We start from the raw sequence: 144,179 nt of genomic DNA on the forward strand, positions 1-144,179 counted from the left end.
CCGCGCGCGGGCCCTCAGAACCAATCAGCTTGTTCCCCCTTCCCGCCTCTCTCTTCCCGCGCATGGGTCCTTAGAGCCAATCAGCAAACTCCACGTATGCCTTTTTCAAAAGTTCTAACTGTCAACCAATCAGTTGCGCCCCACCCAAAACTTGTTTGTACCTGTTTATAAAAACCCGGCGCCACCACAGCCGGGTGTGCTCAGCTAGCAGGAGCTGCTGACCACCCGCAGGCGCCTGCGTAACAATAAAGAACCTCTTGCTGATTGCATCCAGTGGCAGTGTTGGATTCTTGGGTAAGGGGATCCGCGGGTCTTTCATTTGGATTTAAATTAATTGATTCATACATCAAGCACTTATTTAATACCCACTGTATACTGTGTCCCATGCAGGTGTCAGTAAAATACGCTGAGTATAGTGGGCACAATAAACCAAGGACACAAATAACTATAACAGGGCGCCTGGGTGGCTCAGTGGGTTAAGCCGCTGCCTTCGGCTCAGGTCATGATCTCAGGGTCCTGGGATCGAGTCCCGCATCGGGCTCTCTGCTCGGCAGGGAGCCTGCTTCCTTCTCTCTCTCTCTCTGCCTGCCTCTCAGTGTACTTGTAATTTCTCTCTGTCAAATAAATAAATAAAATCTTTAAAATAAAAAAATAAAAAAAAAAAACAAATAACTATAACATAAACCAAAGGGATCTTGGGAATCTTGATAGAGGAACAAAATGTGCTGAAATTTTGGGGAAGTGAGACAACTCTGACTTTGGATTTCCTGTGGATGGGAGATAGGCTCCATTTGGCTGCACAGTTACTGTTGGGGCACATGTGACATAAACATATAAGAATAAAAGGAAAAGGAAGGAAAGGAATAGACATCCATGAGGCAGGGAGTGTGTTCCTGACTGGTTCTCAGCAACTAGAATGTGGCTAATGAGCATCCTTGTGTTTGAGAGGCACTGTGCTGGGCATCTTTGATATGTGGGTAGAGTGTTTATTGCCATTTTTCAGAAGACGACTGGGTCCCAGAAAGAAGAAGTAATGTCCATGACCTCACAGCCTGTGAGTGCTACATCAGAGTATGAACCCAATATGAACCCAGGTATACGTGAATCCAAATCCAACACTACCACTACAGACTCCTTCCACTGGTCAGGACCCCTTCAGAAAATCCAGCTGAAACTGTCCTAATTGGAATTTGCAGGATCACATACCCAAAGAGTCCAATGGTAGGTTCAGGCAAGGTTGATGCAGCAGCTCAAATTGTGTCACCAGAGGGATAATTTCTTTTTATCTGACAGTACTGTGCTGTTTAGGTTTTTCCCTCTGGCTCCATATTTGTCCCATCATAAAATAGTACCAGCTTCTCTTGTGTACACAATGGTCCCATTGTTCTAGATTTCATATCTTCTACACTACTAAGGGGAGAGAGAAGGTATGCCTTGATAGCTCTTGTAGGAAGGAGAAGAAATCAGCTTCAACTTTCCAGAAATCCTGGAAAACGTGCTCTCATTGACTGGTGGGTCACGTACCCAACCCTGAAATGTCAGTGTATATCTCCTAAGGGTGACTTTTATACACACAAAAAAGGCCATTTTTATTTACTTTAGGTTTTTTTTAAAATTTTTTAAATTTATTTGTCAGAGAGAGAGAGAAAGAGCACAAGGAGCCCACTGTGGGACTTGATCCTGGGACCCTGGAATGATGACCTGAGCTGAAGGCAGAGGCTTAACCCACTGAGCCACCCAGGCATTCCCTATTTATGTTATGCTTTAAATTTCACATGAAATATATTAAAATTAGAAATTAAAAATTTTGTTCATTAAACTTTTAAATCCAACCTGTAAATCTTTATTCTATCTCTAGATCTAGCAAACTTTAATAACCAGTTTTCACAGGACCTTTGCAATTAACATTTTCAACTGCATCATTAAATTTAGTACAATTGATTTTTTTTAGGTATTTTATCTGCTTACTAAATAGTTGTTACATGTGCATCATAGAAGGACTATTTTGTCATATAACTGTCCTCTTTCTCTAATAACAATTTTTATCTATAGTCTATCTGTCTCTTATTTTTTATAACCACTCCAATTCTCTTTTGGTTGCTGTTTGCGTGGTAGATCTGGTCCCATCCTTCCACTTTAAACTGTTTGTGTTTTTTTTTTTTTAATTTATTTTTATTTATTTGTCAGAGAGAGAGAGAGAGCACAGACAGAGTGGCAGGCAGAGGCAGAGGGAGAAGCAGGCTCCCCGCTGAGCATGGAGCTTGACGCGGGACTCAATTCCCGGACACCGGGATCATGACCTGAGCTGAAGGCAGCCGCGCAACCAACTGAGCCACCCAGGCGTCCCCTGTTTGTGGTTTTGAATCCAAAATGTGTCTCTTAGAGTCAACATAGAGTTGTTGCATGGAGTCGGCATTGTATTTCTTTATCCATTCTTCCAATCTCTGCCTCTTATTTGGTGTGTTGAGTCCATACATATTTAATGCAATTGCTGATAAAGTAGGCTTTACCTCTGCCATTTCTTTATTTTCTGTACTTCTTATGTCTTTTTGTTACTCTATTCTTCCATCCTGCCTTCTTTTGCTAGAACTGTTTTGTAACGTACCATTTTAATTCCTTTGTCTTTTGCTATATTTTTGAGTTATTTTCTGAGATATTTTCCTGGGTGGGTCTGTCTGTTAAGTGTCTGCCTTTGGCTCAGGTCATGACCCCAGTGTTCTGGGATCAAGTCCCACATGGGGCTTCTTGCTCAATGAGGAGCCTGTTTCTCTCTCTGCCTTCTGCTCCCCAATGGTGCTCGCTCTCTCTCTCTGACAAATAAATAAATAAAATCTTAAAAAGAGAGAGAGAGATTTTCCTGGGGATTCCAATTAGCATCTTAAATTATAAAAATCTACTTCAGATTAATGCCAACTTAATTTCAATAGCATATAATGTGCTCCTTTATAGCTTTATTTTCTCCTTCTTTTGAGCTGTCATTGTCATACAAATCACATCTTTATACATTGGAAGTCCATCAAAAGAGTTTTATAATTAGTGCTTTATACAATTGTCTTTTTAAATCATATAGGAGAAAAAAGTTACAAAGAAAATATCCACTTATCCTGTCTTTTATATTTACCTAGGTATTGGTAATTTGTTTTCTTTGTGTAGGTTTGAGTTTCTTTTTGGTGTCATTTCACTGTAGCCTGGATAACTGCTTTTAATATTTCTCCTAAGAAAATTCTGCTAGCAACAATTCTTTCAGTTTTTATATGGGAATGTTTTAATTTCTTTTTTTAAAAATTTCTTCACTGAAGCATAGTTTTACTTGACATAGAATTTTTTAAAATTGTGAATATATGATCCCACTGCTCTTAGTTTCTGATGAGAAATCAGCAGTTGATAGTATTGAGGATTCCATCTATATGATTGCTTTCCCATTTCTGCTTTTAAGACTTTGTCTTCATCCTTCAACCATTTTATTTCGATGTGTATAGATAGAGGTCTCTGAATTTATTTTACTAGGAATTCACTGAGTTTCTTGTATATTTAGATTCATGGTTTCCAACAAATTTAGAAAGTTTTTGGCCACCATTTCTTCAAGTATTCTTTTTTGCCTTTTTTGTCCCTTTCTCTCTTTCTCTCCTCCCAGTCTTAGTCTCCCATTATGTGTACATTGGTAAGATCAGTCTCTGAGGATCTGGTCATTTTTCTTCTTTTTTCTGTTTGTTCTTCATTGCATAATCTCTGTTAATCTATTTTCAAATTCACTAATTCTTTTTTGTGTCATCACAAATCTGCAATTGAATCCTGCTAGTGAATTTTTTCATTTCAGTTATTGTACTTTTCAACTCCATCTCAATTTCCGTTGATTCTTTTTTATAATTTCTATCTCTCTATTGATAGGCTCTCTTGGATGAAACATTGTCATTAAACATTCCTTTATTTATTTTTTAATGAAACCAAACATATTTACTTAGAACTCTCCTTAAGTTACCCTTTAAAAAACCAAGCTTTTAATTTTTTATCTCTAATGTGAAATATGACACTGACCTTGTTTCATTGATTATAAGAAGACCTTGCTCCTACATGTTTGTTGCATACAAAGAAAGGTGGGCAACAGAAAGAAAGCTGTCTTGTTTTCAAACAGGACTTGCTTTTCTTGGATGATTTTGCTTACAATCCAACAGCCAAATGAAGAAACTCCCAGGAAGCATGATCATCAAAATATTTAGCCACATGAGATACTTTCCACATTTTGAGATAGGGGAGCAAAAGCTTAGCTTGAGCAGCAAAATGCTCTCAATGGATTTATTGATGTATTTTTAATGATGATTGCGTCCCATACTAAATAGTAAGATTAACGAGAATAGGCATTTGTTTAATGAAATTCATATTTTCCTTTTGTCATACAAGCCTTTCTTTGATATTGGCATAGACAGCACAGCCAGCACACCTAATTTAGCTGAAATCTCTCAGAAGTCATCTCTGTTGCCTCTAAAACTTTCCAGATAGCTAAGGCTTACTCATCACTGATGAAAAATCCATCTAAAATGTGTTTTCCTGTCTTATGAGACAACACTGAGCATATTTAGACTTTTTCTTTTTAAAAAATGAGAACTGTTGAAATGTGCTCTATGACATGGAGAAGGTATGGAGCAACTGAAGACTGTTAGCCTCTTCTCTCAAAAGCCCAACCTCTTCATGCTCTTGGGTCTCATTTTAAGTATTTCTTTTCCTCTGTTAGACTCTCTGCTTTTACCTCTCACTTCTATCATGGTGCCTTAGCCCTATTTCTTTATTTCTTCTTTTTGTAACTTTAATATTATTATTATTTTTTTTACTGTGTAAAGTAAAAGACTATACTGTGTATAGTCCCCATACAGTACATCATTAGTTTTTGATGTAGTGTTTCACGATTCGTTGTTTGTGTATAACACCCAGTGCTCCATGCAATCCATGCCGAAGGCTTCCCTTAGGTCTTCGAATACGTTCCACACCTTCATGGATGTCTTTGATCCGGCATCTGGGCTTTCTCAAAGGCTGTTTCTGTTGCCTGCTTCTGTTCCTGACTGACCATACTTTTCATTTCTTTGTGTGCATCATGATGTTTTTGGAAAATTGGACGTTTTAGATAATACATTACAGCAACTCTAGATAGAGTTTCCACCCCCTCCCCCAACACCCCACCCAGACTTCTTGTTATTTGCCTATTTATTTGGCTAGTGAGTTTGCAGGAATATTTTGGTAAAACCCATTTCCCCTCTGGGGTGTAGCCTCTTCTTAGAAAGCACAGCCTTGGGCATGAACACAGTCACCCATCCATGACAATGAATTTAGCAGGACTCTTTGACAGTCTTTTTTCTTATCTCTGTGCGACTATCTGCCTCTCTCAGTATCACACCTGACTGTTAGCTTCCATGAATTGATGACTGATTGTTCTAGTGTTTTTGACAATGCCCTGGGGCATAAACTGCTACTTAGTCTGCTCCAGTGACATTTGGGCTTCTTTGCAGGCACAGTCTTTAAGGCTTGTTCTGATCTCAGAAGGGCTATTCTAGCTGTCTCTTTCCATGACTTTCTCTATTAACCTACTAGATTGTCTAGGGCTCAGCTTGTTACGTTCAAGGAGGTACCAATCTCCCGGTAAGTGCTTACACCAAAGCCTGATTTTGAGAGCACCCTTAGGCCTGAACTTTGCCTCCTTCTGTTCCCAATAAAGTCCGTTCTTTTGAGGAGAGCATCAGAATATTCTGTTCTTCAAGCCTCCTCTCTTCCCCTAAATAAACCTCTGTACCACTCCTCCGGCAACCTATTTCTCTTGCTATAATATCCCTGCTGGGCAAGTGGGGTGCGGGGTGGGGTCATAGACCCAGATCTTCTTGACTTGCCTCTCCTGGTATAGAACCTCTGCCCTGTGATCGAGCTGGAGGAAGGGCAATCAGGGTTCCAGTATACTCAATCTGTCCTTCCTGGGGTAGAGCTTCTGTCCTCTGAGTGGGGGCTGGGTAGAGGAAAGTAATCCCAGATGTCTTAGCCACTCTCACCTGGAATTAGCCTCTGCCTCGTGGAGGTAGGTAGATGAGAATTCCAGGTGGCTTACCATATTCTAGCCCTCAGCAGGGATCTGGGGGAAGAGGGAGTCTTGTGTTCTTATCTGCACCCATGTGGGGCAGAGCTTCATCATGCTGAGCTAGGAGAGAGGGGAGGGGGCAAGCCATGGCTCAAACGGCATAGACTTATGCTGTTCTTACTTACCATGAAATGTTTCTTCATTTCCCTGCCCTCCCCGACCGCCCGCAGGCTTTTGTGCCATGAGGACCCATCTTGGCACTGTACTGAACACTGATGTGAATTAAAGAGCACAAAACAGCTTCTTTGTTCCCTAGAATTTGCGAGAAAGAGACATCTGAAGTTCTCAGTTGCAGTCTCCCTGGCATATCCTGACGGGTTGCCTGAAGAATGAATGACAAAGCTGATTGCTACTTCACAGAGAAGAGGCAGAAAAGGAAAATAGGACACACGTTTTGTGAAGGCTTTTCAAAATGTCAGTGACTTCGCATCAGGGAGCCGCCAGCCAGGGGGCCTTTTGGGATTCTGCTTCTGGGAGCTTCTGGGCCTTCATTTTGCTTGTTTAGATTCTGCATTTCAGCCCACTCTGCCTCTGTTGATCTGCCTCAGTGCGACATCCCTAATCTGAACCGCTCGGATCGACTCGGAAGCATCGCCGCAAGGAAGATGCTCTTCAGGGAGGGCACACACTGGGAGTTGTTATTGTGACACCGGTCTTTGTCCAAGGACAGCACCGAAAGAGGTAGACGGGCAGATGGGCATGACTGTGAGCAATCCTGGGCCACAATGAACCTCAGTTTCCCTGCCTATAAGATGCAGAGAATGTTCGTGACCTCCCAAAGTCACTGCAGTGCTAAACAAGGTCAGATCTGGGAGGCGGCCATTTTTTACAATAAGCGTGTGCACTCTCGCAAATAATGTTATTACAGCCAAGAAAATGGACGAGCCCCAACAGGCAAAGTAGCATCGTGGGTCCTGTGAGCGACACGAGGCTGGTGACATCTGTTGTCAAATTTCAGAGATTCACTCTTTCCTCCAGGTCATTACAAACCCAGCCCTTGTTCCTGCGCTCTGCGGTCTAAATTGAGAAAATAAAATGCGAACACAGTGTCCGGAAAATGACTTTGTATTTCGGCACTGAGATTCTAAGGCAGGTTCACTCTGGCTCTCAGTGTTGGTGTTTCTCTCTGTTATAACAAATAAACATGCAGAGGCAAAACTGATCAACCATTTCATTGCTTTTAAGAAACGATGAGATGAACGGCTTCTCTAAGTCAGTGCGTCACTGCATTTCATTTGATGGTGTTGTTTAGAAACTCTATGTACTGTTTTCCCGGCCAAAACATATCAAGCCTTTATGAGAAGAAAACCAAAAGACGAACGACCAGTTCCCTCTAAGGAGGGAAATTACTGTGGCGGTTGATTGTAAGTGTGGACTCCATTCCCAGGGGAGGAGGGCAGAAGCTCTTGCAGGATTCAAAAGCAGTAAGGAGAAAAATCGTGTTGTGTTCAGGTGCTGAGCACGAACTCAGAAGCCCTAGGTGTGGAGACTGCCTCCGCCGCCCATGTTACATGACCTTGAGCAGGTCCCCGCCCTTGACTGCGTGCATCTCCTCACTGTCAAATGGACCGCAGCCGTTCCCGCTCAGCCAGCCTCCTGGGTTGCCGCGAGCATCCACTGAGAGAGCCCTGCCAGAGCTGCACTTTATACCTGGGATTGCATTTAATCTTCACAAAGCCCCGTGACATTTGTGACTTGCCCAAGGTCATGGAGCTAAGGAAAAGAGAAGCCAGCATTGGAACTCTAGTCTGTACGCTGCTACCAGGAACTATAAAGAAACAAAACAGGAGTGAAGACAAATAGCCACCTCATGGTGGCTACCAGAGCCACCATGAGGCTGCAGCAAAAATAGAGTGATGTTCGTATAATTAACAATTATTTATTATAGAGGATGAGCCTGGTACTGTTCTGGGCATCGAGATTATGGTGGCATATGAGCCTGGTGGGGGACACATACAGTAGACAAGTAAATAACATAGTTTTAGATCACAGTAATTGTTATGAGAGAAGGAGAACACGGATTTTCCAGCAGAACATGGGAGCCGAGGGGTAGCACATTTCATGGAGGTCAGGGAAGACATCTCTGAGGAGGTGACTTCAGAGCAGAGACTTTGAGGAGTGAGCCATGGAGAGCCATCAAGGAGGTACAGGGATCAACCGGAGCAAAAGCCCCAAGAAGGGATTATGCTTGGTCTGTTGAGTTTCAAGAGGAGGTCAGAGTGGCTGGACCTTGGTGAGAAAGTGCTAGAAGGCTAGGGCAGAGATGGGGCAAGGTCCTGCTGCAAGGCTTTGTGCAGAAGGGTGAGGAGACTAGATTTTCTGTTAAGTGACATGGGAGGTGGTATCAGAGGGGCTACTACTTAATTTGTATAAACATTTTATAATTTAATTGATTTATTGTTGAACAGGTAATTTGGTCATGTGATTCAAAATTTAGAAGTACGGGGACGCCTGGGTGGCTCCTTCAATTAAGAGTCTGCCTTAGGGGGCGCCTGGGTGGCTCAGTGGGTTAAGCCGCTGCCTTCGGCTCGGGTCATGATCCCAGGGTCCTGGGATCGAGTCCCGCATTGGGCTCTCTGCTCAGCGGGGAGCCTGCTTTCTCCTCTCTCTCTCTGCCTGCCTCTCTGCCTACTTGTAATCTCTCTCTGTCAAATAAATAAATAAAATCTTTAAAAAAAAAAAAAAAAAAAAAAAGAGTCTGCCTTAGGCTCCGGTCATGATTCCAGGGGCCACATCGGGCTCCTCGATTGGCAGGGAGCCTGCTTCTCCCTCTGCCTGCCTGTCCTGCTGCTTGTCTCTCTCTGACAAATAAATAAATAAAATCTTAAAAAAAATAAATTTGCAAACTTCAGAAGTACCAAAGGTAAACTATCTCCCTCCTCACCGTCCCCAACCTGCCTGCTTTTCTCCCTGGACACCACTTGGGTAAAAGTGTCTTGTGCTTGTTTACAGAGAGATCACGCAGGTATGCAATCACAGGCTCACACACTCCCCCTGCCCCCCCTTTGAATTGACAAAAGGTGGCATATTGGCCACACGTGGCTTTTCCATTTCCTGTCTTGGAGCTCATTTGTTTCAGTTCTGGCAGAATCTTCTCAAGACCACTGTTTGGGCGTGCACAGTCTTCCATTACGTGGGTGGAATTAATGATAAGTCGGTGTTAATTATTAATTAATTTAAAAGAATTATTTATTCAAGCAGTTCCCTATTGATAATCATTTAGGTTATTTCACGTGAGGGTTTCGAGGGGAAGTACCGTTCTGATTTGTATTTTAGGAAGAACCCGTGGGCTGCTGTGTGGAGGGTGACCTGTCAGAGAACACCGTGCAAGCAGCAGGGCAGTCTTGCCCAGTTAGGAAGGGCTGCGGTTGTCTGGGAAGGAGAAGATAATGGTTTGGCCCAGGGTGGCGGCAGTGAGAACAGGACATGAGAAATGGGTGGGCATAGGATGCTTAGAAGACAGAACCAACAGTATTAGTTGATGGCTTAAATGTGGTGGGGGAGACAAATCAAATGGGATCAAGAATGACTTTTGAGCTTTAGCAACTGGGGGGACAATGAGACTCCCTTATTCCCCGAACAGCATGTCATGTCTCACTTCTGCGAGCAGGTGGTAAATGCTGGAGAACTGGCAGTCAGAGATGCATCTTCTGCACGGGACTCTTCCTTACGGGGCAAAACCAAAGGACAACAAATATGTCGTATGTACTAAACGTACTATGACACTTGTTGGGCATTTTCCGCTCTCTGGGTCTGAATGGACTTGGTCCCAAAGAATCTCCCCGAATCTCCCCACCAGTCCCTCTTTCTCAGTCTTATAGGGCTTCCTCTACTTGATGTCTGAACAATGACCTTCCTCAGGGATCAGCCCTGAGCCCTTCTTCCTCTCTGCCTGCACCATCCATCCTTTCCCGGCAGGATCTCATTCTGCCCTGCGGTTTTAATGCACCTGTCTTCTGAGCCATAGATTCCTGTCTTCAGCTCCAGCCTATTCCCAGAGATCTCCACTGGGAACTTGGATACTCAGCTGCTTGTTTGATGTTGTCACCTGGATGTCTAACGTCTCACACTTATGTTCCAAACAGAGCCCTTGACCCTTTACTTACAACCTTGTGTTCCCAGGCCCACTACATATCAGCGAAAGGTCACCCATCCACCCAGATGCATCAGCTATAACCCCAGGAGTCATAATTCCCTCCCACCTTCTGTCCTGCAAATCCTATTGGTTCTAACTAGAAGTATCCTTCTAGGTCTGTCTATTCCTGTACATCCCCTCCAGCCAGACACATCCCTCCCAGGCTTTGTGCTCCAACCACAGTGGCCTCCCTTCTCTTTCCTGAATACCCAGGACCAGCATTTTTGCACTCACCATCCTTCTGCCTGGAACATTCTCTTGGTTCCCCTCAGGGCTGGCTCCTGCTTCACTTTCAGGTCAGCCTAGCCTAGCCTGGTCCCCTTCTCAGTTTGATCCAAGTCTCCTTTCCCCCCATCCCATGCTGCCTTCATCAGTGGGAACAAGACCACTTAACAGTTTGCCAACCTTGAAAGAACCTTGTGTAAAGCGCTCCAGTAACTGGCCTCTATTTCCCATTGGTCTGGTTGACATTTTAGTGCTACTCTCAGAATAGCGCTGTGGGCAGCTGTGCAGATAACCCAGCCTTTGATCTGGCTCAGCCTGTCACAGAGTACAATAAATGTCATGACAAATGTCATCCAGTCATATTGTATGTCCTTCACCAACCCTAGCACAGAGGGTTTCAGAAAGATTGTTCTACCGATCCATTAACATTCTCTAACTCAATGCCATTTTGATTGTTTGCATACTTCTTGCTTAAAAGTTCTCTGAATTTCATTCTAATAAACAAAAAAATTTCTCAAAAACGTACCCAATTGCTTTGGCAATGTGCCATCTTCATTTCTGCGCTAAGTAACAGTGCTTAGCATTTAGCTTATGCTTCTTTCCAGAACCTCCACCTCCTGCAGCAGTTAAAAGCCTGAAAACCAATATTTTGATGTATTATGAGCAGATGGCTATTAAATTCCTTTTATTAAATTCAAGTTTCAGAAAACAAACCCTCTTCAATGTGGAAAAACCACACAAAATTGCACTAAATGACTTTAAATAACTTTATTCCAAAAATTGCTGCATAGCCCACTATGAAGCAGTCATTCTGGACGCAATTTTCCTTAAGGACACCACTTCAATCCAGCATGGCCACTTCACAAGCTTTAATCAATGACTTGAGAGGTCTGGGACTTGCAGAAAGCCAGTGGGAAAACTTTTTAGATATCATCAAAGTCCATCATCCCCCTTTCTCGAGTGAGAAAACAAATACAGAGGTGTGTGGGTGCCTCCTTTCTCTGAACAGTTGTGGGCTCTCAGACACGGTGCATGTTTTATTTGCAAAATCGTATTCTAATCGCATAAACACTGTTCTAAAGACCCACCACTCACTGCAGAGTGCTCTACCTATAGAGTTAATGGCGGTCTCTCCAGTAGGGTACATGGGGATATCCAAGATGATCGACTGGGGTGGGAGAAGAAAATATTAGGACTTGTATTTATGGCTATGCTTATTTTTTTAAAAGATAGGATGCGTATACACACCCACACACCCACAAAGACAGACGTTAAGCTTTACTAGTATTTATATGTGGTTTGACCCCAAAGGCCACACTCAGTCATGTGTCACCGACAATCATAAGTCTTTTCTTGGCCTCCAGCACATTATCATGTATTACAGTTTCTCTGCAGCAAGAAATCATCACCAGCATTCATGGGACAGAACTTAGATCCTTAAACAGCAGAATTTTTAAGGTATTTTAAAAGTTGGCTGCATAGGCTTCCAGATTTTTTCCCTTCAGACTCTAGTAATAAGTGGTTTTATTAAAAAACAAAAATAGGTTCATAATCTACATGCTTTTTTCCCCCATGTATGATTCGGACATCTTTACAGATCAGGATATAGAGCTCTACCTAATTTTTTCCCCGTCTGCCTTATTCGTTTAAATATTTGCACAGAATAGTTTACCCCCTTATTACAAGGTTACTTCATTCCTTAAAAAATTTATAGGGTGAATTTTCATAAGTGGAAAAGAAAATTACTACGTAAGCTGATGGCACACCATTACTACAAGAGCTCCTAAGTCAAAAAGAGAAACAGAACAAAAGAGACAAAGGAAAGCAAAGGGAACAATGCGAGGGTTGGTTGGGATTGTTGCTGCTATCACGTAGCACATTCACTGATATATTTATTGTAAAATCAAAGTGCTACTTCATTAAATGAGTTCTTTTACACGGTCTGAATCACAGTTGTAAAAAAAAAAAAAAAAAAGATGCTATAACAAGGATGGACTGATTTTCAGATTTCCAAATCAGAGTCAAGTGTCTGTTGCCACGGCATTGTCTTTGCATGAAGCCCAGAAGGGGACCGCACAAGAATGAGCGTTTCTGTAGCCCCTTTATTTCTTCTGACCAACAGTTTGTTTGAAAAGCAGCTGTGGTTGGTTCCCTAAGGTCTGAGACAGTAGAAGAGTCAAAGATGTCACCTGTAAACAGCTCTGTGTCTGAAACATCAGCCAATTCTGGAGGAAGGAAGTGGAGTCTTGAGCATGTTTGCTTTCAGAGTGCTGTGGGAAAGTCTCAGGCTTTGGCATTCGTGTCCTACCCAGCGCAGGTCTCTATGAAGGCAGCCTGGGCAGGAAGCTTTTGGTCTTGTCCTTCTTGCCTCTTTTGTCCAGCTTGCTTTTGGCAATTGTCTGTTGAGAGAGAGGCCTCTGCTATTCAGGAACTCCTCACCCCTGTTGCCAGAGGGTAAGACACTAGCTCCGAGCTCTCCCCTCCTCCCCGGCCCCCGGCAACTCTGCCCAAAGTAGCAAACTTAACTATGACCCGCACTAAAGAGGTCACTGTGACAATGACCCCCAGAAGCTGTTCCTAGAAAGTTCAGTACTGGTCCTCGTAAATGCAATGAAATTCCTCCGGCGCAAGAGAGGACTCCTCATGAAGCTGCAATCTCAAATTAATACAGGCCAATCTCGGGATGAGACTCCTCCATAACACGGATACAGCACGATTTCTTTCCCCACCGGCCATTTTCGGACATCCGGGTTTGTATCAGTCGGCCAAGGAGGCCAGAACAGAACACCCCAGACCAAGTGGCTGAGCCACAGAACTGTGTTTCCTCACAGCTCGGGAGCAGGGCTGTGGGCAGTTCTGATCTCTCCATGGGTCTTTCTCTTGGGCTTGCAGATGGCTGCCTTCTTGGGGTGCCCTCACACATCCTTTTCTCTGTCCATGAGGACATGTTGGATTAACCTTCATCACCTGTCTCCAAATTCAATTGCTTTCTAAGTGCTTGGGGATTAGGACAACCCACGAATTTTTGAGGAGAACCCAATTCAGGTCATGAACAGGGTTGTTTCCATATTTTTCACTAGACATGTCCTCACCTCACACAGTCCTCCATCCATGCCAATCCCATGCCATCCTCAACACTTCCCTTCTCTGAGCACTGCCTGGTCCAATTATGATCATCACTCCCTTGGACAAGCGTGGTAGTCTCCTTCTCATGGGTTTCATGTGTTTCTGATCTAATCAAACCACTCCTCTCCATACTCTTCCTTGGCTGTTGCTTCACAGTTAAAATGCACAAGACCTGGACAAGACCTTGGAGGACCCACACCTTTCTACCAACTTCCTCCCCCAACACCCTGGCCCGTTCATTCCTCGTATTCCAGTGACACTGGCACTTTTCATGCTCTTGCTTTCCAAAGAGTGAAGCGGCTCTCACTGGAGGCCATGGGTTGTTCCCTCTGCCAGGAACGCTCTTCCAAATACTCCTTCCATCTCACATTAGAAAGTCACTATCTCAAAGAAGCCTTCCTTGAACCCCTTTTCCTTGACCTGAATGATAAGGTTGCCATTATCCTGGGTCACAGAGAATCCTGAGGTTCTCTTTGCAACAGTCATCACACATAGTAATCATCGGTGTGATGACTTAACTTGCATCTCTCCCACTAGGACTGAGAACTCTGTGAGGGCAGGGGCCTCGTGGGACTTATTCATCCCTGTATCCCAGTGCCAAGTGCAATTTCCAGCATAGAGTCCCACTCAATGAATATGTCCTTAATGGATAAACACCTTGTATTTGGCTGATCCCTCCATCTGGAGGGACTTTTTCATTCCCATCCAAAGGGCAAATTGAGGCCAGTCAGTTCCTATTTCTGTGCAAGCTGAGACTTAATTTGTAGTGTAAAATTCTCCAGGAGTAGAATTTTTAACCAATCAATCTGGAATTCAATCAATCTGTAATCCACCTAATCAGATCCCCTGGTTCCCCCTAAGGGCCCAGTACCTTGCCTGAAACAATCCTTTCTTTTCTTTTGCTAATAACTTCTTGTCCCACCCTCCTTTCTTATAAAAATCTTCCATTTTGTACAATTCCTCCAGGCTCTTCTCTACTTATTAGCTGGGATGTTCAGGGATTTTTGAGTCACTTAATAGAGGGGTTGGATCTTAAAGTTCACTGGGTAGAGTTTTGTTTTTTAACAGGTTGAAATAATCAAACTGAAATAGATTGCCCGTGTACAATTTGTTCTTTACTAAACATTTATTAAGGACTGCCATTGAGAAATTTTAGACTGGCAAAATTTTACCAAAGAATATTTGAACTTCCTAGCAGCACTGCGACCTAGCCAAAGACACCAGGAACACACCTGTCCTTGAACAAGTTGGAGGAGGGAGGACATACACCCTGGGGTTTGGACCATGGGGTGTCTCAGTTAAGGGTTAGAAAGAAAACACTATTTGAGCTCTGGTTGGTAGATTTGGGGAATGTCTACGAAAGCAGTTTTTGGTCTGGATTGGATGCTTTTGGAAAACAAGGGAAATTCCATGATTGGGTATCTCAGTAAATCTTTTTTTTTTTAAGATTTTATTTATCCATTTATTTGGCAGAGAGAGCACACACACAAGCAGGGTGAGAAGCAGAGGGAAAGGGAGAAGCAGTCTCCCCACTGAGCAGTCAGCCTGATGTGGGGCTCGATCCCAGGACCGTGGGACCATGACCCAAACTGAAGGCCAGATGCTTAACCGACGGAGCCACCTGGCTAACCCCTCACTTAATCTAACTTCTAAAGAAGGCAAACTATATCAAACTAATTGGTAAAGAAGTAGCAGTTACTTATTCTAGCCGAGAGAGGGATGTTTGGTTATTTTGTGTGATAGCGACGTTTTTGTGTGTGCTTAGACAAAGTTATAAAGTAGCCTTATTCTGTCTCATTTTATCATGCTATCAGAGTAACCTTGTTTAAGGTTGAAATTCTGTGATTTGCTAATGCCCAATAGAGAGTAATATGGCCAAGCCAGAGTGTCAGGGCAGCTTCTGAATATCAGAAGTTCTTTTCTTTTTTTCTTTTTCAATAAAATGATGTTGACGTGAAATACTTTGCAATAGTATGAAAGAAAGTAAAATGATACACAAATTATTAAACATGTAAAATATTTATTAAGAACTTTACATGTAAAAGTTGTTCAGAGAAGATAATTTCCATGAAATAAAAATGGGAATGGATACTGTTTTGACTATATTGAAAAAAATTGATTTGAATTAAATTGAAGAATTAAATTGGCGGGACATCTGGCAGGCTCAGCCCTAGAGCAGGCAACTCTTGATCTCAGGGATCTTAGGGATCTTGGAGTCATGAGTTCCAGCCATTGGTTGGGTGTAGAGATTACTTAAAACAAAAACAAACAAACAAACAAAAAACAAAACAAAAAAAAAAAAGAAAAATTTTAAAAAGGATTAAATTGGCTTAATGGCATTGGCTCTGGAAAAATCCTTTCACAACAGTTCATCATAGTTGATATAATTCTAATTAAAATTATTGGATTCCAGTTTTGGTGGGGTTGTAAATTTGCTACTGTCTTTGGAGAGCAATTCGGCCATCTCCACGGAAATTTTAAAATTGCATTTGGCTTTTGACTGCAATTTGACTTTTGGAAATTCTACAGAGGAAACTGCACATTTACACAGAGGTATATATACAAGGATGTTAATATAGCATTGTTTGTAGTCACAAAAGATTGGGAAAAAAAAATTGGTGCACTCCCGTAGGAGAATAGTTAAGTACATTATGGCATATCCTTTGCTAGGAGAATTAGGTGGCGTCGAAAAGGTCGACGGGTCTTGCAGAGACAGGGACCTGCCCACCCTCGTGCGCCTTCGCGCACTGATGGGAAGCCAACACCGTGGAGTCGTCGGGAGCCCCAGGAAGCAGGTCTCAGGCCCGACGGTCCTACGTGTCTAGGTAGGGCTTCGGGTGATTCTCATCGCCGTCTGCTACCCACACCCGGTGGGACGGGGAGGGGAGGGGCTGGGCGGGGTGGGAGCGGGAGGCGGACCTCCGAGCCACGCGCGACCCAGCCGACCCCCGCGGTCCGCATCACCACGGCAACGGAGGCCACTGACGGCGGAAAACGAGGCCCCATCAACCCCGGAATTCAGAGAGCCCGGCGGGTCTCTCCGACCCGGCGGCGGGGCTGCTTGGAGCTTTCCAGACCCCTCCAAGTCCCAGAGTAGTTTGGCTGGGTCGAGGAAGAACGCGCGCGTCGGCGCTTCCCGGGCGCTTCCTGGAGGGGGGAGCGCGCCCTCAGCCCTCCGACCCCACCCCACCCGGCCCTTCTCCAGGCCCGCATCACCATGGCAACCGGCTGCGCCCTGCCGGCGTTCCCGAACAAGGGCGCGCGCCCGCCACCCCGCCCCTTCCGGCGCGTCTCCGGGGTCCCGCATCACCATAGCAACCTGGGGTCGAGGCCGCAGGCACGGCTTTGCGTCGCGCGGGGGATGGGATGGAGAGGAGGTGGGGGGCGGGGGCTACGGGATTGGAAGGAAGGGCGGAGGGAAGAGCGCAGGGAGTGCAGGGCAGTGGACTTGTGTTTTCTCTGGGTGCGAGGTGGTGGGCTTGCGGAAGGGTGCGGGGCCTGCTGCGAGGGGATCTGGGCCGCAGGCAGGGCTCCCTGGAGGGCTGAGGCAGGCGGTGACCTGGACTCCGGGTGTGGGCCGGCAGCAGGCGGCAGCAGCGGCTCGCCGTGCGCGGGGGATTGGGTGAGGGCATCCCGGAGCTGGCCTTCCTCACCCTCCCATCCGACCCTCCGTGCCGCCCCGGCCAGGGATTACGCCCGGGAGCGTACAGGCCTCTGCCCAGTGCCACCCTCGCACCCAGGCTGTAGCAGCTCGCCCTGCGTGTGGCGGCGGAGCTAGTGGCTAAGAGCATGGTTCCTGAGCTCAGCCGGTGGGACACATTACCCTCCGGAACCCCCTGGATTCATTGGGCAGTGGTGGTCATGACGGTATTTATCTTAGGGTTGCTTGAGGTGTTCAAGTTTCTGGGCTCAGGTTCCTGCACATGGCAAGTGCTCAATAAATGTTTATTTCTGTTAGCAATGAATGCTTGCTAACTTGAGCAAATGACGTAACCTTTCTGTACGCAGCCTCACTGGGAAGCGGAGATAGTAATAGCACCCATCTAACATAATTGTAAGGATTATAAGAGTTAATATTTTTAAAACCCCAAGAGTGGTGCCAGGCACATTGGAAATGCCCTATAAATGCTCCCCATTATTACCACGATTATATTTGTTATCACTATTATCTTCGGGTTGCCCATGGTGGCCTAGGAGTTGAGGAAGATCTGATTTTGTACCGCCGCCTCAAAGACCCTCATCCTCCGGCTACATTACGGATATACTTGCCTGCATTTCTCCTTTTTCCTCTCAAAGTTTTTCAGCCTTTGACATGGTTCAAAGAGGCAATATGGTGTCCTGAAAAGACCGCTGGGTGGTGGGTGATTCAGCTGGGTTTCCGTATGCTGCTGGTTTTTTGCGTGACCTTGGGCAGATCATGCACAGTTTCCTCAACTACCCTGAAAGCTCTTTCTGCAAAGGGTGCCTGGTATTATTTATTTATATATGTTTAGCCTCTCCTGGTAATATATTCAGTAAAAATTAGCTCTTCCTATGTCAGGGAGTCTCTAGAATAGTAAGGCAGAAAGTGACAAGGGCCCTGAGGGTTACAGATGAGATGCTGTGTGGATTCTGAGGGGGAGGAAATGTCTCGGTTTATACTTTGTAATTCTCATAGGTACAAATGCCAAGAAGTTTGGGGGTAAAATGAGGATGGTTCCATCCCTCCCCCCAGCAAAAGATCTGGGAAGAACTCCCCCTCCCCCCACCCGCCCGTTTCTCAGATGATCTGGCAATGCAGCTAGGTGTGCTTCTGCCTGCCAGTCTGATGGCACGGCTGCTACACAGTCCTGGATTTGGCCCCCCCCGGGGACCTCCTCCCCCAGCTGAAGCAGGAGCATCTCCTAATAGTAGTTTTCTTTACAGAAACCCTCCTTTAGCTCACCAGAAGGTGGGCTTTTGTTTATCTTCCTTCAGTGATAACCCACTAGGTAAAACAAACCTTGAGAGCTTACTGGGAGGTTCTCGCAGGGGAGCACAGCTACTCCGATACCCTTGACTGAAGAGCAGTCCTCCTCGATTGGGGAAGGTCGGTCCTCTTCCACTGTGCGGTGGGAGCGCAGCTTCAGAAGGGACGCACATGGAGCAGTGAGAGGAAGGGGACACCCGACTAGCCAGCCAGATCAGCTGAATCAACCCTGGTGATCAATGGAGTGACAGAGGTCACAGCCACACCCTGGCGATCAATGGGGTGACAGACATCACAGCCCTCACATCCTAGATAAAATGATAAGCCTTTATGTGAAGGTTACTGGAACACTGGGTTCGAAAGTCAGAGGAGATATGAGCCCCTCCCCCATGTGACCTTGTATAAGTCTCTGAGCCTCAGTTTCCTTATCTTTGGAATAAGGGTCGTAACACCCAGGGCTATTGTGAGGATTATATGAGATATTTCACTTAAAGGATCCAGCTGGGGCACCTGGGGGGCTCAGTCACTTAAGCTTCCAACTCTTAGTTTCACCACAGATTATGATTTCAGGGTCTTCAGCTTAAGCCCAGCCCCTCAGGCTCTGAGCTCAGCTCAGAGTCTGCTTGAGATTCACTCTCTCCCTCTTCCCCTCCCCCTGCTCTCCCTCCTTGTCTCTCTCAAATAAATAAAATCTTAATAATAGTAATAATAATAATAATAATAATAATAATAAAAGGGCCCCCCAGTCCCCGATGCAAAACAAGTGCTCAGAAAATGTTAGTGGCTCTTTGATGCCGTCAGCATTGTGATTTCTCTTGTTAACTGACAAAAGGCAGGGTCATCGTTTATAGCCATTCCCCTCTCTTTATTGCCTAGCACATAGTAGGGGCCCCACAGATGTGTCTAAATGAATGAGTGAATCCACCCAGGAAGCTAGTAACAGTCCATTTCACATCACCCAGACTAACAGCAGCTAGCGTTTATTGAACGCTTGATCCAGAAACTGTATTACATCCCATTACCTCGTTTAATACGCAAGTTCAATGACCTTGTCTAGCCTTCTAATTTGAAATCCTGAAGCGTTGGTGTCATTGATTCACAGTCCAGAAGCTGGCAGTGACATCTGCTGTAGATTTCTGTATCATTTCCATAATGAGGCGGACAGCAGTGGCATCTTGGTAACAATGTAGCCTCTGCTAATAGAGGATGCTGGCGTCGCTCTGACGTCAGGGACTGTGTTCTCATTTCCCCAAGGATGAGCTGGCTTCCTTGATGCAATTTCTTCATCTGTCAGTGGATCACTTGACATTAAATCCTGAGACAGCAGGAAGCAATGAGAATTTTTCACAGCAGCCCTACCACTTTCAAGGGCCTTGGTTATTGGGGCAATAATGTCACATGGTATCAGGTTTTTCCTTCTACCTCTCTGGCCACTTTCAGAGCAGCAGTGGCTCCAAGGGAAGCAGAGACCAGGGAAAGTATTTTTGGTTCTTCAGATCCCCTCACTGTATTTGACTTTTGGGTTAGAGAAGCTTTTAGAAATCATCTAATACAGGGCTTCTGAAACTGCTCTGTGAAGGTTTTAGGGTTCAAAAGACCACCCCCCACCACCACCAAAGCAGGAATTGCTTTTTGGGGAGAAGTACTATCTGAACAGGCAAAGCTTGGGGCATCCTTCCTCTGGTTAAACTAGCTTTGTGACATCTTTGGATGTTCCTCTTTTGAGGAACAAGTTTCTTTTCATTCTTCCATAGAAATGTTGACAGCAAATCAGCACAGTCATCAGACAGAGGCTTTGAGGCAGGAATTTATGCACTGATTTGGTCGTTCAGCACACTCCCGGACATTACTTGGGGGTCGGGGACATAGCACTGGAGAAGAGGGCCAGCCTCTTTCCCCCCCCAGGAGCATGCTGGAGGAGAAGGAGACTAAGCAGAGTCCACTGGGAAGAACTTGTTCAGACTGGGTGGGGCACCGAACAGGGACCGCCGACCGAGCTGGGGACTCCATGGGACTGGAGCCTTTCTGCTGGCTACCAGGGCCTCTGTGAGTGGCCTGCTTCCCACTGTCGTGGGTTTGCGGGTTCTGATTACAGATCGTTTGTGGTTTTCATATAATGAAACTTTCATCCTTCCACCCTTGATGAACTTGACTACTTCCCCTTGGAGAGGGAGGCGTGGGGCCTGACGCTGAGGTCAGCGTTCCTTGTCACCACGATTTCGCCAGCATCTCACTGATGTGTGTTCCCTAGACTGAAAATTTTGAAGCAAACTGAAATAAAGATTTGTGTAACATCTTAGAACTTGTTTTTTTTTTTTTTTCCCCACTTTGAAGTATATTATGAACCTTTTCCTGTGCCATTAAATATTCTTTTAGGGGAGCCTGGGTGGCTCAGATGGTTAAGCATCTGCCCTCGGCTAGGGTCATGATCTCCAAGTCCTTGGATCGAGCCCCAGGTCAGGCTCCCAGCTTGGCAGGGAGTCTGCTTCTCCGTCTCCCTCTGCCTCTTCCCCTGTCTGTGCTCTGTCTGTCTCTGTTTCTGTATCTCTCTCAAATGAATTAAAAAAGAAATTTTTAAAAAAGAAGATATTCTTTTAAAATTTAACCATTGGGATTAATTTAGCTCTGGAAAGGGGGCAGTCTTAAGTTTTAAACTGGGTCTTTTGGGCTTAGACCTACAGGGAGAGGAGATTGTTCTGTAATGCTCATGAAATACATTGGGGGCCCCACATGAGCTGGAGAAGAACCAAGGAGAAGAGAGCGCAGATGTAGCCCAGAAAGGTTATGCCTGCTGGGGAGGCCCCAGGCTGTCTGTCGGCTGAGGCCCCGAGGTCTGTGGAAACATAACTGTTCCATCCGTTAGGAACCTGTACAAGTAACAGCACACCACCTCAAGGGCCTTGGGGGAAAAGGGTGTGTTGTTGTTGTTGTGTTGGTGTTGGTATTGGTGGTGGTGTTACAGATCTGAATTGGATAGCTGCTGGCCTTGCTTCAGTGGCTGAACGTTGCTCTCAGAAACTCAGCCTCCTATATCCTCTCCCTCCTCTCTTCCTTGCCAGGTTGGCTTTTGTTATAGCCACAGATCATCCGCCCCAGCTCCTGGCATTAAATCTTCCTTCAAGGCAGGATCATTGGGAAAGGGGCTGTGCCAGCCGGGTTGGTTTCTTTTTATCAGGAAAGCAAGAGCGTTCTCAGATCCCCGCCCAGATCCCCACACCAGCAGCCTTCCACTGGGCCACACCACATCCCGGAGCTGCCCGTGGCTGAAAGAGTGGCCAAACTGTACACGTGTGGCTTTGTGACCTTTCTTGTAAAGGCAGACAAGGGAGGGTTGGGTCGGGCCACCCTGTCTCATGGAACCGTCCCACGAGCCTTGTCTGTCATCTAAAGGGGTTCCAGAAGCCACATTTAAAGCCGGGTGTTAACAAAAGACCCCCACGGAAATCAATGTTCAAGATGTGTTTCATTTATTTTATTATTTTTTAAAGATTTTATTTATTTATTTGACAGATAGAGATCACAAGTAGGCAGAGAGGCAGCCAGAGAGAGAGAGAGAGGAGGAAGCAGGCTCCCTGCCGAGCAGAGAGCCCCATGCGGGACTCGATCCCAGGACCCTGAGATCATGACCTGAGCCGAAGGCAGCGGCTTAACCCACTGAGCCACCCAGGCGCCCAAGATGTGTTTCATTTAATGCAAGATACCCCTGAATCATTTCAGCAGGTAATCAATACAGAAAATTATTAATGAGATAGTTTGGATGGTTTTTGGTTCATTTGTGTGAGTCTTGGAAACCTGATGTGTATTTGACACATACCGAGCATCCCATTTTGGACCAGCTGGGCATCAAGGGCTCATCAGCCACACGAATGATGGCTGGCTACCTACCACACGACACAGACAGCATCTCTGCCATAACTATTTTGTTCCTACTGGTGTTTTCTGGAATTGTTTTCCTTTTAATTCTCCCAGTGGAATTTGGAAAATGTCACTTTGTCTCCACCTGCCAAAGGCAAAGAAGCAAGGGAAATTTGGGTTGGTGTTAGGACTGAAGTAAAACAGGGAAGGCGGTGGAATTCAGACTTTGAGAATCCTCCCTGATGGCATTGTTGATGGATGGGAGGAAGGGAACAACAAGAAGGAGGCTGGTTCCTGTAGCGGTAAAAAGGAACACTCTTGTCAACATCAAAATACAGCTGGTGACAGATGCAGACATTTTGTAGACTGTGAGGAAAACAGAAGTGCCAATAAAAGGTATTATAATGCCAGGTATAGTCCCTTTGATGGCATATTTTATTCGATTAATTTTTTTAAGTTAAAAAAATTAAGAGAGCACATGTGCGCATGCACACAATCATGTAGGACAGACAGAGAGGGAGGGAGAGAATCTTGGGCAGACTTTGTGCCAGACACAGAGCCAGGACCCTGAGATTATGATCTGAGCTAAAATCAAGAGTCAGACACTTAACCGAATCAGCTACCGAGGCTCCCCTATTACCTTTTTATACTTATGGTGTGAATATATACTTACACACACACATGTGTATTTTGAAAAGTTGAAATAAAGATTTTTATAACATCTTACAACCTGTTTATTCATTTTAAAAATATATTACAAATATTCTGTGTCACTAAGTATTCTTTTAAAATAGAATTTTAATAATTATAAAAGTGTAGTATTCCATCATTTAGGTATATTTTAATTTAATTTAAACAGTCTCGTCTTGGACATTTAGGTTGTAGGCAAGGTTTGCCGGCCCAGTGTTCCCATAAATACCTGTCCATAAATCTTAGTGCACATTTCTGATTTTCTGACCAAGGGGTTATGAATATTTTAAGGCGATTCATAAATGTTATCACCCTGAGATTTTGTATTAATTGGGACTACTGACAGAATTGAAGAAGAATGCTCATTTTATGAGGAAGAACTTTCTAACAGTGTTGCCAAAGAAAGCATGGGAGGCAGTGAGTTCTCTGGCAGGAAGATTGTTGAAACATAGGCTAAAGTCATGATCTCAACTCCATCTTCCTACTACTGAACCTCAACTATAATGCTTCTAAAAGGAGCAAGTCCCTTTCTCTTGACCCCTTGTTGAGGCAAGATAGCTAGCTTGATGGAGGAAATACTATAGAAAGAAATGCTATACTGGGGCCAGGTCTGGGGTAAATGACTTTTAAGAGTCCTTCCAACCTGAATGAGCTATGTGCAATGCTTTTATTTTTCTGACCAGAGTTTTCCATGTGACGTTTCTGTGTTGATCTGTATATTGCTCCCCTGTGCCCTCAGGAGGCAGGGATTTGGTGATCTCCTAAAAGGCTTCCCCAAAGTATGAATCTTTCTGAGGTAGGAGAGATTCTCACAGAAGAAGGGAAGTATATCCTAAAATTGTCATTGTGTTGTTTGGCTCTTAGATATCCTCATCTTCTCTCTAGTAGTTCTATTAATTGCTGAGGTGGGTGTTGCCTCCAACTATAACCAATGGATTTGTCTATTTCTCCTTTCAGCTCGCTCGGTTTACGCTTGTGTTTTGATGCCCTGTTGTTTGGTGCATACATATTTAGAATTCTTATGTCTCTGTGGAGTGATTCTTTTTTCAGTAGGCAACATCCCTCTTTGTTTCTAGTAATTTTCTTTGCTCTGAAGTCTACTTTATCAGATACGAATATGGCTACTCCTGATTGTTTTTTTTTAATTTTTCATTTTTGCATGGTATTTCTTTTTATAGCCTACCTATGGGTCAAATTACCTGTGTTTTGAATTTGAAGTAAGATTCTTATAGGCAGCATATATTTTGATCATTTTTAAAAATAAGGTAATTATTTATATGTTAGAGCTTAGACTTGTGACTTTATTATTCATTGTCTATTTGTTTCCTCAGGTTCTCATTCCTGTTTCTCCTTTCTTGCCTTCTTATGGGTTCCTGAAATTTTTAAGCTTTTTATCTTGATTTATTTATGTTTTTGAGTATATCTCTTTGTGTAATTTTCTTAGTGGTTGCTGTCAGTATTACATTATACATATGTGACTATGACTTCAAGTGAAGTGTGGAAACCTTACTTTCATTTGGGACCTTTTGATTTCCCTGCTTTTAAATATATTTTACATGAGTATCAGATGGTGTTTTATTTGGGTTTCAGTCATCAAATGTGGTTTGTAACACTCATGAGAAGAGTATTATATGTTCTCATAATTGTGTTTTGTCCATTGTTCCTTCTTCCTTCCTGATGCTCCAGGGTATTTTCTTTTATCGTTTCCTTTGTACTTTAAGAACTTCCTTTAGCCAATTTTTAAGGTACATCTGCTTGTGTCAAAGTCTTTTAGCTTTCCTTTGTCTGAGAATGGCTTTATTTCCCCCTTTATTCATGAAGGATAATTTGGAAAGACATAGAATTCACAGTTGACAGCTTTTCTGTTACAACTTGAAAAATGTGGTACACCTTCTAGCTGGCCTCTGTGGCTTTGTGGGAATCTGCTATTCAAACTGATGTTCTCCCATAGGTTATACATCATTCCTCCCTGGCTGCTTCCAAAATGTTGTATTTGCCTTTAGTTTTTAGAAGTTTAATTATCCTGTGTCTTAGTGTGGATTCCTTTAGACTCACTTTTTGTGATTCACTCAGCTTCTTGAGTCTGCAGGTCTGTGTCTATAGAATTTGGAAAGTTTTCAGCCATTATTTTTTTGAAGACTCTTTTAGCCCCTCTCCTTCTGGGACTCCAATGATGAATGTTGGGGTTTTTCTTTTTTGTTTTTGGGTTTTGTTTTGTTGTTGTTGTTGTTGTTATTGTCCTACCAGCCCCTCAGCTCTGTTCATTTTTTCTTTTTTCCTTCCAGTCCATTTTCTCTCTGTTGATCACACCGGTTAAATTCTCCTGGCCCGCCCTCAGGTTCACTGATTCTATTCTTTCATCTTCTCTCCAACATGGAGACCATCCAGTGAGATTTTTATTTCCATTATCACATTTTTCAGTTCTACCATTTGCATTGGTTCTTTTTTATAATTTCTGTTCCTTGCCAAGGTTTTCTATCTTTTCAAATGTTTGAAGAGAATTTGTAATTGCTTGTTGAAGCATTTTTATGACAACTGCTTTAAACTCCTTGTCTGTTAATTCTGACATCTTGGCATTGGTTGATGGATTGTCCTCTCTCATCCAAGTTGTGATTTTCTTGGCCTTCAGTATAAAGAGTAATTCTTTTAAAAATTGTGTTTTATTTATTTACTTATTTTTTTCAGAGCGAGAGAGAGCATATGTGAGCATGCATTGGGGGATACAGGGGAGTGCAGGTGGGGACAGAGGGAGAGGGAGAGAGAGGATCTTAAGCAGGCACCATACCCAGCACAGAGCCTCAGGTGGGGCTTCATCTCACAACCCTGAGATCATGACCTGAGCTGATCTCAAGAGTTGAACAGTTAACTGACAAAGCCAAGGTGCCCTACAGGGTTATTTCTTATTGTTTCCTACATATGTTATTTATCATATGTAGGATATGGGGCCCCATTTTTAAATTTTATTTTGGCAGGCATTCACTATGCTTAGGTTCAGCACATAAGTCCTGGCCTACATTGGTGAGCTGTGGTTTCAATGACAGTTTAATTTTCAGAGCCTTTGCAATGTTATTTGGATCTCTTCAGTTCATCTGGTGCTGCCAGGACTCCCATGGGACCCTGCTGGTGCTCCCTATGGGGGAAGGAGTTTCCCCTAACTGGGGCCATGGGAGTCTCTTAGTTGCAGGAGGGTAGTTTCCAGCCCATGGGAACAAAGAGGTTTCTTTGGCCAGGCACTTGTTGTGGCGAATGCCTCTTATTGATGTCACATGGCTCTCTCCATCTCTGGGTGGGTGAATGGAGTTTCAGGCCCGTGGGGACAAATAAGCTTCCTGGGCCAGGCTGTCCAGTCATTCTTGCCACTCCCACCCACCACCCCAATATCTCTTGGTGGAGATGGAACCCTTGGGTGCAATGGAGAAGCAGAACACTTCCTCTGGCTGCACATTTTTTCCCCAACCCATCTCCCATTCTGTCCCACTTGCCAGTACTGCTGGCTCACCTGGTGTTGTAGGGCAATCCTTATTAGATCTGGGGAAGAAATGAACCCCAAATGAGTCCAACCTGGGCTGCCTTCTGTTGCCAGGAAAGTTTGGGCTTAGGTCACCTTCCTTTTTGTGGGAGGATGTAAAACAAGAACTCATCAATGACTTTTGTGAGAGCACCCTGGCCTCCGCCGCAATTCCCTTCTTCCCTTGCTCCTTGTGCAATAATTGCTTGTTATGTGACCCTCATGGTTGGTTGGATGTTGTGCCTGGCACTCTACCTGTCTCCAAAGCATTCTGAAATTATACTCTTGTATAATGATTTGGGGAGCAAGTCCCACTCATCTTTGCAGAACACGTGGCTGATGGTGGTCGCGTTCAGTCAACTGCCTCTATTTGATGGCTAGGCAGGTCCACTTAGCAAGTACCAAGAAAGCAGGGGGAGGCAGAATTGAAGACTTGTCCTCATGGTTACATAGGTCCACAAAAGTTCTGGGCTGCTCTCTGAGTAAAATTGCCTTCTTCTTTCTAGTGTGAATATTTCATAAGAGTCAGGAGGTCTTCTGGAAACAAACAGGGGTATATCACACAACATCTTGACAATCACCTACCCTCATTTTGGGCCTATTTTTATCGCAAAATGTCTCGTTGTCCATTATCAACACAGAGCTTCCTACCTTTAAAATATTTCCTTGTCAAGGTAAGCTTTTAGTTTTGATTCTATTAAAGAAAAAGCCATGTCACTATAGGTGTCCTCTGCCCTGTGTGGCCTTCCTTAGGTCTGTGTGAATCCCAACTTCCTTCAGTCCCAGCTGGCTGCATCCTGGTCCTGGGGAGCCTTCCTTCACTGCTCTGCCCAGAGTTCTAACTCTGCTCAGAAGTCCTTACTGTTCTATCAGACCCATGCAATTATGTTCTGTTTTACTATTCCTCCTGCCAAGGCATTTAACTCTTGCTTAATGTTTTATTTAATATCATTTAGAGTAAAACTAAAATCTTTCTACACTCTACAAGGGTCCCCACGATCTTGCTACCCTACAATCTCCTCACTCCCACCTCTTCCCTCTGCCTCAGTCACACTGTCCTTTCCGATCCTTGAAATGTCAAGGTTTGAATCCTTAGTGCCTAGAACCGTGCCTGGTGCAAGAGACATTGCATTAATTAATGGGTGGATTTAAATAAAATTTACTATCTTGCCACTGAAAATGTAGTCTGTGTTTATTTGAGAGCGTTAGGGAATATAAAGATGTAGGAAACCCTTACATAATTCTACATTTGAGAGGCAAGCCAGAATTTACATTCTTTAAAAAATATATTTCTTCCCAATCCTTATACTATTTATGGTATTTTGGTTGGTTTGTTTTCTATGGTTATATTCACAATATATTTTGTGGTAGAACTGATCTTTTTACGTATGTTTGCCTTGCTTTTTCTAACTGTTATGTCATATTTACTTATTTTTTACTGCTTCTTATCCCAAAATGGATTTGAGACCCTATGAGATCTATAAATACAGTATTTCCTAGGATTGCCTGCAGCAGGCAAGCTGTGCCTGAATCCTACTAAGTGTTTGCAGAGTGAATGAGCCTGTCTGGGGCAGCTTGCTTTCCAGTAGTGAGAAGACACGTGATTGTATCTGACTCCAGGAAGCAGCCAGTGCCTCCCAGTTGGTCCATGGCATGGAGCCACTGACGCTGAGTTCTGTCCCTGGCAGTTTGTTGTCCCCATCTGTGTTTGCATCTCTTTTCTGGAGGAAAGCATGTCTGAAGGCCTGGTCACAAGGAGTGGCCTCCCTCTGGACCAGATGAGACTCATTCCATCCCGCAGACCTGCATTACCCAAAGTGCTCTTTGCATGCAAAGAATGCGAAGTCCCAGCCCAGCAACTAAAATGTTTGGGCACCTCCTTCCCTTCCAACCCCTGGAGGCATACACTCCAAACAGGGCCCAAACTGCCACCACCCTCCACCCTACCAAGCCCTAGGATCCTCTGATTGGGAGTTTGCAGAAAGGGTGACATGCTGGGTTTCTCTGAGGACAAGGCTCTAAAATGGGGCCCCCAAGTTACTAGGACAAATGATTTGACTTGTGTGTGACTCCCTCTGGTCACAGGATCGGTACACAAGTTGCTCTCCACACACACATGCACCTACCTGCCCCCAACGTACCCCTACATCGGATCTCAGCTCCAAAGTTACTTCCTCCAGGAAGTCTTCCCTGCACCCTGGGTTCCGTCACGTGACTGATGACATGGTTTCATTGCAAAGCTCTGTATCCTTCCTTTCTTGCACTCATCATAGTTAATAGTTACACATTGTTTTTGTAGGTCTTGCCCGCCCCCCACTAGACCACAATCTCAGGGAGGGTAAAGACTTGTGCTTAGAACATGATGGTGCTCAATAAATGCTTTTGAATGAATGAATGAATGAATGAACAAATGAATGGGGGACATTTGGGTTGAGGCAGTAAAGAGGACTGGTTACAAAGGTGAGCATTGGAGCCAGGTGTTTGGAGTCAAGCCCAGCTGTGTGGTCTTGGATAGTGCCATGACCTCTCTGTGCCACAATTTCCCAGTCTGTAGGTCAAGTCCTGATCCCAGGGTCCTGAGATCAAGACCTGCTTCTGGCTCCTTGCTCAGCAGGGAGCCTGCTTCTCTGTCTCCCGCTGCCATTCCCCTTGCTTGTGCTTTCTCTCTCTCTGTCAAATAAATTAAATATTAAAAGAAAAATACCACCTGTCTCATGGGGTTGTTGTGAAGCTCAAATGAGGAACTCTGTGTAAGGACTTCTAGCAAAGCCACACTCCCAGTAAGTCTTCAATCTACATTAGTTGTTACCATGACTACTCTCCTACTCTTTTGGCCAGTAGAAGTAGTGCTATAACGAATATCCTTTACCTTATATCTTGATACACTTTTTTATGAGTGTTACAACAAGTGAGATCCCTAGAAGTTGAATTTTTGCATCAGAAGATTAATTTCTTTATTTTTAAGATTTTATTTATTTATTTGACTGATAGAGATTACAAGTATGCAGAGAGGCAGGCAGAAACAGAGAGGAGGAAGCAGGCTCCCTGCTGAGCAGAGACCCTGATGTGGGGCTCAATCCCAGGACTCTGAGATCATGACCTGAGCCAAAGGCAGAGGCCCAACCCCCTGAGCCACGCAGGCACCCCAGAAGATTAATTTCTTTTTATTTTTGTGTGTAGAGTAAGAGAGAGATCTAATTTTGCAAAATTCCAAATGGAGAGTTATGGAAGACCAATGTCCCTGTGAAATTCAGGGTTAGCAGAAATCAGACATTCAGAAAGGAGACCAGAGAGGACCAGAATTTAGTTAACGCAGGTAAAAGATACCTTGATGGACAGTTTTCACTGTTCCCTTTGGGCTCCCTCAACCCTCTGAGGCTCACTGAGTGTTGCAGAGATTAGGATTGGGGGAATCTTCTACATCTTCTGTGTTTGAGATTTTATGCCCAGTACTGAGGGAAGTTGAGTCAGTAAGACAACAGCTCCCAACCCTGCCCTCCCATGACAATTAACCACTCTCTAACTGCCAATCTAGACTCATTGTCTAGATATCTGATGTCTGGGTTTTTGTCATCAGATCAGTTGTGTCTTAGACCTAGGACTTTTCCATATAACACAAGGGCTTTCCCTGAGGTGGAGAAGCTTTCCAGCCCAGCGCCTCCCCAGCAGTGGGCCACGCCAAGGGTCAGTTTCTGGACTCTCTGTCCAGTTCTGTAGCTATTCCTTCATTCCACCATCATTGTTATGTTTCTCAAAAAAATTTGTGGCCATAGTCTCATCCAAGAAAGCCTGAGAGTCAGTTGTCTAAATTGTGCCCCAACCCCTGCGAAGTATTTGTCTATACACATGTGCACACCCATGTACACATTGTCACACACATGTGCTTTCACCAGGATTATACTGAACCTATGGAAAAATTTAGAGGTATCTTCCCCTTCTAGAACATGGAATATTGTTCCTTTTATTCAAGTGTTTTATGTTCTTTAGTAACATTTTGTAGTTCCTCTGTATAGGTCTCACACATTTTTTTTATTCCTTTGTTGTCATTGTCCATAGGGCTTTATTTCTTATATTTTTTCAGCTGGTGCCTCGTGGCAAGAGGCGAACCGAGAACTTTTGAGACAGATGGCTAAGCTGATTTTAGTTGCCATGTTATGGGGCACAGGGCTAAATCAGGCACTGTAAACAGCTCCCAGGCAGGGATTAGAATAAGCCAGCAGTCATTTGCAGGGCGTGGAGTACACAGGCGGGTGATAACGTCTTTACTTGGTTTGGTTGCCGCATAGCACTGAATACTCAAGGGTTCACCTTTTCCTTATAAATAGTATTCCTGAGCAATCCAGATTGGTTTACAGAGTCATTTAAAGTAACCAAGGGAGGGCGCCTGGGTGGCTCAGTGGGTTAAGCCGCTGCCTTCGGCTCAGGTCATGATCTCAGGGTCCTGGGATCGAGTCCCGCATCGGGCTCTCTGCTCAGCGGGGAGCCTGCTTCCCTCTCTCTCTGCCTGCCTCTCTGCCTACTTGTGATCTCTGTCTGTCAAATAAATAAATAAAATTAAAAAAATAATAAAGTAACCAAGGGAAGGTGATATCGAAGTATCTTTCTAGCTGATCAACCCTTACCTATTTCTAAAGGTTTCATTTTCTTGGAATGTCTCTCTTACCGCACAACTTACCAGGTTTGCCCTGGTCATAAGGTTTGCCTAGGAGTAGTTTTCGGTCTCTAAAACGATAGGATCCTGTACTGCTTCTTTTCCTCCCTCTCTTACTTTCTTCCTTCTTCCTCCTTTCCTCCCTTCCCTCCTTCTTTCCCATTGATACGACCCTTTCCTTGAGATGTAATCGACATACCATACAAGCTGCCCAGTTAAAGTGTTCAGTTCAATCAGTGGTTTTTTAGTATATTCACAGAGTTGAATGACCATCACCACGATCAAATTTAGAACATTTCATCACACTAAAAAGGAATCCTGTACCTATTAGCAGTTATTTCCATTTCCCTGTGATCCTCCTCAGCCCCAGGTCACCACTAATCTACTTTGTCTCTATACATTTGCCTACTCTATGCATTTTGTATAAAAGGAATCATACAATATGTGGCCTTCGGTGAGTAACTTCTTTCACGTAGCATGATGCTTTCAAGGTTCATCCATGTTGTAGCATCTATCAGTATTTCATTCCTTTTTATTGCCAAATAATACCCCATTGTGTAGATTTACCACATTTTTATTGACCCATTTATGAGTTCATGGACATCTGGTTTATTTCTATTTTTTGGCTTATGGATAACGCTACTATGAGTGTTCATGTACACTTTTTTTTTTTTTAAGATTATTTATTTATTTATTTATTTGACAGAGAGTGTCACAGCAAGAGAGGGAACACAAGCAGAGGGAGTGGGAGAGGGAGAGGGAGGCTTTCCACCAAATAGGGAGCCCAATGCAGGGCTTGATCCCGGGACCCTGGGATGATGACTTGAGCCGAAGGCAGATGCTTAACGACTGAGCCACCCAGGCACCCCTATGTACAAGTTTTTATCTGGATATATGTTTTCATTTCTCTTGGGTACATACCTAGGAGTGTAACTGCTGGGTCATATATATGGTAACTCTGTTTACCCTTTTAAGGAACAGCCAAACTATTTTCCAAAGTCACTGTATCACTTATATTCCCACCCGCATTTAGGAGGGTTCCTTGCCAACACTTGTTATTATCTCTCTTTTTTATTGTAGCCATCCCATAATGGTGAGTGGGAAGCCATATCTCATCGTGGTTTTGATTTGCATTTCCCTGACGTCTAAAACCATACTGCTACCTGAATGAGATATTTAAATGCCGTCTTGTCTCTCCTTGGAGCTACCCTTGCTAGATTTGTCATGGGGTCTCATGTTTATTTTTTCCCTGCAGATTCCAGAAACCCACACAACTAGATAATACGCCACATGACCATTTTTATTCTGGCACAAAGGGTGGGAACCTCAAGAGGAAAGAAGCTTCTAGAATGCATATGGCTCATGACCAAAAAATAAAAGTGGTTATTTAGATATCTCTAGCAGCCATATATCCTTGTTTCAGATAGTAAAACATTCAGAACTAAATCAAGAAATGAACTTTTTTCTAGAAGCCCTCATTAATTATTAACTCCTAGTGCCTCGTATGAAGAAAAAATTTTTTAAAGATTTTATTTATTTTATTTGAGAGAGAGAGAGAGAGTACAGAGGGAGGGGCAAAGGAAGAGGGAGAGAGAATCTCAAGCAGACTCCACACTGAATGTGGAGCCCGACGTAGGACTTGATCTCACAACCCTGAGATCATGACCTGAGCTGAAACCAAGAGTTGGATGCTCAACTGACCAAGCCATCTAGAAGCCCCTCATATGAAGAAAAATGTAATATGTCTTCTCTGATATAAAAATGCTGCCTGTGACCTGGAAAGTTCTCACGTGCTGATTGACTAAGATGGAAGTGTTCCCAGTGGATAGGTAAGGAGGAAGCACCAAAAGTGAATTAGGATAAAGATTCCTGAGCCCAGGCGACAGTACCTATAAGACTTGCATGTCTAAAAGAATGACCTACAAGGGGAAAAGAAAAGAGGAAACAAATAAGAGTTGATAAGAGAAAGAAACGGGAGAAGAAGTTAGTACTTTCGTTAGCTTTGGGCCCTCCATAATCCGAGTTGAAGGAGAACCAGAGAATGCATTCACTGGGACAATTCTTTGCTTGCTGGATGACAGGCATAAGGCTAAGTGTCACATGAGCTATTACACTTACTCCCCGTAGGCCTCCTTCCCCACATTACAGGTGACGAAAATAAGGCCAGGAGAGATGGTGTAACCTGTCCGAAGTCCACATGTGGCATTTGAAATTAAGCCTTTCTGGATCCTAACTACTGAGAGCTCCGAGTGTTTTTGTGAGGTAATGGATGACAGACTATTCAAGTTTGGGTATAAATGGAATTTGGATGGAACTAGGGAGAAAATAGAGATTTTTTTAGTGAACTGCCAAGAAAAAGACCCACATTAGGCAAGGCTAGACTCAGGTACCTTTATCAAATAATTAAGACGGAGGATTCTCTTTTAAAAAACCAAAACAAACAAAGTAAGTCTTACAAAGACATGGATGGTCTTTATGATAGTGTAGGAGATTCAGCTACCCACTTGCACACCCAGATATGAAAGTGTGTGTGAGCAGCCCTCTCGCCATGCCCTCCGTAACCAATCAACTCTCTCATCTGCAGCTGAGAAAGACCGGTGACGTTATGTTTTCCTGGGAGGAGTGAGGAGTATTCCGGAAAGCCTGCAAAGAAAAAAAGTCTTTCTTGGCCAATGTTAAAGCTCTAAGCCAGAAGTCAATCTCTCAGATGATGGGGAATTGACAATGAAGGGCTTTGCTGAACCTCCTGTTTAAATGCTAGCTCATGATACTATCCCGTAAGGTGTGGCAGGAACAAAAACTATGAGTTGTAGTGCAAGACAGCCATCAACCCTCCCCCCACCCCCCACGCCCATTTCTCAGAGAAGCACAGTTTAGTACTTTGGGACCTTGGCAGTTTCCAGACCAGAGCCCGTTTGGAGCACCCATTGCTTATGCTAAGAGCTCCTCCCTCAGACACGCCTTTATGACTGAGACCCCTGGAGCCAGGGACTGGCTGGGAGAAGGAACCAATTCCTGGACTGAACAGCTTGGGGATAATGAAGATCAAAAGTCCCTGGTGCATCACTCCACTTTTCACATGTTAATTGGGACTGCCCTGGATTCTGGCCAGGGCTGGATGATTTGCCCTGGGTTTCTTTTTATAGGCTTTGTGACCATTAGCCTTTGTTTCTTCTGTTGGGATTTGTCTTGGGAAAATCCCAAAACATTTCAATACGGAACAGTCACCGAGTCAGAGGCGGTCAGAAGGAACAGGCTTTTAGAGATCACACGGTCATCGCCAAGCATGTTGTTAAACTCCCAGAGATGGGAAGCTGGGTTTAGGCACGCTGCAGAGCTGGTCAGACGTTGTCCCGAAATAGTTGAAGCTGCAGGAGCACACCGTACCTGCATTACACCTTTTTATTCTTTTTTTTTTTTCTGAGAAGCTCTAGGGTTTCTTTGGACATTTATTTAATGTTATAGCTTCATTTGCAACTGTGACAGAGATGGGGGGTTGGCGAGGAAGACAGAGGGACCATGAAGATTAAGAGGGTACTTCCTACCCCACCGCCTCTACTGGAGGGAAGGTGTCTCAGGGGTTCCCGTGACCATCTCCAGGTTTGGTAATCTTCCAGAAGGACTCAGACAGAGCCCTCAACATATAGTGATATTTATGGCTAAGATTAATTTATTTTTTAAAGATTTTATTTATTTATTTTTCAGAGAGAGAGAGAACACAAGGAAGGGGAGTGGCAGGCAAAAAGAGAAGGGGAGGCAGGCTTGCCACTGAGCAGAGAGCCCAGTGCTCGAACCCAGGATCCCAGGATCATGACCTGAGCTGAAGGCAGACACCTAACCAACTGAGCCACCCAAGCACCCCACATAGCTAAGATTTATTGCAGGGAAAGGATACAAAACAGAATTAACGAAGGGAAGAGGTACCTGGGGCGAAGTCTAGAGTCCTCTCCCATCAGCGTTACAGAGAACAGGGTTAATCCCTCCAGCAGCCAACTGTGACAACCCAGGCCAAATGCTGGCCACTGGGGAAACTGACCGGAGACTTAGTGCCTAAGGTTTGTCCTGGAGGCCAGTCACATAGACCCTTCTGCCCACTCCATTCCAGCCTTGTAGAAGGAAGATGGGTGTGGAGCATGGACCATGTTGCTGGCCCAGAGGCTAGGCACAGCAAGCTCCCTTGGTCATCCTGAGGAAGGTCCCTGCCGGCTCTGGGAACTGTCTGCCAGTCAAGTCCCAGACGCTAGCCAAGGGCCAACCTCGCAAAGTGGGGCCTTTCTGAGGACAAGCCATCTTGAACCTGCTGTGTCAACACTTCTCTGCGCAGAAAGGAAATCACGTTGTGTTCTTTATTCTGTGAGAACCACGTGTGGCTGTCAGTACGGCGACGGTTTGTCATCACCCGTGCCAGACTTGCATTTCTAACAGGCATCCAGTGTCCTCGGATGTCTCAAACCCGGTGTGTCCCAGACTAAGCTCATCACACCCCACATTCTGTTGGTGAACTGTTCCCCCGCTCCCTCTACCAAAGTTACCCGTAACCTCCACCTCTGTTCTACCCTCCACGATGAGGTTCCAGGTCCTCCCATTCGGACTGCTTACGTGTCTGTCCCGAAACTTCTCCTCATCCCCCCCCCACTCCTTTGTCCAGCTTTGGTTGTCTTGCTCTAGGGCAGTCAGGTTTTTTTTTGTTTGTTTTTTACTAGATCTTTCCTTAGAACCTCCCTCTGTCTCTTTTTCCCAGCCACCGTCCATAACGTGCTGCTGCCAGAGTTCTCCACGATTCTTCTCTTTCTTCGAAACCAATTTTTTCCCACTGACAAATGGTCGCCATACTGACTCTTTTATTTGCAAAAGTAACACAGGCTCCTGGTAAAAATTCAGATAGTACCGAAGGGTATGTGGTTTTCAGACAGCAAGGTCTTTCACTTGGTTTCCCCAGTGTCCTTCCCTGGGGGTTGACAGTTTGTTATGTACCCTTCCAGAATGTTCTTTGCCCGTACAAGTGTGTGTGTGTGTGTGTGCGCACGCGCACATCCTTGAAACACGCAGGCTTTGTACACCTCCCGCACGAGTGGGAGTACACAGCACATACAGGTCCATGCCTTGCTCTTTTTGCTTCATATGTTACCTTAGAAACGTTCCCTTGTGTGCTAATCTTTTGAATTTTTTCAAAGTTCCAGAATGTTCTAGTATATGAGTGTCACCATGATGGATATTTGTGTTGTTTCTAGGCTCTTGCTATTCTAAAGAATTATCCTTGAAGACACAGATCTTATTTCCTGCCCTTCCCTGGCTCTGGCCTGTCGCGTGACTGTCACTGTTTACAGCTCTATCCCTAGCTGGAAACCAGAGACGCCGACAGATCGGCTGGGGGTCCATGCAGAAAGATGATAATGGAGCTGGTATGTGATTAAAATGTTCTATATTAAGACAACAATTCTATTATGGTGTAAGATGTAGAACCCTCATGAATTTTGCAGACGGCGGTGGAAGACTTTTAAGGAAATTTGTGGAGGCTTCTTCAAGACCCCCTAAGGCACATATTCTCCTTTCTTGCTTAAAGGTCATTTGTGGAATGGTTGAGGACCCAAATCTGTTAGGACCCAGCTGGAATTTCCTGGTACAGGTGTGCCTGCTGTCCCTCCCTACTCTGTGTTTGCACACACAGAACTACTTGCCAGTCCCTATTCCCTTTGTGGGGAAGGTTTCTGGCCTTCTCCATCTGGTGTACTGCTCTTCCCTAGAGAAACACTGAAGCACTGAAAAAGCATGCACGTTTCTAGCCACGTTTCTAGCTGTGTGATCTTGGGCAAGTTACTTAACCTCTCTGAGTTATACCGAACTGATCTTTAAAATCTTTAAAAGTACTTGGTAAAATTGTTGTGAGATTTAAGTGCATTCCTGTATGTAAAGTGCTTACTTACAACAGCATTTGGTCCATGGTAAGCACTATGTAAATACGTTACTATTAATGTTACTATTATTTTTATTATTCAAGGCCCAGTTTCCATGATTCCCCTAGGTTCCTTCTTTGTAGGTGCTTGGGCATTACTCGACTTCCTCTTCCCTTTAGGCAATGCTCTCATGGAGAGACAGGACCCTGCCTTACCTATCTTTACAACCCCTCTCTGACACACTTTGATAATTTGTTGATGTTGTATAGATAGTCAATGAATGGGAGCATCATTATAGTAATAATGGTCCAAATTCTTATATCTGCTTTCATTTCCTTGTCCTGTCAATTTCTTTATGCAGCAACAGGTCAGTTTTTGTCCTGGGGGGGGGGTGGAAGGGGGGAGCTTCTGACCTCCTCAGTTGGGTTTTCAAGTGAACACTTCATCGTAGAAACCGTTTAAATTAAACCCGTGTCTCTCCAACCGTGTTTATGCTCATAGTTATTCTCCAAAAACAAGTCTGGCCAAGAAATGTTTGAGAAAGTGTAGCTTGCACAAAATTAGCCGGATACTATGACCGTAGTTCTTCTCAGATCTTTTACTAGGCTTAATTAAGGCTGGAGGGAGAGAATGTGGGATAAAATTAGCAAATTTCTTAACTCTTTTTGACCAGAGGACCTTTTTCTTGGAACCTTGTCAGCTAGTGGGACTCATTCTGTGGCACGTGCTTGATGAAAAACGGCACTAATTTAACCTCATTCTCTCCGCGCGGACTCGCCCAGGGCTTGGCAGCTGCGATCATGGGGCCGTTTACCTGCTGTCTGTGGTCCTAGGCCCATAGAGCCTCAGTACCTCCCGCCTAGAACATCTATCTAAGAGTAACTGTGGTAGCTCATTTATCCATTCGGGACAGATTCGCCGAGCTTCTGCTACGTGCACTGACCTTGAAGGTAACAGGACTCTTGCCATCAGGGAACTATCTGGGGGCTCAGCCCAGAAGCCTGGTATGAAGATGGGGGAGAGCGGCGCCCTCTGCTGGCCGCATGGGGAGCTCGGAGGAGGAAACCAGGGTCTCTGGTCCAGAACCTCTCAGGGTATAAGAGGATGGAGGGGCCGATTGAAGTCTAGGGAGAAGTAATATAAAAAATTCTTTTGGCTTCAAACAGCTAGTTGGAAGCCGCCTGGAAGCAGTATTTTTCCACTGCGTCTCACCGCCTCTGAAGCTCAAGTGTCAGAATCAGGGAAACATACTCGGAGACGAGAGCTTCCTGGGAAGAATTTATTTCATGTAATTGCCCGGAGGTTCTTAAACTTGTTCAGGGCCATCAGATTGGATATCTTTCCCTCTTCCATTTGCCTGTACATGATCCAGGTCCTATTTATTTGGATGTAGGCATTTGACCCTTAAATAGCACAGGCTTGAACTGCCTGAGGTGGCTCATAGGCGAATTTTTTTTTCCCCAGTAAAACAGTAGAGTAATGAAAATGTATTTTCTCTTCCTTACGGTTTTCTAAATGTTGTATTTTCTCTAGCCTACTTTATGGGACGATTACAGTATGTAATACATAAACAGCATGCAAAATTAAAAATAAGTGCCAATCGACTTTTTATGTTATCCGGACATAGGCAGGTGGACAAAGGCAGGCTACTAGAAGTTACGTTTTTGAGGAGTCAAAAGTTACATGCAGATTTTTGGCTGCACACGGGCCAGCGCCTGCATCATTCGAGGGTCGACTGTGTTTTTGCCTTCTTACTGCTTCCAGCTGCAAGCACTGTCAGGGATGCTTGTGGCGGGACTCACAGAGCAGCCAGAGGGCCCTACCTGTGGTTTGCCAGCCTGACATCTGGCTGTGGGAGGAAAGTGGCCGGGCCAGGGTTAGTGCCTGCAGAATGGGAGTGAGTTTGCGGTACTGTGGTTCCCGACGTGCCATGGAAACACTAAGCAGACAGGAATGTAACACGCGCACTGCGCATTAGAATGAATAGGCCACCCACTCTCGCCCAAGGCTCCTCCCCAGCCGCCCAGCCTGCTCGACCAGGGCCCAAGGCACGCTCACTGAGGCACCTGGCATTTAGTGCCAAGAATCAACATCAACTCCCCAAGACCTCCCTTCCCTCATCACCTCTTCTCCGCTTTCTGAATGAGGTCCCCTCATTCGGGGAACCTCATGGCTACATGAGGCTACATGACCTACATGGCTACATGGCTACACCAGTAGCCTCATGAGGGTTCTCTCACTCCCCCCAACCCCTGCCAGCTGCCTTTCTCTGCTGCTCTTCCTACCTCGCTCTGTCCTCGATTACGCCTTGCCAAGGACATGTCCCATGCTTTGCCCATCCTGGAGCATCAGCCTACACCCGTCTTGCCCTCTGCCTCTGCTTGATGAAATCGGATGACTTTTCCAAGGCCTCTGAACCTCCCAGATTTGGGTTCAGCTGTTCCCTTCCCATCTAGGAGAAGTTCTGCTCCACTGGCTGAATTAAATGGAATTAATCTCATGCAACTAGAAGTTAAGGGGCAGGCACTTTATGGCAGGTATAGACGCTCCATCCTGGGCTCCTTTCAGGCACCAGTTCTTTCTTTAGGCTCTTCTCCACCTGCGGTCATGAGAGCGGCTATCGTCTGGGTATTTCCCAAGTTCCAGACAGGAAGAAAGACGAGGCAGAATCTCCCCTGAGAGAAATCTGTTTCTACCTCTTCGACTGGAAAAGGAGTCACCTAGCCATCCCCAACTGTAAGGGAGTTGAGGAAGCTTTTTAGCTCTCTAGCTTCCAAGGGCCGGCTAGAAGGAAGTTCGAATGGGCTGTCAAATGATTGAAATGCTTTTAAATATTACCTCCTCCCTGAAGCCTTTTGTAAGCATCTTAAACGTCCTGTGCTTTTATCTAGCATGTGTGAACCTTTTTCGGGCCCTCATATTTTGCTTCCTGTTAGGTACTTGCCTTCCCTTTTCTTTTGGATTATAAGCTTCTTAAGGATGGCCAACGCACTGTTTACATCCTGGTCTCCCTTGCAGCTGCTTTTGAATGGTTTCTGTCCTTTCCTCAGGCATCTTTCCTCCTTCTCCCCCTTTCCCGAAATGCATGTCAGACAGTCCATCAGTCTGTGTTGATTTAAGCTGAGTTGAACGAGGGGGCACCTGGGTGGCTCAGTTGGGTAAGCATCTAACTCTTTATTTGGGCTCAGGTCATGATCTCAGGGTTGTGGACTCGAGCCCCACGCTGGGCTCTGTGCTCAACGTGGGAGTCTTCTTGGGATTCTCTCTCCTTTCCCTTCTCCTTCTCCCCCCACTTGCACACACTCATGCTCTCGCTCTATCACTCTATCAAATATATAAATACATACATAAAATCTTAAAAAAAAATAAACTGAGTTAAATGAAAAGGGAGAGTACTGGTGTGGTTATTGGAAAGGCATTGGACTTGGGTGTTGGATTAAGTGACCTGAATTTGACCCTTGCTTTACTGTGTGGCTTTGTAGGAGTCGCAAGGCCTTCCGCACCTCAGTTTTCTCGTTTAGATGGTCTCCAAGGCTTTTTCCGGTTTTAAGAACTCGAGGACTCAAGGATGAAATTGATGAGCTGCCTTGGGCACTGCAAGGAGCCCATGCAGGCCCAGTGAGAGCCAACAGAACTGGGAGCAGAGAAGCCTAGCACCTGTCACTTATGCACAGTGTATGGGTGCAGGCCAAGCCCAAGCAGCAGGACAGTGAAGGGACAACATGTAAAGAGACTTGATTAAGAAGCTGGGACTCGAGGTTAGTTAAGAGCAGTCTGGAGAAGCCATGTTTCAGGAAGGTGGAAACTCCAGTCCCCGAGTCTTGAAGCCCTCTCAGCCTCAAGTCATGAAGGCCTCCTTTAGCTTTGGGGAAAGTAGAGAGTCTCATGGCTGGCATCATCTGTCAACTGGAATGGGTCATCGTGTGTCTGTTGACAATTCCTACAGGGGACAGGGAAGCCGGACAGACGGGCTGAAGACCCAGGCTTGTCCTTGTGTTTCTCTGAGCAAGTTAATTGTCCTCTCTGGGCTTTAGGTTCCATCTATAAGACAGGCGCTAGCATACATTGCTAATTTTTAAGTCTTTAAGACCAGAACAAAAACAGATTAAAAGCCCAAAAAGGGGGGCGCCTGGGTGGCTCAATGTGTTAAGCCTCTGCCTTCAGCTCAGGTCACGATCTCAGGGTCCCGGGATCAAGTCCCGCATTGGGCTCTCTGCTCAGCAGGGAGCCTGCTTCCTCCTCTCTCTCTGCCTGCCTCTCTGCCTACTTGTGGTCTGTCTCTGTCAAATAAATAAATAAAATCTTTAAAAAAAAAAAAGGCCCGAAGAGGTTTCTCAAGCAGCAAGCCATCTTCTTGGCAAGAAAGTCTTCGTGATTTGTCGGGGTCCTGTAGCATCTCTGAAGACTACCGCGGACACGGGGAACATCACCAGACTTGGTAACCCTGAAGCTCCCTCCCTGCTCTCTGACCCGGTGCCTTTTTCTGATTATGGTGACAGCTCCGCCAAATCCTCCCCACCGACCTCCACTTTCCATCTGCTCTAGTTTGACCCCAACTACTAGTATTTTTACAAAGAGATCATTGAGTTAAAAAGGTATCATCATGATATCATCATGATGTGAGATTTCAGGCTGACACGTTCCCTCTCTGCTCACGGCTTGTTCCTACCCGGTCTTGGGTCTCCTCATTAAAGTTTTTTTTTTTTTAAGATTTTATTTATTTATTTATTTGACACAGAGAGATCACAAGTAGGCAGAGAGACAAGCAGAGAGAGAGAGAGGAAGAAGCAGGCTCCCTGCTGAGCAGAGAGCCCAATGCGGGACTCGATCCCAGGACCCTGAGATCATGACCTGAGTCGAAGGCAGCGGCTTAACCCACTGAGCCACCCAGGTGCCCTCCTCATTAAAGTTTTTATTTGCCCTTCCCCACCCTGATCTTCCCTTTGTCGTTGCCACAGACACTCACTCATGAGAAGCGGTGATAAATTCCACTGTTCCTGCCCTGGTCTCCTCTGCAGAGTGACTCCCGGGGAGACAGGGGAGCCGATGCTGGAAAGGAATCCTGCACCCGGGTGAGACAGTTGATTCTAGTCAGTGCCTCATCTCAGAGGTGGAAATTGCTGACTTGAAGGTCTTATTTTTGTGGTCTCTTGGGGGGGAAAAGACCTTTTGAGGTTGGTTTCACAAGGGACCTGCTAGACCAGTTTCACTAGGGTTCTCCAAGCCAAAATTTGTCATTCTTCTTTGTCCTGTTTCAACTTATTAATAATAACAATGACAATGACACAGGTACTCAACTATTATTATTATTATTATTATTTGCAGTGTCTCTGAGGTACCTGGTCTAGAGGCTCCACATGCCTTATCTTTCATCCTCCTAACTTTAGAAAGTAGCTATTAGTGTCCCACTTTGCAGATGAGTAAATCTCGTGGAAATTAAGACATTTATTCGAAGTTGCCAGACTAGTAAGAAGCAGAACCTAGTTTCAAGCCCAGGTCTATCCATTCCAATACTCACATTCTGTCCACCTCCCCAAAAGGATAGCATGCCACTTCTGGGTTATTAAAGCTTTGTGACAATTTTGGTAATCAAAAGGAAAAAAGGGAAACAAGCAGAGAAAAAGCTCGTAATGTTGAAACTCTTACAGAGTCTCTCAGAAATCAAGTAAGAACAAACTAAAAAGTCAAATCTCATTTCTGAGGAGAACCAGAGATCAACACAGGGACAAATGCGTGACCTTGAGTAGGTCTTTTAGAACCCTCAGCTCCTCAAGTCCCTATCTATGAATGTGAGAATCAGGCTCCTGGAGGCAGATCATCAGCTTGCTAGGAACATACAGTCCTCTTCTCCAAGATTTTAAAAAATGAATGTAAAGTTGATTATGCATAATTATTATTAGCTCTAATAATAGTTTAGCTCTCCAAAGCACTTTGCCGTTTATAAAGTTCACTTCCATCCATTAGCTCACATTAGCTCACGTAACCTCCCAGACAGCCCTGGGAGGCAGGTGTCGCCATGACTAGCACTTTTAGCTGACAACAGATCAATGACTTCTTGATCAAACACCTTCTTCGTGCCAGGTTACTCTTGGATCTGGGTGGGACACAGAGATGACTAAAATAGGGATGGCATGTGATTTTTATTGCTTTATTTTCATTATCTTCCCGCAATACATTTATCCTGAGATGAGATTATTTCCTCCCGCACTCCAAAAAAAAAAAAAAAAAAAAAAATGACAAGAGGAGAGAGAAACATTCAGACCATGCCTTTTTAAAGGACTTTAAAGTACTGGAGAAGAGACAAGCATGCATGGGATACCAACACACACGGCCGATCCTGGGAAGTTTTATCAAAGAACCACACAGAGGGGGCAGTTTGGGTGCGAGGAGCAGGAAGGCTTTCAACACGATGAGTTAAGGACAGTAATAATCCTGGTCCTGTCTGTCTCGCGGGTGGTCCAGTAAACTGCACGGGAGCTCTCAGATCCCGTCCATCCTGTAAAGGACCATCCTTTCTGCCCATGCATCTGGGTAGAGTTGAGGGTGTTGGCCATTCTGTTCCCTGGGGCCATCGGGGGTCAGCTGAGGACTGTCCTCCAAACGCTTCCATGACCCCGGCACTCCTGTTGGGTATGGTGGCCCCAGCAGCCACCAAATCCATCCCACTGCTTTACGGACCCTTACCCTCACTTCCTTTCTTTGTCCCTTTCCCCAGATTCTGGTACTGGGCTCTTTTTTCCCCTCCTATAAACCTCTTTCATCCTTCCTGGTTTTTATTTTTCCTTTTTTTTTTTTTTTTTTTAAAGATTTTATTTATTTGTTTCTTAGAGAGAGAGTGAGAGCCCAAGCAGGAGGAGAGGCAGGCAGAGGGAGAAAGAGGCTCTCCACCAAGCATGGGACTCAATCTCAGGACTCTGGGATCATGACCTGAGCCGAAAGCAGATGCTTAACCGACTGAGCCACCCAGGTGTCCCTCCAGTTCTTTTTCCATACTGTGTTGGTGTGCTCGAGGCCACCGGGGGTTCCATAACTTGTTAGCAGGACTCCTCCACAGCTGTGCTCACACTGTGGGGTGGGTGTGGGTGTGGGGTGGAAGGTTCCAAGGTGGGGCAAGTTCAGGAGGAGAGCTGGCAGGGGCTTTCAGGACTGTGATGTGGCTCTTTCCCAGGGGAGTCCCTGGGATGTGCTTAATTCTGCTCTCCCCCAACATGGAGGAAACATTGTCCACCAAGGAAGCTGGACTGATCCTGGCGGTGCAAGGTATTTTATTGGGGGTCAATCATGTAGGTGCCCTCTGCCTGGCAGGTACCCAAGTTCTAATCTCCCAGAAGGAAAGATGTTCAGCATACACCATGCTATTGGCACAAACAGCCAGCACAGAGAGCCACTCCTCATTTCTGGAATAGTGAGGACCATCCCCAAATCCATATCCCCCACATCAGCCAAGGCCCAAACTTGTGAAGCTTTTCTAAAAACGGCAGCCGCAGGCTGGATCTGTTCGCTCTGTTCCACACAGAACCCAAACCCTTGGCCCTGGGCCAAGCATCTTTACAGCATAATTATGATCCCCCAGTCAGCAGGGAGAAAGCACCCAGCAATACTGAGCTCAGTCATGGATTCTGGACTTCAGGGTTCTAGGGCTGGGGGTTTTAGACTTTGCCAGTTAAGATAAAGCTTGGGAATCAGAGGGTCTATCTTTAAAAACCAGGTGGCTTCCTCCTTATGCTTTAGAGTAAACCTTTTTGGACTGGCCCAAGATACTGCACAGCTCTGGCCAGTCTGTTGAGGCTCACCTGAAGGCTTGCCAGGGCTGATGTGGTAATGGGAGGTGGGCACACAGGAAGTGTGGCCCAGGGGTCACACATCGTCCCCCTGGAACCAAAGAGCCAACAGGTATGGGACTCAGACCAGGTTAACAGGGATCCTGGGCCGGGGGGGCTGGGTGGCCTCCTATCCTGGGAACTCTAGCCACCGGCCCCCGGCCCCATCCCACTAATTCAGTTCAGTCCCCAGATTCAGAGGGACTGCCCGAGGCTGTCAGTTAGCCAAGGTTGGCTGTCTGTGACTAGAGTTGGAGCGTGGAGGCATCTGGAAGTGTTCAGTGTTCTGCGTGGGGGAGTGGGGCTGCCACCCGCTGCTGTCCCCGTCAGGCTGTCAGCTGTGATCAGACACTCAGCAGGCAGTGCGAGTTGAAAGCTTCCCAGCAGCTTGCAGGGGCAGCTGAGGGAGGTTTCCTTCAGGAAGAGGGGGAAGCTTCGAGACAGGTCTGAAAACCAGGGCATGACTGTTCCCTGCACTGCTCTGGATACTGGTGTTTTGGTTTTGTTGTTGTTGTTTTGCTGCTGTTTCAAACTCAGTGTGTCCCATTTAACAATCATAACTTTACATTTTAAAATCATCCACTACTGGCATCCAAAATCTCTCCTGGAAGGGTTGTATGCAGCAGGGACAAAAGCACTCTCAGAGAAAAATGTTTTCATGCACCTGCACCAGAAAGATCATTCTGGTCCAGAAGTGGTTGGGATGAAATCCTGGGTTCTAAATAGGTTTTACATAACCTCTTATCCCTTTTCTCCTATTCTTCCAGTCAGAGAGCAGAAAGCAGTACTTAATAAGCAAAATGCCTCACAGGGTGTGAGCTCCTGGAGCCGGGACGGCAGTGGGACAGTATGTGGTTCCAAGCTGAGCCTGACCAGCCATAGCGGCGAGGAAGGTCCCAGAGGCGGTCCAGGGTCCCAGCTGTCAGAAGAGGGCTCACAGGGCGCATGACTTGCAGCTTCTGGCAGAAACCTCAAGTTAGAATGCAGCCGGTCTCTGTACCAGATTTACAGATCCCATCAGGAGCTCTATTTCTGATACCCCATCAGAGCCTAAATCCTTTCCTGGGGACATCTGTGTGTGACCCAGACAGCGCAGCCGGATCCATGACATCCTCATAGTTTAGGATCCCCAAGGAGTGTCCTCTACCCACACCAGCCCCGGCGTTGAGGTTCTGCTTTATTTGGGCCTGTGACAGATTTCAGGTCAGCTCAACAGAGGCTGAAACGGCCCAGAGCAGACAGAATCAGGCTTCAGCTCCCAATCTGGCCCAGGCAATTAGGATCCATGAATTCAGGACTCCCAGCAGGGTTAAGGCATTTCTTTGACAAGTGAAAAAGGCAGGCACAGGAGGGCCAGAGGGCTGGCTTCCCAGCCGGGGTGACATGCAGGGCTTTCTGCCTCATCATCCTAGACTTCCAGTTGACCCACTCAAAAACATGCATGGCTGGCAAGAAAATCCCGAGCCGGTGACGGTCAGAGTTTACAAGATCGGATATAATTCACAGGAGATCATTAACTACTAAAAACGTCTTTTTAAAACTCCAAAGTCTGTGTTCAGCTGGTGAGTCTCTCTTCATATCTGTTGCTTTCCCCAGAGGCTCCAGCAGGCAAAAAAATCATGGTATATCATCAGTATGGAAACTTCTGCTGCTTTAATTACCCAGAGAGTTTAAATTCTAAAGTGCTCAAAAAAGCAAGGACTTTTTGTCTCACCAAATACTTTTTTTTCCAGTTTCCCTGATTGAGATGATCCCTCTAACATTTATGAAATTACAAGCCTGTAACCCTTTCCCACACATCCAAATGTCAGAACCACAAAATACAAAGCCATTCTAAAACCGTTTGTTTATTTTTCTCATTGCAAATAGTGTGGGCCTGAAGAAAAGGTTCCCTGACCCAGACTGGTTTAAAGATTGTCGCCTGGGGGCTCCTGGGTGGCTCAGTCGGTTAAGTGTCTGCCTTCGGCTCAGGTCATGATCCCAGGGTCCTGGGATCGAGCCCCGCATCAGGCTCCCTGTTCAGTGGGAAGCCTGCTTCTCCCTCTCCCACTCTCCCTGCTTGTGTTCCCGCTCTTGCTCTGTCTCTCTGTCAAATAAATAAATAAAATATTTTCTAAATAAATAAATAAAGTTTTCCTCCTGGGAACTCATTTTTCCCTCCCTCTTGGAGGAAAGAACAATGCAAATTTTTTGCCCCCCCCCACCCCGCCACCCATGGGCTTCCAGTTCACCTTTTAGAATATCTGGGCCTCTAGTCCCCTGCCTGGAGGAGAAAACCCAAAGGGACCACCCAGGCTGGATGTCTGGCTCTTGTTTAGCCTAAAGCAGCCAGGGGAGCCAGCAAGCAAACCAGTTCTGGGAGCTGTCATCTTCATACTCCTTGTTGACTCTTGGGGACAGGCAGCGGCTCAGGCACCATTGTTCACCAGCCGCATCTCCACGGACACCTGGATCCCAAGTGCTCCTCAACTCCTGCTCTTTTATCCTTTCTTTTCCCAGGAGGGATTTCAGTCTGGGTCTTTCTAGGGAGGCCCACAGTCAGGGTCCCCAAGACACCCCCGCCCTGGTTCCCTGCCTGAGCAGTGGGACTCTTCCCAGGCTGCGGATGGCTGCAGGATGTATGGCTGTCAAAGGACGCGGAGTAAAATCCGCGAAGGAAAGAGGGGGCAGGCGGCAGAACAGAGAGGACACCACGTGCTGATCTCTGAGTCTCGCCAGGAAGTTGTGCGGGTCATGCTTAATTCCCCCAACAAGGAACTGTGATAGCAGCTCTGAAACGTTTGCTTACCTGCATCCAAGACCCCGTGGTTTTATCGGGAGTGGGAGACACAGGCAACCTCCTCCAACATGGGCCCAAACTCCAGACCCCCAGAAGGAAAGCTTTAACCACATGGTTTATACCGTTTAGCACAATGAGCCCCTCATCATTTAGGGAAAGCGGGGAACCCTCCCCAGGTCTAAGGTCCCAGACATCAATCAGCCCAGGGCAATTCTGCAAGTAGGTTTTTCTGGTGATGGTCTCAGGCCTGCTATGTTCACTTCTTTTTATCTAAAAGGGAAGGAAAGTGAATGGGAAAATTAAGGAGACAAAGGAGAAAAACAATATGACATGAGAAGAGAGAGCCTTCAGCTCAGGTCATGATCCCAGGGTCTTGGAATGGAGCCCCACTTGGAGCTCCCGGCTCAGCAGGGAGCCTGCTTCTCCCTCTCCCTCTCCCTCTGCCCCTGCTTGAGTACACTCTCTCTCTCTGTCAAATAAATAAATAAAATCTTTTAAAATATATATCATAGTGAATAGAAAGCAGTAAATCACAGAATTCCTGAACTTGGAGGAGATCCTTCATTCAAGGCCCCGACTCCAGATGTAGAACAGTCCCATTGACCTATTTAGTAAGCCTTGTATTTTAACTTTATAGAGTAGCACAGCTCTTTATTCAAAGGAAACCCGAAAAAGTAGAGGCAGTGTGGGCGGAGCAAGCGTGGGGGTCACCCCCACCCCTCAGCTCCCTCTTACTCCTGCCATTCCACAGAGCACAGGTAGAAACCATCGATTTCTGGCCATCTCATTTATTTTCAGATGGCGAGAGCAAGGCTCAGCTGAGCTCTTCCAATCATTTATTTGGAGTCCCAGCTCATTTTGTTACTAATATTATTGCTTTTAGTAAACTCTACTAAGTGCCTCTTGAACCATATGGATGGAAGCCAACATTTCCTGGTCATGTCTCCAGATTCTCAAGACTCAATTCTCAAGGCAGATTAAAAAAAAAAATAAACAAATGGTCTGTCTGGCTTTCGGGAACTTCTCCCAAGCATGCTGTGATGTATGGACCATCAGCCTGTTCTTCGGGTCCAGGGGAAGCAACCCATTCTCCTTCAAGCCTTAACTTGTCCTTTGCTCTCATGGGAGTTGGCGCTGTTCCCCATTACAGCGTGCTGGGTTGGCCCAGACTGGCATTGTGCACAGACTTACTCTACTTTGAAGGCAAGGATGGTAGCTCATTCATGTCCTATCCTGTGCAGTGCTCAGCTGAGCCACTCCGAGGCCCCGTGAATGTGCTCTGGGGCTCACCTAGTCTGCTGTGTTAATTGCGCAGAGGAGGTGAGAGTCTTAGCAAGTGCGGAGACATTGCCTGGAAAAACATCTCTTCTACTTCTTCCTTCATTTCACAGACTGGAAACTGCTCCTAAAATTGATGAGGAAAAAAAATGCAGGCTCATTATCTTCTAATTATTCATGTTTCTTATGTTTTTGTTCCTCCCAATAAGCTTCTTTAAAGCTTGAATTATGTCCCCTCACTGTAGCTGGAGATTCAGGCTTATTGTAAAAGGTATGCTTGATAAATGCAGTTTTTTGCTTTTTTTAGCCTACTTGACGTCAAAAATATTTGTGATTTGCTTGAGAGCCCAATTAGCTGTCATGGGATGATAAGACTTGGAAGAGGCATTAGAAGCCACTGAGCCCAATGGCCTGCCTGGATCTTCTCTGTGATGCCTTCAGGGTTAACTATTTTGCCTTTCTGTCCATTCTGGACAGGAGGCTGGCTTGCCTCGGGTTCAGCACATTCCAGGGTTTGATAAACTTCAGCTTTTGGAGAAGTCTTCCTTTTGTTAAGCTGCCGACTATAGCCTTTCATGCCATTGCCCCCTGGGTCTTGGCTTGGACCTCTGGGGTTCCCCAGGGGCATTCCTCACCTCATACATCATCCTTTTTTGAGCTTAGGGTATGCAGCCTTCAACCAGCCAGTTTCATTTTCACACAGAACATTCAGGAAGGACCTTGTGCATTTTGTGAGGGTAGATGGAAGAGTATTAAGGGACAAATGCAGCGTGACACATGTAGTTCAACCTCATTGTAACCTTCTGTATGCTGTCATGTCTGAAGGAAATCGTTTTCAAGAGAATATCTGAACACTCCATTACTACAAAATTCTAGCATGGGGAAGATTACAATGAAGTTTCAAAAGCATGGGGCACCTGACTGGCTCTGTTGGTGGAGCGTGCGACTCCTGACCTTGAGGTCCCGAGTTTGAGCCCCACGTTGGGTGTGGAGATTACTTAAGTAAATCAATTAATTTTTTTAAAAGAAAGGCCAGTTGGTAAAGAGAAGGGATCAGCTGTAGAAAAAAAGCAAACCCTTTTTAGACCATCATTGTGGTGGTGGGCATATCACTGTCTATTTTTCAGAGCTCATCAGATTGTACACAGATATGGTGAATTTTATTACATGGAATTTATAGCTCAATAAATAATATGACTTACTGAGAAAGAGAGAGGGAGAGAGAGAACTAGAACATCACCTTCCTTATCCCGTCAAAAATGGCTTTCTGTTGTCTGAAATGTAGATATGGAACCAAAGCAGGTTCTGACCTGCTTTTTTTTTTCAACATAAATTTTATTGAGGTTTAACATACACTCGGGAAAGTGCATAATTATTAGTGTACAGCAAAATGAATTTTCACAAAATGAACACATCTGTATAACCATCATCTAGATCAAGAAAAAAATTTGCCAGGGGAAGGGTGTGGGGGGATGGGCAAAATAAGTGAAGGGAAGTGGGAAGTACAGGCTTCCTGTCAGGGAATGATAAACCATGGGCATGAAAGCCACAGCATATGGAATATAGTGGACGGTACTGTGGCAGCCTTGTGTGGTGACTGGTGGTAACTTTATTTATGATGAGCATAGTGTAACGTACAGACTTGTCCAATCACTATGTGATACACCTGAAACTCATGTAACATTGTGTACCAACCATATTCAATTTAAAAAAAGGGGGGGGGTGGCGCCTGGGTGGCTCAGTGGGTTAAAGCCTCTGCCTTCGGCTCAGGTCATGATCCCAGAGTCCTGGGATCGAGCCGCACATCGGGCTTTCTGCTCTGTGGGAGCCTGCTTCCTCTTCTCTCTCTGCCTGCCTCTCTGCCTGCTTGTGGTCTCTCTCTGTCAAATAAATAAATAAAATCTTAAAAAAAAAAAAAAAAGAAAGGAAAAAAATTTTCCAGAATCCCAAAAGCCCTATATGTACCTCCTTCTAGTCTTGTGATTTCTTTTCTTAATTCAATTTTTCACAATTTTGTTTATTCATTCATTTATTTATTTCAGAGACAGCGAGAGAGTGAGGAGCAGAGGGAGAGGAAGAGAGTATCTCAAGCAGACGTATCACTGAGCGCAGAGCCCAACTCAGGGCTCAGTCCCATGATACAGAGATCACAACCTGTGCTGAAATTGAGTTGGTTGCTTAACAGCCAGAGCCACCCAGATGCCCCTCTTGTAACTTCTAACACCATAATTTGTTCTGTCCTTCAACTTCACCTAAATGGAATTATGTTGGGTGTTCTCTCTTGTGTCTGGAACATTTCATTCATCATGATGCATGTGAAATTCACCCATGCTTTGTGCATAGTTTGTTATGTAGATTTCTAGTTGTGTAGATAAAGAATAACTTCTTACTGCATTCTGATATTGATGGAAATCTGCGTGGCTTTCAATCTTTTTTATGAACATTCTAGTATATCTTTTGCTGAATATAGGTGTATAATTCTTTTGGCTACACATCCAGGAGTGGAATTGCTAAGTCTTTGGGTATGCCTATGTTCATTTTACTAGATGCTGCCAAACAGTATTCCAAAGTCTTTGGTCTGTTTTACACACCCACAAGCAATGTGTGAGAGTTTTAGTAGCCGCACATCCTTGTTAACATCTGCTATAGTCCTTTTCATGGTAGCTCTTCTGGATGATGGGAGTGGTATTACACTGTGGTTTTAATTTGCGTTTCCTGATGACTAATGAAATAGAGCACCTTGTTAGATGTTACTTGCCATTTGGATATCCTCTTTTATGAAGGGTTTGTTTGTTCAAGTCTTTTTCCCATTTCTCTGTTGGGTTGTCTGCTTTTTTGATCTGCTTTTAAAACAATAATTTTCTGGGGCGCCTGGGAGGCTCAGTTGGTTAAGCATCCTACTCTTGATCAGCTCAGGTCATGATCTCAGGGTTATGAGACTAAGCTCAGAGTCAGGCTCTGTGCTAAGGGGATGGAGCCTGCTTAAGATTCTCTCTTTCTTCCTCTCCCTCTGCCCCTCCTTCCCCTCCCCCCTGCACTCTCTCTCAAATTAAAAAATATAGTAATTTTCTCCAGCATGATAATGTAGTAGCCATTTTTGTAACACTTTTTTCCAGTTATAAATCCACAGCTCTTTGTTATTTTTTTAATTTTAATTTTAGTGTTTTTAAGGAGTCTTAGGAGATGGTGCAATGTTAACTCTATAACGAACCCAAAACCCAATTATAAGTTCTCTTTAGAATAGTTTTGTTGAGCACAGACTGTGTCTCCATCTTTGGGGTGGGTCTCTGTCTCTAAAAAGGACAAGAGAGGGGCAAAGAGAAGCAAGGCACACAGTTGAAATCGATCTTACAAACCAAGAGGACGAACCTGAGGCCCATGGAGATAAGGTGACTGTCTCAGGACACATGGCATAGAGGTCCTTTTACTGAAGTATCTGATGTGGTAGTAGAGACCAGGAACACACTTGACTGGAACCCAGAGATATTTTCCCAAATCAAGCTAACCCAGCCAGACTCAATAGAGCCAATGAGAAAGTCTTTGCTCATGAGAATTCAATTCTTCCTTCAAGGTCTAGCTCAAATGTGAGTTTCTTTTGTGAAAATTTTCTGATCTTTCCAGCTAGAACCAATCTTTTGGTCCATGAGTTGGGTTGTAGTATTTACCCAGTTCTTTCTTGGGCTGTTGGTCTAATTCGTCTTGTTTCCTATGCTACGAGACAGCGTTCTGAGAAGGCTGGCTTGGCTTGTCGCTTTCTGTTGGGGATGGTGGGTTTGCTCAGTCAAAGTCTGAATGAGATTGCATTGCCTTGAAGGAGAAAGGACTCCAGGGACTGTGTGTTCCATGAACCATTTGGCAAGCGTATTCATATGGAATTGATACACTATCTCTATTTAGGGCTAGTGACTCCTGCACTTTTGAGAGTGGGATCATGGTCCCCATAGTTGTCATAGACTGAGGAGAAGACCCCAAGAGTGGACTTTCTTTGGTAGGTTACCCAGTGCACGTCCCTACCATGGCCAGAGCTGGTGGCTCACCCCTCTCCTGCTCCCATGCCAGCTTGTTGGTCTAGGGTAGACTCAGGGGCTGCCATAGGTACAGGTTCCAAGCAAGCCTTGGAACTCAGGTTACTCAAGGGCAGGTGAACAAAGGTTAACTGGGAGAGTAAGCACACTGTGGGGAGGGGAGGTCTTGCTCTTGCCTCTTTCCTTCCTTCTTCTTGCCCGAGGGCTCCAGGTCCTCAGTTGGCAACCACAGAAGCATGACAGTAGCTGCAAGGGTGTGTGCAGGCGTCTTTCTTCAGGTTCCCTTGCTGTCTATCCTGCCCTGCCCACTCCCTACCCCCCACCCTCCTGACACTCAGGGTAACCACATAGTGGCACAGGGTGTGGGGGAAACTAGACCTGTCATCACTCAGGCAGGGCTCAGCCTTGAGCAAAAAGGTACTTGGAGTCCCCAGGGCTGCCAAGTGCCAAGATCCAGGAGATGTCCATTGTATGCCCATTAAGGAAGCGGACCTGGCCTCAGAAGGAATGTGTTTGAACTTGAGAGAATAGAATCTTTTCTAACAGCCTGATAAATGGTCCCTGCCATAGCCATGGAAGGGCTGGAGAGGAGCATGGATTCTATCCTTCCCCACTTCTGGTTCCTGGAGGGAGAGAGGATGAGCCAGAAGGCAGAAGAAAAGAGGATTCACAGCCTTATAGAATTTTCTTTTTCTTCCTTCCTTTCTTTCTCTTTTTTTTTCCCTCTCTTCCTTCCTTCCTTTCTCTTTCTTTCTTTATTTCCTTCTTTCTTACTGTTTTATTTTGTTAAGCTCATTAGAATCATAACATCACATTAATGGGAAGAAAACAAAGACCCAGAGAAGCCAAGTAACTGGTTAGAGGCAAAACTTAGACTAGAGCCCAGAACATGAGACATAAAAACTGTAAGGGTTTCAGGGGTGGGGAACACTGATTATTGATCACTGCTCTGTGGAATGGCGATGCTGCATGACATCAGACACCGGGCAGGTTTCGTGCCTTGGTTACCTCGTTCACTCTGGGTGACAAGCCTGTAAGATCGAGGTCACATCGTTGTACACATCTATTCTCACTTCCAAATATAAGAGCTGAGGAGCCTTCCAGAGTGTGAGGCACAGTCCTGGATGTTAGGGATACAATGAAGACCGGGGTGGGCATGGCCCCACCCCTGCGGTGGAGAAGCATCAGGTAAAGGGGCATAGATGGTTCCTAACCAGACTTGGGAAGTCAGGGAGGGTTTTCTGGAGGTGATGTGATGAGAAGCAGGGAGGTCAGCTAGAGGCCACGTTGAGGTGCACAGCAGTAAGGACAGTAGCCTGAACTGGCATAGTGTCAGGGGATCAAGAAAAATGGACAAACTAAAGAAACAGATTTAGGGATGGCCAGGACTTGACGCTGATGGGTGTGGGGGTGGGGAGTTGGAAGGATCTAGCATGACTCTCAGGTTTTGTCCTAGGCATCACAGCCAGTGCTGTCTGCCCTGCCACCCATGTGAGGGAACTGAGGTTCCCAGAAGTAACTTGTCCAAGGTCAGTCAGCTCCTGCATGATAGGGCTGGGCTCGACCCATCCCTGTTTGAGATCTTCCTGATTCCCTTGACTTCAGAATTTTCCTGTTCATGATCATTTGGACAACAGCCACAAACAGCTTTGGCCAGAGTGCACAAAAGAGGTAGGCTTCTTCAGGGGTTAGTGTGGATTTATTCTGAGCCTTATTAATTCATCTGACAGAAGTGTTAAGAACCTCCCAATCCAGTTCCTTGGTGCAGAGAGCCAGTCACTGTCCCAGAAGGCAGCTTAGGTCATGAAGAATCACAAGCCTGGGTGAGGAGAGGGGGCTCCAGGTCCAGGTACTGCCACCTCCCATACATCCTCGAAGTCTCAGCTGGACCCATTGATTTCTGGGGTTCTACATGGCTTGGGGGTGGGGAACGTGCATAAGCATGGAGGGTCATAAACTAGCTGCATTCTGGAGACCATGGAGTCGGACTTTCTACATGATACATTATTCTCCACAGAGGTCCCAGTTGGGACTCAGGCAAGCTGGGTATGCACAGGGGTCCCCCCAGACTCTACAGCGTAATGCTGCAGAGAAGGACCCCCAAACGCTCTCCAGCCATCCCAGTGGGTATCTGGGGCTTGAGGACTCTGGGCAATCATCAAGCTATGTGTCACCCAGGGGAGGCCAGTGGGAAGAATTGGTGGCCTCCACAGGAGAGGAATCAGAGGAGTCAGGCATTCCTGAGCAGGGAGGGAATTGAGTGCATGGCTGAAAGTTAATCCTGACTCAGGCTCTAGAACGTGTTCCTGGTGCCTCCAAGAAAGGACAGGGAGGGGACATGAAGCCAGAGTTTGAGTCTCTTGCCAGGAGCTCATCTCCCCTTCAGAGCAACTTCCCATCCGCCTGCTCCTCAGAGAGTCAGCGTGGGCACTCTTGCTCTTGTCTGGCCCAGAGGTGACTCACCAGGTGACTTACCACCAGTCCTGAGGTGACCTGCCACCAGTCCTGAGGTGACTTGCCACCAGTCCTGTGAAGAAAGAAGACACAAGATACTTTGGGTCGTTTTGAATAAAGTAAGATCACTCCTCATCAAGAGATGGGGGAGACTTTGGAAAGCAGTACCTCATGAGATAAGCCTTAATAACGCCTTACATTTCATCAGGGAGAATCCTCCAGCCCACACTTTTGCCCGCCCACCCTGCGCCCGGCGCCACACTTCCCACAAGATGCAAACAAGAAGGAGGCACACTTTGATCTTCGGCCTCCAGATCAGTGGAGGTGACAGACAAACAAACACACACGCAATCATGCTGTGGTGTGAGAGACTCTGGGAGCCCAGAGGAGGGTCATTAATGCTTACAACGAGCAATCAGGAAAACTTCCTGGAGGAGTTGACCCTTGAGCCAAGTTTTGAAAGACAGGTTTGAATTATCTGAGTGGAAAGGGGCATGCGGATGTATAAGAGAGGCAGTGATGCCATTTACAGTGTTTTATCAAATCTAAAGGCCTTATCCATTTATTATTTTTTGGTGTTGATATGACTCTGGTTGGGAAGTTCACAGAGGGATACTTTCTCTTAGGTGTTTCCCCTGCCCTGAGGGACAAGGATGGAAGGCTAGCTTCATCACCACAGGAGACATTTCGGAGGCCTTCCTTTGACAACATGGTGGTTACTAAAGAAATCTTCTCAGTGGCTGGTTTCTCTGCCCATGATCTCCCTCAGTCTCTCCGGTAACTGGTGGAATGGATCTAATGTTCTCTATTTCATAGAGGAGAAAGCTTAGTAGAGAGGTTGACTGCTTTGTCGACACTCTTGTACTTAATGGCTAAATAAGGACTCTGCATCTTTATATACTTTGTGGCTTCAGGTAAAGAATGCATTAATGAATAGTCCTTCTAGAGTAGGGCTTTCTTTTGCCCCATCTGCCTACTACCTACAGACTTCAGGGAGGAACGATTATTATTATTCATGATGATGATTTACCTTACCTACTCCCTGCTTAATCCTAGATGTCTGACTATCACAAGCCAGGAATATTAATGACAAGTAGATTGTTTTAGTTTGGCTATGGATAATTATAACATGTCATCTTAGCAAGCTTCTCCCATGGCCACCTAATGGTAACTCAGACATGAGAGCAGAGCCAATGACATCAAGACTTTAAGTACAATGTCAACTTGACTTTTTAGTTGGGATACCAAGCAGTAACCAAGACGTGTGGGTGCTGAACTTTGCCGGCATCCCTATGCTTTCCTAACAGCGCTGGTAGATTTTAACAGCTACAGTAGCTCCCAGGTATAGGGGCGGGGTATGTGTGTTCAAGATGACATATTCCCAGTGAATCCCAGCAGAATGCAGAGACCCATGAAGGAAGATCCATGAAAGCTATGTCCTAGTTCAGAACATTATTCTGCCAAGCAGTGTTTGAAAGCTTAGCTTGAGAAGTTTCTTTGCAACTAAAACTGAGGTTTTGTCGTATGAAGAGAAAAACCGCAGCTGCAAATTTTAGATGAATGGGAAAACTACAATTAAGTTTGGGAGAGGGAAGTGAGGCTTTTTTTTTTTTTAAGTTATAATTTACATCCAGTGAATTTTCTCTTTTCTGTAGGCATTTTTCCGAATTTTGACAAATGCACACAGTCATGTAAATGCCACGACAACGCAGGTATAACACGGTCCCAGTACCTTCCAGATGTTCTCCTGTCCCTGGACAGCCAGTCCCTCTAAATACTCTCAAACCCGTGACAACCCTGATCTGTTTTCTGTCCCTATAGTTGCCTTTTCTGTTATGTCACATAATGGAATCATACAGATGTAGCTTTTGAGAGACTTTTCACTATACACTTCCTGTACCCCCTAAATTTTGTGCCATCTCTCTATATTATCTATTCAAAAAAATAGATATAATCTTTGTATCTATTAAAAAAGAGATATACAAAATAGATACTTTCAGTAGTCCATGGGTTAAAGAGGAAACCCAAAGAAAATTATAAAATCTTTAGATCGGAATAGTAATGAAGTTATTAATGAAATAGCAGTAATGAAATGGGTTTTGATACTACCATACATAATGGAAGTAAGCAAAACCTGTGGATGCAATGAGAAGAGGTGCTTGGGAAATTCACAATTTTAAGTGCATTTTTTTTAAGATTTTATTTATTTATATGAGAGAGAGAAGAACAGAAATGGGATGAGGGGCAGAGGGAGAAACAGACTTTCCGCTGAGAAGGGTGCCTGATTCAGGGCTCGATCCCACGATCTGGGGATCATGACCTAAGCGAAAGGCAGCTGCTTAACCTATTGAGCCACCCAGGTGCCCCTCTTAAGTGCATTTACTAAAAAAGAAAAAAAAAATTTGTTTTAAGAACCTTAAGTGTTCTGCTTTAAAAGCCAGGAAAAGAATACAAAGTAAACCCAAAGAAACTAGGACATAAATAATCAAGGTAATTATTGAATAATTAATGAATAAAGCAAAAAAAAAATAAATGGCAAGAATAAAAATACATATGATTTATGTAGTTTCTTTATGTATATATTTTTTATTTTTTAAGTAGGCTCCATGTCTAGCACTCATGACCCTAGCTTGAGAGTTGTGTGCTCTACTGACTGAGCCAGGCTGGCGCCCCTGTGATTTACATATTGATGGACAAACCAACTTAGGACAGTGGAATGGACACTGGACCTTTGAATGTCAGTTTCCTCATCTCTCCAGTGGAAATATTAATGCTCGCCTCTGCCCAACAATAGGTAGGACTTCTGCCCATACGGATTTGGCCATGACGGAGCTTCCTTTTATATATGGGCATAAAAGTTAATTACAGTTGGGACTATGCTGTGTCACTAGGACATTTTCTCTTCAAGATATTATACCTATTGGGACGCCTGGGTGGCTCAGTTGGTTGGACGACTGCCTTCGGCTCAGGTCATGATCCTGGAGTCCCGGGATCGAGTCCCGCATCGGGCTCCCAGCTCCATGGGGAGTCTGCTTCTCTCTCTGACCTTCTCCTCGTTCATGCTCTCTCTCACTGTCTCTCTCTCAAGTAAATAAATAAAATCTAAAAAAAAAAAAAAAAAAAAAAAAAAAAAAAAAAAGATATTATACCTATCATCCCCCTTACCTGGATTTCTTTCTTCTCTATGGCTTCTCACATCTTCCTTTCCTCTTGCACAAGACCTCGGAACCACAGAGCCCTGGGTTGGGTCATCAGAGCTCACACGCTGGATTCTGGCATACCCTCAGATAAGATCTAGCCCCCCTGTCTTAGGAGACCAGGGTTTAAAACCACATCTACCACTTTCTAGCCATGTGATTATGAATGAGCCTCTTAACCTCTTCAAGGTTTGCATCTTTGCCTGTTAAATGGGATCTTAATCATGTCCACATTACGGATCTGTTTGGAGAGTCAAATGGGATGGTAGATGAGAAAGTATTTTACGAATGGCAAAGGGCTGTAGAAACATCAATTATTATTAGGTAATTGTTATTATCAAAACTTGTTCACCAAGAGTTTATTCCAAAAACATGTCCCCTGTCTCCAGGATGACTTTCTGTGCCTTATGGCAGTCGGAATAGGGGAAGCTGCTCTTCTGATTAGCACCTGGCTTCCTGGGCTGGCTGGCCAGCTGGCCAGACAGCTCCAGGCTTCTGTGGCTCTCCCACATTTTCAGGCGTGTGGTTAAGCAGAATGCAGTGGAAACTTTAGGGGTAGGGAAAAATAAATAAATAAATAACTTCCTCTTTGTTTCCTAAGTTCTTGGCTAGCCTGAAAAAAAAATCATTTTTATGGTGCGGGGGTTTGCCTGAGTGACTCAGTTGGTTAGGCATCTGCCTTTGGCTCAGGTCATAATCCTGGAGTCCTGGGATCGAAGCCCTTGTCAGGCTCCCTGCTCAGAGGGAAGTCTGCTTCTCCCTTTCCCTCTGCCCTTCCCTATTTGTGTTCTCACTCTCTCTCTCTCTCTTGAATAAATAGGTCTTTAAAAAAAAAAAAAAGAAATCTTTTCGACTGAAAGATAAAAAATTCATATATAATTACGTTTCTAAAACTTCTATAGATTGCAGTGTTGTCAATGGAACTATCATGCAAGCCATGAGCAGAATTTAAAAATTTTTAGCAGCCACCCTAAAAAAAGTAAAAAGAAACAAGTGTGATTTTATTTTTTTAAGTGTAATTGTAATACTTTATTTAACCCAGCATATCCCAACTATTATTGTTTCAACATGTCATCAATATGAAAAATTACTAGTGAGATATTTTACAATGTTTTTTTTCCACATGAATCCTTCAGAATTTGAGACTTATTCACAGCCCCTGTCTACGTGGACCCACCACATTTAAAGCAGTCAGTAGCCACACGTGGCCCCTGACTGTGGCATTGGACAGGACAGGACAAGAACTGGAACTTACGTAGGCTTGAGGAAACTGACTTCATTTCTGAAAAATAAACAATAAGACAGGACTCTAGCTCCTTGTCGAGTATAGCGGAGGGAGAAAAATGAGTACTCGATTTTGGTTCTTTCAGTCACTCATTCATCAAGTGTTTATTGAGCACCTACTTTGTGCCAAGTGCTGTGGTCTTGGCTCTGCAGCCAACTCACTTGGTGATTTTGGGCAAGTCACTTCTCAGGGCCTGAGACTCCCTGTTCCACCTCTGAGAAAATTAAGATACCTATATAAGAAAGAGCAATATTTATGCCAGTTGGAGGGAATACACACCTGGAAATCATTAGCTTACTGGTGGAGTTTTGAAAGGCCATCAGAAGCAATCACTTTCCTTGATGGTGGTGTTGGAGCTCTCCGAATCACTTTATTATTAATGTCAAAACTTGATCAACCCCATAGAATTTTCCTGAAAGAATTAACCACACAAGTCTCATGTATGGAAACAGTTTGGCATACTGACCCCAATTTCTTCATCAGTCTTCTTGACCATCCTTTTAGGGAGTTTCTAAGGGAGAACTAATAAAACAAATCAGAAATTTCTCTGTAACACCAAGGGCTTTATAAATGCTAAGTAATCATTCCTGTCTATCAGTAGGTTTAACTGTGGGAAGATAGATAGGAGGTGTTGCAAGGAGCATGCTGGAATTGACTTGAACACTTGGAAATAAAGTCACCTTCATTAACTCGTAGGTGGCCATGACTTTGGAGTGACTGTGACTTAAACAGAAAAAGGAAATGGAGTTCTACTTCCTGGAAACAGGTTGCCAGTAGCCATACAGTTGGACTATCGGGTAAAGTCAGATTTCAACTTCTGTGTCGGGAGTATGATTCTACACAGATATTTAGAAAGAGTGAACATAACTCTTAGCAAATACAAGTGTTGGAAACTCATTAAATAGATAATGATCACAAAATCAGACCCCATCACTTGTGGTTACAGCCCAAGCCAGCTTTTTTTTTTTTTTTTTTGAGATTTTATTTATTTATTTGATGCAGAGAGAGACAGTGAGATAGGGAACACAAGCAAGGGGAATAGGAGAGGGAGAAGCAGGCTTACTGCTAAGCAGGGATCCCGATGAGGGTCTGGATCCCAGGACCCTGCGATCATGACCTGAGCCAAAGACAGAGGCTTAACGACTGAGCCACCCAGGTGTCCCTCGAGCTCACGTTGTTAATGCATGTTCAGGTGGGAAGCCCCAAAAAAATCATCCCTGATGTCGGTATGTGGCCTTTTAAGTTTGCAATGTCCTTTCACAGCACTGTCCCCTTGGAGAATCACAGCAGCTCTGCCTGGTAGGTTGGCTGTGTGTTATAATCCTTGTTTTACAGATAAGGAGACAGGCTTATAGCAAATGGCAAAGATGTCCGTAAGAGTTGGAGGATTATTTGTTTGATTTTTTTTTTTTTCATCAGTACATCTTGCTGCCTTCCTAAGCTTCCCCAGAACTGAAAAGTGGCCCTGAAGCCTTATGCGACTTAGGGCATGTGCAGAACTTTGCAGAAGAATGCATGTCTAGAGAGGTCATAACAGTTGAGCAGACGTTGAGCTAACTAAAGAGAAGTCGAGCACAGAAGGAGGATGACCTCCATTCTTTCATAAGTGCAGAGACTTTCCACTTTGGACCGGATGGAAAGAGGAAAATAACTGTTCTCATCTGTTATATTCCCAGTGTTATCAACCACAAAAGAAGTAAGATCACTGCTAAGAAACACTTTCTTAGAACCAAACATAAGGGGCTTTATTGGGAAGGAAAAAAATACTCCAGATCTCATCTTATATATAAGATACAACCCCTTCTCTTCTGGGTGCACTTTAAAGTTTATGAAACTTTTCCAGACAGATCTCATTAAATTCATGTGTGTAGCAATTCCACAAGTAGAGAGGAGTTATTACCTCTTGCATACAGTGCTTTGTTGAGTGAATGAATGGATGAATCTCCATTTTACAGATGAAAAAACCGAGACCCAAAGACGTTGAGTGGTTTGTCCCAGTGAGGGAACCATGACTAAGACCCACATCTTCTGACTTTAAGTCTGATCCTGTTCTTATATGGATTCTCTCTTGAGATCTGGTTTCCAAACATGTATCATGGAGTATCTCTAGGGGAAATAGTTATACTTTTCATGAAGTCAGGATTTGGGAATATCTCAAGTCTCTCCAATCATTATTAATCACTTATATTGATATAAATTAAATAACCATTCACTCTCTCTGCAACCGCAGTAAAAAACCTAATTGACATTCCATCTCCCAAACAGCCCAAGGCAGACTGAAGATGGCAGTGAACTGCAGCCAAATTTCTAATCATCTCATCAAGAAACCAAAGCAGAAGGGTTAATTTATGAGTCGTTAATCACAAGTGTAAAATAATGCCAGCTTGGCAAAGAAAGTGGAAAAATACACAAACACACACATACACAGATGTGGGCAACACGGGGTACTGAAATTCCAGTTTATGGGATCAATGTCTCAACAGAGAGGAGAATGTTTATTTATTCTCCAAGAATTTCAGGATAGAAGAGAGAAATCTTACAAGTTTAGGACATTTATTATCCTAGTCTAAAAGGAGGGATGACAGAATTATTGGTGAGAGAAAGGATATGGTTTCCACAAATCCAGAGGTATTTGGAGAAATGTACAAATTGTTTTCTTTCAGGAAGGATTCAGACACTACTGGGCAACCTCTGCCCAGAGGGGCAAATGTCTTCATATCAGGATTTCTCCAGAAGTCACACCTCCAAATTGAAAGGGACCTTAAGCTGACCATCTGGTGTAATGACCTTGACCCTGGCTGATCTGCCAGCTGTTTCCAAAACATTTCTGTCACGACCATCAAGCCTCAATGGACAAAGCCACCATCCCTCGATGTACTGTTTCTCTTTACCTGAGTTCTGGAAAGTGTAGTCCTTACGTTGAGCTTCAACCTGCCAATCAGCTACTTGTACATTGGAGCCCATCCATACAAAACCAATCCCTCTTCAATGTGACAGCCCATCTGCTCTGAAGACTATAATTGTGATGCTTCTGTCTCACACAGCTAAACATCTCCAGTTAGAGAGGAGTCCCTTAAAATATTCCAAGAAGAACTGGGTTCCCAGACCTATTATCATCCTGGCCATCGTTCTGGCTGAATTTCAGCATTGACAGCTGGCTACCAGAGATAGCCTGAACTACAGAGGACACTTCCTCTATGGTAGTTACTTGACGCCTACCTCTGACCTCAGAAAAATGCCCTCTAAGCAAGGAGACAGTGCAAGATGGAAGGACAATCTCTGATCTGAGCTGGAAGCTTTAGAGCTAGTGGGGTCTGTGCCTATTCTGGGTTGCTAAGGCAACAGGCAACACCCTGTCTATAGCTCAGCACTCTTATCAGGGCTTACGCTTGGCTGAAGCCTATGGCTGTGGGCCCTGCAGAGGGGTGGGACCACATTCTCCAGAAGATCCCTCAGGGGCAGGTGGACCTTCCCTCCCTGCAGCTCAGGCAGCAGTCTTATCAGGGCACTCTTGCCCCAGCAAGTTTCCTGTCATTTATACCCTGCCAGCAGTGCAGCCTGCCTATCTCAGGCCTTGCATCTCTCAAACACAGGTTCTATAACCTCAAGAGAGAAAATGTGCCCAATAAATGTCCAGAGATTAAAAGGGTGAGACCACAGAACAGGGACATTGAGAGGCAGTCAGGTGTCAGCCATGCTTTGGCGTTTGGCATGAAGCTCCTTCCTATGGAACATTCGTAGAACTATAGAGCTGAAAGAAACATCACAAACCCAACTTCGTTCTCCTTGTAGATGAGGAAACAGGTCCAGAGAGGGGAAATGACAGCCACCCAAGAACACACAGTGATGTAGAGGCAGAGGCTAGACCAAAAACCCACCTCCTGGAACCTGAGCAGCCAGTCTTGTTTTTTTCTAGAATTTACCATGAAGGCTCCCTTGCAGGAGAGCCCTTGATGTACTTCCCTTCCTTTACCTATTTTGCACAGATGAACACAGGCTCACAAACACTGTGTTTTGATTTCCCACCTCAAAGAGCTTAAGTATCACATTGCACAGAGACCATAGGCTCACAGAGAGAGTGGGCACACTGTGCTGGACTGGGAGACCACTGCTTCCAGGCTTCACTTCCTCGGTTTGCAGCTTGGCAGGGGTTCATGGACACCAAGATCTCTTCCAGTTCTGATTTTCTGCTGTGAAGCATCCCGGGGGCTTGTTCAGCTTATGTTGCGGACTTAATAAGGAATCTCTACCTCTACTAGTGCTTCTTTTAATGTCCCCAAAGAAGGAAGTGTCTTGAGGATGGGATAGGCGGTAAAGTCCTAAAATGACCCTACTACCCGTAATGTGTGTCAGGGGTCATGGGCACAAGCTCCAGGTTCTCATGAGGTGTGCTGGCATCCAGTAGGAGCAGAGCCCTTGGACCTGCTCCATCTCCCAGGAAGTCTCCCTGCCCCTCGAGCCTGGTTCAAGGGCAGTGCCATCACCAGCACCATCGCTGCACTGCTGTGGGGCTGTGTCACCACTGTGTCTCATTTACCCAGTGCCTGGCACATAGTGGGTATTTTACCTCATTCCTAATGATTGAGGAAATGGGTAGAGCCTCTCTACTGAAAAGGAAAGTCAAGGCAAGAGTGAGGTTTGGGGTGTTTGGAATTACTCTGCTTCTGCTTGTCATATTACTTGGGCAAGTCTCCTGTCTCCTTTTTTTATGCTTAGAATAAGGGAGTTCGATTTGATGAATACTTTCCAGACTGTTCTGGAAAATTCTGGTTTCTCGGGTATTTGGTAGGAAAATAAACAGTCTCATCGGGTAATTTGTTGCACACTACAGCTCCCTCCTGGAGATTCGTGCACACAGAATATTAAAGACTCTAAAAGTCCTAAAGACATTTATTTAATTTTACTTAAACCAACTTTTTTCAAAATACTCTGGCCTCTTCCTTCTTTCTGAGGAACTAGTGCTGTGAAGCAGAGAGCTTGGGAAACCCTGCACTAAATGATTTCTCTGTCCCCTGTGAACTCTATCTCATCTAGAGACAAGGTCGCCTGGTATAGTGAAAAGCATATGGAGGCAGATAGACCTTGGTTCCAATCTTGGCTCTGTCTTTTAATAGCTGCCTGGCCTATCAGTAAGTTACTTAATCTTCCAGACTTGGATTTCCTCATCTGTAAAATGAGCATGATAACCCTATTTGTCAAGCTCCTAGGCTGTTAAAACTATCAAATGAGATAACAGATATCAAGTATCTAGTACAGTGTTTGAGACACAATAGGCCTCTAAGAAATACCAGTTCCTTTGCTCTGTTGCTGTTGATGCTCTTCTTCTGTCTCTTCCCTATGCCCCCCAAACCTAGAGCCAGCCACTGGCAGGGCAGAGAATGTAACAGAGGGGTATGTTGAGTCCAGGTCATCCTCACAAGACCCTGACCATGTTCTCTCAGTGTCATGGAAGAACTACACTCCAAAAGGACCGGGGTGAAGGGGCCAAGGGGGAAGTGGCAGAGAACCTTGCCCTTCTTTTCCAAACAAGGTGTCTGTACAGGAAGCTAGATGCTGTCAGTAAAAAGAGAAGATGAAAGAATGCTTTCAGACTGTTCCAGAATAAACACCCACCGTCATAGATGTGCTACCTAAAATAGAAAACTCTTCCCAAGACCCAACTTGAAGGCAGAGCCCTGGCTTGTTTGCCTGGGCAAGAAACTGAACCCAAAAGTCATGATCTGAGTGATGGCAAGCACAAAGGGCAGGGTTTGGGGTGGCTTCTAGGAGACTTGGCACCAGGACAGCCACTGTGGGATCGGCCCTTGGATCAAAGCCACCACTTGACAGACACAAGTCAAGTACCAGGTTTGTGCCAGACACGGGGCTTGATTATGGAGGAGGAAACCAGGAGTCTGCCAGGGAGGCAAGAATGGGCGATGTCACTTGGCTCTATGGAGACTGAACAAGCTGGTTGTATCAAAGGCATTGGAATCTCTTTGGACTGATCTTGTTTTTGGACAGCTCTTTTCTTCCTCCCTGCCCCACTATTGGGCAGTGTTTGGAGAAGGACCATGGACCTTGGAGACATAAGTAGTTTCTAGTCTTACTTTGTCTTTGCTAGCTTAATGAGATTGGGTGAGTGATTGACCCTTCTGGATATGAGTTTCCTCAAGTGTAGGGTAGCAATCATCTCTACCTCCTCAGGCAGTTGGGAAGGCCAAATGAGCTAATCTATATGTATCCTGAAGTGTGTTACCTTTAACTCTGACATGGGGACAAACATCTTTAAATTCTAATAGTTACATGTTGATTTAAATGTATATTAGAAAAGTACTAATATATAAAACCCTCTTAGAGATGTTATTGATAGGTACAGGGCTAAAGTAGGTATATAAGGCAAAGAGAAAAGAAAAGAGAGTTAATTTAAAGAAAAGTATTAAGTAAGTAATGGTATAGCTAGAGGGAAGAGATAGCAAACCCATGAACATGCTGTGTGAATGGCGGAAGTGAGAGAAACTTGGAGTTGATACAGGAACAAATATGGTGGCTCGCACATGGCAAGCACTGAGGATCACTTCCTCCTTTCTTTTTTGGGAATGGAAGGAAAAGAGACTAGGAAAGGAAGGGAGGAATGAGGGGAGAAGCAAACCTACTGACTTACCTGCCTACTTGACTTGTAAGTCTATTTCGGTCCCACTCTTCTTGTTCCAAGTTTCCCTTTATGACCAATTGCTTCCCTTACCTGTGTTTCCTCCCAGACCAGCTCTCAGCTCTCCCATCAGGACATTCTTTTTGCTTTAAGCCTTCATATATCAGAAGCTCTAAGCACGTATATTCAACCCTCATCTCTAACACACTCCAAAACATCTCCCAGAGCTTTTGAGGAAATAAATATTGTAATAGACACAAGAGAAACAAAGATAGAGAGACAGAGAGATAGGGACAGAGAGACAGAAACAGAGAGACAGAGAGGACATGAGAGTTACTTATGGAGGAGAGAAGAACAACTTAGGAGGGGATGGTTGTGGGGAGAGTAGAGTCTGATCATGACTTTTGAGTCTTTGGGACAGTGCTGAGTTGTCTTCCTAAATGGGCATTCTCTCTCTCTCTCTCTCTCTCTCTCTCTCTCCTAGGAGTGGAAGCCCAGAAAGGGGAAGTGACTTGCCCAAGAAAACAGTAAGTACCTGACACCAAATGTCTTGATTCTTAGTCCTGTTTCCTTGCTTTCTGCCATACTGGGGAATCTAGGCTTTACAGTCCTGGGAGTACCAAAGTTTGCCTTTAAAAATAGGCTCTACTATTAAAGACAACACAAAACCAAAAGCTGTGGGACTAAAAACCTCTAAAATCCAGACTCTCCAAGGTCAAGGGCCCAGTTGTTCCATGACACAGATGAACGGGCACCGGAGGAAGAGTCCCCTGCCTGGAGTAGAGCTCTCCTCGCGCGGAGCTGGAAGGGAAAAGGTTGTGACTCACACATCACGGACTCTGCTATTCCTACTGAGATTTAGTAGAATATCCCTGCACCTTTAAGAGCTGGACTCATTTGGACTTTCCAGATCTTTACATTCCAGTGAGGTGAACAGAGCCATTCTCAGAACTCACCTCCTACCGTTCTGGTTATCCCGGATCTCTTCCAGGAGAGAGCAAAGAACACAACCTCCTTGTGTTGAAGAAAATTCATACCATGCCAGGAACAAGCTTTAGAGGTTGTTGTTTTTTTTTTTTTTCTCATAGGTGCATGAAACCAAGATCTAAATCTGCTGCTTGGGATCTTCCTGCTGGTCCTTGACAATGCAAGAAGTTCCAATGCTGGATAAACTTGATGAAGACCTCAGCTGCCAATCAAATCTAGCCAAGAGCCAATACTCGAGCTGTGAAATAATTCATTAGTACATTGTCTAGTGCTGAATCCATTTTTACTTAGCTGTTCGATATGTAACAAGATCAAATCAGAGTGGACTCTTGGCACTCATTCCTAGCTGCCTCATTGGAAAAGACACGAGCTAGCTTGATAATGATGAAGCATGATGCTCGGGGGGGATGAGGGGGTGAGGGGTGGGGTTTCGCAGTGGTATCCTAAGGAAGTGTTGATCCAGTGGGCCTTTCTCGGCTGAGAATGCCTTTCTTCCAATTTTTGTTTCTTCATGTCCACCTTTGAAGCCAGGGGCAGTGTTTGGAGAAGGACATGCTCTCTCTTCCATAAATCTTTCCTTGTGTCCTTACCCCATTTTGGTTATTCACCATCTACAGAAGGTGAGCCTATGGATCCCTGAGGCCTACTTCAGTCAGGTATATTCTGCTCTCAGCTCCTCTGTTAAATGATCAGCTCTTAACGGCAGGGACTCTATTTTATTAAGACTTTCTTTTTTTTTTTTTTTTTTTTTTAAAGATTTTATTTATTTATTTGACAGAGAGAGATTACAAGTAGGCAGAGAGAGAGAGGAGGAAGCAGGCTCCCTGCTGAGCAGAGAGCCCGATGCGGGACTCGATCCCAGGACCCTGAGATCATGACCTGAGCCGAAGGCAGCGGCTCAACCCACTGAGCCACCCAGGCGCCCTATTAAGACTTTCTTCAAAAAATAAAAACTTCTCTTTCTTTCTTGTTACCTAGTTTATACAGATTCATTATAGACACCGGACAATACAGCAAAGCAAAATCAAGGATACAAACCATATGCCTTTTGTTGAATGACATCCTAGGCTTTTAAAATTCCTACATTTGTTACAAAGATCCATCACAAGATGAATCATCTTATATCACAGTTTTTGAATCTACTTTGTATTTCTGTAAATCATTAACATCTGTCATTATCTGGTCATTTTTTCCTTAAGATTTTGTTTATTTGATGGAAAGAGAAAGAGAAAGAGCAGAGGCAGGGAGAGTGGGGAGAGGGAAAAGCAGACTCCCCGCTGAGCAGGAAGCCCGATGCGGAGCTCGATCCCAGGACCCTGGGATCATTACCTGAGCCAAAGGCAGACACTTAACCGCCTAAGCCACCCAGGAGTCCCCTAGTCATTTTTTTTAAATGGAAATTTGTTTCTCTGATTCTAAAGATGGGTGATGGGATTTATAATATGATTTATAAAAATTGAGAAAACACAGAGAATTTTATAAAGTATCAAGATCATTTAACAACACCACAGAGATGACTGTTTACTTTGTAGCAGGAAATCTTCTGTGTACTAGACATAGTAGATTTTTTTCTGTGACAGCAACTATGTATGTGTGTATCAGATTCATACACAATTGTTTAAATATGTTCACTCATGCACATAATTTTGTTTTTAGTGAACATATCACGGACATCTGTCAATGTCAATATCTACATCATCCTTTCTAATATCTGCATGTGGGGCTCTGACATGATTTAATAAGCTTCCTGTTATCAAACACATTTTTTTCTAAAACATTCCCCTTTATTAACAAATGTTATAAACTGTTCTTTTGTATGTATTAGAATATGTACCCTTTGGTTTCATAGTCATGGCCCTCCCTAAAACGTGTTTATTTTTTCGTCTCCCAAAATGTCAAAAGACAGCCCCGTGCAATGGACATAATAAATGGTGTGTGTGTGTGTGTGTGTGTGTGAATGAATAGAATCCAGAAGCAATGGTTTGCCCCTCAGATCTTTTTTTCCTTTTCTTTTGAGACCTCAGAGGATGATCTACTGATTCTTCAGTCTTCCCCAACACCCCCCTTCTCCCCACCCCAGTCCTGGGAAGGATCCAGATAAGAGGCAGGGCATAAACGAGCCACCTAATTCTCTTATCGCGGTGGTAGCTGCAGAGGTGGGCCCTGAGAGGGAGTGCCTGGTTCCCAGTCTGCCAGTAGGGGAACCTCAGGGCTGGGACCCTGCACCACCAGACTCCCAGCCCGTCCACCTACCACACTCCCCTGGACTGCCCTATACCCCCTCCCAGGCCTTTAGGCTTCTTCCTAAATTACCTTTATGCCCAAGCAGCTTATGCTCTGTCACGTGGCAAGCCAGCACAGGTGTGATCCAACCACATGCTTTTCCTGAAACCCACTTACTATTAGCCCTAACACGAAGTGGGGAGGAAGTACGACTCAAGTCTCCCGCTTGAGTCTGGCTTCTCTTAAGATGCTGTGGTCCCTCCGGGCATTCACTTGCTCCCCTGTAACAACAGCGGCTTCCTAGGGGCTGGCTAAGGATCAGGGGAGAGGGTGATTGTAAGAGCGAATTCTGTGGCCATAGTATGAGTGTTCAGCAATCGAATAATGTTTGCCGCTACTGAACAGGGGCAAATACTTCCCTACTCTTGCAGGCCACTCCATAGGTCTTTCTGCCATGGGTTTCTCGTCCAAAAGGAAAAGATGGACAGTGCAGAGGAAAGCAGGTACAGAAGGCAAGAAAGGCCTCTCTCTAGTCCCAGGTGATTCAGACATGGGCGTCCTCATCCATAAAAGGAGAAGGTAGACGACTTGACCTCTAAACGCTCTTCTGGCTTTGAGACACAGGTCAGTCGATTACTTGGTCACTCTTTCTCCGAAGGCCTGTTTCCTCATCTCTAAAATGATCAGGTCAGGCTGGATGACTTCTCAGATCATTTCCTTTCTGGGATTTAACACAGCCCTGATGACCTGCTCTCTGGCGTCCCTGTCCTCAAGTGCACTCTGCTTGCCTCTGTTCTGATGCAAACCACCAGGTGGCTTTCCCGGTCATGGCCTGGGAGCCCGCACAGGATGGGCTGCAGCTTCTCCTCTCCCCGCAGTCTGGCTTTTCTGCGACTGGGCTCACAGGGACAGCCGGGCAGAGGAATCCACGTGTCCATCAGGAGGCCTCCGACCCAAGGCAAGCTGGCGCTGCCCAACGTTCTACCTTCCCCCCCGCCTCTGGATGAAAGTGCCTTCCTTCTGTTTCCCTTTGGAACAGGGCCTCTCTGTCCCCTTCCCGCTGCTCTTGGGCACTCAGCACTTCTGATAAACTCATTCGCAGACTTCCTGGGCAGAACCATGTACAGTCCTCCACTCACTTTCCTCCCGCCAGGAATGTCTCCCTGTGATCTCGACCTTCAGGGTATGCCCGAATGGCATCCTTCTCAATAAATAACTCTTATCTCCACAATGGTATAAATCATTTCTTCTGGACTCTCTCCATGAGCGGTATGCACACCCCTTTAGTTCTTATCAGTTTCTGTCTTTAAAAAAAAAGTTCCATCGCTCCCCATCTGTCTTCTCGGGGGCTGGGTGTCCCTCAGCACTGATATCACGCGAGCAGGCATCTGATGAGATGAATACAACAGGAGTTATAAGGGCTTCTACATGTCTACTCTTCCCTCAAAGTTTTGTTGATTTGGGCAGGAGTGGAACATTTGGGTGTGAACTCATTAAAATGGAATCTTTGCTCTTAGTCCTGGAAATGGGCTCACCTTCCTGTTCAGCCCTGGGTTATTAACACCATCATCGCCAGGATCCGGGATAGCCTACTGAATGCAAGACCCTGGTTTCACTGAACCAGAGAATTTGTTGGAGACAGAGTGGTGGAGGCGGGGCCTCTGCCGTGAGGCAGACCTGATTTCAGACCTTGAGATTCTAGACCCTGGTGCTGTGACTGGTCAGCGGCGGAAGCTTGACAAGTTCCATAGCTTCTCCCAGCCTCTGGTTTCTGATTTGTGCCACAGGATAGGAGTAGCTCCTTCCTGGGGTTGTCAGGAGGCTTAAAAGTTAACTGCTACGAAACTCCTCACACAGAGCCTGGCATCAGGAAATGGCAGCCAGCCGTGTGGGCTGGCACACTCCCCGCCCAAGGAGGCATCCCTGACACATCTAGGTAGTGTGTTGTTAGTGCCTGGTGAATGGCACAGGGCATGTCCAAGAGGCGCTGAGGTGGGGGTGTCCACGTGTCTTGTCATGTACCAAGGGCTTTCCGTAGGTCATCTCACAACTCCTCAGACTGCTCTAGAGAGTGAGGGGTATGGGGATCCCCCCATTTTTCAAAGGAGAAGCCTTAGGTTCAGAGAATTTAAGTGATTTGCCCAGGGTCAGTGTGATTATAAAAATACACGCTTGTGACCAGTGAAAATGTGTCTCTGAGACTGACACCTAGATTTGCCGGTTTCATTGCAAACCCTCTTTCTGCAATACACTGGCAGGATCGGGAGGGAGGGAGGGACTTGCTTGGGGCTTTGGTAGGGATGAGACCTAGAGCCGGAAGGGATGGAGAAGGTGTTGCCTAGAATGGCATTGCAGTGTCGAGGCAGGGACAAGGAGGTCCGGTTCTAGGAAAAAGATCCAATGCGTTTTGTTGAGGAGGAAACAATGGAATTAAGTTTGAATATACACTGGAGGGCCCTAATGCCAGACTAAGGAATTGGGGCTGCAGGAGTCCACGGAGAGCCACTGAAGTTTTCAGAGGAAGGACTAACATGATCTTACCAAGACAGGGAGCGATTTCTAAATCAGACTCATCAGGAATGGTTGAAGACATGGACACTGAACCTGGAGAAGAGAAAATGTATTGCGGGGCATGGGGGAGGTGTTTGCCAGATTTGCCCCCGTGCTGGGGGAGAACATGGTCATGGTTGGGTGGAGGAAAAACAGACTTATTTCATGTGGGCTCAATGAGGGGTTTCAGGGGAAGCAGGTAGATGCTCTAGGGGGACAAATTCTCAGTTCAAATGAGGAAGAACTTTCTGGTCCTTTCAATGCACTTGAACCCCAGCTTACTGAGAGCTCCCGGCCTGCCCCCGGCACGGCGATGCACTGATGGATGCCAGTCTTGGATGTAGACAATTCCTGCCCTCATGGAGCTCCTATGAAATGGGGGAAGAGAGTCCTTGAACAGAAGAACTCCAGAAAGGACTGTTACAACCAGAGCCGGCTAGGGAGGGTGTGGGCTGCTTAGAGAGGGGCAAGTTCTCCACCACTGGAGTTTTCAAGAGAAATTTGTCAGAAAAGGGGATCCTTGGGCTTGAAGAAAACCCGGGTTGATGCCATTGCATAAGATTCTGTGTCTCTCCACAGGTTGCAAAACTCCAGCAGCCCTAAATCCCTTAATTGCAGGGAGGAAAAAGGCAAATGATTAATTAATATTGCCTTTAAAATTTTTTTTTAATTTTTTAATTTAAATTCAATTAGCCAAGGTATAGTACATCATTAGTTTTTGATATAATGTTTAATGATTCATTAGTTGCATATAACATCCAGTGCTCATAATATCATGTGTCGTCTTTAATTCCCATCACCCAATGTTGTCTTTTTTTTTAAAAAAAGCCCATACTTGGAGGTCCCTGGGTGGCACAATCAGTTGAGCATCTGATTCTTGGTTTTGGCTCAGGTCATGATCTCAGGGTCGTGAGATCGAGCCCCATGTCCAGCTCTGTGCTTAGTGTGGAGTCTGCTTGAGATTCTCACCCTCACCCTCCTCCCCTCCCCCCACTCAAATAAATAAATAAATCTTAAAAAAAAAAAAAAAACCCGTATGTGCATGTTCCATTTTAACTGGAGTTCAAGGTGCAGAGTGTGGCCAAGCAGGAATTTCATCCTGCATGTAGCTGGGTGACTCCACCTATGAACTGAAAGTCATTTAGCTAAAATTGTGACATAAGCATGCAAATTATTGGGGCTGTGGCTACAGCCATGGTGCAATCCTCCAGCAGCTAACATCAGGCCAACTCAGGGCAGACTCTGGGGTGGCATAGGCAGGGCCCTGCTGTGTATTGGTCAGCAGGTTGTAGGGGAGCTGGCCGGGGAAGCAGGGAGAGGAGGAAGAAGCCCAGCCCTGATGTCTGTGCAACACCACCTTATCTACAGAGGAGTGTCATACGCAGGATTTCATGGTGTTGAGCCTTGCTACAACCTTGGGAGGAAACTGAGGCTCAGAGAAGTAAAAGATTTCCATCTAGGTCCCACGGTGGGCATGCCACAGAGCTCAGGTCTTCTGAATCCAACCTGGGACTCTTTCTACTACACTGGGGTTAAGACTGATCAGCCACAGACCTTTCCAAGGGAAGACCAAGTGGGCAGGCACCACTGTCCATGCTTGTGGGTCCTGGGGCAAAATCTGCACCACTCAGGACTGGAGAGTTCTATAAGGGTTATAAGAAGACTAGTGACGCCCACACTAACGGATTACACTGGGCTATGCCGGGCAGACAATGTGCTAAGCACTTTCTATTCATTGTTTTGATTCTTGCTGCACCTCAAACTCAACTTTACAGATGAGGAAACAGAGGCTCTGAAAAGTGAGATGACCTGGCAGAACCGGAATTTGGACCCACGTCTGTGTGACCTCCACACCACCACCTCCCCATCACCTCTACAAGGGACCTGGCCAGGTCACTGAAACTGTTGGGGAAGAAAAAGTTCCTCTGGCCTTCGAGTTTCTTCTAGCTGCTCTATGAATTAAATTGGGATGAGACCATTAAGAGGAGAAAATCAAATTTTATTATATCCATGCAAAGAACCCACATATACATGAGCGATTCCAAAGACAGTCAGGCAAAATGAGGCATCTATGTCATTCTGGACTAAGGACTAAGGGGTCTGGGGCTTCAGAGGGAAGGAAGGCCAGGCACAGGAAGAATGGGAAGTGTAAGGGTTTGGTGAGCAGATCTTTGCTGGGCCATCCAGGAACAACGGGACAAAAGAAGAACTTGGATCAGGCCAACTTGCTGGGCTCCTCCCTGTTCAAACCTAGTTTATGTCACACTGACATTATCTATGGTGATAGCTCCCTTCCTGGAGCAGGCCCTCTCTAAAAAAAGAAACATTTTAGGCAGTTGGGGAAGAGGGGAGGTCAATGTGTCTTCCTGAGTCTTGTGGGCCTTGATCATTTTCAGTTTGAAACCAACCACAGGACAAAGCAGCACATCTTAGGGCAACGCGTTCTGAACCTCCAGGGTTCCCTCCTCTGAAGCTTCCTGGAAATTTCCTATCTTAAAAGCTGAGCCTGCGACTATGGAGAGAGAAACAAGTTAGTCGCCAAGTGGCGAGGGAGCCGTCGTCATGGGAGGGAAGGCACAGATTATAATGAGGACAAACAGGGAAGAACAAGTGGAAACACATGTCCCCATGGCTCCTTAGAGCAGCTCCCAGTCCCAGGAGTGGGGCCATCCAGTAATGGGGCTGGGTGCGGCCACCTGGCATGGGGGATTCGCACTCTGCACGCGACCTATTGAAAAGGAGTGCTGCTAATAAGGCCAAGACACAGATCGAAAAGACGCCCAGAGTGGAAACTTAGAGATAGGAAGTGGGATAGATCAAGACCTGTGGTCTCCAGCCAACTTTGTGATTCATGAATATGGAAAAGTCTTAATAAGAAAAGGAGTGTTTGATTTTGTAGTTGTTGCTAGGTTGTAGAGTGAAGGTAGGGTGTTTCTGTTTGTTTACTTGCTCATTTGTTTTAAAGGAGAGACAGGTGAAAGGAAAGTTGCCTACTCCATGATCTTGGGAAAAGCTGTCTTCTTCGTGATGCTGACCACTTCTGGGGCCTGGGAATTGGCTCCGGAAATCCTCATTTTAAGGTTACCTGTAAGGCAATGGTCTTGAGACCAGTGATCTGGGTCTGCTTTGGTGTAGTTGGCATGAACCCAGGAGGATTTTTCTTTTATTTTGATAACAGTGTGAGTGATTAGCAGTAACTCATAAGGTCTTTCCCAGAGAGGAAACAGCACATGTTTGCTTCTAAAGACTTTGATGCATGCCCAGTCTTCTGGTCGGAAGGGGTGGCAAAGTTCGCCCATCAGTGGGCGCCATGCCTTTTTTACCTATTGGTGATATGCTTCAAGTATACTAGTTATGCTCACAGATAGCTAGTCATGGCATTAACTTGTTCACTTCAGTCCCTGTAATGTTCACTTAACCCACAGGAGTTTGAGAGATCCCCATAGGCACTGGGTACTCACATGCTACTTCCATGTCCCCTATTTGGAGTATTCTGGATCTTTATAAGAGCCAAGGACATGCTTCTGGACATTTAAGTCTGATTGCTTGACAGATGTTTCCTAAAGTCCTTTTTCTGTCCAGATTGTTATGTTCCACTTGCCCTGATGATCAAGGATGATACAGGGTATGAAATCTTAATGAGTACCCCAGAGTTTTTGCAAGGAAGTGGTTTATCTCTGCTGTAAAATGAGTTCCTTGATCTGATTCAGTCCCTAAACAGATGCCAAAATGAGAAACAATCTCAGTTATTAATTTCTTTACCACTCTTGCGGCATGAGCTGGTCTGGTCGGATGGCATCAGTCCACTGCTAAATACGCAGACAATAACCAAACAGTGAGAACAGCCCAAAGCTGAGGGCAAATGTACAAAGTCCATCAGAAGGACAGCAAAGGGTAGCACGGGCCTAGGAGGACTTCCTGAGCATACCAATTTCTTCCAGAAATTTGGTGAGATTCACAACTAGTTACACAGGAAAATAATTTGGTCAGGAATTTTTTGGATGCCAAGGCAAAACCAACTGACTTTTTGTTCTTTAACTATTTCCTGTCTGTCCATATGTCCCATTTGGCGGAAGAAAAGCACAAGCCAAAGGGTTTAAAAAAAAAAGAAAGAGAGAGAGAAGAGAAATATATAATCCATTTGATAATTGTTTGGCATCCTTTTGTATGGTACTGTCTTTTTCAAATTGTGGGGTATGTGCCTACGAGTTGATAGTATTTGTCAAGGATAAAGGCAGATTTGCAAATTGGGTGGAGAGTGGATAAAGGGGTCCATTTAGGGCTGCATAGTTAGCAGCTCTGTTAGTCCTATCATTTCCTAAAGATATAACATTGGTTTCCTTAATTTGGGAACAATGAACAAATGAACCATGGTGACTTTAGAAGAGAGGTGAATAGCTTGTAATAGGCCAGCAATTATATGCCCATTAGCAACTGGAGTACCAGCAGAGGTGAAGAATTCAGAGAATTTCCAAATTGTGCCAACAGCACGACAGCCTTCAAAAGCGTATTTGTAGCTTGCCTCAATAGTGGCAGTTTTCCCTGCTGCCAACATGCAAGCTCTAGTAAGAGCCAGGAGTTCAGCAGTATGGGCTGATTTTAACAGGCAAAGAAGAGGTCTCCACTGTTCACGGCAGGGGAAACTATGGCATAGCCATAATTATTGTGTCTGCCCAGAAAGATCATTTCTAGGAGCCTTCACAAAATAGAAGTCCGTCTGGGTGTTTTAAAGGGATGTCTGAGAGATCCTCTTGGGATTTGAGACCACGTCTATACCTGAAAGGCAATCATGGGAGTAGAGTGGGCTCTCCATTATCAGGGGTGGGGTGGGGTCAGGAAGGTAGCCGGATTTCAAGTGTGACAACCATCTAAGATGATGGAAGGGTTAGTCAAGAGCTTGTACACAAGTGGTCTGTCACTGTTTAGAGGGGCGCTGGGTTTTATGAACATGAGAGAGCGGACACCGCATGGGGAATACAGAGATGAATGTGGAAACTTAATGTAAGTGCGTTGGCTTTGTCATTCAAGCTGGCAGAAGCCACTACTGCATGTGAGCATGAGATCATACCTGATACCGCAAGGTCGAACTGGCATGAGAAATAAACCCGTAAGACATATCCGAGAGACACAAGATTGCCCTAAGATGCTGGTAGGAATCCCACAATTTTTATGGCAGGATACATGAAAAGATTTGTTATAATTCAGCAAGCCAAAAGCTGGGGGTGCTGGCGTGTTAGTTCCAAGGCTTCGAAGGAGGCTCCTGTCTGTGACCGCTGGGATATATGGTATCTAGGAGAAGGGCATACAGACGTTTAACAAGAGTTGCAAAATTAAGGATCCACAGGCAGCCATGGCCAGCTGCCCCTGAAAATTTATGTAACCGCTTTCTTGTTTGGGGGAAAGAAACAGACAAAATTGACTCAACACATTTTAGGGTGAGCTTTCGAATGTCCCAACATGAACTCATATCCTAAGAAGGTAATAGTTGTTTGCGCCCATTGAAATTAGGTCTGGGGGCTCTCTGGCCTGGGTCAGCTCGTGCCTTGAGCAGGATGAGGGTCTGTAAGAGCTTAGTTTTTTTTTTTTTTTTTTAAGATTTTATTTATTTGTTTGTGAGAGAGAGAGAGTGAGAGCGAGCACAGGCAGACAGAGTGGAAGGCAGAGTCAGAGGGAGAAGCAGGCTCCCTGTGGAGCAAGGAGCCCGATATGGGACTCGATCCCAGGACGCGTCCCTGTAAGAGCTTAGTTTGATCACAAAGTAAAAGACCATCAACAGAGTGAACAAGTATGGAGCCCTGGGTAAAGGCTATAGAATCCAAGTCTGGGGACGCCTGGATGGCTCAGTTGGTTAAGCAGCTGCCTTCGGCTCAGGTCATGATCCCAGCGTCCTGGGATCGAGTCCCACATCGGGCTCCTTGCTCAGCAGGGAGCCTGCTTCTCCCTCTGCCTCTGCCTGCCACTCTGCCTGTGCTCGCTCTCCCCGCCCCCTCTGATAAATAAATAAAATCTTCAAAAAAAAAAAAAAAAAAAGAATCCAAGTCTGCTCTAAGTGCTTGGAAAATACTGAGGGAGGCTCGAAATATTCCTGAAGTTTGCGAGTCTGTGTTAATTGTCCCCCTCTGAATGCAGATGCAAAAAGAAATGTGCAAGTCAGGGTGCAATGGGAGAGAAAAGAAAGCTGAGCAGAGATCAATTACGATACACCAGACTGTCTCAGCAGGAACGGAGCTAAGAATGATGGCCAGACCTGGGATGGCAGGATGCAGAGGAAGAGCGAAGGTTTATGGCCCTGAGGTCCTGTACGAATAGATAGATCTCATTCCAGTCTCCGTCAGATTTACCTTCTTTCTTCGCTGGCAAGATTAGAGTGTTCCACGGTGAAGTATGGAAAAGTACACCCTGCTAACCAGAGAAAGTCTGTTACGGATTCAACTCCTCACTCCGCCAGGCTGGAGAGAGGATCCAGGGGTCTCCCGCTTTTCAAGAGTTTGCGCTATACCACTTGGCATTTACGAAAGACCTACATGAATCCCTGCTTTCGCTAACTGAAATCCCAAGGGGATTTTCATTTTTACAGGGAGAAAGGGCAAAAAGCAAAAATAGCACTCTGCGTTTGTTCTGCAGTGAGCCCTTATGGAGGCAGCACGTACCGCCGGCGCTGAGGGCTGCCCCACCGAGCTCCTTCCCTGGGACCTACGCTCAGCATCTCAGCATCAAGACACCATAGCTTCTCAGTGGGCCTGTGAGCATCCATGCTTTGTCTCAATTTATTCTGTGCATCTGTTAGCAAGATGTGTCATAAGGTATCAGCAAAACCAAAGAGAGGTTAATTTGGGGTCCAGGAACACCTAAAAAAAATTTTTTTTCATATAAATTTATAGCAATTGCTTTCCTCATTTTCTGCCACTTTGGCTTTCGAAAGATTTCATGGGGACACTCTGCTTAACTATAGTGGGGGAAACCTGTATGGAACTACTAATGGAATCCTTTTTTTTTTTTTTTTTTTTCCTTTTCTGGCTTAATACAATGCACACAGGCTTGGCACTCAATCCAGCTGTTTGTGTGTGTAGCCCAGGGACTAATCAGGACATCTTTTAAAGACATTCTCTTGAGGGGCTCCTGATGGCTCAGTCAGTTAAGCGTCTGACTTCAGCTCAGGTCATGATCTCAGGGTCCTGGGATGGAGCCCTGTTGACTCTGCACTCAGCAAGAAGTCTGCCTCTCCCTCTGGTTCCCCTTCTTCCTGCTCATCTTTCTCTCTCTCAAATAAATAAATAAAATCTTAAAAAAAAAAAAAAAAAAGACATCCCTTTCAGGGGAATTAATTCAGAATGAGTTCTAGCAAAGGAAGTAGGAGATTTGGGACTTGGTCTGAGGGAAGGAAGACAAAAATGGCTTTTTCACTACATTTTGTAGTGCCATTAAATTTATGTAACACATCTCTCTACTGAAAAGGCTTGCTGGTGAGCAGTTTGAAACTCAAAAGGCATGGGACGCCTGGGTGGCTCAGTCAGTTAAGCATCTACCTTCAGTTCAGGTCATGATCTCAGGGTCCTGGAATCCAACCTGAGTCTGGCTCCCTGCTCAGCAGGGAGTCTGCTTCTCCCTCTCCCTCTGTCCCTCCCCTTCCTTGCGCGCTCTCTCTCTCTCTCTCTCTTTGTCAAATAAATAAAATCTTAAAATAAGAAGAAACTAGAAAGGCATGAATGGTGTTAAGAGAGCTGAAGATATCGGGGCTGGCTGGGATGTGGGCTGGAGACTCAGACAAGCTGGATGGAATTGGAGGGGATGGAGGAGGAAAAATCCTCTGAGCAGATGGTGGAGAAAATCACAACGGTGTCAATTAAGAAATCCGGCTCCCCATCCTTCTATTTTAGGTTTAATGGTGGGCTCTGGGGAGTGGCCAAAGTTCAGCTGACCCATCATTTGAGGGGAAATTGTGCCTCAGGAGAAGAAAAATGAACTTTCTGAGTGTGATGGGGTTTGGGAAATGGCTTCTTAAGCTTTCCTTTTTTCTTAAGTCCAGCACAATTTTTCTTTTAATGTTTTCGTTTCTTGCAACCTCTGCCATTGTCTGGAGGCAGATAGGGAACAGGTTTTGCATTCTCTCAGTCATGCTTTTGCCCTTTCAAAGAGTCAGGAGGCAAAAAACAAGAATTGTAGCTTTAAAGTCTCTCTCTCTCTTTTTTTTTTTTAGGATTTTATTTTTAAGTCATCTCTACACCCAACATGGGGCTTGAACTCATAACACCGAAATCAAGAGTCGCGCGCTCTACCAATGGAGCAAGCTAGGTGTCCTAAAGGCTTTTTTCCCCCCACAAGATCTGGCACAGCTGGGCAAAGAGGAGACCTTGGAGCACAAGCCTCTTGCACTTCCAGTAAGCGCTCCTCCCAGTGATGGAGAGCAGAGAGAGTATCCTCACGGGTCCTAAGTGAAGGTCTCAGAACCCAGAACAAGACGAAAGGAAAAACTCACCCAGTATCTTTTATATGCATATGGACAGCTTTAGCTGAGCCTTGGGTCCCTCAGAGCATGAGCTGTCGGGCAGGGGACTGTGTGTTGTCTTACAGAGCTCCTGGTCCCACAGAAGTGTCCTTGAGGTTGTCAGGTGACCTAGTGTCCCCCTAACCCATTCTGTGGCCCACTTCTCCTAACAAGGGGGTCTCAGGGTTAGGTGACCAGTGCTCTAAGTGCTCCTAAATGCTGCACCTGTGCCCACCCATTTGTGACTTTGGCTTCTAAGATGTTGCTTAGCAACAGCCTTTATTTCCCTTTCATGTGGACCCACAGCACGTTTGTCTCAACAGGTGCTGATGTGGTGAGAACCATGAGCTCCCGGGTCTGTGAGGCTGCTCCAGCTGCAGGCTTACAGGACCTATGCCTGTGTTTGTACCTCTGCGGCTTTTCCTTCTCATGACAAAGGACAGGAGAGACACAGATGGGGAAAGGCAGTGACTCTCTCTGAGGGGAAATGGATCCATAAACCCATATTTACCAGAGCCACTAAATCCAAGGAACTACTTCCACAAACATTTTTCCTGTTAATCTCAATTCAGAGAGAGACAAAGGACTCTCCCCACTTTGGTTCCACCAGACCTTGCAGACAGAGTGTCCAGGCTGCTGTCAGGGTAAGAATTCTTACCTCTGCTGGTGGTTGGTCCTAGGATCTGTCCTCTGCAGCTTCTCTAGCCAGGGAAGTCTCTTCTGCCAGCTAGGCCAACTATTGGGGAGGAAAAAATCTTCCTCTGCCCCTCAAGGTTCTTCTGGCTGCTCTATGAATTAAATTGATATGAGACAGATTAACAGAAGAAAATCAAATTTAATTACATCCAGGCAGAGAACCCACATGAACTTGAGAGGTTCCAGAGGCAAAATGAGGTATCTGTGTCATTCTGGACTAAGGACTAAAGGGTCTGGGGCTTCAGAGGGAAGGAAGGCCAGGCACAGGAAGAATGGGAAGTGTAAGGGTTTGGTGAGCAGATCTTTGCTGGGCCATCCAGGAACAATGGGACAAAAGAAGAATTTGGATCAGACCAATTTCCTAGGCTCCTCCCTGTCCACCAAACCTAGTTCATGTCATACTGCCATCATCTATGGTGACAGCTCCCTTCCTGGAGCAGATCCTCTCTAAAAAACAAACAAACAAACAAAGAAGCAAAAAACACTTTAGGCAGTTGGAGAAGGGGGGAAGTCAACGTTTCTTCCTGAGCCTTGTGAGCCTTGATCATTTTCAGTTTGAAACCAACCACAGGACAAAGCAGCACATCTTCGGGCAATGTGTTCTGAAAGGAGTGCCCAGGATCCAATTCTCAGCTCCCAGCAGACGACAACGGGAGTCATAATAAACAAAACCCTCTCGGGGCGCCTGGGTGGCTCAGTGGTTAAGCCGCTGCCTTCAGCTCAGGTCATGATCTCAGGGTCCTGGGATCGAGCCCCGCATCGGGCTCTCTACTCAGCAGGGAGCCTGCTTCCTCCTCTCTCTCTGCCTGCCTCTCTGCCTACTTGTGATTTCTCTCTGTCAAATAAATAAATAAAATCTTTAAAAAAAAAAAAAAAAAAAAAAAAAAAACCCTCTTGATGCCACACTCAAGAGTGTATGGTGGACTTTCAGATCCTCAGCTAAAACAATGCACACAGTTCTCAGGGTTTCCGCAGGACTGACTCAGCATAAGGAGGGCTTTGCTCAGGGTCACGGCCAGTGCCACAGCAGGGGCCAAGACTCAGACTTCCTAACTGGAGTCCAGTGCTCTTGCCATACATCCCTCTGCCCTCCTCTCTCTTCTCGGTTATCTGCCGGAGCCAAGAGGGGGCCGTGTTCTGCCTGGTGTGGGCACAATGTCACCCTACTCGGACCCACCAGAGAACTCAGTGTTTCCCACCTCGCTTGGCCAGCCAATTTCAAATAGGCTCTGGAGTCGCTCACATATGGGTGTGAATCTCCAGCTTGCAAACACTCAAGTTCACCCATTTCTCCCGGCTGCAAGACAGCAATAATAGTACCAGTGTCATGGGATTGCTCTAAAGATGAGAAAATGTATGTGAAGTGTTTGACCTGCCCACAGTGAGCACCAAATTAATGGTAGTTCATATTTCCATGTTATATGGTGACGGATTGATTGACTTATTCAAAACCACGTGTACTCCTGCCATGCACCAAGCCCTCCACTCAGCTCAGAAAAGATGCAAATAGTACACAAACTATATTTTCAAGAGCTCAGTCCTGGGATGGGGGCAGACCTAAGCATAGGAACCAGCGCAATGAGGAGCGTATGGTCATCAGGGTCCCAAAGTATGCCAGGTACGAGATGCTGCAGGAGCCAAGAGGACAGATGGAGGATGCCAATTCCTCTTTTCCATCCCGCTGGTCTGTCCAGTCTCACCTTCCTGGAGGCTCAGTCTTCCCACCTTCTCCCTAGAGACCTGATCTTGTCATTGTGGTGCTCGGTCTTCCTTCCCACTCCATCCCTGGGGGAGACCTTGAGCAATGTCTGCTTTGTCCTGACTCCTTTGTCCATCACAGGAAACCCCGGTACTTGTAAATATCCACACTAAGATTTTCTGAACAATGTGTAAATGACAAACCAGCAAATGCAAAATGCAGATGGCAAGGGTCATCCCCCTACCCTGATCCTTTTCAAACCATTGTAGAATCTGGACCAAGAGAGAGACAGTGACCTATGCCCACCCCCCTGCAGAGACCGTGAGGCTGAACCAGGATGAAACCGTGTCACCATAACTAACTGTGGCTGTCCTTGCTGCCTCTTTAGAAAGAACAGTCTCCCCTGGGTCTGGATTTACTCCATTGCAGTCCACATCCATGCACTTCACACGAGTACCACCTCATTTGATTGTTCTCAGCACTTAGGGAGCGAAGGGTGGACACAATGCCCTGGTCTCAGACGGGGCTTCCAAGGCTTTGAGGTTCAGTGATGGCCCAGGGCCCTGCTTGCATCAGAACCCACTGCTTCAAGCTCCAACCAACTGCAACCTCAACAAGCCAACCATGATGTCTCCTACCTCTTGTGCAAGCAGAAAACACCAACACTGTGCACATGGAGAAACGACCACGCCGTTTTCTGCTCCTGGGTTCTGTAGACACAACCTTTTGACCTCCCAGAGGACTCCTTAGCATCAGCTCTGGACAAGGTACTTTGAGAAAAAGCATGACATCATTTCCTAAACTCTACAATCCAGGGATTTCATCTTAAAAAAAAAAATCACAAAAGCAAACTGCTGGCATTTCTTATCTCCCTTCTTCTGCCCAGGCTGGTCTTGCACAAGCAGGATGACCTTCCATTGGGTGACAAGTATGTCGTAAGGGAAACGTTTACAGGCACTACAGGCCTGACCTGGTGCCTCGCCTACCTCATTAGAATTCTAATTAGATGTGTAGGAGAGGCTGCTATAAATGGGAAGGGCATCCCCAGCCGTCTCCCCACACCTTCCATCCGTCTGTCCGTGCCATTTCCACAGAAGAGGCAGAGGAAGGCGAACATGACGGGTGAGTGCCTGGCATCTTCCCTCCAGGTCCTTGCTGGAAGCCCGAGCTTCCCCCGGGGCCAGCCTGGGAGGCCGCATGTCCGGCTCAGGACACCAGGCCCATAGGCTCTGAAGGCGAAATCTTAGTACTGAAGGATAGTATTCACGGGTGCCTCTTTCTCAGGAGCTGCCTCGTCCCTCCGGGTGATCGCAGGGGTAGAACATGTTTGGAATGTAGTCCTGAGTGATGTGCAGGGATTCCACCCAGCTGGATGTCACGTCCCTTAGACAGGTGGACACGTCTGGCCTTTTCAAGCCGGCTGAGCCCTGCTTCCCCTATTTCTCAGTGCAATTGTTCCAGCTGTCAGTAATGTAGGCAAAGAAAAGCACATCTCAGTGCTACAGGGAGAACGAGAGTGACAGGGTGTAAGTTGATTTAAAAAAAAAAAATCATTAGCACAGCTGGAATGCTCCTAGGTAAACCACACATCCGGAAGTACCGCAGGCTCTTTGAAAGTGACTCCATGAGCTGAAACCTCCCGTGTGGCGTGGCAGAAGGAGCCGATGTGCCTTGAGGCTGTCCCTTTGAGCCTCGCTGGGGCAGGGGGCCAGAAGGAGCTATGGGGGAGTGCAGGTTCTTTGGCCCTGTGGTCACTGCTAGGGATCTGGGCTCTCCTTAGTCGGTGCCCCTGCTGGGCAGCGTGCTAATTATTGCCTGTCGGGGGTGCTCAGCCTCGTGGGTTGACAGCGACGCCAAACCCAAACAGGGCATGAGTCAAACCTGTAAAATATCGTGAATGGTAGTTTGGACCTCGGGAGGGTTTGCCAAAGAAACCCTTCAGCACGATGCAAACAGGTGAATGCTGGTAATCCCAAAGCCCAGGGCAGGGCGGATGCAAACACAAGCCCCTCCCCCATCCCGTTTCCTCCTATGAACATGCATTCGCTCCAGGTTGTTTGCAAGAGCTCCAGACCCTATAGACTTTAGCATGAGGGGATGTCAGCGTCACCCAGGCCATCTCCCTCCCTCCAGGTGGACAGGCTTGCCGGGGTCACACAGGAAGTTGGGAGCAGAGCCCGGACGAAGTCCCAGCAGTGCCTTTTCCGCTCTGTCCTGTTACCAGAATTCAGAGATGAGCATGTGTGGCATCTGGGATGCTGGAAAACAGTACTGATCTTGGTTTCTCAGTTGAGCTCTCTACCCACCTGCCTTTGTGTTCCTTGACATCACCATGCTCCAGGTACCTGTTTGCAAGATGCAAGGCCTGGAGTAGACAGACTCCGTCCGGCTCCTTCTAGTACTGACCGCTCTCACCATGGGAGAAAACCAGGGCCAAGGAGTCTGGGCATTGGCATGTGCTCAGCCCAAGGGCGAAAGCACGACCATCATTCTGCATCCCCTGTGGGGACCCCCTGAATAGCCTGGATGCAGTGAGACCACGCCATGGCCGCAGGCCCGTGAGTCAGTGCCCATGACTTGTGGAGTCGCTGTACTCTAAGAGCTCAACATCTAAATCAACTGGAGATGTCCTAAGGTCACCACAGAATGTAGACGCGAGCCAGTTAGGAAAAAAATCAATTTTCAGAAAGGCAGGAGAGAGACAGGTGGATAGGATACGTTCTTTCCCCTGGATTTGTCACACTGTCACGCATGCAGTTCCTAGCTCAGCACGAAGTCACTCAGCCAGGCGGTGCTCGGAAGAGGTTTCTTGAATGAATGAATTTTACCAGTAGGACACCTAGGGAAAGGAGCCACGGCAGGTGCAGTAGGGGACACAGACCCAGGAACTGTAGTCTCTGCCCTTGGGGAGCCCCCAGCCTGATCGTGCTTGGAAACAGCAGTTCATAGGCAAGTGACCTGCAAGGTGGACGGTCATTAGGGGTGCGTTGCGAATCCAAACCCCACACTGTGGGGGCCAAGGGGAGGAGGACATGAAGCTCAGCCAGGATCTGGGCTAGTGGAGGCCCCAGGAAGCAGATGGCATTTGGTCATGGGCAATGAGTTAGACGTGGTCTGGGGTGGGGGGGGGTGAGGAGTGTTTTGAGTGTTTTGAGCACAGGGAACAGAAAAATAAGTGTGGGTGGGTCGGCAGGTGTGAGCCAGAGACCAGCAGCATCCCATGTGTGCTGGTTTGAGAGCACTCCATGTCCTGGTCCTAACTTAAGGTTCTAGTTAGAATCAGCAGGGACTCAGGTACTCCACTCCTCATGGAGAAAGCCGGGCGGTAGCAGGGATGACGGTGGCAGTGTTCTGCACAATGGGGTGCAGGGTCCTGGGGCCCACCGTCCCAGGGGGGCCTCATTCCCCACCCCCAAAGCCACTTGTGGGCCCTGGGTCAGAGGCAGAGTCCTCAGGGTCCAAACCTGCAGGAGGCCAGGACCTCTGTTCTGGGGACACCCTGAGGCTGTGAGCTTTTCTTGCCAACTGCTTTTTTTTTTTTTTTTTTTTTTTAAAGATTTTATTTATTTATTTGACAGAGAGAAATTACAAGTAAGCAGAGAGGCAGGCAGAGAGAGGAGGAAGCAGGCTCCCCGCTGAGCAGAGAGCCCGATGCGGGACTCGATCCCAGGACCCTGAGATCATGACCTGAGCCGAAGGCAGCGGCCTAACCCACTGAGCCACCCAGGCGCCCTCTTGCCAACTGCTTTACTGGGCAGAGCTCATACCTTCCCTGGACTCGTGCCCGATGTGCAGAGGACCTGTGCTGTTCCGGGCTGTGGGTCAGCCACAACACCTTTCTCCCTGGAGCTGGGACACCGGCAGCTCTTTATGCAGTGGCAGCAGCCAGGACTTCCTCCTGGGGTCCTACCCCGCGTCTGCAGACCCATGAGTGTGCAGGGCTCTCTTCACGGGGGTACTGGCTTCCCGTCTCAGCCCCCTGGACAAGGGCAACCCCTAGACTCCATCTGCAGGCCAATCACCCCTGTGGGCACAGAGGCTCGGGGCTATAGACGCTCAGTGGGTGAATGAGGATAGCTGCCCTTTTTCTGCCTCAGTCCCCCCACCCCAGTTTCCTGCCACCTGGGGCAGCCCCTGCTCCCCGTCCTCCCAGACCCAGACCTGCCAGCGGCTGTACCCCCGCCGTGAGGGCTGCCCCGGGTTCCACCTTCACCACCCAGGATTCCATGCAGAGGTAGCGCGGGGTTTCAAGTGCACATCCACAGATGTGCCCTGGAGGGCTGAATCTCCGCTGGTCTTGACCAGCTGAGTGAACTTGGGCGGGCTGCTTAACCCCACGTCTCAGGTTCCTCATCTCTGAAATGGGGCTGTTTTAGGGCCACCTGGCTGGTTCCGGTGTTTAAGTGTCCGACTCTTCATTTCAGTTCAGGTTATGATCTCAGGGTCATGGGATTGGGGTCCACACTCAGCGAAATGGGGAGCCTACTTGAAGATTCTCGCTCTCCCTCTGCCCCGCCCCCCATTCGTGCTATTTCTAGCTCTCTCTAAAATAAATAAATCAATCTAAATAAAATAAAATGGGGCTCTTCTAGTATCCACTTCATAGGCACTCAGGCCCCAGAGCTTATTATGACTTGGAAACTTCTTTCCGGAGCCTTTCATTGCCTTGGGGTCCGGAAAAAAAAAAAAAAAAAAAACACAACCCATGAGATGAAGTCCATTTTCTAATCAGGGAGGACCTCCCAGGACCCTCTCCCCCTTCAGCCCCCTCACTGACCCCTCTCAAGTCCACAGTTCTTGTCTGTGTGCTGTTTCTCTTCACCTCCCACAATCATCTGTCTCTGCCCTCTGGGCTGTGCCCCACATGTGGGACAATCATGCTCCCTGGGCCCACATGCCGGCCTGGGGTGTGAGTCGAAGGAGGTAATTCTTTTCCCTATCACTTAGGAGTGGAGGGAACAAGACCTAGAGTTTCTGGTAGGGGCTGAGGGATGGGTTCGGAAGGCGTCTGCCTTCCCTGCTCTTAGCTGAGTTTCCTCCTCTGTGAGCAGGAGCCAGCGACTTCCCCCACTTCCCTCCCGGAGTGGCCGTGTGGCTCAGGCCAGACCGTTGGCAGGAGAGGATTCTGATAGGTGTGAAGTCAGGAAGGGATTCTCAGTCCTGCCTGCCTATTAGACTCACTGGGGTGGGTTAAAACAACTGAAAAAAACCAAACCAAAACAAAACAAAATGAAAAACCACCAGGGCTCACCCTATATGCCTGAGACTATTTAATAGAGTCAGTCTGGGAAGAGGCTCAGGCCAAGAGAACTCTCCAGGCCATTCTTCTGTGCAGCCAGGGTGGAGAACCCCTGGTTTGGGAGCTTTTGACCTCTCTTTGGAAGTGAACAGGTCAAGGAGTCCTTCTCCTTCCCCTCCCCCCACCCACGTAATGTCAAGGCAGGGAGTCAGCTACAGGTAGCCCTTTCACTGTGACAGCTTCCTGGCGGCAACTTAGAGTCACGTGAGGTTGGGCAAGGCTGGCCTCCAGTCTGGGCTTGGGTCCAGGCTCGGCCAGAGCACGTGCTATTTGACAAGTGGCATTACCCGAATGAACTCTCAGATCTCTCTTCGAGACGTGGGGATAACGACATCATAGGGTTTTTGTCACTATTGAGGGACAAAATGCAGGGAAGACGCAGCGTGCCTGGCACGTCTGAGGCCGTCAAGGGCAGCCCAGGGAGAAGCTCAAACTCCTTATCCTTTGTTGCTATTGGCATCATGTGCGGGATCCCAAGGGATTTGTTCCCATCACCCCCACCTCTGGGGACCCAGGCGTTAGTGATGGGATCCAGATAATAACCCAACCAGGGAGGCTGTTCTGGTCTCACTATCCCCTTCTACAGATGGAGAAAGCAGCACCCAGAGAGGTGGCGACCTCACCCCAAGACCCCTCACCCCTTCGGATCTCCAGTCCAGGGCTCATTCCACATGACCCTGCGGGCCTCGCCAGCCCCTTGCTCAGCTGCCAATGGAACCCTATCCTCCCCACCATCTGGATGCCAAGAAACTCGTTGGGGATTGAACATGTCTGAATATGGGGGAAGGACATAAGGAAATGGCCCAAGCTCAAGAGAGCTGAGAGCTGAGAGGAAGGCCCTGAGTGCCTGGGGCTGGTGGGGGGCTGGCCAGGAGATAGGGGTGTCCCATGTGCCTGGAGGGGAGCAGTGGGGAGAGAAGGGGGCATTGGGAAAGGCTCACAGACTCTCAATGACCAGGATTCCAGACCTGGTTTCTGGGCCTTGCTCTGCTTCTCAGCTACTCCGTAAGCCTTCCGGAGGCTCAGTGCTCTTCCTGTAATATGGGAGTATTGGATTATATCACTGTTTCTCCAGCTGCCAGTTGTCACTCGTTAGAAGATCGTAAAATCAGTTTAGTGGATTGTGACCAGCAATCAAAACAGGAAAGAAAAGAAGTAGAAGTAGAAGGGAAAATATCAGTACATTGTACAAAGTGAGGGTTAATATTGTTTTGTGAAACTCTGTATCTGTTATAGACCCGTGTATTTAAACACTCCCTAATTTCTTCATGTGGTTTCTGACAAAACACTTGAAGACACTTGGCTAGACGATTTTTAGTGTATCTATCAGCCCTAATTAGCCCTAGAAACCTGTAAGATAGAAATATGTCTTTGTCTAGAGAGGAGGCATGGACAATAGGGTCTAGGCAGGCAGGGAAGACCCAGCCACTGGAGCATTAGTTGTCACGTTGGACCACCTGCCGGCACCTGGATGGTGTGGTCCTCCTGCGATCAGGACGTGCAAACTCCAGGCACACACCGGGCACCCCCAGTCTGTTGCTGTCCTGTCTGCGGCCAATGATTCAGTTATAAAGCCAGGCTGATAAAGATTGAGACAGCTGACTCGTGACACAGTCTCGGATCTCTTCTGGGCTTCTCCTGTAATCTCTGCCAAACGTGGACCACAGAACAAGTGGGTGGGAGTTACATTTCAGGAATACGTGATTAGGTTGCCTTATGAATGACACTGAACTCCCCAACAGCAGTGGCTTAGAGAAACAAGACAGAAGTCCGCTTCTTTCTTAGATGGTAAGTCTAGATGTGGGCCGTTCTGGGCTGGTCAGGCAGGTGCACCGTGTCCAGGGGCCCAACTCTGCCATCCCCAAGGTAATGGCCCTGCATGGTGTCAGATGGCCTCTGTCCACACCACACCCACACTCCAGGTAAGAGGATGGAAGAAGAGGGAGGTAAACAGATTAAGGGGATTTGCCAACCATTTTTAAAAAGAGGTTTCCTCAAAAGAATTGAGAACAGGTATTCGAACAAATACTTGCATAAAAGCGCATTCCTAACAACACTCTCCAACAGGGTGAAAAGGTAGAAACAACTCAAATGTCTCTCAGTGGATGAATGGGTAAACAAAATAGGCCACAGCCCTATCACAGAATATTATGCAGCCATAAGCAGAAATGAACTCCTGATAGATGCTATCACATGGATGAACCTTGAAAACATGATGCTGAGCGAAAGAAACCAACCCTGAAGGCACCAGAGTGGTTCCTTCCATATGAGATGTCCAGAATAGGCAGATCCGCGGAAACGGAAAGCAGGTGCAGGATTGCCAAGGGGGAATGGGGAATGACTGCTAATGGGGGTGACGAGCAGACCTAAAACCATGGCGTTGGTTTTACATTGTGAACGTACCACACGCCACTGAATTGTACACTTTAAAGTGGTTAAAATGGTAAATTGTATGTGCTGTGAATTTTAGCTCAATTAAGGAGAAAAAAAAAGGAGGTTTCCGGGCACTCTATAGCTTCTGCCTAGAGGTCATTGGCTGGAGCTCATTCACATGACCACCACCACCACCACCCCAGCTGCAGGGGAACCTGGGAAATGTAGTGCCCACTTATATGGGAGATTTTATTACCAAAAAAGGAGGGGGCGAGGGAATATCAGGATAGATGCTTAGTAATCTCTGCTGGTGGCACAGATATGCTCAGGGAAAAGAACTGGAGAAATTGCCCCAGGCCTGACCCTGGAGCTAAGCAGTAACTTGAGAAGGTGGCATGGAAATGCAAAAATACTGGGATGAGAGCCCAGAGCCCCCCCCCCCCCCCATTGTGGGTAAGCCACCCTCTGGGCCACCATGTGCTCACATGCAGAATCAGGATGTGAGTATATGATCTATCTCCAAGGTTCCTTTCCCTCTGATGTTTTTTAAGAGGATATGTTCATAAGTCAATTGTAGGAGTCATGCAACTCCCCTTCCTCCCTTCCTTCCATCCAGACCGGGGCAGAATATAGTCCTGAGGCTCCAAAGTGTCCATGAGGTTGTAAATCCGAGAAGAACCTGACTTCTCCTGTCCTCCCCCACTCCCTGTCCATCCCTACTCATCCCTTCCCTGGCACTCGGACAGAGGGGGCTGTGGTTAGTGTTCTGTCAAGAGGTGGGGGGGGGCAAAGGAAACTAGGAAATTCACCGACAGGAGCATCAGATCCGTGATCTGGGGGCTTGCAGAGCCAATCCTGGGGTTCAGAGATAGGACAGTGACTGAAGAGGACAGCTGTGGATGGAGAAAGTTTTCTGAAATCACACCAGGGGCTTATGAGCATGCCCTCAACCTGCCCGTCCCACTTGGGGATGCAGGGACAGGCTGCTCCCCTCTGATCCCCCTCCCATGTAAAATGAATGCCCTTTTGGAACACATTTCTCTTCCAGGGGCTCCCTCTCTCCTCCTCGTCTGAATACAAATGGCAGCAGGGAGGATAATGCATAGTGAGGTCCGCTCACCATGTGGGTAACTTCTGGACTGAAGGTCCTACATGGGTCCCCTTTCCAGACAGAGAACTGGGGATTACAGCAACAGGCAAGTGACAGTAAGACCTGGGTTCAGAACCTGGCTTGGCCAATTCCGAAGATACAACCTCAGCTAAGACATTGATTCCTCCTGAGCATCAGTTTCCAGTTTGTATAAGGATTCCAGCCACGATGTATGCAAAGCACTCCATATATTGTTAATAGCAGTTGACATGCAGGAGACTGATGTCGAAGGCGAGACCTGGGTTCTGCTCACCCCCCAGCTCAGAGATGCTTCGTGTATCCCACAAGCACCCTCATGGGGAACTTGGCTCCTTTGTGCCGGGGCTGATGCTTGGGGTCAGAAAATGCAGAGATGACCATCACAGTCCCTCTGAGCAAGGCCTCACCTACTGGGACATGTGCAGTCCCCATCTCCTTCCAGGGACTCAGCCTTTTGTCATGTTCCCTATGAACAAGCCATTGGTTTTTGGAAAGAAAGGGAGAAGCCCCTACTGGGGACTCAGCAAATAGTGCATAGCGCTTGGTGGACCAAAGAAGGAGGTGGGTTTGTTGGAGGGGAGGCAGATGCCAGCTACAGACATGGAACCTGGCTTTCCTTACCCCTGTGCTTGGCAGAGGGCTGTCTGGGGACATACCTTCTGTTCTCAAAAGAAGTTCATGGTCTAAAGTAGTGAGCTTCACATAGGGGAGAAAGGCATGCTTCCTTTTGGATTTGGGAAGGGGGTGAGGAATCTCTGGAGACTCAAACGATCTGAGGCTACATGTTCCTTAGAGCTCTTCTTTTTTCTAAAACAAGACAGAGAGTTAAGCTCTACCAGATCGCAACTGGCAGGGATGTGCAGTAGGTAGTGAGCAAGTTAGTAGGAAACAGGGGTTTTAACGGATGGGACCTTTGCCCTAGAAAGACCAAGCAGCTAACAAGCTAGCTCTACACAAGTCATGTGGAGCTTGGTTTGTCTGTTTATATGGGCATGTATAGAGTGTCTCAGGTCTGGGCTGTCACCATTCAATATTTATGTAGAGGAAAGTTCATCTTTCTGCTCTCCCTCTGCCCTTCCCTTTATTCAATATATATTTGTTGATTACATGAATGTTTTCATTACCCTGAACCTGTGCAAAAGCTTATCACTTTATTCTTTCAATGCTTATCTGTTGAATGAATGAATGGCAGATGGATGGAATGAATGAATGAATGAATCTTTCGTACACTGAGCCAGTGGCAAGATCATTTCCTGAACCCTGTATCCAGCACCAGTCTTTGGCTCACCACCCCAGACAGTCTACATTTCATTTAAGAGAGTATCTCTGAGGAGCCTCTGCCCATCTCCCCGGCTGCTTGGGTGGGAGCCCCCAGCCCCTGGCCTGCCCTGGAGCCCCACTCTCTCTCACCTCACCTTTCTCTTGCGTGCAGAGCCTCTGCACTAGCCAAACAACACGCCTGCTTGTCCTGCCTTGGGATTCTCTCCCTATCCTCTGGAATACAGCCTGCTGGTCTCTTCAAGACCCAACATTTTCAGTGAAACTTTTTCTGATCCCTACAACTGAAAGGGATTCTTTTCTGGTTGCATTTCCTTGACACCTTTCACTGAGGGACAGTGGACTTACCCACATTGCATCATTCATTCCCACTTGTGCTTGCCTTACTCATGGCTGAAGCTCTTTGAGGGTTAAAACCACTTTTCATACATTTTTACACTTCCCACATTGCATCAAATGTAGTGTCCTACAAATAAGAGATTAACTGTCTACGTATTTATTGAACGAATGCCCCATACTCACCTTTCCTTATGGATTAAATTTTGAGCTGTAGACATGATGGCAACCACATGATGAGTCTCTATTTGTTCATTTATTCTTTCATCCATTGGTCTATCTACTTGTCCGAACACAATCGAGCAATTTGATAGGCACCAGAATATGAGGATCAAGAAGGCACATTCTGGGGGAGCCTGGGTGGCTCAATGGGTTAAAGCCTCTGCCTTCCACTCAGGTTGTGATCCCAGTGTCCTGGGATCGAACCCCACATCGGGCTCTCTGCTCAGCGGGGAGCCTGCTTCCTCCTTTCTCTCTGCCTGCCTCTCTGCCTACTTGTGATCTCTGTCTGTCAAGTAAATAAATAAATAAATCTTAAAAAAAAAAAAAAAAAAAGGAAGGAAGAAAGAAAGAAAGAAAGAAAGCACATTCTGATGGAGCCAGACAGACACATTAAAAAAAAAAGTTGTGCCTAGCACTGGGACGCCTCACTACATTCCCATCACAAAGCTAGAAACCAGCTAGATTTGCAGAGGAATGGGTGATAGACCATCTCAAATGCAACTTGAAGGAATAACATTTCTCGGAAGGTTTAACTAAGCTACCCTCCTTATACATCATGGCCTCTGTCCTAGACCCTTCTCAGTTTAGCTCCACAATCATATAAGATGAATCTGGGACTGGGGAGGGGGGTTCGAGGTGTTTGTCCTCAGGGTCTTATCCAGAGATCTCACGAGGCTTTGGCTGGTTCCTGTAAACCGCTCTTGCAAGTAAGCAGTTGAAAGTACCCTCCAGGCCAGTGATCACTCGACCTCTAGGCCTAGAAATGCTCCTCGGGATCATGCCATCCTCCCCAGCCAGCAGCTGAGGCCTACCCGACATCCAGGGGATGCACATCTAGAGAAAGTAAGGAATACACGAGTAAATGTTTGCTGGATGTTGGAGGGGTAAGAAACACTTGGTGTCCAGGAAGGTGCAAAGGGAAAAAGCAAGCAAGCTTTTCCCTTGGTGGGTGATGGATTTGGGAGACATAGCCTCCTGCCGGGTCTGTCTGAGCACTGCCCCCCACCCTCCCAGTAATGATGCTGGGGCAACAGAATGTGCTGACACAGAGTTGGTTGCATGGTTCTCCTTGCTGGTTGGGTGAAGCTATGCTGAGCACGTGGCCTTAGGGCCTTAAGGGCCAAGTAACAGGTGACCAAGAGGAGGGGAAGAGAGTCTCAGCGGTAGTGTGTGCAGAGGATGAGCTGCCTGGAAGGGCAGCATGGGGAATAGGCTATGGAATGCTTGCTATGCTCAGTCAAGGTCTCTGAATGGTAGCGTGCTTCTTCCTAGAAGTCTGGCTCTTCCCCAACAAGCCCCACCCAAAAGCTGTCCTTTGGGTAACGTCCACCTTTCCCCGCACCACCCTCCCTTGCCTTCCAGGACCTCAGGTCACCCTTCTGTCTTACAGCTTTAGAACCACAGAATGTCAACTGGCAGGAGACCTCCAACCGGCGGGCGCATCACACAGATAGGTTCTCCAGCCGGGAGCTCATCTTACGGAGAGGCCAACCCTTCAGTTTCTCATTGAACTTGAACCGAAGTCTTGGCGATGGAGAAAGCCTGGCTTTCATCACCTCCACAGGTATCTTCTCACCACTCCCCCAACACACACCTGAGCAGCCCTTGGGGCTGTGTCTCCACGGGGCAGTTGTGTGACATTGGGACCACTGGGCTCTGGGCTCCAACCCAGCCCTTCCATGGATTTGTGTGACCTTGGGTGAATTTCTGCCTGTCGATGAGCCTGAGACTCCTATTCTTTAAGTCCAGAGAGATTTGGCCTACCTGGTCTCTCCAGTCGCTTCCAAGGTCATCATGTTGTGCTTCTGTAGATGATGTCCCCCCAGAGCATCCCTGTAGTTTTACTGGAATATGATCTCTCTCCATGGTCTGGCTGGCACTCCCTGGTTCCCATTGTCCTCTGTCTTCTTTTACAGGGCCTTACCCTTCAGAGTCGGCCAGGACAAAGGCTGTCTTTCCACTCTCCAGTGGGACAAGTCGTGGGGGCTGGAGTGCCCAGCTCGTGTCCAAACAAGACAACATCCTGACCATCTCCATCTCCAGTCCTGCCAGTGCGCCCGTAGGCTGGTACACACTGAGCACTCAGATCTCCTCCCGGGGCAAAGACTTCGTTCTGAAACTCGGGACGTTCATATTGCTCTTTAACCCCTGGTTGCCAGGTAGGGACCAAACCAACCACTCTCATGGCCATCAGCTAAGCAGTACCGATGGAAAGGAGCTGGGAAAAGGATTTTTCCAGGCTCAAGTTTGATTAGGGGAAGTTCGTGGGCTATGGAAAGGGTATAGACACCAGGAGTCAGAAGCCATAGATCTGAGTCCCAGCTCTGCATCCTAACCAGCTCTGTAAGTCTGGGCAGTCAGCAGCTCTGCATCCTAACCAGCTCTGTAAGTCTGGGCAGTCAGTCTGTCCTTCTGAGCTTCATATTCCTTACCATTTCATGGAAACCCTGCTGTTTCCTCAGGGGCTATTGTGGCGATCTCATGAGCTTTTACAAAGTGCGTGATGGGGTATAACTATAAGGGACAATGACCACAGTACAATTCTACGGCATGGAGACAGCTTCTTGCCTCAAGGAGCAAGTATCTCCTTCCTAGGGTCTCATTTTCAGACCCTCAGGTCATCCCGGCTTCTCTTTCAAGTTCATAGTTGCCATAATATGAGTTGGAAGCATTAGAGTTCAAGGCTTCATTCCTTAATGGAGGTTGAGGGAAGGGCTGTAGGTGTGGTTGCTCAAGCCGCTAAGCCGGTACTCCGGAATCGGAGGAGGACTGGTCCCCTAGGGTCCTCTGTAAGATTCTAGTTCGTGACATCTGATTCTTGTATCAAACAGAGGATGGTGTCTTTATGAGTAACCATGCTGAGAGAGAGGAGTACGTCCAGGAAGATGCCGGCATCATCTATGTGGGGAGCACGAATCGAATCGGCATGGTTGGCTGGAACTTTGGACAGGTAAAATCATCATAAGGAGGCTGGGGCTGCTGTTCCTATAGCCCAGGAATCTCTGTGGCTCTCCCTGCAGGGAGGTGAAAGTTCCCAACTCTATTTGCCTGCCCTTCTATGCATTCACTTACTCATTCAGAAGACGTTTGCTGAGCACCTACTATGCACCCGGCCTCAGCTGCACACTTGTGCACACAGAAGACTGATGACACATTTTCTCTCTTTGAGGGGCTCACCCTCTAGTGGGCAAAACAAATAGCATAGCTAAATCAATACAATGAGGTTTTACTGGTGCCATGATTCACAGATGAGGATAAGGCCAAAAGAGGCACTTGGAATAAGAGTGTACTTTCTGTTATTCATTCCATGTAAGAGTACGACAGAATGTCCTTGGTGGGAGGAGTTGGCCTCTCAAAGCCATAGCCTCTTTGTCGTTTGTTACTGTGATGCACACCCCTCCCCCATCTGAGTCCACAGAGCTCCTAGAAAACATTCAGGGATTCCCCCCACCTCTCCTTCTTTCCAGCATATAAATGGAGACATGAGAGTGGGTGGAGTGCCTTGCCTATCCAGGAGGGGGTGGACAGGGCATGGGCCTCCAGTTCCCATTCTGTAGTCAACCATGGCAAGTCAGCTGTATATTTTATATATGGGAGTTTTGGGGCCAAGTTTCATTGGAAGGAGGAAAAAGGGGAAAAAAATGCATTAGGGCATGCAATGTACCTCAGAGCGGAAGGGAGGCTGATTTTTTTTTTTTTAAGATTTTATTTATTTATTTGACAGAGAGAAATCACAAGTAGATGGAGAGGCAAGCAGAGAGAGAGAGAGGGAAGCAGGCTCCCTGCCGAGCAGAGAGCCCGATGCGGGACTCGATCCCAGGACGCTGAGATCATGACCTGAGCCGAAGGCAGCGGTTTAACCCACTGAGCCACCCAGGCGCCCCGGGAGGCTGATTTTGATGGCATGGTCTGGAAAAGCCTCTCTGAGGAAGAAACATTTAATCAGAAACCTGAAGGAGGCAAGGAAGCTAGATAGATGCCTTGGGGAAAAGCACTGGAGGCTGAAGGAACAGCATACACAAAGACTCTGAGGCAAGAGAAACATGGCCTTCTTCTTTTGAGAAGCAGACACTAAAAATAAGTCTTATTTTGGGAAAACTGCTTCAAAAATCTTCTTTCAGTGGGATATTTTATCTTTATTATTAGTTTCCCAGAAGCCTAAATAATAGGCTCAAGATCACAGAGCCAGATGGAAACTTTGAGATGAGATTGGCCTGAACCTCTGTATATACATATAGCCAGGCCCAGGCAGGCTAAGTGATTTGCTCCCAAGGCCATGACAGTGAGAAAGTCTTATTTAGGCACCTCAGCATGGTGGATAGCCTGGGCTCTGGCTGGGTTTGTAGGTTAGAGGCTGGGCGAGGCAGCTACTCCTTGGGAACTCTCTGTCCCCGAGGCCCCAGAGTAGAAGGCCCCGGGGTCATTCCTGTGGTTCGCAGCCGCATAGCTTCCATACCCTTAATTAGCCAACACTCCTTGTCATTTCTTTCATCATCACGTATGTCCCATTTTGAACAGTTCGAAGATAGCATTCTGAACATTTGCCTCTCGATCCTGGATCACAGCCTGAACTTCCGCCGCGACCCTGCTACCGACGTGGCCCGCAGAAATGACCCCAAGTACGTCGGACGAGTGCTCAGTGCAATGGTAAGTGATAGGAAAATCATAACAACCAGTTGTCGCCATAGATCGGACTCAGCATTGGATTAGGTACGTCATGTCCTTTCATGGAAGCCTCAGAAAATAGAGTTGGTGGCCATGACCATCCCACTTTGCACACACAGAGCACGAGGCTCCTCTAAATTAAAGGACTTGCCTCAGACACAGGGGTCTGCCCAGCTCCAAGGTCCTGCCCTCTCTCTCTCTTGAGGCCTTTCTCAGACATAAAGGGAACTTGCCCTTCTTGGGTCCACCAGGCTAGGAGGACACAAAGCTGAAACTTTGCTCTATCGCTGAACCTCCTGGGGAAGAGGGTAAGCTCCCAAGTGAACCCCAGGCATTAGCCTCCCTTGTTTTGATCCCTCCCCTGGACAGCAACTTGGCTCAGGTTTCAGCTGGGGCAGCCGCACTCAACACCTGGATGGGGAAACCCAAGCAGATAAAGGGACTGGTCAGCTGTAACCACAGCCTTTGAGCCAAACCAGAACAAGTCCTCCAACTGCCTGCCCGGGGCTCAGTCCTTCCACATGAGACCTGCCCTCTCCCCAAACACACACACACACACACACACACACAGACACACACACACACACGCTGGGGCCGGGAAGAGTCTCTCTTGCTACTCAGTGTGTTGACAAGGCCTCCCTCAGAAGGGTCCAAACGTGGTCTCCGCCTGCTCAAATGTTATATATAAATGGAAATGCCAAAAGTCGAAGGGTTCTTGAAGTTTAAACCTCTGAAATTCATGGCCCGGATGTGTCTTAACTTTTTTTTTTAGTTGTCGTTAGTGGCCTAGGCCTTTCTCCGTCTCTTTCCCTTTCAAGTGGGAGCGTTATCTGAGTTCACGAACTAGTTAGGTTGCTAGACATCAGAGCAATCTTCCAGCTGCTGAATAAGCAGGGGGCTTCCTGTGAGAGCGGAGGCGGACACCGGGCTGGCAGGAAAGGAGTAAGGGGAGCCCCAGGGCATGTGGAACCGCACGGATGCAACGGGCAAGGGAACCAGGGACGTGGGGCCTGGGCTGACCCTTGGAAACGGAGTGACCTGGGAAGGGCGGGACGGAGCTGAAGCTGAGGTTAAGGGAGGCTGAGCCTCGTGGGCCTGGGAGAGGGTGGGGGAGGCCAGCCGGCTCCAGCAGCTGCTGACTCACTCTGACCCTGCGGACAAACCATGTTATCTCAGTGCCAAGTTCCTCAGCGACACCTCCCTGCCCCGCTCTCTAGGCCTCCTGCTCGGGCTGGGCCTTGAGCTAATTATGGCCTGTACCAGGCTTTGAAAGGCTCAGCTCTCAGCCAGAGATGACCCTACCGATTACCACTTTGGTGGCTGGAGCACCTGTGACTCAGGAGATGGGATGGGCTACATAATCTTCCATCTCGGAGAAGGCCTGTCTTGCCTGATCCTGCGATTAGAGCCCAGGCCTTGCTGGGAGTGGGGCTGGGGAAGGCTGGCCTGGCCTGCGCTGGCCAAGGATCCTTCTGTGTCCAGACTCTGTTCTCATTGGCCTTACCACCTGGGGAGCCAAACATAGGCAGGGAATGGGGCTCAAGGCCTCTCACTGGAGGGTTGGGATCAATGCTGGTCCAAGTTTCCTAAACTCTGAACGCTCGGCTCCTGGAAGCTCATTTGTTTCTAACTTTCCCTGTATGGGAAGGAACATGAAGAGCATGTGAAGAGAGGTGAACTGACCTGCCCACCGTCCCCCAGCTGACGAGCAGCAGAGTTGGGCTTAGAACCTGGTTTCTCCTTTCTTTCCCTTTTCACTTTTTATTGTGGCAAAGCTCAGACCTTCACACAAATAGAGGAAATGGTAAAACAAACCCCTGCTACCCACTACCAGCTTTTGTGGTCCCCTCCTCAAGGCCAGTGTGGTTTCAGGTCTGACCCACTCCTTTACAGAGTAGTTGATAAATCCCAGGCACGATATCATTTCACCTGTAAGTATTACAATATGTGTCTCTAAAAGACAATGCCACTCAGGTCTCCTGATTCCTAACCCGGGGCTCTGTTCACACTGCATCCTGCCCGTGCTGCTTATACAGGAATCAGGCCTTCCGTTGAATGAATGAGTGAGGGAGAGAGGGAGAGAATGAATGAATGAATGAATGAATGAAAAGCAACATTCCATCTTTATGCATTCCAAGAAGTTAGCCGCTGAAGTTCTAAAGCACCTTTTTAGAGAAGACCAGTACCCCCAAATTGAGTTTTAAAACATGGGCTTCCAAGTCAGACATCAGCGACCCCCCCCCCCCATGAGTCCTGGCAAGAAGCCATGGGCAGGCTGGCGTCTGGACCCTGCCTAGCCGCTGAACAAGCCGTGGAGCCTCAGGTTATCCCATGAGCCTGCTCACAGGATTGATAGATGGGTTAGGGGCAACCGTCACAGCCCGTTAAACAAAACACTTCTAAACTAATGAAGTGTTCCAGACCCTAAGAGGATCTTTGTCACAGTGATCATCCCCAAATCACCCAGGAAGACACAGAAAATCCACTTGACATCTCCCTGGCTTCCTTCCTCATCTCCCTGCCTTGTCCCCTGAACTCACCACTGACGCATCTGGGGCTCCCCCTGCCCAGGTCAACGGCAATGATGACAACGGCGTGATCTCCGGGAATTGGAGTGGCAACTACACGGGGGGTCTGGACCCACGGAACTGGAATGGCAGTGTGGAGATCCTCAAGGAGTGGAAAAAATCGGGCTTCAGACCCGTCCGATACGGCCAGTGCTGGGTCTTTGCTGGGACCCTCAATACAGGTACTCGGGGTCGGTGGGCAACCATGGGGAGGAAGGGGGGGCGTGGCCAACGTGCCATTTCCGCTGCAGCCCGGGTCCTCATACCCCTCCTTGACTTGCAGTGCTGAGGTGTTTTGGGATTCCCTCCCGAGTGGTCACCAACTTCAACTCAGCCCATGACACAGACCGAAACCTCAGTGTGGACGTGTACTATGACCCCTACGGGAGGCCCATAGAGAAAGGCAGTGACAGCGTGTGGTGAGTAGCTGACCTGTTCTGAACACTGAACCTGAGCGGCTTCTTACCCCCACGCCTCCCCCAGGTCCTGCCACCCGGCTCACACAGGAGCTGGGAGGCAAGTAACACGTGAGCGCAAGCTTTCCAGTGGGAATGTTGGCAGTGCTGATGAGCCCTCCCCTAAGATCCAAAACAACACTCCCTAGGGCCCTGTGAAGTCTGGGGTCCCCTGTCTTGCTTTCAGATGAAGGGTTCAATACCCGTGAAAAATAGTGGTTCATGGGCTCAGTGCAACTGGCCTGAGTTTAGAGAGTCCACTAGACCCTAAGCTACTTTAGAAGCTTTTGAAACTCTTGATTTGCCAGTACCAAAAGTCAATTGATCTTATTTCCAGCAACCCCTATGACTTAAAGACTTGCTTAAAGGAAAGCAGTGTGTTTTCTCTTATGCATGTGTAGTTTCTATGCACCTTGATTTGATAGAGTAAGAAGCCTGTTTATTCTGGATTTCAATTGAAAATAAGAAGCTCTGAACATAATTGAACACATTGAACATATATACATGTATACACATATATACGGATATGTAATTGAACATCTGTATTTCTTTTTTTTTAAGACTTTATTTATTTATTTGACAGACAGAGATCACAAGTAGGCAGAGAGGCAGGCAGAGAGAGAGGAAGGGAAGCAGGCTCCCTGCTGAGCAGAGAGCCTGATGTGGGGCTCGATCCCAGGACCCAGGGATCATGACCTGAGCCAAAGGCAGAGGCATTAACCCACTGAGCCACCCAGGCGCCCCAAACATCTATATTTTTAACCATAAATATGGCACGTGCCCTTGTATCTTTATACCCATATATATATGTAACGTCTAATGGGTGGCAACTGAAAATTGGTTGTATAAAACTTAGAGACACATATCTATAACTTCATATAGTAGTATACATACGTAAAATAAATTCATTACATCTATTTGAGATCATACTATATGCCAAGTCATTACCAAGTGGTAACTGAAAATGATTATGTCTGTATCCGCATGTACACACAGATAACTATGTGCCATATATGCAGAGAAATTCTTGCCTATGTCAATGATCTATTGTTTTTAATCCATTTCCAAGGATATCCCCTCCCCCACCCCATACACACACAATCACTCACATGCGTATGGGGTTACATAACCTGATCGCAGATGCCATCTTATTTCCAGGCTTATTTCAGGATGTTCTTTCCTGATCTGCACATATACAATTTACTGTCTAAATGATATTGCTGCGTTAGCAAGATATTGTTTCCCAGCTACTCATGAATGAGTATTTTTTTTTCTCCTCCCTAGTTTTTTCATTTGTTGTTGTGTCCCGTATCCCACTGCAATCTGTTTTCACCACTGGGGCAATGCCATTCCTGGCCTCGGTTTCCTTCGCAAGAGGAGATGATTGGTCCAACATCATTCGGGAAGGGAGGTCCCTGTGGGTGTAACCCTTCTGGGATTATCCTTTGTGCTACGATCCGCAGAGAGATCAGAAAGTTGGAGAGTCAGTCCTCTACCAAAAGCATGCCGGTGCTGTTGGAAGACAGGGGATGGGGAAGCTGTTAGAAGAGGCTGTTTAGCAAGCGACCAGGGAGATGCATCAGACAGTAAGCCCCATGGGAGCTCAGCGAAGGAGTCACAAAGGAATGCTTCCTGGGAGCAGAAATATGGGGCTTTTAAGCTGAATTTGGAATTAGGACCCAAAGGTCTTGGTTACTGGTTTACACTACCACCCCACATTAGCTTTATATTTCGTTCCAAATATAATTATCTTGGGACAAGTATGGGCCCGTGGAGACATTCCACGGTGTTTCCACTGTCTTTTTTTTTTTTTTTTTTTTTTTTAGATTTTATTTATTCATTTAAGAGAGAGAGAGAGAGCATACAAGCAGGGAGAGAGGCAGAGGGAGAGGGTGAAGCAGACTCCCCGAGGAGCTGGGGCCCTGACCGGGGGGCTCAGTCCCAGGACTTGGAGATCATGACCAGAACTGAAGGCAGACGCTTAACCATCTGAGCCCCCAGGAGCCCCCAGAGCTCTGATTTTTGCTGGGGGTCTCCTCCTTTCTTACCTGCTCATCCTCCACCAGCCTTCCTGGTGAAAGCAGTGGCAACCAGTGGTCCCTCCCCAACCTGCTACTTTCCAGCTGCAGCTGGAGAACCAGCACTGGATGGAATGAGGAGTCCTGAGTCCTGGTTCTGGCCCCACTACTATCTTGCTCTAGGGCTTGTGTAAGTCACCTCATCTTTCTGGTTCCAGGTTTCTCCATCAGTGAAATACAAGGGTTGGCCCAGCACTAGGTTCACTTAAGTCTCTTACTGGCATTTTTTTTTTTTTTTTTTTGGATCCTCACCCTCCTCTTTGTATGGGAGCTACCCTCCCCAAGGGACCTATACAGTCCCTTCTGCATAGATCCCACCCAGAGGGAGATAAAACACAAGCCATTCTCTGCCTGGAATGACTTTCCCAATCTATTATTGTAAGGACAGTTCAGGTTTGGACAGAAACACTTCAATCTGAATCTTTCTGTGTTGCACATGTTGGAAGCTTTTAAAACCTTGCCCAGAGATGCCTAAAGTCATAGAAAGTAGGGATCAAGTGAGGTTAAGCCTCTGAAAGTTCTTGATAATAACAGCAGCAGCAAATAGTTTGCTGAGCAATTGCTATGTACCAGGCACTTACTCTCCAGAAATGATGACATAGGCACTATTATCATCACCCCCATTTTACAGTTGAGGAAACTGAGGCACAGAGTCACTCACCCAAGGGCACACAGCCAACAAATAGTGGAGCTGGGATTTGAACCCAGGCAGCTTTGTAAACTATAAAGCACCGGAGAGATGCCAGAGAACGTAGTTATTATTCCTGATTAATGTTACCTTGAGCAACTGAACATTGCTTACCTTGAGATTTTCCTGGTTGGCTGGACACCAACCAGAGCTGTGGTGAGGCTGGGTGCCATCCAGCCCGTGCAGATGGAGAAGCTAGGCTCTTTGGTTCACACCTCGGCAGCAGATGGCACTTCCTTGTAAAACTAAACACTACCTCACATGCTCAGTGAGGAGAAATGACTTACCCAAAGTCAAACTGTGAATTTGTGTCCAAGCTAGGAGTAGAACATGGAGTCCTGCCAACAAGACTCTCCCAAACCAGACAATTTTAGGACTTGGTGGTGGGGGTATTGGGGGTACCTGATGATTTCATGAACGAGAAAACGAAGCCCTGGAGAGAAATAAGAGAGACGTTTAGGCTCTCTAATAAGCGTCTGACTTTATGTAAGTTCCTTAACTTTTTCGTGCCTCTGTTTCCCATCTGTAAAATGAAAGGTTAGAACAGGGGACCTCAGCAATTTCTTCTAGATCTTCTTTCTTTCAATCACATTCACTGAATTCACTGGGGTGCATTTTCTTCTTAACCATTCTGCTCATGCTGGTGGTTTGGCTCAAGTGGTACAAGCCTCTGGAGTGTTCGCTTCTTGAGAAGCAGGCTGCTTTGGGGTGGGGGTGGGAACCTCAGTCTGGGATGCTTCTTCTCCACGGTCCCTTCTGAGCCACTGTAGAGGAGAATTCTGAGGCCCTGATCAGTCACTGAGCAGGAAGCAAATGATGTGAAACAGTAGGACCAAAGCTATCTTTACCTTGACATTTCTGGCTTATTTTCTTAATTCATTTGACTCAATTCCCTGATTTCTAGAGTCATAGAGCTGACTCTACTTGTAGACATTCTATAGCTCTGAGGTGGCAGGCACGTGGAGATCGCCCTACCCCGTCCTAGGGAGGTGGGGTTGGCTAGTTCTAGGGAAGAGCTGTTGGCAACCAAGCCTCAGCCTGAGCTCCTGGCTCCTGATACAATCTCTCCATGGCAACCAGCCTCCACTACTACTTAGACGCCCTGGTGTACCTCGCTCAGACCTGCAGCAAGGAAACCAGCTCCAAGAGGGCTCAGGCTGCAGAAAACATGATTAAGTATATACCGTATGCCAGACCCCACCCCGGGCCCTGGGCACCAAGAGGGAGGAGATGCAGGAACTGGGCTAGAGGAGCTTACAGCTGCCCAAGACAGACGATTATGGAGTAGAAAAAGTGAAATAACCAAGTCTGCAAGATTCAGAGATAGCACGGACAGATGGCTGGCATTCTCCCAGCACACCAGGAGAGGACTTTTGGGAGGAGGTAATATCTGGGCTGCATCTGGAAGGCTGCCAATGGAAGAGGTAGGAGTTTGGAGGTCCCTTTCTAGACAGGGTCTCCTGACCCCATGAATTCAAAGGTAAGCATAATTCCGATGCTGTCTCTAGAGCAGTGGCTTATAACCTTCCAAAATTACATCAGAATTGACTTAGATGGAGGGAGATAGGGGAATCCACATCTTTTAGTAAATGTCTCAGATAGTTCTGATACCTACAGTGTGTCCTTTCCTTGAGCTCCTCCTCCTGAAACCCCTCAAGACGGAAACAGAACCCAAGGTTGGGAGGTGGGAGAGAGCACAGCACACAATCAGAAACATACGATCAGAAACAGAATTTCCACGGTGGCGCCCTTGGACATTTGAAAGGTACACGCATGGGTTGCCTAGGTGGCTCAGTGGGTTAAAGTCTCTGCCTTCAGCTCAGGTTATGGGGATTGAGCCCTGCATCAGGCTCTCTGCTCAGTGGGGAGCCTGCTTCCCTTCCTCTCTCTGCCTGCCTCTCTGCCTACTTATGATCTCTGTCAAATAAATAAATAAATAAAAATCTTTTTAAAAAAAAAGAAGAAGAAGAAGGGTACCTGCATCCCACATAACCATGAGTAAAGTGCTGGCTTCCTAATGAGGGAGGGACCAGGATGTATCTGTTATCTGTGCCTTCTTAAATTCTTGCCTTGCAGATAAGTAGTAAAACACAGCTACTCACCAGTTTTTTTTTTACCAACCCACCCTTCCCCTAGGGTTCTCTGACAGGAACCAGATGAACACAAAACTGCTTTCTCATCCCTGTCTTGTCTCCTGATCACTGTCTCACACACTCCATGCTTTCTTCTGGGTGAATTCTTACTGACTATGAAAGCCCATTCAAAAAAAAAAAAAAAACAAAAAAAACATTTTGAGGGTCTTCCTAGGGATAGTTTTTAAGAGAGAGAGCACACACCAGTGGCGGTTGTGGGGAGGGGCAGAGGATGAGGGAGAAGAATCTTAAGCAGGGTCCATGTCCAGCACAGAGCCCAATGCCGGGCTCCATCTCACCACCCCAAAATCTGAGCCCAAATCAAGAGTGCAATGCTTAACCGACTGAGCCACCTAGGCACCCCCGCTAGCGATCATTTTTATCATGACCTTCCCCCACCGCACAATTATAGGAAATTTCAGGATAAAGCAGTAAAAGTCATCTGGAATCCTATTGTTCACATACTTTTAATATTTGATCATTTTCCAGCAACTCTTTCTTCCATCAGTTGCTGTCTTTTATGGAATCGGGATTATACGTTTTACAAGGCATGAGTACAAAACAGAACATATAATAGGTGCATCCTGCTTTTCCCCACACCTGGAAACCAACTTTGCAGTTTTAAATCACGTGTTTTTGATGAAACGCTGTATTTTTTTTTAAAGATTTGATTTATTTATTTGACAGAGCAAGATCACAAGTAGGCAGAGAGGCAGGCAGAGAGAGAGGAAGGGAAGCAGGCTCCCTGCTGAGCAGAGAGCCCGATGCGGGACTCGATCCCAGGACCCTGAGATCGTGACCTGAGCTGAAGGCAGCGGCTTAACCCACTGAGCCACCCAGGCGCCCAATGAAACGCTGTATTTTTGAGCATATTTCCCTATGTCATTAAATAATCATCAAAAATAAGATTTTAAGTGCACTGTATTCTCTTGTATGGTTGAACCATTATTTATTTTCCTACTGTTCTTATTACCATTCCCCAGGTTACTTATGTCCCTTCTTTTTACCCTGTTATATATAACACAGGACTTGGCATTCTTCTGTGTAAACCTTGAACACATCTGTGATTAGTCCTGTAAGAAAGATTGCTAGAAATGGTTTGTCCCTCATTGAAGGGAATGACCGCTTTAAAGGTTTATGACATCTCTTCCTGTTTCCTTCCAGAAAGATTGTGTGACCTTTGTTTCACTGCAGTAGTAAATAAGAGTATTCTTTTTCTCTATGCATATTGTTGGTTGGTATTATTCTTAATCATCTGTTCACCCCTTAGGCTCTTATCTCCTTCTGCCTTGTTTTGGAGCTGAGTTTTTATATCTCCCCTTGTTCCCTGAAGAACTATCAGGCTCCTTTTGCACCCTGTAAATACTTACGGGGCACTTCCAACTCCTCCAATAGGTGCAGAGCATACCACTCCCCCATGTACATAGTCTGGCCCCCCAGGAAGTCTCCTCCAAACCTGCAAAATGAAAATACACTTTTCCTGGTTACAAAATAATAAAAAGTTGGGGTGCCTGGGTGGCACAGTCAGTTAAGCGCCCAACTCTTGGTTTCAGCTCAGGTCTTGATCGTGGGGTCGTGGGATCAAGACCCACAGCAGGCTCCATGTTCAACACAGAGTCTGTTTGAAGAGTCTCCTGCTTCTCTCCCCGCTCACTCACTTGTGTGCTCTCGCTTTCTCAGAAAAATCTTTAAAAATAATAATAACAATAAATAAATAAATTAGAAGAGTCATTAATAATATAACTATCCAGAGAAAAATATGAATAACATTTTGAGACAGATCCTCCTGGACATTTCATTCCATTTATAGTCACACACATTAGATGTATGTGTGTGGAGTTACCCAAATAGGCTCAAGTTAAACAAGTCTATTTTATTATTTTTTTAAAAGATTTTATTTATTTATATAACAGAGAGACAGAGAGCACAAGCAGGGGGAGAGGCAGAGGGAGAAGGAGAAGCAGGGTCCCTGTAGAGCAGGGGAAGCCTGATATGGGGCTCGATCCCAGAACTCCAGGGTCATGACCTGAGCTGAAGGCAGTGGCTTAACCGACTGAGCCACCGAGGCACCCCCTCATTGTATGATTTCTTATATCTTTCTATGTCAATAGATAAAAATTTAGAGAGATGGTATCATTTGGTGGTTGAAATCATGGACCCTGCGCCATTTCTTACTTGATACACTGTAGCCATCTTTCATGGAAGTGCTGGATTGGTTTTAGGCATTCTTTTGGACAGTTCTAGAATACACGATCGCATGACTGCGCCACAGTCTGCAGAGAATTTCCTTAATGATGGATTTTTCCTCCACTGTTTTTGCTCTTACAAACAATGCTACAGTGAACATCTTCCCCTGTATACCTGTGTATTCTCATGGGGATTCTTTTATAGGAGAAATTCCTAGAGTGGAATTACCAGCTAAGTGGGCACGTAGATTTTTAAAGGTTTATCATACCTATTGCCAAACGGCCCTCCATAAATATCACACCAATTTCAAGTTCCACCAGTGGGCTCTGACTGTGCTTGTTCTCCCACAGCTAGAAATGAGTATTACAGAATCCTGTGTGTCATCCTGGGTTTTCATCATTGTCATCTTATGAGGGTCATGGTACCTCTTTGTCACTTTAATTTTCTTTTCACTGTAGTGAGATTAAAACTAGTTTCCTGTGTTCAGTGATCACTTGTATTTCTTATAAAAAAGTGCCTGCCCATCATCCTTTATTGGTGTATTTCACTTGTTCTTTTGTGTGTTTTTCTTGTTGATTTGTAAGTACTTTATAATATTAATTACAGTAAATCTCTGTCTATACATACGTTATGTATCTCCCTCATTTTATTGATTTTTTTTTCAATCTTTTTTCTCTTTCTTCTTCAGTTTGGGCAATTTCTACTGGTCTGTCTTCAAGCTGACAGATCTTTTCCTCTGTGCTCTTGATTCTAAGCCCAGTCACCGAATTATTTCATTTAAGGTGGGTCTTTTTCTCCAGTTGTAAGTTTGTATTTGGTTCTTTTTTCATCTTTTCTCTTGCTCTGCTAAGAGTCCCTCTCTTTTCACTTGTTGTTGACCTGTTTTCCTTTATTTCATGGAACTTCATTATAATAGCTGCTTTCAAGTCCGTGTCCAGTCATTCTGGCATCCGTACTATTTTAAGGTTACTCTGTTGATTAGAGTCTATTCCCTTGAAGGATGGATGCCGTTTTTCTGGTTCTTCATGTGCTGAGTCATCTGGGTCTGTATCCTGGGCATTGGCTAAGTCGGGATTCTGTCAGTTTATTTCAGCAGCCTGCCTGGGGGTGGACCCAGACGGCAAGCGCCGTGGCACTTGTGGCAGCAAAGACTCAAATCTCAGCTCAATTCTTCAATCGTCAGCCAGACTGCTTATCTGCATACATGCATGGGTCAGAGCTGCTCAGAGGCTTGGGCAGGGTTTATCAACTAACCTGGGATCTTTTTTCTCTGACCCCTTCCTTTCCAGAGCTTCCCCCTCACACTCTAGTGGCCCAGGTGGACTCAGACTATTTATTGGCTCCTCAGGTCAGAAAAATGTGGGTTGTCTGTAACAATTTTTACTGCCTTGCCCTTCACCCCAGCTGTGGCCTGTCCTTAAGGCCAAGTCACCCAAAGTTGCAATTTACCCCACGCTGACTCCTTCCTTCAAGTTTTGACTCCTTTCCAAAATCCTTCTGTTTTGTTCATTCTCAAGTAGTTGTCTTGTTCTTTTGTGTTTTGTTTTGTTTTGGAGTTTACTGTTACCAGCAGAAGGGACCATCTGTTATGAGCCCACTCTGCCATGCAGGAAACAGAATTACAGTTTGTTTGGCTGGTTGGTATAGGCAAGTTTAATATTTTTACCTCGCCACATTTATCTGTCATTTTCTTCATGGCTTCTGAGTTGGTACTCTGCACTAAACTATCTTCTCCACCTCCTGTGTATTAAAAAATCCGTTTTCAAGTTGGATGGAACTTGCATTCATGTCAGACTTACAGCTTCTGGTTGGATCAAAACTCCCAGAATCAAACAAATGCAGTTGCATTGGGTGTGGAGAGGAGGACCAGACGGGAGAGGGCGGAACCACGGGATGCAGTGATTAAGACCAGTTAATTGGCTATCTCTAGAGTCGTGACCAAGACATAGAGATTGGGAGATGAGGGGATGCCTTTGATGAAGAGCATTTTTAGGACTGGCGTATATCATTCTTCGATCCAGACCTCAGCCCAGCAGCATGTGGCTCTTAGCCAGAGCTGTCCCTCTCCCCGCAACCCCATCCATTCTCAGCCAACAGGAGACACAGACGTGTACTCCAGCAGGGCCCACACGAGAAAGCACCGTGGGGTTGCCCACTTGGTTATTGGCTCTCACCTAGAACCATTCTGCTCCTCAGAAGGGCCGTAGAAAATCGTGGTCTAGGACCCAGGTTTGGGGGTTAGGCATACCTGAGTCCAAACTTTGACTCTGCTGTCGTAAGCTGCTTAACTTCTCTGAGCCTTGGTTTCTCCTTTTATGAGATCAGCAGGGAAAAAATGGCACCTGTTTCATAGTGCTGTGAGGGCTTGCGAGAGGCAGTGCTGGGCAGAGTTTAGTCCAATAGCTGGGGCAGAGAAGACTCACTCAATGAGGAGGAGGCACTGGGCTGTCCCGCCAGAGATATGGTATTTTGTCACCTCCGGCTGCATGGCCCTGGGCAAACCCTGCAGTCTGTGTTTCCCTCTGCAGGAATTTCCACGTCTGGAATGAAGGCTGGTTTGTGCGAACTGACCTGGGCCCATCGTACAACGGATGGCAGGTTCTGGATGCTACCCCCCAGGAGAGGAGCCAAGGTAACCCTCTTCCGGCCCTACTGGTCATCACCCCTTTCTCTGGGTTTCACTCTCTGTCCTGGCCTCTCGATTCTTTACAGGGGTAGACAGAAGCAGAAAGCCTCTGAGGGCTCTCCATCCCTGGAAGGCACGATGGAATTAAACCAAAAATATTTTTCAGAGAAGACTTCCCATCCTAATTTTGCCTGGCTCAGGCTGCTATTTAAATGAGTGGCTTCCCCGCGCCCACACGACTGTTGTCAATGCTGTGGAGGCCCTGGCACGTGCCAGGCAGCAAGGGAAAGAACCCACGTTCTGCCAACAGTGATTTCCCCACACAGCCTCTAGTAACCTATGTCTCCCAGTACAGAAACCATCTGGCCCCTGTTGCCCCAGGGATTTAGCCCAAATTCCCCAGCTCGGCTGGAGGTCTCCATGATCACGACCCCCAGCACCTCCATCCCCTCCACAGCGTCCCTCTACCAAACCAAATTCTCCTTCCTACAGTCTGGTCCCATCCCTGTCCCTGGGCCCAGGGCTTCTGCTCCCACTTCTGGCCACTCGCTTCCAAGCTTGGGTCCCAGACCCTCCAGGAATCTTTCTTCACCCTCTTGTGGCCTCCAGGGCATCTCTTATTTGCTACCTTCATTTTGAATTGTTTTTCTTATATTAAAAAAAAAAAAAATCATGGGTCACCTGGGCGGCTCAGTTAGTGAAGCGTCCCACTTTTGATTTCAGCTCAGGTCTTGATTTCAGGGCCGTGAGTTCAAGCCCCATGTTGGGCTCCACCCTGGGTGTGGGGCCTACTTTTTAAAACAATTGATTATAAAAGTAACATGTGCCCATGGTTAGAAAAATTTCAAACCATTCTAAAAGGACTCACAATAAAAACTAAGTTATACCTCCCTCCCCTAACCCAGCCTCTCTACCAAAAGCAATAAGCATTACTGGATTTGGAGTGGGAGGTAACCTTCCAGATATTTTCCAGGCCTCTGTATTTCACACTTTTGACCATGATCCATAGTTAGTGGGTTGTGATAATCATTTTCAGAAATGAAGTAAAGTAGGGGCCCCTGGCGGGCTCAGTGGGTGGAGCATGTGACTCTTGATCTCGGGTTGTGACTTTGAGCCCCACACTCGGTGTGGAAATTACTTAAAACTAAGTCTTTTAGGGACACTTACTTGGGTGGCTCAGTCAGTTGAATGTCTGCCTTCAGCTCAGGTCCTGACCCCAGAGTCCTGGAATCGAGCCCTGCGTCTGGCAGCCTGCCTCTCCTTCTCCTCCCAACCCCTGCTCTCTCCTGCTATTTCTGTCTCTCTCTCTCTCTCAAATAAATAAATAAAATCTTTAAAATAAATAAATAAATAAATCTTTTAGAAAGAAATGAAGCAGAATGGCATAGAAAGGTAGGGGGAGAGAAAAAGAAAAAAACTATTAGGAAAAGAAAAAACTATCAGAATGCATTGGACATAGTAAGAACAAGTCTTGTCCTGTAAAACTTTTGTCTCAGGACCATCTATGTCCTGTGACCTAGAGATCATGGTTTTAAAAAATAAAAAATAAAAAAAAGTTGAAAGTCACTCTTCCAGACATATAAAAGTACCTGTATGTGGGGGGTTTTTTGTTTGTTTTTGAGGAGGTTTTGTTTTATTTTTAGAGAGAGGTAACAGGGGAGAGGGAGAATCTTAAGTAGGCTTCACACCCAGCACGGAATCTGACATGAGGCTCCATCTCAGGACCCCGAGATCATGACCTGAGCCAAAATCAAGAGTCAAACGTTTAACCAACTGAGCCACTCAGGCACCCGATTTGTGTCTTTTTTGTCTCTTTGTCTTGTAAACACGAATAGAATAATCCTCTTCTTTCTATTCTGCCACACCTTGCTTTATTCAGCTGGGCACTGGGTGAATGACACTCTCTAGTCTCTATTTCTACATCTACATATCTATCTACATTTCTGTCCATCTATCTGACCTTGCCTGTGCCCAATGCTGGAAGAGGAAGGTGATAGGCAGGGCTGGGAGCTCAGAGGAGCAAAATTCCTATGGGTTGGGTGTAAGAAATTCTTCCAGGAGTTGGGAAGGATGATTTGCAGAGGTAGAAAAGAGGCAGCCATGAGCACAAGCGGTAGGAAGGAGACAGCCCAAGGGCAACAGGTCAGCATCCACCACACGCCAGCGGAGGGCAGGACAGGGCTGGGTGGTGTCGCTTGGAGGGACAGGTCCCGGAGGGGGCTGCGGCCCCTGGCTTTGGCTTGCATGTGGTCTCTGCTCCTCACCACCAGGGGTGTTCCAGTGCGGCCCAGCTTCCGTTGTTGCTGTCCGAGAGGGTGATGTGAACCTGGACTTCGACATGCCCTTCGTCTTTGCGGAGGTGAACGCCGACCGCATCACCTGGATCTACGATGCCTACAACAGCACCCAGAAGCAGAATGCCTCGGACACCCACAGCATTGGCAGGTACATCAGCACCAAGGCAGTGGGCAGCAACTCTCGCATGGACATCACCGAGAAGTACAAGTATCCGGAAGGTAGGAAGGGCTCTGGTGGGGCCGTGCGGCCGGGGCTCGATGGTGGGGACACAGCTTTCAGGGTGGAGAAGGGAAAATCCCTCGTACTCCTCCTGTGTTCTCAGAGCATTCTGCCTGAGTGGTAGGAGGGCTCCCTGGCACCCAACTCACAGGTCTGCGGACTATTTCCAGTGGGGACAGACCTGTCACAGCAGATGCGGTGCTGGTAGAATTCTGTGATGGGGCCCAGCAGCTGTCAGCCCAGCTCTTCTCCAGCTGTGTCCCTTTCCCACAACTGGGGTGACAGCCCTGTGATTGGACATCACAAGGAGAACCCCCACCCTCACCCCCAGGCTGCCCAGGGCTCTAGGAGAAATCTCTCAAGCAGTCTGCTCTCCAAGCCTCCAAGAAACACAGGCAGGAAACACTAACTGAGCAAAGAAGAGGACAAAGACCCTGAAAATGTGGGTCTCTGCTGCGTATGCATCAGAGGCCCCCCAAGAAGCCTGAAACACCCGTATGAGTCACCAGGAAGTCTCGTTTCTACAAAGTTGCCTCTCTGCAAATCCCATTAGCTACCTTAGTTTGGAAGTTGCCCTCAGAGTCAGCAGCCTGTCTCGCTGGGGACTCTCTAAGTGACGTTCATCTGTAGAAACAGCCAAGAGTAGATGAACACTGGCTCTAGCCAGCCAGTCCCTCTGTAACAGGTCCCGTCTCTCTCTTTCTGGTGTGTTTGGAAAGAGACTCTTTGGTTGATCTCATAGATTATAGGTTCTGAGGGGTCAAGCAAAGTGCTCTCCTAAAGGCACCCAGAGCACACCCTAAAGTGAACCCCCAAACTCTCACTGCTGCTGGCTAGTGGTATCAGTCCCAGTTCACCAAAGAGAGAAGGTGGAGAGCTAGGAAATGGGGTCTGACTCCAGGTTCAAGTGGATGACCCCTCCAGGTGGTGTTACCTGTGGACACTTAGAGGCACAGGCCTAAGGTCATGACATTAATGGCCTTGGTGTGGTCCTCAGTCTGCCTCTGCAGGCCATTCCATGGCTAGGGTCAGACAGCCCTTCTCTCACGCACTGAGACTTACCCAAGTGCCCACTCCATGCCAGCTCCAGGGAGGTAACAAGGGACATGGCAGATGAGGCCTCTGCTCCCCCCTGCCCCCCTCCCTGAGCTCACATATGTAGAAGTATTTTCAACACTGTCACAATGGAGAAACAAGTGTAGGGGCCAGGGAACAAATAATCAGGGGCTGGAGGTCAACTCCAGTCCCACATTGATCACCAGGAGACCCCAAGCAGGAGTCTTAGGATCTCGGATCCCTTGATTTTTCACCCATAAAATGAAACTAGCAGTGCCCATCTTCAGTAGGATTTAAATGAGCTGGTGTACAGAGGTGATGCTTATCAACTTGGACATCTACAGCATCACTGGAATAATGACCCTCTGAGGTCCTTTTGAAGTGCACTGCTTACTTGGATGTATGTCCTTTGGGGTTCCTTCCCTTACCGTCATACCTTGATTGTGCCTATTGAAGGGCTATGTCTGTCCCAGCCAAACCTCCAAAGCTGCAGAGAGAGACCAGGCCATGGTCAGGTTGGGGGTGAGTCCCAGCAGGAATCTTGGCAATGCCCCAGCCTCTCTCTGCGTGACAGCAGAGCTGGTCACACTGCCAGTTGTTGCCCCGTTCTCCTTACCTAATGATGCCAGCTTGTCTGCAAGGGCCCCAGGGAGGAAAAGCTCATAAAACGGGTTGCTAAGCGTTTGTGCAATGGCAACACCAAAGGAGAAAACAGTAGCAGGAAGCTTAGTCTTGAGTAAGCCCATCAGGTGACCTATATAGGTATCTGGGCTCTGAACCTCGTTGTGCAAACACGCCTGCTTTGAGGTCTCCTGGGCACAGAAGGCTCAGCTCCCCGCACATACATCAGCCCTGGGTGTGGACTTACAACTCGACTGCAGGATGGGAAGGCACCAGAAAGAACCCAACCCACCAGGAGCTATCAGCTCGGGTAATCGGGCTGCCTGCCTCCTTTTCAGCAGGATGTTGGGTGGGGGGGTCTTGGACTATGGGTGTAGTCACCTGGGGACTGCCCCCTCTCTGCCTCTCTAACCCCAAGATTAGACCAGTTGCTTGAACCAGTCGCTTCTCATCCTTAGGACCTTACTTCTAATGTGATGGGTTTGGATGAGTTGCCCTCTGAGGTCTTGGCCACTTGTTACATGGAACTTAGGGAAAAGGCCATCACGGTTGACTTTGAGGGTACACCGTGGCCACGCTCTGGGGGCCGTTTATACCATCATATTACACAGCGCTCACAATCTGAGTCAGAGTCAGAAAATCCGTCCTTTGTGTTTTTAAAACCTGAAGTCTCTCAACAACTTAAACCAGTCGTAACTCGGAACCAAACCAGCCATGGGGAATTGTTTTTTGTTTTGTTTTGTTTTGTTTTCACAAGGGCAGAAGCGCCCCTCTTTGACCTCAGAAGCATCTTTAGAAACAAAGCAGAATAACATGGGAACGTGGTTTGGAAACAAATTCTTTGGATGAAGCCAATTCTAAATCATAACTTTTTTTTTTTTTTTTTTTGCTTTTTTGCTTAAGAACTCATTCTACCCTTTTTAGACTCGTTTTTGTTACTTGGTTCTAAAGGAGCTGTTTGTTCTCACAAGGGACCTTTTCTCCAAATATAAAGAAATACAGGAAACGAAGAAAAGGGAGGAGAAACCAATCTAGTTAGCCTGAGCCAAATATCAGACCATACGGTTATTTTGTGCAGGTTCGGATAAAGCGTTCCCTACACTGGTTTGGAAACGCGGAGCTGACCAGCAAAGCACACAGACCACCTGGTCAGTGAGCCTCACGTTAAGGAGGATGAAATGGAGAGACCCGGAGAGCGGGGAGACTTGCTTGGATCAGAATCCTCTCAGAGCCTACAAGGCTTCTACCCCTTCCCTGAGATGCTTCCCTCTTTCCCCATCGTGCAGGTTCCAGCCAGGAGAGACAAGTGTTTGAAAAGGCCTTGGGGAAACTCAAACCCCATGCATCCTTTGGTGCCACCTCTGCGAGACCCTTGGCACGAGAGGAAAGGGAGCCCAGCATCTCAGGGAAGTTCAAGGTAATTGGCATTTTGGAGGTGGGCAAAGAGGTCAACCTGGCCCTGTTGCTCAAAAACCTGACAAGCGACATGAAGACAGTGACCGTGAACATGACGGCCTGGACCATCGTCTACAACGGCACGCTGGTGCACGAGGTGTGGAAGGACTCCGTCACAATATCCCTGGATCCCAAAGAAGGTAACTCGTCCTGTGGCTTTGGGGGGACACCACGCACCCAGGGTCGCTGATGGCCTTCTGGGGTTGGAGAGTAAGGGGCAATACGGGGGTCTTGGTCCTGGGATTCCTACTGCAAAATCCAGGCCCACCCCCCACCTTCTACAGTCTATTTATACCACCCCTGCCACCTGCCACCTGCCACCCCCTGCCACCTGCCACCCCTGCCACCTGCCACCCCTGCCACCTGCCACCCCCACCCCACAATGCATTACTTTTCAGGTTTGACCCCGGGAGGGTTGCAACATACAGCAGGGTCTTAAACCCTCGTCCAGTGTTCCTCCCCACATAGCTGCCAGGTGGGGAGTCTCCTGATTCCCGAGGGCAGGGATGCCTGAGAATGTGGGAGGAATGGAGACTGGCGGCTGCTGGGAAGAGAGCAAGGCGGAGCAGCAAAGGGCTGGTGCTCTGGGAGAATTTGCGGGCAGGTGTGCTCACATTGGCAAAATCCTCCAAGCTGTTATGAAAAGTTGAGCCTTACAAAGCAGATTAATAAGGGTGGGGTGGCTATTTGCTTCACATAAATAAAAACCGATTAATCATACAGCCCATTTTGAAAGAGCTCTGTCTGTAGGGAAACGGAGATGCTTTACACCTGCCAGAAGGCAGCATCCCTAGCAAACCTGGCTGCTGGCAGAATTTTAGCAGAAATCTGCCCCACACCAGAAGCAACCGCCAGGCTCCCAGCTACTGTCAGAGCCCAAGGGAAGAGCTATTTTTGCAGGCCAAAACTAGTTCACAAGAGGAAAATGGTTAAAAAGTTTTTTAAAAAATTCATTCTCTGCGTTCATCTGCCCATTCAGCACAGGCTAGGCTAATTCCTCTGGTGCCAGCAGCAGAGATAGCTTCCTCTTCAGTATATGAACCTCTTAGTACCAGGGCACCCCAGGTCACCCAGCGTGACCACTGAGAGAGAGAGATGGGAGTGACCTGGACCACAGAGGAGGGAGAGGGGGCCTGAGGCTTAGGAGGAGCCAGGCAAAAGGACAGAAGCCAGGGGAAGGCATTTCCACTCGAGGGAACCGTGTATGTCCAAGCGCGCAGGTGACCATAGGCCTGTGCTCTCAGAGGATTGACGGGAAACACCGAGGACTCTTTCAAGGGAGAGGTGAGTAAGGTTTCAGTGATGCAGGGCCAGACTGAGGACTCTGAACTTTATTTCTGAGGCAGCAAGGAGCCACGGAAAATTTCTGAAGTGACAGGGAAAAGGGGGAGCGTGGTGTTGGCGAGGGGGTGGGGGGCATGGTTCTGACGCCACAGCTGCCGCGTGCGTGGGGGTGACTGGGAAGCAGGAGCGACCAGCGGTGGGGAGGTGGCTCAGGATGCTGTCACAACAGAATCCCAGGAGATTAGTCGACCTGGGAGGATCCTGAGCACGTCCAGAGCCAATCCCTGGCTTCCCTTCCTAGTTATTATTTGTTGTCATCATTAGGCAATCGGGTAGCATGTCCTGCCCTCTGACATTTTCTAGAATGGGAGGAAGCTTCAGTCCCTACCAGCCCATTCTCCTGGGAAGCTGCCCAGCCAGTCAGAGGCCCGGTGCCTCCCCAGCTTCTGCTCTGCCGGGTGCCCAGAACGGGGGCATGTTTCCCACAGAGCCAGGCAGGAAGGGCTCAGTCAAGCCCAGGACTGCAGACCTTCCTGGCCAGCTCCCCACCACCTTGGCTTGGCATTAGCTCTGATGTTTTCAGAAATCAACCCCCCTCCCTCTCACTCTGCCTCCTTGGCATCTCCTTCTAGAAATACAGCACCCTGTGAAGATTACATATGCTCAGTATGAGAAGTACCTGAAGGCAGATAACATGATCCGGACCACAGCTGTGTGCCAGGTGCCTGACGAGGCTGAGGTGTTGGTAGAAAGGGACATCATCCTGGACAACCCCAGCCTGACCCTGGAGGTAAAAGCGGGTGAAGGGGTACCCACCCAGCCAACCCAGCCCTGCCGGCACCCCTGAGCCACAAGGAAGCTAGGGAACTTGGCCTAGCTTGGGTCCTGCCTCTGCCACACGGATGGGCCAGAGCTCCTGCTCAGACCGGCATCCTTGTTCCTTGTGATAAATAGGCACATTTGCTCATGGGCTTTTTTGGTTCTGGTCCCAAGGCACTGGGGGCACCCTCTGAGAAGCAGCTGGAGGGACTCCTCAGCTCCCTCACCCACTCAGCTCTGAGCACCTGCTGTGTTCTAGGCTCTGCCAGGCTCAGGAATGACAAAGAGTCACAAGGGGAGGGTCCTGCCCAGGGGGATCCCACAGCCCAGCCCCGGACCATGTTGGTGGAGTGTATCAGAATGGGGCGCCCCTCGCTTGCAACTCTCCATATTCAAGATGCCAGAGTTACAGAATCATGGACTCTTAGGAGCCTACTTTCATGCTCCCATACCCTGCCACTTCACACATGAATGAACTGAGGCCCAGAGAAGAGAGGGGAACTGCCATTGCTGCCAGAGCCAGGGACTCCCAGCCCAGGGCCCTTTCCAGGTGTCTGGGTGTGTCCACAGTCAGCAAGAGCATCTTCCCAGTGGTTGAGGATGAGGATGTCTCTGCCTCTGCTTTTAAGGCTTGTTTTTGGCTGTGACTTGGCTCCCAGGTCCTTCCTAGGAGCCCAGCTGTGGGTTGGGTTTGGGAGCTTCTGGAGGAGGCTTGCAGGTGCACCTAGGACCGCTCTGTCCCTTCTCAACACTAGGCCAGTACTTGGACTGACTCCGAGCCCATCCCTTCCTGTCTAGCCTACCTGGGACTTACCCACCCTTTCCTTCTCCCCCAGCCCAGGGCAGAGGATACCAGAGGCAGACAGCATGGATCTGAGGGGTGAGGGGCTGGCGGGCAGGGCAGGCAGACAGATGGGCAGAGGAGACGGATATTCCCGTGAAGTTACAGAGAGGCTTATGGGTCAGTTCCACCCACATCTATTGTGTCTCTACCATCTGCCCCAGCTGCCTAGACAATGCTTGCCTTTTCTGTCCCATCACAATGCCACCAGCATTGCAAGCCCAGATTTCTAGAGAAGCCAGGTAATTGTGGCCTCCTTGGTCTTACTCCTCCCTAAGCTGCACCCTAGCTGCAGGGATTTCTGACCTCAGAGGGCAGAGACCAAAGGCACGCACTCCCATGCAGCCAGTCTGTGACTGAGCTCTTTTCCTTCTTCTGGTTGGTGCGGACCGTCCTTCCAAATGCAGATCAGTCTCCCACCTCAGAGGGGGAGCTAGTGACTGGACAGGCAGTTTGGGGGAAAGCAGAGAGGGGCAGGAGTTCAGCCATTGAATCACCACCATGAATCAACAGCCACGCTGAGTAACCCTTGATCTCTGTGTCTCAGGCGCCCCAGCACTGTTATGGGGATAATAAAATACTTCCCTTGCAGGTGTCCTGCCCTCAGAGAAGTCTTTCCCTTATGTGCCCCCTCCCTGCCCCTCTAAATTAAGCGTGGTCCCTAGTTACACAACCTTGAGAGCTTTCTGTCCTCTCACTTTGTTCTAGTTGAAGTCAGACATTTCTTTATTTGTGTACTTGTTTGGTCTCAGTCTCCTGCAGACTGTCAACTCCACCAGGGGAGGTGCTGTCCTGTTCTGGGCCCATCACTGCCATCCCTGGTACAATAGGTTGGAAACTAATCAGAATTTGTAAAATAACCAGGACTGGAGCCGAGCACTCCAGGTCGGCGCTCTGCCCCACTCACAAGAAACTTCATTGTCAGTCCACACTTGTCCTCTGTGTGCTGAAGCCTCTCCTGCTTCCCAAGACATTTCCAACGACTGTGCCTTGTCCCAGCAGACACGATGAACAGCTGAGGGCTGATGCCCCTGCTGAGGGTGGGAGGTGACATCAGGTAGCAGCCAGTTCAGTTAGGAAAAGATTCCATGCTAAAATGATCCGTGTTTAAAGGAAGGTAGTTTCCCCTTGCTTATTCTCCTTTATCCTCAAACATTCTTATAGCTTTATCTTTTATTCAACACTTTGGCTCTGCATCTTTCAGATTTCCATATCAAGTCAGCTCTGTCTTTAAAGAATATCTTTAGAAAGGAGATTAGAATATAAACAGGCTGAAAAGGTGCCACTGAGAACTTTCTTACTTAATCTTTTAAAAAGGCATCTGAGGGCGCCTGGGTGGTTTAGTCGGGAAAGCATCTGACTCTTGATTTTGACTCAGGTCACAATCTCAGGACTGTGAGACTGGGCTTCTCGCTGGGTGTGGAACCTGCTTAAGATGATCTCTCTCTCTCTCACCCTCTGCCCCTCTCCTGCCCTCTAAAAAAAGGGGGGGGGGCATCTGATCATTCTTATTTTGGACATCTTTGTGTGTATTTCGTCCTAAAACAACCTCATCTTTACCTCAGCCTTCAGAGCATCAACATATTCTTGTCTTGATGAAAAAATCGATGCTTAGCTCACTTGGAGCAAGGCACAGATTTTTAAACTCATGAGGGTAATCTCTATGAAAAGATAACAGTTTTGGTGAAATCCCATGATCTTATCAGGCACTGATCGGCAACAGACATTAAGGACATTCCATTGTGGAATCAGATCATGAAATCTGAACCTTGTTCCAAAGAGTGATGTCCCTCACCTTGGCCCATGAACCACTGATGCTGAGACACAGATTTCTGGTGCCTCTTGTAGTCTCTTTTGGGAGTATAAACAGATTTGGGTTAACAGGCCAGGGTGGTAAGCAGCAATAATGAAAGAAAAACAAATACATGAAAATCTCAAACTGAATATCAACATGAAAAATATGGCAGTGGTGATGTAGTCACGTTGTATTCCAATGGCGTAAAATTATGTGTCCCGTTGTACAGCACGTCACGGCCGTAAGTGAGTTCCATGGGAAGAATTACTGTAGAGATCATGGTAGGCGCCAAGTATTGGCAGATAACCCAGGGCCTGGTAAGAAGAGAGAAGGCTCTGGAACTAGAGAGGCCTCGGTTGTTGAGTTTATCTGAACTGAAGCTTTATTGCTGTCACATGGTAAGAAGGAGAAAAGGAATCCCGCAGCCACACAATTTCATGTTCTTTTTCCCAGACGTTCTTTTCTGCATGCATGATCTCATTTGGTTCTCTCTGTGCAAGGCGGGGAAGGACGATTAGCCCTCTTTATCAGATGAGGGAGCTGAGGCCTAGAGAGATGACGTCTCCACTCAGTCATGGCTGTTTCTTGGCAGAAACACAGCTTTCTCTTCAACAGCAAACCAATAGTCCAGGTGGCTTTTCCGATGGGAAACCAAGGCTTCTCTGGCCTCTGACCAAGGACAGTGGGATGCGGGAGCCCTGCCCACACCACACACGGCACACAGGGAAGCTCTGGGCTCCAGAACTTTCAAAGGACATCCATAGACTGGTGTGTCCTCAGAGGAGAGGGGCCTGAGTTGAGGTGGAAGCCCAGTGCCGTGTCCTGTGGAGAAGAGCGTGAAGCTCTGAGGACATGGTTGGTGGGGGCGGGTATGTCTGAGCAGGCTCTGGCCTCCCAGGGAGGGCGCTTCTAGGCTAAAAGGGGAGACACAGGACCCATGAATAGGAGCCTCAAGGAAAGTACTAAGTTCAGAATGAAATAGTCCCCAGCCCACTGAGCAGCCCATATGGAGCTCCACTATCCTGGGAGGTGGGTTTGCCCTTCCTAGGATGACCGTGAACCCAGCAGAGAAGCTGAAGTGCTCTCAGCTGCTACAATGTGCCAAGTCTCCCTCTGAGCCCAGACGTCCCATCCGAAGCATGGGGATGAGAACGGGTTCCCAGGAACCCCCTGCACAGATGTATTCCCATCCCCAACCCGCCCGGCCAGCCAGGTGGGCTCTCACCGGGCGGCAGGTGAGCTGAGCAGCCAGGCCCTGACGTGGTCACCACCCCCCTGTAGGTGCTGGACCAGGCGCGAGTGCGGAAGCCCGTGAACGTCCAGATGCTCTTCTCCAACCCCCTGGACGAGCCGGTGAAAGACTGCGTGCTCATGGTGGAGGGCAGCGGCCTGCTGCTGGGTAGCCTCCGGATTGAGTAAGTCCTGGGCCTCAGGGGCCAGCGTGGGATGGTGGGAGAGGGTCCAAGGGGGGCTCCCCACAGCCCCGGGAGGACCCTGCCTGTGGATGTGCTCATTTGCCTCTGGTCTGGGGGTTTGCTGGACTGGAACTCCTGGGAAGTCGAGATCACCAGAGCTTGGAGCTGGTGCCTGGGGCTTAACATATGTGGGAGATCATGGGACTCCCTTCCTTCCCTTGCTGAGGGCCCCAGTGTTTGCAGGGTCTGTGTCCCAGGAAGGCAGCCAGAGGAAAACCCCTCACCAGCCCAGGATGGGAGGGCCACACAGGGCCCGCCTCATCCATGGGCCAGGGCACGTCCCCACCAACACTAACCCATGCCCTCCCTCACTCAGCGTGCCAACCCTGCGCCCCAAGGAGCGGTCCCGGGTGCGTTTTGAGATCCTGCCCACCCGGAGTGGCACCAAGCAGCTGCTCGCTGACTTCTCCTGCAACAAATTCCCTGCAATCAAGGCCATGCTGTCCATCGACGTGGCTGAATGAAGGGCCCAAGAGGCCCCCATACAAACTTGGGTGACACGGAGCAGGCAGGGCTCACCCGTGGCTTGAGCCCCCTGCCCATGCTGTCCAGCCTGGGAAACCCCCAAGACGGCCTGGACTGGACCCCCAGCCTCGGGCTTACGCCCTCTCCCTTGCCCCCAGGCTGGACGGGCCCCACCCCAGCTGGGGACTTCCTCACTTTTGCACATGCCGCGGGAGCCCCATGGCCCTGCTCAGCTCTCCAGCCCATCAGCCCTGCAGGACAGAGGGGCACCTGACCCAGCGACTCTCTGAATGGATACAGGGGAGAAGACAGTCCACACTGTTTGCTGGTCCCAAGCCTGCAGATGGGACATTCCTATCCATTCCTTGGGCCACCGTTGGGGGATGGGGATGGTTGGCACTCACATCTTTACACTCAAAATAAAGGTTAAAAAGAATGAAATCAGCACAGGCTCTGCAAGACTGCTGCTTTGCCTCAGGAGGTGGAGCAGAAAGGCCGGGGGCCATGTACTTGGGGAGAAAGGAGGACCCAAAGGGGCCTTGTTCCCACATTCCAACGTCCAAAGAGAGTGGGCTTGTTCTGTGTGGCTCCGGGGCAGAACTAGAGAGGCCGTTCAAGTGAATTTAGGACAATTTTCTAATAGGATATCTGAGCATAAATGAGGCTGCTGGAGAGGGAGCTCCTTGTCCCAAGCAAGCTTCCTGCGCTCTCTGGGTGGCTGCTGGTGTCAGGGAGAGAAAGGATGTCAGAGTCTTTTCTGGAACGCTTTTGCAGAGCAGGTTCCCATGAGGCCCTGCCCCTGCTCCCACAGGGCTCCTCCCTCCTGGGGCCCCATTGCCCCTCCTACAGCCAGGAGGCCATGGCCCTGCGAACTCAGCCGGAAGCTTCTCTGCCTTCACATGCATTCTGATGGCTCCTCAGTTGTCGCCCCTGAAATGACCCCAAGCAGAGCCCATACCTTTCCTGTCACTTGTGCTGATGAATTCCATTTTAGCAATCGTGCCTCGATTTCTGGAAGCTTCAGCCTCAGGCCCAGCTCGAAGCATCTCCCTGGGCTCAGCTCAGGTCTAACGCACCCCCGCCTTCATCCCCCCTTCCCTCCTACTGCTGCCTCCACTGGAACTGGAGGAACATGACAGGGCCCTATCTCACTTGTGCTGACCCAGCTTGGCCACTGAGGCCCTCTATGTGGCTGGGGCGCAAAGAAACGCAGGCTTTCTGCCCGGCGTGTTCCATGACGGGGCAACACAGTCCTCAGTTCCAGCCTCCAGAGGCCTACCTCATGAGAGCTAACTACACTGGAAGTGTTTTCACGATGGTTTAGGCCCACTTCCCTTTCATGGGGTCCTCTAGCCTGTGGGATGCTCATACCTCCTTGAGCCATCAAATGGAGTGAGCTGGCTGGTCCCACCTCCCTCTTTCTCCACCTACATCTCAAGCTGTTCCAGGCTCAGCCTCCCACCTCCACAATTCCCCGGGGGCAGTCAGCACCGGAAGCTGTGCCCACCTGTGCTCCCGGGGTCGAGGCGCCACCCTCCACGCCCCAGCTCTGGTGTCTGGACACAGCAGGTTTCCCTCAAGGAGCAAGGGACTTGTCTCTTCTTGCAAACCCTGCCACTCTCTCCAAGTTCACCCTCTCCAAGTTCACCCTCTCCAGGCCCTTGCCCCTGGATTCGGCCTGGAGATAGGGTAGTCCATTCCTCCTCAAGAGATTCTGCACTAGTTCCCAATGAGGAGGGAGAGGGTGAAATGGACAAGGACCTACTCTAGTTTCTGACAGAGGTTTCCCTATCTTCCCATCCCCGTGAGGCCTGCCCTGGATTTTAATTCCCTCATCAGCAAGCATTTCCTCAATGCCCAGCCTGTGCCAGGCTCTCTGCTGGGCATGGACTCAAGAGAGATTGAGAATCAACCACATCATCATCCCTGCCCTTGGATTTCCACCCTCAAGGGAGACTCCTAAGGTGTGACATTAAAAAATCCGTGTGGGGTTTCCAACCAACCCCAGGCACACGTGTCCCATAAGAGTTGTATCTAATAGAAGCCCTCCACCCGATTTGGGTTCTGGAGAATTTTAGCAATGGAAAAAAAAAAAAAAAAAAGCAGGTCGAAGTCACAGCACTACATTGATTTCTGGGAGAACTGAAGTTGGAGGTTGTACTTTGACGCTCTGTTCCTCTGTCCATACACGTCAAGGACCACCATGTCTTCTTGGAGAACGGACCTCCTTATCATTATGGAATGCTTCTTTATCTCCCAGAACATTCCTTGCTCTGAAATCAGTGCTGTCTGAATATAAAATAGTTACCCCACTTTCTTTTGATTAGCATGGTATATCTTGTTCCAGTCATTCACTTCTAATCTACAGATGTCCTTATCCTTAAAGTGGGTTTCTTCTAAATAAAATACAGTTGAGTCTTCTTTGATCCATTCTGACCATCTCTGTCTTTTAATGGGGGTATTTAGACGATTAACATCTAAAGTAATTACACACAGTTGGATTCATATCTACCATATTTGTTACTTGTTTCTGTTTCTTCCTCTTGTCCTTTGCTCCTTTTTTTGGTCTCACACTATCTTTCTGCCTTTTTGTGGTTTTCCTTGATCATTACTGTTCCTCATTTCACTTATTTGTAAACATACACATATATACCATATATATGTGTGTGTATATATATAATATATGTATATATATAATATATGTATATATTTTATATAAACTCAGATTTATTATTATTATTTTGAATAAGCTGTTATCTTTTAGATCAGTGAACAATAAGAAAATACAAGTTTTTACTTTACCTTCATGTCTCTTCGGATGCTTTTCCTTTCTCTAGGCAGAGCTGAGTTTCTGAACTATATCATTCTTCCTCTCTCAAATGAGCTTCATTTAACCTTTTTTGCAAGGCAGATTTACTGGCAACAAATTCCCTCAGTTTCAGTTTGCCTGAGAAAGCCGCTATTTCTCCTCATTTTGGAAGGATCATTTCACAGGGTATAAGGTTGATGAGTTTTTTGTCTCAACACTTTAAATATTTCGCTCCACTGTCTTCTTGTTGGCATGCTTCCTGAGAAGTCCAATGCGATTTTTTCATGTTTGCTCTTGGTTAGAGAAGGTGGGGTTTGTCTCTCCTCTGACTACTTTCAGGACTTTTTTCTCTGTCTTTGATTTCCCATAGTTTGAGAATGATATGTCTAGCTGTAGGGGTTTTGTGGCATTTATCCTGTTTGGTGTTCTCTGCACTTCCTGGATTTGTGATTTGGGATCTGACATAAATTTGGGGGAGTTCTTAGTCATTATTGTTTCAGGCATTTCTTCTATTCCTTTCTCTCTTCTCTTTCTGGTGTTCCCATTAGATCTATGTTGCATTGTATGGAGTTGTCCCCCAGTTCTTGCATATTCTGTTCTGCATTTCCCCCCACCCAGCCTTTTTTTTTTTTTTTTTTTTTTTTTAATCTTTGCTTTTCAGTTTGGGAGGTTTCTGCTGGGATATCTCAAGCTCAGAGCTTGTCTCCTCGGCCGTGTCCAGTCTACTAATAAGCCCATCAAAGATATTCTTAACTTCTGTTATTGTGTTTTTGATCTCTTGCATTTCTTTTTTTTTTTCCCCCTTAGGTTTTCCATCTCTCTGCTTACAGTGTCCACCTGTTCTTGCATGCTTTCTACTCTATCCATTAGAGCTCTTAGCATATTAATGATAGTCGTTTTAAATTCTTGAATTGATAATGCCAACATCCCTGCTGTATCTGAGTCTGGTTTCAGTATTTGCTCTGTCTCTTTAATCTGTGTTTTTGCCTTTTAGTATGCCTTGTAATTTTTTTCTTGAGAGCCAGACATGATGCCCTGGGTAAAATGAACTGCTGTAAATAACCTTTAGTAATGTGCTGATCAGGTGTGGGTGGAGGGGAAGCATCCTATAGTTCTAGGAACTCATCAATCACATTTTTTAGTGAGTCTATGCCCCTAAACTGTGAATTTTACACATGTTTCTCAGTTTCTGCTCCTCTGTTGGGGAAACTGTCTGGCCAGAGTGGAGATGTGTATTTTCCTTCTCCCACGTGGAAAACTGGAGGGGGTTGAGGTTGGGTATTTCCCTTCCTCTGGATCAGTTAGGCACTGACAAAACCCCAACAGACCAGACTCTGGTTAAATAGCTTCTCCTGAGGGAAGGAAGACCTTGTTAAGGAGAACAGAATGTTCTGGCATATTTCAAAATATTTCAAAACCCCTCTTTGGGGTGCCTAGATAGCTCAGTGGGTTAAGCCTCTGCCTTCAGCTCATGTCATGGTCTCAGAGTCCTGGGATCAAGCCCCACATCAGGCTCTCTGCTCTGTGGGGAGCCTCCTTCCCCCTCTCTCTCTCTGCCTGCCTCTCTGCCTACATATGATCTCTCTCTCTCTCTCTGTCAAACAAATAAATAAAACCTTTTAAAAACAAAACAAAACAAACAAATAAAAAACCCTCTTAATGTTCTCTGCCTCCTCCTGCATGAGGGGATTTTTCTCTGATCTTTACTTGGAGAATCTAGTAGCGATCCTGGGGATAAAAGTCAAAAAAGATATGGGGTGCCCTTGGAGGGCCCTTTGGAGTTTCTAACTCTCATATGTGTCTACACTGAGCCTCCAGGAACTCATCAATCACAGTTCAGGCTTCCTTCCCCCAAGCACTGGCTCCCACAGAAGATGCTGCTCAAGGGTTTCTGTAAGTTACAATCTCTAATTCGGGGGTTTGCACTATGACCTCACTTTTCTTAGGGTTCTAAAAAGAGTGGTTTGTTCAGCTTTGTACCTGTTAGGATGGATTGACGACTTTCAAGCTTTGTACTTGCCAGACCAGAAGCCAGAAGCCTGTTCTAAGCATTTTACAGGCATTTGTGGATTAACTCCTTCCAACAGTCTTTTGAGGAAAAGACTAATATTGCTCTCATTTTACAGATGAGACAACTGAGACTCAGACAGTTTATTAGGTCACAGGCGAGTTAGGCAGGCTGACCCCTATGTCTAACCCCAGTGTTATGCAGTGCTACCTATGTAAATTCTCAGAAGGTATCCAGTGATCAATTCTATCACAGGTTTACAAAAACACAGAGGTAAATGATGTAAAAACTCAAGAAAGTGCATCTCTGCCATGGCTCCCAGCCCTGGAGGGGTACTCTTGGATGCCTCCTCCCAATCTGCTTTCCAACTACTGGCTCTGTCTTTCCCATAGTGAGGAGGAGCCATTCACAGGGGACCTGAGAGTTCCCTTTTCTTAGAAGCAGCCTCTTCATCTGCCCTGCTTCTGGCTCTCAGCCACTCCTCCCCCCGACCTTGATCATATGTGCCTCAGAAGTCAGCCTTAGACCAATAGATTCAACCAGCATCCCTTGGTGTGTGACCCATAGGAGGGGTTCCTCCATTATGTTGTTTCCCCTCCCAGCAACCTTCAAAAAGGGGACGCTATTTACCCACCCTTGTACCAGCAGAGGCCAGAGGAAGGTCTCTCCATTCTTTGCTCTCATCATAGCCTTCACATGCCTTTAGGATCACCTACAATATTTTATTGCAATCATTTGTCTGTCAGTGGTTGCCAATCTACAGGGGGAAACATAGGCCCATGTACATAAAGATGATTTATTGATATCGCAATAGAATATATGATACATTCAATGACATTACCTGATAAATTCCATGTGTTTGAATTATTGCACAGCATAATTTGTTGTGCTGTGCCAAACTGCGACAAAATTAGAGTATTAACACAGCGATCCCATTAATCCCGCATGCTGACTTGGATGATCTATGTCTCTGATTTTCACCAAATAAACCCATACTTTTAGCATGCTTCGGAAGATGTAATCAAGGGGGTTCGATTTGGAACAAAATAACATAATATTACTTATGGCTTCTGAGTTTATGGCCACTGTGTAGTAAATTAGCTTTCTCTCTTATAAAATGAAAAATTTCAAATGTATACGGACACATTTATTAAAATATTTTTATACAAATATAGTCACAGTATAAAGATTGCTTAAATGCAAAAGCACAGAACAATGAAAAAACAGTTCCCTTTTCCCACTCCTCTTCTACCTTTTCCTCCAGAAGACACGTGAGTTTTGAGATGGGAGTGCACCCTCCCCAAGTTTTCTGAGCCCTTGAGGGATGAGAGTGAGGTGCCTCCTACTGCTGCACTGTGGAATTGCAGACTTTTGTAAAAGCTTCTGATGGCCAGTGCTCCAGACTGAAGGCCTGGCCTTAAACTTAAACTTGAAATACCTGTGGGGACTGGGGACATCACTCTACAGAGAGACTTTGATATTTTTGTGTATGACATTGGCAATCTGACTTACCTGATACTGGAAAATATGACCTCTTAGGGTTACCAAGCCATTAAAAATTCCATGGCCAAGATCTTACTGAATCACAGATGATTAACGAGCCCCTACTGTGACCAGGTTCTAGAGATTCAGCACAGATGATCTGTGCTTTCTGGAAGTTTGTCATCATGGGGAGGTAGAGGTACAGGGGTGGATGTGGGGAGATGGGTAATAGAAGGAGTAACCATTGGTGTAACTCATCCATTACACCAAGTATAATGGATGAATAAAATCCAGGATGTGGGTATGTGTTGGGGAGCGGGTCGGTAAGGCAGGCCCTCTGACAGGTGATATTTGGGTAGAAACACGGCGTGGACTCTGAGGGAGAGTCAAGTGAAGATCTAAAGGAGTGAGTTCCAGAACACTGGGGCAAAGCCCTGAGGAGGGAGTGTCCCTGGAGCAATGTTCCTGCAGCGAGCAGTGGAGGCTGGGTGGAATCAGGGCAGAGACGGAGCAGTGGGAGAAGGGAGCAGAGAGGCACCGTAAGGATTTTGATTCCTACACTGAATGAGGAGCCCAGGATGGTTTTTAAAGAAACCCTCTGGCTGTTGCAAGTTGTTCCATGAGGAGGCTACTATAACTGTCCAGAGCAGAGTGCCAGCAGCTTAGAGCGGGGAGGCAGCCATGATAGGTGAGTAGTGCGGAAGGCAGAACCCACCAGATGTCCCCAGGGACTGGATGTGGGCTATAAAGAAAGGAGGCATGAACAACATTTTCTGGTAGCCCAAGCCATCTGATGACTCCAGCCCTCCTGGAGCACAGCTGTTTGGCTCTTCCCCTACCATGGGAACCCTGGAAAACTGCGAAGTGGGAAGCTCCTTACCTCCCCCTCCAGGATCACTCCTGCCCCCCAATTAACCCCCTTTCTCCATCCAACCCCTAACCAATGCGCTGGGACCCCCACCTAAGCTCAAAGAAGCATCTTTTTGAGTTGAGGTCCCAGATGCTGAGAGCGCCATGCTAGTCCTGGAAGGAGGAGCAGGTTTGGGGGCAGGAGGGTGGTGGAAAAGGCTTGAGGTCCATTGGGAGGCTGGGGCAATCAGGGAGGACTTCTCAGAGGAGCTGACCTGGAAGGCTGTCAGGACTTCCTCACGTTCAGACAGGGGGCCTGGGATCCCAGCAGAGGAAGACAAGAGAAGGAAGTTGCATCACTAAATGTGAGGATTGGGGAGAGCCTGACCCTGACTGGCCAGAGTCAATTTCAGTTTAGTGGGGACAGAGCCGGAGGAGCAGGGGGAGGATCCCTGTGGCAGATGAAATTTTCCACTTCCCGAAAAGGGCCACATACTAATTAGAATTCCATATGCTCTTCCAGACTCAATCAAAACGTGGAGTCTAATTTCCTCCCTTTCAAAGGGTTGTCCTTGGAGACAGTCTTGACGAACAGAACGCAGTAGAAGTGATGCTATTTGACTTCTAATAAATCATACAAGACACAACGGCTTTCGCCTGGCTCTTCCTCTCAGGACACTCACCCCTGGAACCCAGTTTCTATGCTAGGAGGCAGCCCAGGCCACACAGAGGGGACACAGGGAGGTGGACCTGCTGAAAGGCCAGCCAAGCTTCCTGCCACCAGCCGGCGTCAATCACCAATGAACCTTCGGGAGTCTTCATCCCTAGACACTGAGTTACCCAACTCTCATGACTTCAGGCTGAGGCCCCAGACATCATGGAGCAGAGGCGAGCCATTCCCACCCTGCCCTGTCCAAAATCCTCACTCATAAGAACAATTAGTGGATGTTTTACACCACTGAGTTTGGGGGCAGTCTGTGGCACATCGGTAGTGACCGGAACACGCGCCCACACATGTCAGCCCAGGGAATAATCTCCTAGGGTCATTTATGCCTCCCTATCATTTCCAGGGCCATCCATGTCTAGGTAGGCATTATAGGCAGGCATTAAGGCTAATTATAACCTTTTATCTAAATATTATTCTATTTTCATTCCCCATGGTGCTTGACCGGTGCCTGTTGCTGGAGAGGCAAGCACCCTCTGCACCTGGGGCAGGGACAAGCCCTTGTGATTCTATTGAAGAGCAGGGACTTCTCTTCATGACACCCTCTCATAGTCCATGAGGTGCTGGCTCCCCACGAAGGAGGAGGTGTGGGGGGCTGAAGGAATGAGACCCAAGCTGTACTGGGCTTCTCTGCCTATCAGGAGCCTCCCACGTCAGCCCCACCCCAAACAGACCATCCACCTGTCGTCTCTGCATCTGCTCAGCCTATCACAACCACCTTGAACACTCACTGTGTGTCTGGCACCACGTTGCACACATGAAACACAACAGTCTGTGGCTTTGTGGAGTTTACATCCTTGTGCAGAGCCTGAAGGAACAAACGAATAAATAAAATACAGTTTGTGATTAGTGTGACGAAGGAAAGACACGGTGCCGTCCTGGAGAATAGCAGGCTACCTTCCCACCAGAGCCAGGGAAGCTCTCTCTGAGGATGGGTCTTGCAGCTAAGACTGGAAGGAGCTAAGCGTGGTAGCCCCTGTCTGCAAGCAATGAAAACCGGCTCTGGCTGGACCGAGGAGAGGAGGAAATCTCGAAAGGACACCAGGGAACTCACAGACCTGGGTGGAGAAGTAGGAGGACCAGGCTTAGAAAGCAGAGGCAGCATCACAGACAAATTCCAGGGAGCACACGATTGGTGACCTGAGAGTAAGGTAGCATGAGAATCCATTTTGGCTGCCAAAACCATCACCATTGTCCCCCAGAATGGAGTTCTCATTGTCCCCACTTCTGGTCACCAGCTCCCAATTAAAAATTCCAAGTGAGAACATGTGCTTGGCTGAGCCTAAGTCATGTGACTGTGCTTTTGCCACATCGAAGTGTGGGGACTTTGGACGAGATCCCTGGATCTGTAGCAGCCATCTTGTCACTATGAAGCACAAGCGTGAAGAAGAAAAGCCAACAGCCAAAGATAATGTAGGTGAAAGCTTCGACTGAACTGCTACACCAACCTTGGGACCGTCTAATTCTGCACATTTGATGAAAAGACGATAAAGATCTTCTGAACTTAAGCCACTGTTGTCGAAGATTCTATTACTTGCCAGAAACGCATTTTTTTTTTTTTACCACAAACACATTTTTAACGTGTTTTAGAGGGAAAAAGACACATGCTCAATTCACTTGCATCCAAGATGAGCGGTCAGATGTGCTCTCATGGGTGGAAGGGGCAGGGCAGTAAGGTTTCTCACATTGCTTAATTAATCGGGATCAACTAACAGTGCCCGTTAAAAGAAGATTCTCACAGCTCAACTTCTAAACTCGCTGGCTCACGATCGTGAGGCATACACATTCTGTGCCATCCAGATGGACCTGATGTAGGCACTTCACTGAGCATCCTTAATGAATTCTGCCTACACAGACACCTGGCTCAGAGGAGCTTCAGGACAGGCAATGCAAACCCACTCCATCGTCTGGCTCCCGCTCTGAGTTCTGACTTCTTATCTGCAAAACTAAATATGGTCAGGAATGTCAAGCAGCTCACAGTACCCAAACACAGAAACAACATAATAAATAATTAATAATAGATTCATCACCAAACCGATTATTTAAATTATTAAATTAGGTGAATATTGATTGTTAATATTAATTAATAATTAATTAAATGAGTTATTTAAAATAATACATAATATTATTTATTGCACCAGACTGCCTGGGGAATCCCAGCTCTGCCTCTCAACTGACTATATGACTTTGGCAAATTACTTATACTCTCTGTGCCTCAGTTTCTTCATGTTTACAATGAAGATGATATTGGTACACACCTCAGAGGGCTGAGCTAACCATGCTGAGCCCTTAGAACGGTGCCTGGAAGAATAAGTGCTCAGGAAAGGACAGCTTTAATTATTACTGCCAGAGCCAAGCATTGGTCCAAGCATTGCCCTAGCCTAAGCTTTCCCACCCCTTTGTGAGCACTGGGGTTTGAGAGTACTAGGGAGGACACAACCACTCTGCCTGGAGGTAACCAGGAAGGTCTAACTGGGGCTGAGTTGGTGGCACCAGGGAAAGACCCAGGCGGAGGCTCAGCTCAGAGCTCGAGGGTTTGCCTAGAATAGAGCAGAGATCCCCTTCTCTGGGGAATAAAGAGCTGTGCCCTGGATATTAAGGAACTAAGGGTGATGAGAGCTGGGAACGGCCTGATGCAATCTCAAGGATAACCAACAGAGGGAGCCCTAGACTGGAACTGGCCTCCAAAACAGTAACTGGGAAAGGATGGACCCCCAAAACCAGGTGATTTCAGTGGGGAGCAAGACAGAATCAGCACCACAGAGAGTGAGGGCATCAAAAGCACCAAGGGAGCTTGTTATAGCTGCAGGAATTCATCCAGTATGGATTTTTTAAAAACACAACAGCATAAAAAAAACCAGGCTGCCTTGAATAAAGGAGAAAATAGAACAAAGGACAGAATAAAAAAAGCAAACACAAATGAAACAGAAAACGCTCAGTAGAAAGGCTGAACAAACAAAATGCTGGTTTATTGAAAAGAATTAATAAAATTGACAAACCTTCAGCAAACTGATGAAGAAAGAGAATTATAAAACTATGTTGATGTGTGTATAGTGTGTAAAAGCGTCATTTGATGACAATAATGACACAAAGGAATGAGGAAGAAAGAGAGCCCTCTATCCTAAAATTTCTATATGCCACTCACAGTAAGTCAGTGTTAATCCAAACAGGATTGCTTTAAGATTCTAATTGTAACCCCAGGCAATCCTGAAGAAAATAAGTTAAAAATATAGTGAAAGAAGCAACAAGGGGATGGAATTGTAGACTAGAAAACACCTGTTCAACACAGAAGAAATCAAGAATATAGGAAGGAAGACACAGGACAGAAGACAAGGCAATAGTAGCTGTGAATGCTATCTTAACAGTAATTGCATTAAAGGCTGTCAGTGTCCATCCCTGTGATTCCCCCCACAGAAAGGCAGAGGTTGGCAGAATGGATGAAAAATAGATAAAAGAAATGACCAAACGCTACGCTATCTACAAGAGACCATTTCAGCTTCAAAGACACAAACATGTTGAAGGTCAAAGAATACACAAATACATACCATGCAAACGACCACCAAAAAAGAGCAGGAGTGGCTATATTAATATTAGACAAAGTAGACTTTAAGACAAACATTCCTTTTTTTTTTTTTTTTTTAAGATTTTATTGATTTATTTGACAGAGACATAATGAGAGAGAGAACACAAGCAGGGGGAGTGAGAGCAGGAGAAGCAGGCTTCCCGCTGAGCAGGGAACCTGATATGGAGCTCAATCCCAGGACCCTGGGATCGTGACCTGAGCCCAAGGCAGACGTCTGACTACTGAGCCACCCAGGCATCCCTAAGACAAAAATTCTTACTAGAGACACAGTGAGACACAGTCCTGTGCTCCTGGTGCAAGATCAGTGTAGATAAAGCCCAGAAATAGACATACTTACCTTCACTCTAGATGGTTCTCTTGAGCACTAATGTTTAAGAACCACCGGTGTCCATAGTAGGCCTACAAAGGGTTTAATTTGGCCCATACTTTGGGATCAGCCCTACCATCTTTTGGAGGGACAGTCCTCGGGTGTATTCCACACAGTTCTTCGAAAAGTGCCAAGTAGGATTAAGCCCCAGTTTCCCCTAGTAATTGTCGGTTCATTCAGGTCACTCTAGCATAGTACCATAGACCAGGTGACTTACAAACAGCAGAAATTCATTTCTCCCAGTTCTGGAGACTGAAGTCCACGTTCAGGGTACCAGTATGCCCAGGTTCTGTAAGCACCTTCTTTCAGGTTGCAGATTACTGACTTTCCATTTCATCCTCATGTGGCAGGAGGGGCCAGGGAGCTCTCTGGGGTCTCTTTTTTATAAGGGTGCTAATCCCATCCATGAAGTCTCAGTCCCCATGACCTAACCACCTCCCAGAAGCCCCACCTCCTAATACCATCACATCGGTGGGTTAAGATTTCAACATATGAGTTTGGGTTGGGATACTTACTAAGGCTAACACACACTTTATTGCAATTCTCCTTCACGCCTGCTTCCTTGGATCACCTCCCAGATCAGCTATGTGCACCCAAGCCCATCTTAAGTTCTGCTTTTAGAGGAGACCAAACTGAGACCCCGCTCATCACTGCCCCCAACATGCCTCCCCCAAGGTGCCAGGGCTCCTCCTGAGTGGGTGACCAGCCTTGCCCTGAGCATCTCTAGACCCCGAGCTCTGGCCTTGTCCTCTTCACCTCCAAGGAGCCATCTGGACTCAGGAAAATTAGCCAAAAGCAAACGATCGACACAGTTGACTTCATACAACACTGAAAGTACTTCACATAAAACGAGGGCATGGGAGACAGGCCAAGGTGCCTGGAAGAAGATGCTGAGGGTCAGGAGGAGCAGAGGACAGAGCCTGAGGTTCTGGCAGGGTTTGGAGGATGGGAAATTAAACTTTCAGAGCAGATTGAGGGGAGATAAAAAGATTGGTCTTGGACATGTACTTTTGGTGCCTGATGGGTACCCTGGTTGAGGTTCCAGTAGACGCTGGTTTTCGGTTTCTAGAATTCAGGAGATAGAGATTCAAAAAACATCAAGCTATAAGTGATGCTCAAAGTCATGGGTATGGACAAGGCTACTCAAGGTGAAAGTTTAGAGCAGAAGAATCACTGTTCTGCAGTTAAGAGGGATTTCTGAGTGGTGGAATTTTAATGGTAATGAATAAAGTGCTATTGAATAGAACTTCAATTCTGTATGAAAGAACTTCTACTTTAATTTTAGGCACCTCTCTTTTGCAGCTTTATGGGGGTTAAATTGACAAATAAAATTGTAAGATATTTAAAATGTGCACCCTGATGATTTGATCTACATACATATTTTGAAATGATCCTCCTCATCTAGTTAATTAACACATCCATCCCCTCACAGATTTATTTTATTTTTGGTGAGAACATTTGCATTCCACTCTCTTAGCAAATTTCAATTATATAACCCAGTATTATCAGCTGTCATCACTATGTTGTACATGCTTGTACTCTATTCACTAGATAGCTGAAAGTCTGTACACTTTTACCAACCTCTCCCAGTTTCCCCGACCCGGCCCCTAGCCCCGGGCAATCTATTCTCTGTCTCTATGAGTTCACTTAAAAAAAAAATACACTTTTGATTTGTTATTTTAGAAACCTTTCTCTGCTGAGGATGAGAGAAGACACCCAAACACAGAGTCACGGAGGCCGCCATGTTGTTGTAGCCACTGGAGGCTCCTCCTAACCTTGTCTTCCCACCTGACAGAGGGAGCCCAGCTCTCGACCTGTGCCCCAGCTCAGTGGGCAGGCTTGTTTCATCTTCTGGATGTTATCTATGCCAGGCCAGCCCAGCGTCCCAAACACCGCATGCCATGGGGTTTGCTCAAGGGAGGCAAAGCGGGTTTATGTGCTATGTCTAGTCACCTGATCTGACAGATGCCAAGTTCCCCTGGCTGTTTCAGAGGGCAGGTCCCCAAGATAGGCGCTGGCCTGCTCTCCTGCCACCTATTAAACTCAGGATGAGACACCAACTCCGCCAAAGGCTCAGTCCCTCAGGGGAAGAGAGGCCTCCCCTCTCGTCCTGGTGGGGAGCACAGAGAGATGGGGTAAAGCAGGGGTGGAGTGGGAGAGGGGCAGACACAGAGTCTCTCTCGCCACAACCAGCAGCAGTGTGATCCTCAGCCAAAGTCACTTCTCTCTGAGCCCTGCTTTCCTCCTCTGCAAAAAGGAAATAGTGACACATTTTCAGCCTCTTTGAGCAAAATTACATGAGGTGATAAATTGTTTTTAATTTTTAATTTAATTTAATTTAATTTATTTATTGCCAACTGTTAGGTGCTGAACATGCAGACAAGGGACTATTGTTATTACTCTGACTGCTGTCACCAGGAATCTCCTGCCCCCAAGCACAGGGGTTCCTGAGGTCTCAGAAAGGATGGCCCCGGGGGTCACCTAGCTCCAAATCCCAAACCTGGTTCAGCTGTGAACTATATTCACAACTTTCATGTTTTCCTGATAAGTACTGCTTCTGCCAACCAACAATCCAAAAAGAACCTTCCAGAAGAAAGGTGGTAAGATGAAGGTGAGCTGGTGAGAGAACCCAGGACTAGGAGGCGCAATACAATGGGCAGGGCACTGAACACCCACCACCCTACAGAAGAAGGCAACCTACAGCTGAGCCCAACACAATAACCAAAGGTGACCCAGGTAGGCTCACTCCTTCCCTGGATCAAACAGGAGTCACTCTGGCACCACCACGCAGACCCCAGCACTGGCACGGGATACCCATTCAAACCCCGCAGTCAGCCAGGGCTTCCCTCCCCACCCAGAGATGCCAGGTGCTGGGCGGCATTGACAAGGGAGATCCCACCACAACAATCACCAAGAAATCTCCAAGCCCAGAGGGTTTCGTTGGAGGGTTCTACCAAACATGAGAGAAGAATTAACACAAAGTTTCTGCAGTCTCTTAACAGAAAATAGAAAAAAAAGAACACTTCTCATTTTGGGGGTGGGGCATCCTGCCTATATCTGGTTTGGTATCGGGTAACATTGACCTCCAAGTTGTATGTCTCAATATTTCATTCTTCTTTATTGCTGAGTAGAATTCCATGGTGTGGCTGTTTCACCTTTTGTAAACAATTCACCCATGGTTTGGGTGAAAGGGCTGGCTGTTTTCAGCTTTGGAATTTTACAAATAAAGCTGCTATGGATGTTGGTAGCCAAGTTTTTGCATGAACATAAGTTTTCCTTTCTCTGGATAAAGGCCAAAGAAGGTAGTTGCTGTGTTGTATGGGAATCACGTGTCTTGTTTTATAAGAAGTTGCCAAACTTTCCAGAGGGGCTGTACCATTTTACATTCCCATCAGGAATGGGAGTCATGCTGGTTCTCCACAAATCCTCACCAGCACTTGGAACAAACCATTGATACACACAACTTAGACGAACTTCATGGGGATTTTGCCCCCTGCAAGAGAGGAAAAGCTAGTCCGAGGAGGTTACATACTAGGATCCTACTTACATAACATTCTTCAAGCCTCAAGGTGATAGAAATGGAGAACAGATTACTGGTTTCCCGAGATTAGAGATGTGGAGTGGGTGTGGGGGAGGGAGAAAGATGTGATTATAAAGTGGAACAGGAGAAGTCCTTATAGTGATGGAACTGCTCAAACTGCACAAACCGACATGGGTGATAAAAATCTGCATGAAACTAAACACACACACATCAATATGAGCAAAATGGGGAGATCTAAATAAAGCACAGGGACTGTATTCATGTCAGCATCTTGACTGTAATTTGGTACAATGGTTTGTTAAGATGTTACCACTAGGAGAAACCAGATAAATGGTACCTAGGATCTCTCTGTATTGTGTCTTACAACGCTATGTCGTTCTGCCATTATCTCAAAATCAAAAGTTTCACTGAGTAGAGACCTCTGGGCCGACTTGTTCCAGGGTCACTGCACAATCCGCCAATAGGCAGCGCTGATCCTCTTCTCAGATCTAGAGGTACACACAGCAGTGTTCAATCCACTGACAAGAGGACCAACCTGGGGAAGAGGTCTCTTGGGGACCAATGTGGGGAAAGAGTTAGATGCAGGCATGGAGCTGGTAGATCAGGGCACGCAGTAGTCCCAGAGCATGGGCAAGATTAAAGATGGTGTCACAAGCTCCCTGTGGCCATGACTTCTTGTCTTCCCAGAATTCTCTCCATGGGGGAGGTGGGGGAGGGAACACGGTGCATGACCCAGGTCTAGGGACAAATCACATCCAATAACTCTACAAGGTTTGTGTGAAAAGTATCAGCCACCCACTTCCTTTCCCCTAATCGCCCCCTCTCCAGTGGCAACTTCTTTCCCTTTTTATGATAAGTAGAATTCTAAGATGGCCACTGTGATTTTTTTTTTCTTTTTATTAAAGTGTAATTGGCATACCACATTTTATTGGTTTCAGGTATATAGTGTAATAATTTTTATATTTGTATATATTGTGAAATAATCACCACAAGTCATTAACATCTGTCACCATACATAGTTACAAAATTTTGTTCTTGTGAGAACTTTGAAGTTACTCTCTTACCAAGTTTCCAATGTATAAAACAATATTATTAACTATAGTCACCATGCTGTATATCATATTCCCAGGACTTATTTCTCTTATAACTGGAAATTTGTAACTTTTGACCCATTTTATCCATTTCACCAACCTCCCCCCAGACACACCTCTGGTACCCACTAATCTGTTCTCTATATCTATGAGCTTGGTTGACTTGGTGTGGTGGCTAATTTTATGTCAACTTGACTGGACCACACAGTGCTCAGATATTTGGTCAAACATTATTCTGAGTGTTTCTGTGAATCTTTTTGGATGAGATTAACATTTAAATTGATAGACTGAGTAAAGCAGATTCTTTTCCCTCAGGTAGATGGGCCTCATTCAATCGGTGACTGCCTTCAAGCTGGGACACTGGGGGATTTTTCTGCTTTTAGATTCAGACTGAAACACTGGCTCTTCTCTGGTCTCTAGCCACTGACTTTCAGACTGGAACATCATGGGCTCTTCTGGTTCTTGAGGCTTTGAATTTGAACTAGAAATACACCATCAGCTCTCCTGGATCTCCGGCTTTCCAACTCACCCTGCTGATCTGTGGGATTCACCAGCCTTCATAACTGCATGAGCCAATTCCTTATAATAAATATTTTTATATATATTTTATTGGATCTTTGGAGAAGCCTCACTATTGCAACCACCAATAACCCTTGCTCTTATGAAAATCCCCTCTTCTTTGAGTGTGGATAGAAACTATGAATCACTCTTCCATAATTGTGTTACATTACATAGCAAAAGGGGGGTAATGCTGAGTGGGCCTGGCCTAATCAGGTGAGTCCTTCAAAAGCAAATTTTCTCTGTCTGCTTGCAGAAGAGGAAACCAGAAAGACCTGCTCTGGCCGTCCTGAAAGAAAGCAAGCATCCATGCTGCAAACTGTCTGTGGGGCCACTTGGCAAGTAGCTGGTAGCTGAGAGCTGTCCACAGCTGACAGCAAGACAACAAAGACCATGCATGGTCCTACATCTGCAGGGTCTGTCGACAACCTGAATGAGTTTAGAAGGGAAGCCCAGGCCTCCAATGAGAGAGCAGCCCTGGCCAACAACTTCATTTCAGCCACATGCTGCCCTCAACAGAGAATCCAATTAAATTAAGCCTAGACTTACAGAAACTGGGAAATTAGGAGTTGTCTGGGGTTTTGTTTTGTTGGTTTTTTTTTTTTTTTTCGTTTTGGTGAGTTTTTTTCAAAAACAGTTTTGGGGGAGCCTGCGGGGCTTGGTCAGTTAAGCGGCCGATTCTTGGTTTTGGCTCAAATCATGATCTCGGGGTCCTAGGTTTGAGCCCTGTGTTGGGCTCCATGCCCAGTGGGGAGTCTGCCTTTAGATTCTCTCTCTTCCTCTGGCCCTCCCTCCACTCATGCTCTCTCTCTCGAATAAGTAAATAAATCTTATATCTTAAAAAAAAAAAAAAAAAGGTGATATTTCACATATGCCAGGTCATAATTTCTGGATGTTCCTCCCCCTGCTAGAGAATTGAGACTTGTTGTATTTGGTTATTACTCAAGTTTAAGGATCTCAGAACATTTTCAAAAGACACTAACAAGCATACCCCTCACTCCATTCTTTAAAGGGAAGAGTACTGCTCCATTTTGGGGAATAGAATTAAATGGGAAAACAGAATGGAAGAGCCAAGGAGGAGGAGAAGGTTATAAATCTACCTCATGGTAGGTTCCCTTCATCAGGTTTTAGTGGGTTGCTACACACACTAACCCAGAAGGACACCATACAAATAGATCATATAGGTTTTTTTTTTAATGTGGTGAAATTCATGTGACATTAAATTAGCCACTTTAAAGAGAACAATTCAGTGGCATTTAGTACATTCACAAAATCTTGTGTAACCACCACCTCTATGTATTTCTAAAATCGTCAAGCAAGAACCCCATACCCATGAAGCAATCACTCCCCATTTCCTGTCCCCTCAGCCCTTGGCAACCGCCAATCAGTTGTGTCTCTCTCAGGTCTTACCTACTCTGAATATTCCATAGACGAAGAATCATATAGTGTGTGGCCCTTTGTGTCTGGCTACTTTCACTTAGCATAACGCTTTGAAGGTTCACTCATCTTATATTAGGCATTAGTACTTCATTCCTTTAATGGCTGGATGATATTCCATTGTATGTATGCCCCACAATGTGTTCATTCTTGCATCCATTTTTCCCCTCTGTTGGCCATTGTGAATCACGCTGCCATGAACATGGTATACAAGCACTGGTTGATATTGTTTTTTAAGATTTTATTTATTTATTTATTTATTTGAGAGAGAGAGAGAGAATGCACGAGACGGGGTAAGGACAGAAGGAGAAGCAGACTTTCCACTGAGTAGGGATCTGAGGTAGAACTCCATTCTGGGACTCCAGGATCATGACCTGAGCCAAAGGCCATCGCTTAACTGACTGAGCCACCCAGGTGCTCCATTTACATGCACTTATTCGAGGACAAGTTTCCAATTATTTTGGATATATACCTCAGAGTAGAATTGCTGGCTTATAGGGTGATTTTATGTTTAACTTTTTGCAGAACTACCAAACACTTTTCCATACATATTGTTTTGGCTGCTATTTGTGGTAATTCATTACGTGGCACTAAAACACAAATGCACCTTTCTTTTACCTGATTTTTAAAAGTCTATATTCAGGGACACCTGAGTAGCTCAGTTGGTTAAGTGTCTGCCTTCGGCTTAGGTCATGATCTCAGGGTCTTGGGATCGAGCCCTGCATCGGGCTCCCTGCTCAGCGGAGAGCCTGCTTCTCCTTCTCTCTCTGCCTACCACTCCCCCTATTTGTGCACTCTCTCTCTCTGAGAAGTAAATAAATAAAATCTTTAAAAATAAATAAAAGTCTACATCCATGTCTTCAAATAGCATGTTCATTTAATTGTTGCTTCTTTATTTTTCAGAAATGCAGTGACAACCGTCCCTTGACTTCCCACCATGGAAAATGTGGGTCGGGTCCTCTTAATTCCCATTCCCCCACCCCAACCCCAGGACAGTCTTCCAGTCCACCTCTTCCCAAGGTGTTTATGTTGTAACTTTGGTAGGAGCTTACGTTACCATAACAACCATGCAGCTGTACTGTGCTTTCTCTTCCTTTCCTGCACAAAATTGGTTTCCTCTGGAGTTAATGATTTAAAATCTAGGTTTTATATATACTTCATTTTCTACGTACTCATTACTATTTCAGAAATCAAACACTCTGGCAATTGTTGAAATAGCCTCTTAAGATTTGTGGACACCTCAACTATTCCATTCATTTTAACGTGTTGGAGAACTTCTCAGAGCTGCTGACCTGCTGGATCCTGGATGTGGCTGGTCCTTGGGCCCAGTGACCAGCTGGAGTCCTAGGGTCTCCCTTCTGGATCATTCTGGAATTTGTCCCTCTTCTCCGTTGGGGTTCCCGTTTCTTGTATCCCCTATGTTTTCCTCCTACCTGACTTACTCCCTCTTTTATGTTGCAACATATGCTCCAGTAATTTCCCAAGAAAGGGTCCTTGGAGGTAAATCTTTTGAGAACTTGCATGTCTATAAATATCTTTATTTTACTCTCACACTTGGCTTCCAGCTTGGCTGGATCAAGAATTCTGAAGCAGAAATTATTTTCCCTCAAATGTTCTTCATTCTAGTGTTATTGAGAAAAAGGAAGCCACTTCCACTCCCAATTCTTTGTATGTGATCTGTCACTTTCCCCCGGGGACTTGTAGGATCCTCTCTTCGTACCTAGTATTTCTGTAATTTCACAAGACCTGGCGGCATCCCTAGTCATCCCTAGTCCATTTGATTTGTCATTCAGAGAGTCCTTTCACCCTGGAAAGGCATGTCCTTCGGTTCTGAGAAATTTTCTTTAAATATTTCATTGATAATTCTTGTCTGTCTCCAGCTATGTCTTTATGAAACTACCATGTGTCAGGTATTGCATCTTATGGACCAGCCTTGAAATTTTCTTTTCTTTATCATGCATACTTCCTTGACTTTCTTTGGACACTACTCATTGAGCAGTATCTTCAACTTTCTTTGCCAAGTCTTATAATATAATTTTTTATTCTGCCATCAAATTTATAGTTTCCTAGAGCTTCCTTTTTCTTTTGATTATTCTTTTTTTTTTTTTAAT

The 144,179-nt window shown here is 46.6% G+C and overlaps 1 protein-coding gene and 1 long non-coding RNA gene across 2 annotated transcripts; both read left to right on the forward strand.

Moving 5' to 3' along the window:
- Positions 1-16,216: 16,216 nt before the first annotated feature.
- LOC131807755 (uncharacterized) lies at positions 16,217-68,254 on the forward strand. Its single transcript, XR_009344595.1, has 3 exons — positions 16,217-16,426; positions 67,101-67,143; positions 67,705-68,254. It is a non-coding gene; the product is annotated as an uncharacterized LOC131807755 (long non-coding RNA).
- A 16,117-nt stretch (positions 68,255-84,371) lies between these two features.
- Positions 84,372-124,113, forward strand: TGM3 (transglutaminase 3). Its single transcript, XM_059134339.1, has 14 exons — positions 84,372-84,378; positions 87,354-87,490; positions 95,256-95,457; positions 95,810-96,052; positions 96,725-96,843; positions 98,412-98,540; positions 101,130-101,307; positions 101,409-101,544; positions 111,194-111,297; positions 113,562-113,807; positions 116,772-117,080; positions 118,857-119,014; positions 122,961-123,094; positions 123,471-124,113. Exons 1-14 carry the CDS (start codon positions 84,372-84,374, stop codon positions 123,616-123,618), a joined length of 2,250 nt encoding a protein of 749 aa, XP_058990322.1. The 3' UTR covers positions 123,619-124,113.
- Positions 124,114-144,179: the final 20,066 nt, after the last annotated feature.

Source organism: Mustela lutreola, chromosome 9, assembly GCF_030435805.1.
Source record: "Mustela lutreola isolate mMusLut2 chromosome 9, mMusLut2.pri, whole genome shotgun sequence".
NCBI classification, from domain to species: Eukaryota; Metazoa; Chordata; class Mammalia; order Carnivora; family Mustelidae; genus Mustela; species Mustela lutreola.

Excerpts from the sequence above, each read along its gene's own strand:
- TGM3 (XM_059134339.1), top strand. Across the intron at positions 96,844-98,411 it reads TTGGCTGGAACTTTGGACAG|TTCGAAGATAGCATTCTGAA; the intron begins GTAAAATCATCA and ends CATTTTGAACAG. Across the intron at positions 113,808-116,771 it reads GAAGTACAAGTATCCGGAAG|GTTCCAGCCAGGAGAGACAA; the intron begins GTAGGAAGGGCT and ends CCCATCGTGCAG.